A 143,030-nucleotide genomic window follows, 5' to 3' on the forward strand; every position below is an offset into this window, starting at 1 on the left:
CCAATGAAGTGAGAACATTTAAAGATTTACCTATGGGGTGAGACTTTCACTTCAAGCAAACAGTAAAACAGTAAAACATGCTTACTACTTGAGAGAGAAAAAAAAAGATCTTAAGTCTTATTACAAGACTAAAAACGCTTAAGACAGCCATTTTGCAGTGCACAAAGCCACGCTCCCTGGGGGAATGAACACAACCCAAATCCTCAGCACTAAGCAATGTCACGCACCACACAATTCCTCACAGCTACACAATCTCACAGAACACATACCTCTTCAGTGTTATGTACAACAGACAACACAACCATGCAACCACAACACCAAACCACTACAAATGTTCATTACTATCATCTCTATGTGTGTGTATGTCTGCGTGTGTTTATTTTAACCTGGCCAAGCCCCCACTTCAGCAGAAAGAAGAGAGGAGAGTGGGTCACAGCTGCCGGGTTACACTGCGAAAATCTCTGTCTTAATATGTTAGTCTTATAAAGGGATTTAAGATCTATTTTTTTCCTCTCAAGCAGAAAATATTAGTTCAAGTTACTGTTCGCTTGACAAGTTCAATTTTACCCCATTGGCACATCTTGTAATGCATCACAAATTCTATATTTTTTTGGGAAAAAGTTAAAGAAATAAGATTCTAAGTCTAAATATAAGACTATAATACTTGAATCTCTTATAGTTTTTTTGCAGTGTTCTAGAGGTTGACTGGGCCCATTCGGTTCACATGCTCGGTTTGGTGGTGGTCACCCTCCCTTCTGACTCCTCTCTGCGCAGGCCTGTTATTGGCTGGCTGGTAAATGGATTACAGAAGCTGTGTAATCCTCCCTCAGCGATCATGAGGGTGAGGGATTAAGGGGGTGACGAAGCCCTGACTGAACAAGGCGAAGCTGACAGGTCTACATTCACATTCGCTTCAGCAAGCTTGACAAAAACCAAGTAATCTCTATTTCTCAGCACGCTAAAGGGCACTGCACCTTGGGAAAACGCAGTGTGCAACCGTCTTCAGCAAATCGGTTAGTTTTCTGAAACCAATCCTTTAATCTTACCATATGTGAGACAGCTCCGGTATTGGGAGTTTGGATTTTGTGAAGAAGTTCTTTGCGATGGAACCTTTAAGTGTGAACAGAGATAAAAGACGGGTCAACGTTAACGCTAGCTCAACGGTCACGCCAAATGCTAACAGCGCCTAGCCAGCACTCTGCACTTTTAAAACAATGGCTTTCTGCGTGCCACAGCAGACACACCAGTCCCTTCCTCTCCCCACTACTCCCCCCTTCCTGCCGGAGACCCTTCACCCCGGCACCGAGAGCCGCTCTGGCTGCCATTTCCTGCCATTGAGCCTATTTCTGTGGCGGTGATACCCAGAATGAGCGCGCCCAGGTCCGGCTGCAGCGTTCTGAACTGGTTGGTGTAGTACTCGCGCTGTTCCTCCGTTATCCTCCAGGGGTTGTCCGGGTAGTCCTCCGCACTGTGGTCCACCAGCCTCTCCACAGAGGGAGCCTGCAGGGGCAACAGCCAGGCTGGTAACGCCGTCTGATACACCCCGATATACACTCCACTGCTGTCTCTCTCATCACTACACTGTGCCTGCTCTCTCACAGCTCACTACACTGAAACTGTTCAACACTGCACTCCAAAAAAAGGCTGTTCTAAACCTGTTTTAGTCGTGTAAATGAGCCTTACAATTTTATTTTATTTCTCTCAAGTAGAAAATATTGGCCTATTTCCAGGATACCGTTTACTTGCCAAGTGAAATTTCCTTACCCACTGGCAAATTTGTAAATGAGTAGAACTCATTGACGTTTGTCAATACTTTTTTTTTTTTTGCAAAAGAAAGTAATAGAAATAAGATTTTAAGTCTGAATATAAGATACAATACTTGCTGAGACTGATGTAACTGCCCTCTCACACTGCTCTCTCACTCTTGCTGCTCCCACACTGATCGCTGAACTCTCACTGCTCTCACTGATTCAGCTTTTGCTGATCGCTTACAGACTGCAACACTCCAACATGCACACCGCACACACATGGACAGTAAACGCCCTTACCCGGGGTAGGGTGGGCTGTTCCTGGGAGGGCTTGCCCCCGTAGTGACCGGGAGAGGAGCCCTCCGGCTGGGCAAAGGGCCATCCCGGTCCCCGTGGCAACTGCCCTGCAGGAGAAAGAGGGGACGAATGCAACTTAGGAGACTAATAATACTAATAATTCATCCAGGGCAGGAGGGCTGCTCTGAACCTGAGGAGTCAACAGAACAGGGTCATTGGAGGCTGTTGAGATTCCTGTCACCTCCTGCCTGGCAGGGGGGAAATGACTCTAATGGGCACCTTGGATGAGTTTCTCCTCAGGGGAGAGGGCCCTGTGAAACAGCAAGGCCGGAGACGTGGACAAGAACAACTGCACGGACCAGCCTACAAGCCGAACAAATCCTGTTCCTGTTTCTGTCAGGGGAAGGAAAAACAGCGAACGAACAGGCACAGCTTACTGCAGGAGAACTCACTGCAGAACTCACTGGCACAAGCACATGCATCTTCATAAGAGCCCCACACTAAAATGGCCATATTATAAATACATTTAAATATATTCATCTTCATAAGACCCTCACACTAAAATGGCCGTATTATAAATACATTTAAATATATTCATCTTCATAAGAGCCCTACACTAAAATGGCCGTATTATAAATATTCTCTATTTATTTCAAGTCATGGAAAAAGGAAATATTCAGACAGAAAGCAAACTTAGCCAACGATAGCACAAGGATATCAAAAGAGTAGGCCCTCTGTGGATTTGACAGAAAATGCTGTTGCTGAGCACACACACAAACACACACACTGCATAGGCAGCTGTAGGCCTGAAACAGTTTGTGTGCCATTAGTCTAACTTTAAAAGAAGATTTTCAGCAGTACCTAATTAATTGCCATCATAAACACAAAGAGCCTTCCTTCCTTCCAGTGGTAAACTGCCAGATAAAATAAACGGGGGGAGGGGGTTTGCGGGAGGAGAGTACAGGAAAGCATGGGGGTGGAATTTGGAGGAGGGGGGGTTGTCAGTAAAATCTGGTTATTTATTTTTACTTTTCCCTTTATCACTTGAGTGCACTACACTCCATTTTAAACGCCCGGAAAAGAGTGGATGAAGACTGCAGCGGACATGATGGGAAGCAGGTGTCACTACACGAGAGAGCCGGGCAGTCCTCCGCCGCAGTGACTGCGCGGCTCAGCTGGAGGGCTGCAGAGCGATCCTGCAGCTCGGGTTCGAGAGGACACGAGGGCACTGCCCCGCCGCAGAGCCGAACCAGCAGCCTCTGGGTTACACAGCCAGAACCGCCAAACCCCGCCACCGCTCCACCACCTCCGCAAGACTGCCCCCGTAGAGGCAGAGGAGCTCCTGGGAACACAGTCCACGGAGGTGAGGTTCTGGGGCCAAGCGCTGTGGGAAGAATGAGATGATGTGTTCAAGGCGGTTATCGAAAGGAGACGCCCTCTCGTTTGACCTAAGATCTCATCCATAAACATGAGCCTGTGGCGAGCTCTTCAGCTCTGCAAAAGAATAACTTTATTACCAGATAAACCGACTGCCACATACTTGGGTTCTATTTGCGGAATGCAACATAAAATGGCTATAAAGCAGTCAGGAACAGCTGAGTATACACGGTGTGGCCTCAACCTAATTATCCGTGTGTGGGTCGTCAGGATGCGATTTAATGGCATGGTCTCTCGCCCAAGCCTCACAGTGGCACTTACTGTACATAAAGTGGACAGGGCTGGTATGAGGGCCAAGATTCACATCAGGAGGCTGAAGAAAACTCAATTCCAGAGCCTCCTCTGATGTTAGAGCGTTGCCTGGTAACCAGGCGGCAGAGAACATTTCAGTTACAATACGATGGGGGGGGGGTTACCAAAAGGCTGCATTCCAGCAGACACAGAGAGCGTAACTTTGATCTGTGAGGTCCAGAAAGATAATTCAAAAGGTTATCTGTGCTGTAAGATCATAATCAAAAGGCAATTTTTGTCTGTGCTGGGAGAGACACAAACATAGCTGCAGAAATAATTAGCCCTGCGGAGATTCGCCCGCATTCCCTTTCTGTCCTCTTTGAGGACGTCGATATTACAGCTCCGTTGCAGTGTGTCAGGAACAGAAGGTTTGAAAAGAGTGACGATTGACATGCATCATCAAAATACATCCTTCTTTCCCCTGGGGAGGAGACGAGTGGAGGAAAGGAGAAGGTTGTGCAGTCACTAACTTCAAACACAATGTGGTTACCTTCCTCACGAATGCAATGTCAATCACCTGTACCGCAAACAAAATGGCCGCCTTCACAGTGGAGAATAACGGTAGGTATGCAGATGGAACTCTGACATCCTGTCCGTGAAATTAATTAAGCGGAGGTGCCGTGACGATCCCTGCGGGCGAAACAGCTCTCTCACCGATGGCTGCGATTCGCGTTATCCTTGCAGGGTTACGGTCGGGTTTCAGGCCCGGAGAGAATGAGCTTCCGCGAGCGCAGATTCCGATGCAAATCCTCCGGGTGGCAGTGAGCCAGGAGCCTGGCTGTAAGACGAGCTCAGGTATATCATTAATATGGTTCTTATTACAGCGCAAGAATGTTACTATCTGAAATAACCGGTTAGGAGTGTTTGGCAGCAGACCAGTCCCTCGAGCAAATACACAGGCAGTGACTCTGGCAGCTGGAATTGTGGTCTCACTGCCTGTCACCGGTGCATTACATTTGTAGCTGCCAGTCACAGGGAAAGCTCCCGCTGGGACAAGAGGAAATTTGTACAGAGATTATTGACAAAAGGGGTGGACGGTTCATTTTGAGGAGGGTGAATCGAGACACAGACACGTGTGATTCACTTAACAACTCAGTGTTGTGGATCTCGTCTTCAAAAACATATCCCTGGACGGTTCCCTAATTTATAACCAGACCCTGATCCTCACATTCATGCATTAATTCATTGAGCCTTCAAAATACATTTTTAATATTTCATACATAACATGCGGGTATTAAGAAGACACACATCTTCCATAGAGATGACTGGTAAAAAGAGGATTCAGTCGGCCTCTTTGATTATATAACCAAGCAATTATACAAATGCAGAGAAAGTTGCACCACTGAGCAGTATGTGCTAGGATTACAAACTGAATGAGGATTCTCTAAAACTAGATAATCCCCCGGTATCACACCGTCATTTGCATCCATTTTAAACGAAACCAACATAAATGATATGGGTACCCATGATTTTTATATTTTTTTTAAAGATATTTTTTAGGCCTTTTTTCAGCTTTATTGGACAGTATACAGTATAGAGAGACAGGAAGAATGGGAGCGAGAGAGAGGGGAAGGCATGCGACAGAGGTCAGACGGTCGGATTCGAACCGCTGACGTCGCGGCTCGCAATGAGCATGCGGTCAGTGCTCTACAGGCTGCGCCACCGAGGCACCCATGATTAACCCTTTTAAAGGTTATGGCACACCTAGGGGCCAGACGAGGGCCTCGTAGGTGCTAGCCAAGATTACAGCAGGGGTGCGGACCACAGCGAGAATGTTAACTGAATTCTGCATCACTCTTGGTCATGTGGGGAGGGGCAACATGTCTGTGACTGACAGCTGTCTTACCCGCTAGCGTCTCTGTGCCGTTCCTCTGCGCTCCGTGGGCGTAGCCGTGATAGGCGGAGGGCGAGCCAGGCGGAGAACTGATTGGAGAGAGCGAGGGGGACCTCGGCTCCTGATTATTAAAAAAAAGGAAAAAATATTCTGCTTTTAAGATGCTGTAAATGATTAGAAGGTACAAATATAGAGAATCATTATAATAATATCAAGACGTTCATGCATATGCATTACCCATGGGGCAGGCGGATATTTATGCCACTGTTTCTGGTTGACAGTTATGCTCAAAAACAGCAGTAAAATACACAATGACCATGGTAATGTGCAACCGACTAATATTCAGATTCATCACACGGTGCTGCAGCGCCTAGATTAACAGGGTACATTTAACAGCATTGTGGCTACAGTGTGCTACTGCTCCCTACAGAACTGCCATAGGAGGGCACTGTCCCAGTCACAGGGATTCTCAGTTGTATCTTTGGGAACCATACAATCCGGTATGCTATTACTTTCCACTGCATGCCACAACACCTCATGCAACTAGGCTGATGAGCAAACGGTCGTGCTGTATAATAGTAGCAGTGACATCATTGCCACTGATGTTGGTGATGGGACGGGTTGTCCGAAGCTCACCGGTTTCTCTGTGCTGCCCTCGGGGTGTCTAAAGCTGCCCCTCTCCGCAGCCGACCGTGCCGCCGGTCCTGGGGCAACACCGAACTGGGCACCCGAAGCATCGCTGTTCTGGGAGTGGTTCAGGAACAGCACCTCTGCATCGTTTTTCATCCCTGAAAATCTCGGGAGGGGCAGTTCTGGGGGCAGAGGCAAACAGCGACCATGCTGTGAAAATACTGCACACTTATCAAGAACTCACCTCAAAGGCAGACACTGTGCCGCTAACTAACACCTAATGTTCTACTGTAAGTTCTGTAATGTAAAACAACTAAATGAGGCAATATAATATACCAGAGTAATAGCTAATACACCAGAGACGGATACGTTTTAGTGAAGATTTTTTCCCAAATTTTTTTTTACATTTTGCACTACAAGAAAGCAGAGGGGAAGAACACAAAAATAAGGAAGAAGCGCGGACTGCACAATTAAATATTAATTTGAAATTTAATTTGAAATAGTCAGATATGCACACTCCACTTTCAAGCCGGTCATGGTAATATGTGTATCCAATTGTTTTCACAAAACAGACTAGGGGGCTCTTGACCACCACATGACCTTCACACCTCTGGAACAAAGGTCACTGGGACTGGGACAGGCTTTGTCTCAATTCACTTCAGACACACTGCATCAGTCAGTCCAGAGATCACAGTGCTTCACACAGTACCACTGAGGCTCCCTGCGTTAGTCAGATGGGGCGGGGGGTCTATTTTGTGGGCGAGACCACAGACGGTTCACTGGAGATGAAACGTAAAGTGGTGTGGTAAGTTTCTGTTTTTTAAGGAGGAGGTGGGGTGGGATTTTCTGGGTCTGCTGGGTGATCCGGCCCGAGCTCTTTAGCCTTTCGCACGGGACTCCATCTCATCCCGCTTAGGCGCTAAGCCCCTGATCCCGTTCTGCGCTCACGAGACCCGCGCGCGGCCGGGGACTTACCGCTCTGTATGCTCTCCAGGCGGACGGGGAGGCCAGCCTGTGCCGCGGCCAGCAGCTTCAGCGCCACGTAGAACTGCCCCGTGCCGAAGTAGCCTAGCCGCTTAGCGCCGCACAGCTCGGTAATCTGCAAGAAACACACATACCTGTGTACAGCACACAGCCGCTAGCACACCCACCTGCTCACACAAGCACCTGGACTCCTGCTAACACCTGATACCAACAAGCTGTTTAAAACACTGATTAATTTGAACTAACTAATTATTGCAATAACGCATCACTCATAACTCCAGTTACAAGTCACGTGTTCAGAGTGATCAATTCTTCATTGTGGTTTCACTTTATTTTGACAGAACTGGAACGAATATATTCACTTGCTTACTTCCCACACAAAGCGGTACCATTAAAATAAAAGGATAACATTCAGAATTACCATTGACAAAAGGCACATCCTGAAAAGTAATGTTGCTTTTATCAGGATGTTTTATAAGCCTCATTCGCTTTCAGCCTATTTAAGACAAAAGACCGTTTACTGTTCTGTGCCAAGGCAAAGACGAGTTTTCAAATGCCTAGGACATTCTCAAGGAGAAATTCTTCTGCCAGAAACATTTAGATATGTTAATAATGCGAAGACTGCCATTTTAGAGGGTTTGTTTCACTGGCTGCTAATAACAGAATTTGTTATATTTCGTGCACGAGCTCCCTGCTTGGGACAAAAACCCCAAGAAGCCCCTACGGAAGGTAAGTACAGAAGAACACCGCTTTCTCAAGACTTTACAGAAATGTGCACATCACTTGTGCAGTACAATCAAAGAACATGGTGCAAGATCAGCACACACAGCTGATGCACAACGACAAACTGAAATACAATCTGCAATTGACACTTATCTAGGATACGCAAGGCACACAATGTTTTGTTGTGCAGAGGCATTAACATGTTGATATGAACATCCATTTAGAGAGCAGATTGCAACATAACCAAGAAATCTAGAACAGCTACAGTGAAACAAACAGAAATCCAGCTCCCCTTGCTTGTTTTCAGAAGATTTAGCCCAGGGCGTGTTTACTGTGGGCCACGTTAAAATCCCTAAATCCCTGATTACATGGCCCATGAACCGGAAAAAGTGGAAATTCTCTGGTTTGTTCAGGGTTCAATGACTTAACCTGCAGAAACGCTTAAGCGTGGAGAGACTTTTCCGAGAGGTTGACTTTTCCTGTCCCACTGCTATGGGGCAGGGAAACACGGGGCTGGAGGGGTCAGTTTTACCCTGACCTCAGTGTCTAGAGCTTGCACAATGCAGCAGACGACCTGTCTTACAGAAAGTAAACAAAAGAATCGAGCCGCTGATAGGCTGTTGGACTGTCACTTGTGAGCTTGCAGGAGGAAAATGACATCACAACGACGTCAATGCACTCATACATAATTCATGACAGGTAGAAAATGTTCCCTCAGGTGTTATGCCGGAATATTCCATAGATTCTTGATTCTACTGAGACCTGGTAACTGTATAGGCTGTGATGTGGATGGCAGTAGCTACATGCACCTCATGCCACTGAGTGACTCTCTGGAGGGGTTATAATTTAAACACATGCCGAAGATGGCCACTCTACTAAGCAATGACGATTACCCTCAAGCAATGATAGCCACTGACCTTGGCAGCATTACATATTGTCTAAAACTGGATTCGCTATCACAGCTGAGCTCTTACATTTACCAACAAGATGCCTCCCCTACCAGATAAGCAGGCACCATGCTAACCCGGCACCAAACCCGATACAGGTCTGTACTCTCAGAGCAGAAGATATTTCAGAGACGCAGTCAGAGAGAGGTCACGTTAGAATATTCCAGAACACTGTATCTCGGCACAAACCCCAGAGCCCACTGCGGTGCGTGTGTAGGACGTAACTCTACTCTGCCTACCCAGGTAGCGACTCAGCCGATTACCCCATAAACAAGCTCGCTGACTACATTAACATGCAGAAAAATGCAGCAGAAGATTTGTGGCTTTCTTGTGCTGGGACATCCTGTGTCAACAGCTTTTTTTTCCTTTTTCTGCTGACTCAGCAGCATTAGATTGAATACACAGGGACATTATTCTCTAGGCCGAGGCATCTGCTCTGCAGGTCACAAGTGAGGTACGCAATGCACAGCCAATCAGCTTTTGAGTTCTACCTTCCCAGCCTCCCGCTCCTGGGTTCAGACACCCAATCAGAGTGGTGCAAAATCTCTCGCCTCTACGCCTAGGAAACAGACCAGACTGAAGTGAAATATCAGAACACTTCCCTTCATTAACTTTGTGGGTGCAAAGCTGCTGCCAGTGACATTTCTTGCAACTTTGTTTTCACAGGAGCAAGCAAATCAATACTGTGGGTGTTATTGTTGGCCCGCTGAAAGGAGTTGGAAGAGCAATGCAACGTTCAGGGACTCATTTTGGATCTGTGATAATAATACCCTCCCCCAGTCAAACCCAGAGCTGATGAAACTATACAGCATCACTTGAAATATACAGTTAATAAATAACAATAGACAATAAGTCCAACGTAAAACTAACCTTTGCACTCTTGTGGCAACAATCAGAGCAAACACACCCGGGTATGTGATAGAGCAGGAGTGATAAATTATGCCTCGAAGGAACAGCCTGTGGTTCAATACAATGTGAACACCACAGCATGATTTTACATATGACCATGTGATGATTTTTAAATAAAATAAAAAATGTTTTTATAAAGGTTAAAAATAATCTTTCAAGTGTCTCTTCTCTATGTCTCAAACACAGCACTAGGCTACTTGCTCAGGTGGTTTTTCCTGAAGCCAGAAACAGGGCCCTTATTCATACTGGGAGCTGCTAATCTAGGACAAGGCTTCCCAGGTCTGTATTGTAACCTCATCCATTACGAGCTAAAAGGCTCAACTGATCCTAGATCAGCACTCATACTCTGAGGTCTCTTTCAAATATGAGTTCAGGACATCAGAAGGATTCACCTTTCACTCACACAGCATTGTCCTCTACGGTCATTCAGAAGACAGACCTTCAGGACGCCCGCATTTACGGGCTGTTAAACAAAAACGTCCCTAGTGTAAATCCAGCTAGCAGCTTTTCAAAACATAGCTTGAGCCCATCAAACCATGTTGAGCATGGGGCTGGTTTAAACTGGTCAACCAGCTACCAGCTGTTTCAATACCTAGCTTGAGCTGTTTTTTCAGCAGGGGTGAGTCTGCACCGCACAAAAACACACAGATCGATTTTAGTCTCCCCGCTTGTCTGTTAACACCTCAGTTGCTCAGAAAAATGCTCACGCTTCACAAGAACAAAAGAGCTGGCATCAGTGCTCGGTCTTATTCTGACGCTGCGAGACGCATGCGGTCCTGACTCCCAGCAGGTGCCCGCCCGGTTATTTCAGTTCATCGACATACTGCGAGAAGAACCAGGCCCAGCATGGTAGTTACAGGTCCAATCAATACATAGCTGCTTAAGCATTATTAACGAGAGCAGTGCTTCCCCCCCATCGACGAGGGAGAACAGTATGACATGTAGAAACCATCTCCTTTAGGGAAGCAGCGAGATTTCATTTAGAGGAGCGAAACTGGTTGAAATCAATCATTCGTCATGTTGTGTAACAGGTACTTTAGAGGACCAGGCCTGATGCCTCCTAATGGTCAGAGCCAGGCCCAACTCTGACGACATCACTGGTACCAAGGCAGCTCTTCACAAAAGAACCACTCGTGCGTACACTCATATGACATGCAGTCAATCAATAATCTGCATGAGCGCCTTGTGATTGGACACTCAGGTGCAGATGCAAATACAAGTTTTCCATGTTTAACAGAAAGGCCTAGAATTGTAGTGTAGGCTAAGCAATGAGCTATCATATCCCCACTGCAGTACATGGGAAAAGACCTATCCTATTTCAAGAACTATTTAGCACTAGCCTATTTCAATTACTATTTGGCACGAACATATTTCAATCATTAATTTAAAGGGATTATGTGCTGCCCTTCAACGCCCCGATAATTTACCTGGTGATTCAACCTCGCGACCAATCGATGGCTCTAATTGATTGATTCTAATCTAATGGTCTGGCTAATCCAGACACAGATGGAAAGGTAACCTGCAGACTCTCGAGGGGACCCCATTGCTTGAAGGATATTGTGCAGCTGATGCATTTATTTGTTCGGTTTGTCCTAGCCTCTTTTATTTGAAAGCATGTGTGGTTTCAGCACACCAAATTATATCAAATTTCAATCATGAATTTGAGTTTCTACTTCGTAAACAGTCTGCGCTGCTGTTGGTGGTTTCTGGACAAGCAGGACCTTCAGAAATAGAAACAACTAAAATGGGAAGAAATCCCTCAAAATAAAAGACCTGAATACTATTTGAACACAGTAGTAAAGAAACAGCCGTCAGCAGCACTAGGTTTCTCCTGCAGTAGGTGCAGGCGAGCTATTGATCATGCGCTGGCTCCGGACTCCCATGGGCCTGTGGGCTCATTAATAACAGCGAGTCGGTGGAAGACAGGCTGTAGGGTTCCTCCTCCCTCCCCACCCTCCTTTCCATCTCCCCATACATTCACCAGATTATTGGAGGGTCAGTGATTCATCACGCAGGAATAATTTTTTTAAATGGCCACATATCATCAGACTGTCTCTAAAATTGAGCTCCTCGTCCATGTTGAACACTGAGCATGCTCAGTTGCTCTGTATGCTGTGAGTGACAGTTAGGCTGCTACCGTGTCAGAGAGAATCTTACCTAGGGCACCCTACAATTTCTCAATTCTGACCAGGTTTAAGGAGCTTTTGGCTGTGGGGCCCTGCAATTACAGAATGACTTGCCTCACACTGAACGGGAATTGTTAAATTGATTGAAAAACAAAATTAATATGGTTTTTTTTACTAGGCTCTGACAACATTAACTTTAATATCAGTGGTTGAATTATGGAGGAGGATAATAATTACAGGTCACATACAGGTGCAGAAGTTCAAGTAAGCTCACTTTCTGAAAATGTATTTTTCCGATTACATGCATAGACCAAAGTGGGCAGCCTTAACATGGAATATTTGTAAATGCTCAGCCTGTCCAACCATGCACTTTTCCAGGGTTTAATTATCACAGGGAAACACACAGGGTCTTTCTGAGGAAAAAGCCAAACATGGGGATGTAGTTAGAGCACATTATCTAATAATGTGTGATGGGTGTATTGAATATCCTCCAGCAAAGTCCTCAATGCCATTGGTTAGCATTCAAACTCTAATTGGCTACCCAACACAATATTGTCCCATGATGGGTACACTTTATATCTGTGCGATCAGCACCACTTCTGTGAACTCTGACGTGCCATCCTATTATCACACTTAGACCAAAATCTCACCTCATTAACCCTTTCCAAGGGTTTTTCTTAAAAAATGTCTACTGCTAATGTTAAAAAACATTTTACAGTTGGGTAAAGGAGGCTTTTTTCAGGTGGCACCATGATTTTACAAATGATGCAAGAGACCCTACAGATATCCATTTTGAAGCGCTGTCGAGCAGATTAGAAAGTAAAAACACAGGATTGGTGTTTGGTTGGAGGCATCAGGCATGCTCCATGCCGCAGAGGCTCTTCACAGGGCTTGGTTCATCCAGTCAAATGGGCCTCTGAATCCCCCTTAACCCCCAACCCACCTCCCCCTCCAAACAAATCAGGCTAAACCCACTCCTTCATATGGCAGCAAAGGATTAGAGAGATTTACTGCTGACGAGAGACAATGAACAAACACGCACATGCAAAGAACACTCAACCAATTTCGATACATACTGGGTTAAACCGCAAGGAGTCTGCATCAACAACTGACAAACAGGGGTAAACACACATACATACACAGACATCTAAATGCCAAAGTGCACACACACACACACACACCAAAATACACTCCATGCATGCACTCACACACATATCCAAGCACACACACCTAGGACATACCACCCTGGATCTGATTGAGAGTGTATTCATGCACGCACACACACACACACACACACACACACGGGTCAGAGCACTGTGAGAAGTATTTGGAGCAGTCTCAGAACAAAGGCCAGGTCTGTTCTTTCCTAGACAGACATCTAGTAACAGGGATTACAAACAGGGGCAGATTAGTGATGAAGGCAGCATCACTCAGGACAAAGGGGAGAGATATGGACTTATTAACGGACATCATAGCGGACACTGAAAGCAGCTCTGAATGCCCATCCTGGAGGAAGCAGATTGGGTGGGGGGGTTCTGCCTCTAATGTAAAATTACACATGATTATTTCTGCCTGACCCTGACCCCACGGCCAGACTGCTGCACACAGGACAGGAGGAAGGTCTCTTTTTTCTACTCATTATTTCTGAACGACCTTTCCCCCTTTTTCCTCCTGAATTTGGAATGGCCAATCATGTTTTTTTTTTTTTTTTATGTATATCTTAACCCCAATTTTATCCCATTTTTCCCCAACCCCAAACTCACACAAACTTGATGATACGTACATATACTGCTCGTGTTGGAGGATAAGAAGGTCAGCGTGTTCTCAGTTGGGCAGCCTGTAGCCTAGCGGTTAAGGTACATGACTGGGACCCCTGGAAGGTTGGTGGTTCAAGCCCCGCTGTAGCCATGATGAGATCTGGCACAGCTGTTGGGCCCTTGAGCAAGGCCCTTAACCCCACATTGCTCCAGGGGGGATTGCTTAGTTTCATCAACTGTAAGTTACTTTGGATAAGCATCAGCTAAGTAACAAATTATTATCAAAAGGTGCCTGGTCTAGCTAGGAGTGGCCACTCGAGAACGATGAGACCGATGGAAGTGCCGGCTTACCCCTTACAGTATCGTTCCACAGCAGGGCGGCCTGTAGCGTAGCGGTTAAGGTCCATGACTGGGACCCGCAAGTCCTGCGGTTCCGGTGTAGCCACAATAAGATCTGCACAGCCATTGGGCCCTTGAGCAAGGCCCTTAACCCTGCATTGCTCCAGGGGAGGATTGTCTCCTGCTTAGTCTAATCAACTGTATGTCACTCTGGATAAGAGCGTCTGCCAAACGCCATTAATATGTAATAATATATAGCAAGGCTGAGCCTATTGTTGCCTCGCCATAGCTGGCAAAGGTGTGACCAGGGCCACCCAGTCCCAGGGCTCAAGCTGCCAGGAATGAGCGACTTCACAGTGTGAGGCACCAGCAGCCTGCCTTGACCAAACATGTTGCACTGCTCAGTGTAACCATGTAGTTCACAAGGTGGGTTTGCACAGACCTGAGTTGGTGGAAGGCATTTTGCACACAGATCGACAGACGAACGTGGGGAACCCGATCGAGCAGCGGAGGCAACCGTCATTCCAGCCGAATGAAAGCCTCCCATCCCCAAGCAACGGCACAGCCAGTGGAGCGTTACCGTGCAGGCCTGCTGACCAGTCCAATCCGGACTCCACACCAGACCGCCGGTACTAGTCCAGTCCACTAGAACAGTGCTCTAGCACAGTGAGCCACTGAGATGCCCAAACTCAAGACAGATAAACGCTGTCAGCTGTGTCTCATCACCTGCAGACATTCAATCAGATGTTTAAGCAGACAGATTCTGAACAGACATGACTGAAAAGTGATATAAAAATTCTTATTCTTCTTACTATTATTATGTCACAGCTGGAGGATTGGCCTGACGTGGTCCAATCAGAATCCTCAGGGTATTTTGATGAGTTATTGTCAGATGACACAAGGCACTGTACCATTTAAAGTATGTTTCCCTGGCCGCAATCATTAAAGTTTATTAGCCAGTCATTAAATCTGCCTACTGAACACAGTTCAGCTTTCTCAGAGGGCTGGCGTAAATTAAACATTTAAACTCCCGGAAGACCTCTGAGCACGCCCAGAGAAGAGCGCTGTTGATTTGTTCACATGCTCTCGCTCCAATGCGGCAAATGTTGACCCACCTGAATAATTCATCCTTAAAAAAGGGGGAAGACAATTGTTTGGAGGCACTGCATTACCGTTTGGCTACCCTCCCAAATCAAACTGGCTCAGGTTCACCGTGGAAATGAATGTGAGATTAGCCAACACTAAAACCCCCCCAGGTGTTGCTCGATGAAAAAAATAACCCATGCTAAGTGTTTTGTTGTGCGCTGTGGGCGTTCTCATTAATGAGCCAAGACAGGGTAGGGCAATGGGTGTGCATGCAGCAGGTTTTTGTTGTGACCAATTACACTGGGCAAATGAGCGTATTATCTAAATACAGTACACTTATGTGCTTAACTGAAGATCAGCCCATGTCTCATGCTGGCACACAGGTTTTCAGTCTTCAGCTGTCATTCAGGAACTTAATAATTATTAATAATTAAATGAGAACTCCCAGGAGGTAACTTACTGTATGTGTACTTGGTTCTGTCCCCACCCTTTCGGTGGTGGGGTTCACTTTCAAACATCTGTGTATTGTGGGTTCATTTTCACGCTTTAGATGTTGACTGATGGCGGTAAGGTAAATCCCTGCTCCTTACGCAGAGAAGAGCAGCTGTAGGCTCAGTGAAAACTGCACTGCGTATCTGCAGGCTTCACTGAACGCTCATCCTGCGAAGCCAGTGGAGAGGGGGCGGGGGGGGGGGGTCGCTGCTGTTGCTAAGTGACCTGCGCTGTGTTTTTAGAGAGCCGTGAAAAACATGGCCTGTTTTGGTCAGGACACGGTCAGCCACACAGCCTGTCCAGGAAACACCTGGCAACGCAGTGTGACCGGCGGGGAGTGTCAGTACACGAGTGCGCACTCAAAAGGATTCCCCCTGGATTCCAGTTCAAAGCCCGACCGTTTTACCACCACTTAAGGGAATGGTGGAATTACATGTGAAAATAAATGGTATTGGGAATACCATCGTCTCCTCCTGTGGGAGTACAATAAAAACAATAAACCCATGGCCATTGAACTCATTATCTGCACATATATATGGGTGGCCTGTAGCGTAGTAGTTAAGGTACATGACTGGAACCCGCAAGGTCGGTGGTACGATCCCCAGTCTAGCCACAATAAGATCCGCACAGCCGTTGGATTGTCCCCTGCTTAGTCTAATCAACTGTACGTCGCTCTGCATAAGAGCATCTGCCATTAATGTAATGTACTGTAATTTTCACCTCTGCATTTCACAGAACTAACTCTAAAGTGTTATTTTAGCATAAGGCAACAGTGCAATCATTATCTGGATTGCTCTTCGGTTCCAGAGTGGGACTGGCATGAGCACAAAGGTAACCTACACATCTCAGGGTGATAACAGGAGTGACAGTGACCAGGAATCTTGACCCCTGTGGACAGTTTCTCAGGTCCTCACTGAACTAGCTCCAACTAATGATTCATCAGAAGCATATAGGTGACCAGTTGTCATCAGCAATACACCTCCCTTCAAATCAGCACCAGTGTTCCTGTAATACTGTGTGACCTGTAGTGCAGTTGTGGGTAACTGTGATAGATGAGGAGGTACGCCTCAGCAGTGAATCAATAGGCACTATTTGGCACTATAAATGTAAAAAGAAAAGTCAAAAAAAAGTCAGCCTAAAAGGCGGCTAAGTAATTCAGGCAAAACCGTATTTAAAATAAACATCTTCCAGGAAGACAGTTCTCCAAAAGCAGAAACTCAACCCAGGTCTGCCTAGAAGACAGAATGCATATTTCACGACCTCTGGCACTATGAACAACAATACGTATTTTACTCTCATCTGGAGATGTTTGTACAAGACGGCAGACCTCAGGGTTTCAGACCTTGGAGGTAGAAGACCAAATGACTTCAAGACTGCGTAAAAACTGCATCTTCTAGGGTGCTGAGGGGACTGCCCCACTTCACATATAATCTTTAATCGCTCCCTACTCCCCAGCAAGACCGCTCTGGTCTGCCAGCTCTGGTCACCTTGTGGTTCCCTCACTACGAGCACCTTGCGGTCGAGCTGCACGTTCACGCCCGTTTTCCGTTCTGGTTCCTCAGTGGTGGAATGACTTGCCTACCACTGTCAGGACAGAATAAACCCTCCCCATATTTTGACATAGACTAAAAACACACCTTTTCAAACTATACCTTAGTCTACCCTCCAAATCCCCCCCCCCCTCCGCACTTGTAAATTGCTTTGGAATAAAAGTGTCCGCCAATGTAAATGTAAATGTAAATAACTAGTGTGACAGCCTCCACTTGCATTGCAACTGCTTCATCAAGAGGGTGAAATGGCTTGCCGCATACTCCTGCCTATCAACGTGCACAGCAAGAGCACATACACATGCATACACACATACAAATACAAAATTTTTAAAAGGCAGGCTGAATATTGGAAAGTTGGAAAACAGAAGGTAATCGAACCTCATAATCGAACACTTTGTTTTCCTATAATGGGAATGCAAAGTTGATCAAAATATTTTTCAATGATATTGATTTGAATACTTTCTGTTGCGGTGCACATTAGTACGGTATATTGCATATGACATGAGCCCCCCACTCCACATTTCTACAGACAATGGGATATGGTATCATAACTGTTATTTCAGCATCTTCTTAATACACATTGTGTCGCTAGCGGCGTCAGTACAGTGGGAATTAAACACGGACTCAGCACAGTGTGGCTGCAGCCCTGTCAGCAGAAACCCGGAGGGGAGATAGTTCTGCATTGGGCAGCAGAATCGACACCATTTCCCACATCTATGGTACACTCCAGCAGTCAGTTTATCAGCTTACCAGCCGGACCACAAACACCCGCCTCGCGACTCATCTCGGCTGAAGCTTTTGAAGACCTGCTATGCTAAACTCTTAATGAGGCTACTTTCCACTGAACATATTCTGCTCTACATATCAACATGTTCAGCATAACTACACAAAAAAAATTGTCTGTACCTAAATGCGCTACAGACCTTGGCTCTGAGCCAAGCCCGCTCAGACACTTGTGGTGGACTACAACTGTTCAATACATTTCCCATGAGCACCTGCTGCTTGTATATTAATAAAGGTCCCAAAGTTGAATAACAAAGTTCATTCAATTGGGCTTAAATTAAATGTTAGCAGAGACAGTTATGTCAAGATTAAGAATGTGTAAGACTTGCTATTTGGGGATGCGTCTGGAGTGGGAGTGGGACTGCAACTGCACGTCAAAAGCACAGGCACAGGACCACACACTACCTCCATATTCAGCTGCTGAAATTCTCTCTCAAGAGGCAACACGCACGCCATACTTACAGCATGCCTGCTTAATACCATAAACTATCATTTCACTCGAAGGATAAACACAAGTCAGAACAGGGATGAAATCACTCGCAATGCAATATGTGTGATTATCAGGTCTGAATTATACAGCATTATACCGGAAAGTGCAAGACTCGCACTCAAAGTGCAAAGCATGTGGTGTCTGCGTCTGTTTTAGCAGCAGACTATTTTCTCTCAGTTAGCATTAACAAGCATCTGGAATGTGTAATCGTCTCAGCTACCCGATACTCACCGCGCAAAAAAAACACCTGAGCTACAGCTGCTACAACAGTAACCAACGACTAAGGTGCGATCTGTCACTGCCTGCCAGCAGGCTAAGAAAAGAATGGCGCTGAATCATTTTGTCTGAAACAGTATATCACTGAAGCCATTTTGATGAACAAAGAAGAAGGACCCGAGGTGTTCAGTGCAGGTACGGTCTGAGGGGACAAGAACTTACATTTTTCCCCATCATGCATTATTAAAACTAACTGCTTTTCTCACGAAGCAGGGTGAATCAATATGCCAGTGGAACACACTGAGCATTACATCTGCCAGCGCATAATTATGGCTGCCTTCAAACACTCACAATAGCCTGCCCTCTGATCGCAGAAAATGGCAGATTTCTGGAAAAATCTCTGGAGAAACCCTCTTCAGCATACAGATAACCGTAAACAGCTCCAGCAAACCAGGATGACAATCAATGCACACTGCAGGAACACGGCAAGTTAAGAACATGAATACACATGTACGGGTCAGATAGGACAGGGTTCAGGGTTACTGAATACACACCAGAAGAACTCAAGTGGGGCTCCGTAGACAAAAGTAGACCAGGTCATCTGCCAAGTGGGAGTCTACAGCAACTAGACATAGTTAGTTTTGTCAGATGAAGGGTATAGGCTTAAAAAAAGACAGCCATTGGTCATTTTTATATGAATTCCTTCCAACAACATATCAAGAGAGCAATAGTAATGTCTCTGTAGTTGAGGCAGAGACATTCAAGTAAAGGCATGACACAGTGTGGATGCTCTCTCTCTCCAGAAAATCTCAGCCTAGATCGGCAGACTGGCCTGTTCACGCCGTGTGGTGTTCTGATGTTCTCAAGTTCACAAGTGATAAATGAGAAATCTCCTGTGGTCCAATGGGCCAAAAAACAATTTCTGACAATTTACTTAGCAATACTGTAGTGCAAAGCAAAGACTCCCATGACACGGCCACAAAAAGACCCAGTTACCTCGCCCGGAAAAGGGAAACCGGGGCCCCCTGCTGGAGCCAGACCCGGGAGGGGAGCTCGTCGGCGAGCGTCTGGTGGCCGGGCCGGGCACAGCCCGAACTGGTCACGTGGGGTCGCCGCCCTGTGGGCTCACCACCTGCAGGGGTCGGCATCGGAGTCGGGTGCTTTGCCCAACGGGCAGTAGGCAAAGGCGGGGATCCGGGCGTGCTGATCCTCGGCGTCGCAGACTGGTTCTGGGGACGTGGAACGTCACCTCTCTGGTGGGGAAGGAACCGGAGCTAGTGCGGGAGGCGGAGCGGTACCAACTAGATATAGTTGGGCTCACCTCCACGCACAGTACTGGTTCCGGAACCAAACTCCTGGAGAGGGGCTGGACTCTGTTCTTTTCTGGAGTTGCTCAAGGTGAGAGGCGCCGGGCGGGTGTGGGGATACTCACAAGCCACCGGCTGAGCGCCACTGTGTTGGAGTTCCACCCGGGGAACGAGAGGGTCGCCTCTCTGCGACTACGTGTCCCTGGGGGGAAGGCTCTGACTGTCATTTGTGCGTATGCACCAAATGGCAGTTCAGAGTATCCGGCCTTCTTGGAGTCACTGGGTGGGTACTCCATAGTTCTGCTGGGCGACTTCAATGCTCACGTGGGCAATGACGGAGAAACCTGGAGGGGGGTGATTGGGAGGAACGGCCTGCCTGATCTGAACCCAAGCGGTGTTTTGTTATTGGACTTCTGTGCTGGTCATGGATTGTCGATAACAAACACCATGTTCGAGCATAGGGTAGCTCATAAGTGTACTTGGTACCAGAGCACCTTAGGCCAAAGATCGATGATCGACTTTGTGGTCGTATCATCAGACCTGCGGCCGTATGTCTTGGACACTCGGGTGAAGAGAGGAGCAGAGCTGTCAACTGATCACCACCTGGTGGTGAGTTGGATCAAGTGGCCGGGGAGGCTGCCTGACAGACCCGGTAAACCCAAACGTGTAGTGAGGGTGAACTGGGAACGTCTGGCGGAGGCCCCTGTTCGCGAGGTCTTCAACTCCCACCTCCGGAAGAACTTCTCACGCATGCCGGGGGAAGCTGGGGACATGGAGTCCGAGTGGGCCATGTTCAAAGCCTCCATTGCAGAGGCGGCAAGCAGGAGCTGTGGCCAGAAGGTCATCGGTGCCTGTCGGGGCGGCAACCCAAGAACCCGCTGGTGGACACCAGCGGTGAGGGAGGCCGTCAAGCTGAAGAAGGAGGCCTTTCGGGCTTGGCTGGCCCGGGGGTCCCCTGAAGCAGCAGACAGGTACCGGGTGGCCAGAAGGGCTGCAGCTTCGGCAGTCGCTGAAGCAAAAACCCGGGTATGGGAGGAGTTCGGGGAGGCTATGGAGAAGGACTTTCGGTTGGCCTCGAGGAAGTTCTGGCAAACCATCCGACGACTCAGAAAGGGAAAGCAGGGCTTGTCTCAGGCTGTTTTCAGCAGGGGAGGAGAACTGCTGACCCGGACTGGGGATATTGTCGGGCGGTGGAAAGAGCACTTCGAGGAGCTCCTGAACCCGAACAACACGTCCTCTGTGGAAGAGGCAGAGCCTGAAGACTCGGGGGAATCTGCACCTATATCCCTGGCGGAAGTTGCTGAGGTAGTCAAAAAGCTCCTCAGTGGCAAGTCGCCGGGTGTAGATGAGATTCGCCCTGAGATGCTGAAGGCTCTGGACATTGTTCGGCTGTCTTGGCTGACATGCCTCTTCAGTGTCGCGTGGAGATCGGGGACAGTGCCTGTAGAGTGGCAGACCGGGGTGGTGGTCCCCATTTTCAAGAAGGGGGACCGGAGGGTGTGCTCCAATTACCGGGGTATCACACTCCTCAGCCTCCCTGGGAAAGCTTACTCTAGGGTACTGGAAAGGAGGCTCCGACCGACGGTCGAACCTCGTATTCAGGAGGAGCAATGTGGCTTCCGTCCTGGCCGTGGAACAGTGGACCAGCTCTTTACCTTGGCAGGGTTGCTGGCGGGGTCATGGGAGTTTGCCCATCCAGTCCACATGTGCTTTGTGGACTTGGAGAAGGCTTTCGACCGTGTCCCCCGGGGAACCCTGTGGGGTGTACTGCGGGAGTATGGGGTACCGGGGCCGTTGTTACGAGCCATCAGGTCCCTGTATAACCAAAGTGAGAGCTGTGTCCGCATTCTCGGCACAAAGTCAAGCACGTTTCCGGTGGGTGTTGGACTCCGCCAAGGTTGCCCCTTGTCACCGGTCCTGTTTGTGGTATTCATGGACAGGATCTCAAGGCGCAGCCGAGGTGAGGAGAGTGTCCGGTTTGGTGACCTCAGAATCGCATCTCTGCTTTTTGCGGATGATGTGGTTCTGCTGGCTTCATCGGACCGTGACCTTCAGCACGCACTGGAGCGGTTTGCAGCCGAGTGTGAAGCGGCCAGGATGAGAGTCAGCACCTCCAAGTCCGAGGCCATGGTTCTCTGCCGGAAAACGGTGGATTGCTCCCTCCGGGTTGGGAACGAGTCTTTGCCCCAAGTGAAGGAGTTCAAGTATCTCGGGGTCTTGTTCACGAGTGAGGGTAGAAGGGAGCGTGAGATCGACAGGCGGATCGGTGCAGCGTCAGCAGTAATGCGGGCGTTGCACCGGACCGTTGTGGTGAAGAAGGAGCTGAGCCGGAAGGCGAAGCTCTCGATTTACTGGTCGATCTACGTCCCAACCCTCACCTATGGTCACGAGCTTTGGGTAGTGACCGAAAGAACGAGATCGCGTATACAAGCGGCCGAAATGAGCTTCCTCCGTAGGGTGGCCGGGCTCAGCCTTAGAGATAGGGTGAGGAGCTCGGACATCCGGAGGGAGCTCGGAGTAGAGCTGCTGCTCCTTCGTGTCGAAAGGAGCCAATTGAGGTGGTTCGGGCATCTGATCAGGATGCCTCCCGGGCGCCTCCCTTTGGAGGTTTTCCGGGCTCGTCCAACTGGGCGGAGACCCCGAGGGAGACCCAGAGCCCGCTGGAGAGATTATATATCTCTCCTGGCCAGGGAACGCCTCGGGATCCCCCAGGAGGAGCTAGAATGCGTTGCTGGGGAGAGGGACGCCTGGAATACCCGGCTTTGCCTACTGCCCCCGCGACCCGACTCCGGATAAGCAGGTGATGATGGATGGATGGATGGAATACTGTAGTGATCAGGTACAGAGGCTGGCTAACTGCTCCGCTAAATGGGAACACATCTTTAGTGCAGCGGGTAGCTGGGCACCTTTCCTGCTAGAAACCTGATTTGGGTTTCTCCTGATCCCTGCAGCCGTTACAATACTCACTGTGTTTGATTGGCAGCTATGTTAACCACTAGAAGGGCTCTGTTAAAACAGATGCAAACCAATTACATATAGTATTTCCTGTTTGGGAAGGATTTCACAAAGCAGGATTTCACAAATGTTTGAAAACAATGTTGCCAGATCCCGTTTTCTGACTGAAGGACATTCATTCATATCGTCGGTGTCAGTGATGGGGAAAGCTGTGAAGCTGGCAGAGACCCCGTCTCGTTGGTGCATTGTGCGCTCGCAGCTGAAATGACAACAACACAGCCTCTATCAGGCTCCCCGCAAATACATGGCTCAACTCCCAACCGACTGGCAGCGAAATGCCCGAACAGATACATGCTACGAAATGACACTCGATCTTCCGCCCTGACTGCAGTGTGGGCAGAGAAAGGCAAGTGGACATACAAAAATAGACAACCATACACACACTGACGACTTTATTAGGTATTCATCAGACTTTTTTTTTTTTTTTTACTTATTGGTCTTATGCTGCTGTTGCCTAACCACTTAAGAGGTTTGACGCATTGCGTGTTCAGAAATGCTCTTCTGCATATCCCAGTGGCAATGAGTGTTTATTTGCTTTACTGTCACCTTCCTGTCAGCTTCGTCCAGTCTGGCCCTCCACCTCCGACCTCTCTCATTAACAAGGCGTTTCTGTCTGCAGAACTCCTGCTCATTGATTGCTTTTGTTTTTCGCACCATTCTCTGCAAACTCCCTGAACATTGAAAACTCTAGTGTTTGCATGAAAAAAACAAATCCCAGGAGATAAGCAGTTTCTGAGATACTCAAACCACCCTGTCTGGCACCAATAATCATTCCAAGGTCAAAGTCACTTAGATCACATTTCTTACCATTCTGACAAACATCTGAACCTCATGACTATGTCTGCATGCTTTTATGCATTTAGTTGCTGCCACATGATTGGCTGATTAAATATCTGCATTAACAAGCTGGTGTACAGGTGTACTAAATAAAGTGCTCACTGAGTGTATATCAAGCACCAACAAAATGAATCCGTTGATAAAGATGCATCATGCTGAATTCACATGTACAGTGATGCTTGAAATCCTGATGATGTTTTATTGGTGTTTTCCGTGCTCTTTGCCCAGCCTGAAAACATGTTTCGAGACACTGTGTGATCAGTATAGTTAATGCCAAAATTCAGGGCCATCCTCTGGGGGTAGGGAGAGGGGGTTGGGTATGTTGCCCCAGGCCCTGAAGTTGAGGGTCTCTGAATAAACGGTAAATATTATTGCCCCGCACCTAGGAATAATATAATTTAGTCCAATGCCGGGGAAATCCACCCGACAGCCCTGTCCACATGAAGGCTCTCATGGCGTCGATCCAGTCCGACCATTTTATACTCTTTCTTCCCATAGATTTGAATCTGAAAAGTCGTATCTCCGTCTATGTGCAATGGAAACTGTCCATTCAGCGGTTTAGAAAAATACCTAATGCGTATAGCCGCGGTCAATCTTTCATGGACTTTCATGATCTTTTAAAAATAATCTCTTCAGATGTCAAGAAAATGGGCCAAGTCTTTTCCTGTGGACCAGATGCCGTGCTCAGGCATTCACAGGACAGACAGCTGAATAGCGCCACTATCTTTTCCGCTCACTCCCTGGACAAGACAGGGCGACATTCAGTCCTAATTAAACTCAATGAGACTAGTTCACAGTGAAGTTGTATTCAGAGACCAGCAGACTAGTCTATGTTAATGTCTTGAGGGGAGGATAATAAAAAAAAGTTAATTCAGACGCACAAACTGTACATTTACAATATTCCTGCTGCGTTATAGTGTTAAACATGTTAAATACAAGGATGACAAACGAAAAATGAATATAAAGCATACTTAACCACATTCTAAAACAGTGAATCCATTATGAAACAAATGCAATGATTATTAATTCACCAATGGGGACATGAAGATATTGACAGACAGAAGGCATCAGATTATAAAGTAATTGATATTTAACCAGGCTATATTGGCTCCACACTATGATTATATAAAACATGGCTGCATATTTTAATCAGAAAGTAAACCCTGCAGGGGTTTCAGACTGTTCCCTGATCAAAACCTGTCCTTTCCCAAAATAAGCTTCTTTTTTTTTTAGCAAGGGAGAGTGAGCTGTTACAATGCTTTACAACCTCCAGAACACTGCGTTCAGTTTGAAACCCCACGCTTTTCAGCAAAACAAGATTCTGTTATTTTGCCACACTGGCACGTGCTCTCCGGTTAGATTTGAATAGCAAATGATTTAGCCCGAACCCCCGACATCCGCCTCTGAGCGCGGTGAATAGGGAGTGAAACAGCCAGCCCGCTGTCACTCAGGACCTGTCACCAGAGTCCATACCGGATCCTCACAGCAGTACCGGATGGGAAGGAAGAGAGACACTGGGCCAAACATCCTGCAGTTGGAAAAAGACACAATGGGCCGCTATCGCAGGAGGCCTTTCCATGTGAGAGAGGAGCCCTGCCGCGTGTTAAAATGACACACTTCTCCTTGGACAACTCCCCAACAGACCAACTCTTATTGAACTGCAGTAGCCTACAATTAAAACGTATTCATTCTGATGATTTTTTATAATTTGTATTAATAGAAAAAGGACCCCTGAGAATCCCTAGTCCGATGCTGTTTGTGGAGCCATAACGTGTGACAACTGTTATCACAGTGGGCAATAGGCTACACGTGCAGTGATCTAATACAATTGCAACTCGCTACTTCGCGGAACTCCGTGTCTTATCCAACCATTGCCTGTATTGCACTGTAAAATCAGCATGCTATTAAAAATACTATTTTTTTTAAAAGAAGAAAAAAAAAAAGCCTAGCTCTCCAGCTGTTGGCTAGGCGCAAACATGAATCCTGTCACTTTGTCCAATTCCAGACGCAACATGCCAGCGGGTAAATATGCTACATATGTAAGAATATAAATATATTGGGCGCACCCATCACCCCCACAGCTGTTTAAAAACTCTTATCTCGGAGAGCGAGGCCTTGGAGAACTTCCTGCCATCTGCATGGTTCACGCGGATATAGGCTAAATAATAGGCACGAGGTCAGAATTGTACATTAACGTTTTTCTTTTCTTTTTTGTGGTAGCCACACAAAAACAAATTTCAGAATTCAGCCTTCGAACTCTGACACGATAAACCTCATCACCGCTGACAAAGCTCTACCATATTTGTGCAATTGTTTGGCTTGATTGTTTAAACCCAACTTTAAGAGCTACATATACAGTCAATACCATAATGCTGAAGTAGGCTGAAGGCTACAGCTGTATAGTAGGCCCATAGATCACGACCAAGGAAAATCCCAACTCAGGTGAATTCACTTGCTTTAGGGGGGCATTATTTCTCGTTTGGCAGGTTTTCGTGACATCATGCATATTTGACGACACAGTTGTTGTCCAATGATACACTCCCCTGAAGTAGACAGACAACTCGTGAAAAACATTCGATCTCCATAAATCATAAAACGTGCGATTGCCAAACCTAGCTGTAACCTACTCAGAATAGTTTAGATCAAAAGGTACAAAATTGTAGTCGCGTTCTATTATCTTTTGAAATACTAGTTCGATTTTATATAACATACGACCTATATCCACAAAATGACAGGTAGCATCCGATAGACTACTGTTTCAAACAGCATAGCTAATTTGAAAGGAAGTCTACCTGTTGTTTTAAGCTCCCTTGAGCATAAACATGAAGCTGGATATTCGAACAGAGCCTAAGAAATAAATTAAATCTTATGTCACGTACTCATTTAGCTGTTTGTGAATTAATGTTGCTTCTCATACAACCAATGCAAAAGCCCAGGAAATCCCCACCTTGTTTTACGCAGCGCTAGCTAGGCTATATGACACCACCGTACAGCACGACTCACTGTTAAAATTGTTAGCAAGTCGCGTTTGTGGTCACATCCTCATAAACCAGGTGCGCCTGAAATCCCTATGCAGTGCTGATTCGACTCGTCGGGGACATTGAGCGAGAAACGCAAAGCCGGTACATGCACTACTCTAATACGTGTATGGCTAATACGTGTCAGCGAACGACAGCAGACAGACACTTGTGTTTGATCAAATTAAAGGACTGCGCGCCTTGCAGGTACTTACTTGATGCAGGGTCTCGGCAGGTAACTGGGATGCTCGGAACAGCTCTCCGACTTTGCTCGCCGCTAGTTTACCCGGGCTGTCAGCTTGGCATAAAGTGCATAGACCAGAGTAACATCTTTGTTCGTTCTCACTAAGGGATATGAAACTCCCTGCTGTCGCCGTGCCAGGTCCCAGATCCATTCCGGTCCGCCCGCATTCAATGTATAACGTGTTCTGGTTCTAGGACGACCAGCGTGAACCAGATTCGATAAACCAAATGGTGACGTTGCGGATCCCTTCAGAGAAACGGGCGAACGGGGATTTTGCCAGTGGATCACGTCTGCTGCAGTAAAGCTGCCTGCTCCCTGAGTCGCCTGGAACGGAGTAAGGACGATTACCATTGTCAAACGCAAGGAGGCGTTTTCTCCCGTTTTCAGTTGATGGGCTAACAGCTGCAGCGCACTATGCAAATATCCAGTGGTCTCGTGTAGGCTACAAGTGGATTGTTGTTCATCATTCTTGTTTTACCTTACGCAGGGTGAATTAGGCATATTTTCATGGTACCGTATTGTATAAACTCAGTTATTCACCCATTACATACACTTTAATGGCATTTGGCAGACGCTCTTATCCAGAGCGACGTACAGTTCAGTGTTTTAGACTAAGCAGGAGGCAATCCTCCCCTGGAGTCAATGCAGGGATAAGGGCCTTGCACAAGGGCCCAACGGCTGTGTGGCTACACCGAGGTTAGAACCACAGACCGTGCGTGTCCCAGTCATTTACCTTAACCACTACGCTACAGGCCGCCCATAAAGTAGGCTATTTTGTGGAACGCACTAAGTAGGCAAGCCACCTAATCAAATATGTTTTTTCTTTCCTAATTCCCTAATTTGTCCTTCTGCTGACTTGCCAAAGACAAACAAGTAAACAAACAAGAACTGCGTAATACCTGAAATAATAATATTACATGAAAACTGCCTGATTTAAAAATTGTAACATTACATTACATTAATGGCATTTGGCAGACGCTCTTATCCAGAGCGACGTACAACAAAGTGCATACCCATAACCAGGGATAAGTGCACTGAAAGAGCCTAGAGGGAAGTACAATTTCAACTGCTACCTGCACAACAAAGACCAGGGCCTATTTGATTTGAATTTTTTCTTTTTTTTAAAGAAACAAACTAACTAACAAACAAACAAACGCAAAAGTATGACCAAATCCCTTAACTAGTAACAAATATCTTAATTGATTTTAGGGGAAAAACATCATCACATCAACTGAGAGCTGTTAGCTGTTTAAGAAATACTTATGTACGCTTATGTAAAAGATCAATCATGATCATAATTGAAGAGGCAGAACTGCGACTACTGTTATTAACATATATTAATTTGCTGCCACCTTGTGTTAAGATATACAAACTACAACTAAATGTCCCACTAGTCTATGACAAATTACCCCAAACCGTTCCGGTGCTGTCAAAGTGTCAGCCGAGTTAATGACAAGAGAATCAACGGCGAAGGCTCAGACTGTGCTGGGTGTGACAGTGAAAACACTTGTCAATCTGTTTTATAGTAGAAACACTTGTCAATTAAGTAGGATTTGGCAAGTGTCCTTAGTTATAAGACTACTGGGTACTGAAAAACACAGCTAATAAAACTTTGATTTACTGTACCGATTTCTATTGCCCATAATAAATTGAGAATAAAAACATAACATATTTTAAAATATATTATGTATTGTATTCATTTCAAATCCAAATTTCAAATGACCAAATACATATGGACTGAACTGTATAATATACAGTATATTATATAAAAGGATCTGAATTGCCCAATACTTCTGCACAGTCCGAACAATAAATAATAATAATAATAATAATAATAATAATAATAATAATAATAATAATAATAATAATCAAATAGGCCCTGGTCCTTATCTTTGTTGTGTGGATAGCAATTGAAATTGTATTTGCCTCTATGGTCTTTCAGCGCACTTATCCCTGGTTATGGGTATGCACTTTGCACTTTGTTGTATGTCGCACTGGATAAGAGCTGGATCTGCCAAATGCCATTAATGTAATGTAATGGAATGTACTATACATTAAATAACAGTCTCATTATTAACCATATTAACTCTATTTTCTACCAGTTCATCTATCCCTTAAGGTTCACCAACCTGTCACTGTATCTGGCAGTGTGGCTCTGATCTTGGCTTCTTGCATTATACAGGAAAATTTTAAATGATTTCAGCTTCACCCTCTCTTCCCTGGTTGATTCTTTGTACAGTTAATGCATGGTCATGCTTGGGCAAACCTGAACACAGGTAGGGTAGGGTTTTAGCTGGTCCCAGCAAACCATTATAGTGTTTGTGTTGTGAAAAAAGCACATACATAATAAAGTCTTTCACACTGATCAAAGTTTCTGGTTTTCATTTTTCTTCATACCTCATGCTTTGGATGAAATGTAATGTATTTTATGTACCTTGCCATTATGACTGGGTCAAGATACAAAATAAGATTGTAGTGATCATATATTTTTACTGAGAACTATACAGTATATACTATACACCCTTGATAAAAATGAAGAAGAAAGGCTACATATAATAAACAACACAGATAATGATCTACATGTTATGTTCAAACGTATAGAAAAACGATATACTTTTATTTCAATACATTTACATTCATGTTTCAATGTTTTCATTCAGTAATAGCATTATTTCCAAAAACCACAGGTGTCAAAATTATTGGCATCCCTAACTATTGTAAATAAAATAAAATCAAACAAGGTTAAATTGGCAATTACATTTTACTTAATTTAGTTAATATCAGTCTAAATGAACTATATTGTGTCATTACACCACTTCCTGTTTCACTAGAGTAGAAAAATTAGGTGACAAGCATGCAAAATCCCTTAGTCATCCATCATCATGGGAAAAGTGAAGCAACTGTCAATTCAATAGAGTCATTGATCATCACAAGTCTGGCAATGGGTACCAAGAAATACCTAAACAGTTAAACATACCACCTAGCACTGTAAATTATACTGTATGGTTTCCTATCATCCAATGATGAAACACCTTACCCCAACACCTTTGAGGAATTCCTACAATAAATGTCTAAATATTTGGTTTGATTTTGATTTTAGGCTGTGGCATCCCACATCCAACCTCCCAGAGAAAAATAATATAATCTCCAGAAATCTCCCGTTAGTTTACAGTAGATTAACTAAAGTTATTTATGCGGTTTATGATCCTATAAAGATATTGGGATATAAAGATGTTGGAGCGCTGTTTAATAAGTAAAATGTTGTCTGCACATAAACTACTTTTATGGTGGGATGTCTGTGTTTTAGTACCAGATAATGTGCTTATTTTGATGAATAATATGTGCGACAGGGACCATGGTGCCTTCTACCTGTGAAAAGTGAAATGCTGATATTTCTGGCGCTAATCCAGGAATAATATAAATTGTCCTTTTCAGCACTGTTTTAAAAAAGAACACTGTTACAGAAATGTCCATATCCTGAGTTTAACAGCAGTGAAAATCCCTGTAATCACATTTTTTCAGCATGAAATATTACATTTCCTGGAGTGACCCTACCTTTAGAAAAAGTTAAACATTGTCCTTTTTTATATATTTTTCTAAAAGCAGAACACCATCAGGGTACAAAGATTGTTTTATGAGTCTTTTTTTTTACCTTGCAGTTATGAAATCAGGAGTCATAATCAAAGTTAAACACTGCAGACTTACAGTATCGCACAATATTTTTTTTATTTGTGCTAAAAACAAGTAGAGTCAAGAAATTGTTTATCTGGACTGTAAAGTCAGAAAACAGTTATTCAATGATCTATGACATGAGAGACAGGTTGTTTATACAAATATTGATTTAAGGTCTAAAATTAAATTCAATAGAATTGAATTAAAAATATCACAAGGGGTCTGCCAAGGGTGGGTAATTTTTGCCACTGTGGACACAGGGTTCATGCAAAATGTAAAAATAACACAGGGGTTAATGACTTTAAGTTTTGGAGATGCTTTGTCTTGTGTACAGACTATGAATTAAAGATGACAGATTCTGGGTGAATCACCCACCTGCAGTTACCTGCTCTCTGCGTGAAGCAGTTTTTAATGCCCCTGCTGTCACCATTGTATGTTTACCTTGTGAAATAGCTTCATGTACAGACAGCAATTCGACAATTGAGATTTTATAACTTATAATCATATTGCATCAGTGCTCAAAGAAGCCACAGCATCTGAGTGTTATTGTCATTCCCCTTGGTGCTGGTATTAACTGCATCCAGATTGCATGGTTTATGTTAAGGCTCACACATGCCTCAAGAGTAAATTAATCCATGTTACCTGCGAGAGATTAGTAATTCAAATGAAAATGGAGTTAATCTACAACTTCCGCCAGTAAAGGATTAACAGCATGAAAAGTAAACCTTTCTTCCAAGCTTTGTTGCTTAGTCATCTGATAGCATTCTGGCCACACACCACAGCTAAGAAAGGCTAGAATGTGATCTTAGACCTGGCGACATTTCAGAGCAGGAATATGTCATATTTTAAGGCATAGTCTGGGTTGGACATACATAGTAATGTATTCAGGGTTGGTCAGTACAGAGATTCCTTTTTGAAACAGAGGGACTGTGTGAGTCTGTGTGTGTATATGTGTGTATGTGTGTGTGTGTGTGTGTGTGTGTGTGTGTGCATGTGCATGTAGGTGTGTGTGGGTGTGTGTTGGGGGGGGCATTAAGATGCTCCGGTGGGCGCTGCTGCGGCGCGCGTGGGGGGGCCGGCACGGGTGGTGGCGTTCCCGTCTGCCTGCCCCCGCCGCCGGCCCCGCGTGGTCGTGCTTGTGGCCGCCTGGGGGCAGGGGCCCCGGGACCCGGCCGGGGTGTGCGCGGGGGGCCCGATGCTTGGGGGCCACTGGTTGGCGGGGCCAGCCGCGCCCCTCACGTCCACCAACGTTCCACAGGAAGTGACAAACCTGCTCACGCCCACGTACATGCGCGTATACACACATACCACTTTAGTGAATATTTGGTTCATCTTGATGCTAACCTCTTCTCTTGTTACAGCCAAGTCTTTAGTGTTGTAATTGTCTTTGTACTGTCTTGAACGTATGTCTTGTTATGTTTGGTGTCTCTCCCCATCACTTGTGTCCCCCTCCCTTCCCCTCTCCTATGCCACTCACTAAATAAAGTATGAAATAAGCAACAGGGGGAACATCTGACACCTCTGGAAGAATACAAGGGTACCAATACTCCCCTGTTATAGATCAAACTGGCCCCAAAACACACGGCACCCAGATCAATCATACTGCTTGCCCAAGATACCGGGGACACAAAAAAAAAAATAATAATAATAATAATTCCCCTGTACTGCATATATGGGAAAAACTGAGAATATAAGAGACAAATTTATCAACAGTATTTAAGCAGTGCACACAGCCCACTGCATAGAAGACGAGTGCAATCCTTCCACACTCTAAGAAATAAATGTATGAAAAGTGTCTAAAAAGGTACAAAAACTTGACACTAGGGTAATATATTATCCAGCAATATATAATTCATTTGTACCTCTTTTGCGTGGAAAACATACTCATTTGCACCCAAAAGAGGACATGACTGTATTTTCAGGGTACAGTTGGGAAATGCTTATCCTTGAAGAATAAAAATGCCGCTTCGCTGTCACTGTATTTGTATGAGTGCAGGGAGTGTTTTGGTCGGACAGGTCACCTGGCGCTGAATGCAACCTGAGCAGCAGCCTGGGCCAAGAGGAGAGAGGGATGGTAGAAAGAAAAGGTAAAAGGTAAGAAGAAAAGGTAAAAGGTAAGGCCTCCTGGAAAGGTAAATAAAGGGTGGAACACAGAAGAAAGCAAACAGAGCTACCATGAGTCCTCAAACGCTCTGCTGTACTGCTGTACGCACATATGCACACGCCATGCACACACACACGCACACACACACACACACACACGCACACACACACACCAGGCCTCTCTGTGCGCACCTCTGTTTGGGCATACAGTGAACAGCATGTCATTCAGATGAATTATAAATTACCCTTATTGCTGTAGGCAGGAATTGGCAGTATTTAAAATACATGGATTTGTATTTAATAAGAAATGCAAGTTGCTTGCCTCTTTTTCTATGGTTTGTGCCCCCTACAAAATATCTATACCACCCGCATTTTGAGAGTAGTTCAATGTTTTTGGAGGTGTTTTGTAGCGTGCTTTTGCCAACCAGTGGAAGAGGGATGTTTTCACTTCTTTCCAGGCACTGTTGTTTGGTGAGAAAATGTGTGAGAGGGGGGCAAGGTTTAATAATTAATTCCCGTAAGCCCTCCCCTTGGTGGTGCCAGTGCTCAGCCGGCTCCAGCAGGAGTTTAACTCTGCATCCGCGGGGCTGCTGACTCCACTCGAGCTGTGGATGAAGCAGGATGTTGGCCTGGCTCCTGCTCGCTCTGTGCCTGGTTCTGACGCACATGGGGGCCCTGGCGCAGGGACTCTGCTCCAAGGGTGAGTACACCTCTCTCTCCCGACCAGGGCCTTCCTGAGGGCAGCCAGGGCTCGGTCACACGCTGCTCGCTCTTGGGTTCTTCCTAGTTATTCCCTTTTTGAGGACTATTTTACAGTTTCCCTATATTTTGTGGGGGAAAGCTTGAGAAAAAGTGTAGAGAAAGACCATTGCTGAGCTACAGTACAGTACTACTGTGGCCAACATATGGATGTTTCCAACAAGGAATTTGGGAATTTGAGGTCAGCACGAGAAAGAAAAACTTAATGGAAAAACTTTCAGTAAAATCCTTCACCACTTCTTTTTAGAAGTAGTAGTGGCAGTAATAGTTGTAGTAGTAGAATAGTACTGATATGTATGCGTATTGCATGATGATGTCAAACAGTGTGTAACGTTATAAGAGAAAGGTTCATTTTGAATCTGTGTCCATTGTGATGCAGCTGCAGCAGGGGCAGATAAGAGGGAGGACAGGGTGTGAGGGAGAAAGGACACAGTGTAGGAACAGCTGGGATGGCCGGGCGGGCAGCTCGTCCACACCGTGAGGTCACACAGTGGCAATGCCTCGCTTCTTCACCCAGAAATGAGCTTTCTGTCTCCGCAGGGGCCCCTGATGGCTACAAAGTGCGCCTCAGCATTGTCACAGCCCTCGGGCCTGAAGCGGTGAGTGCCATGTCTTTCCAGCGAAATATTAAACATTGGATAAAAAAAGGCCTACGGCGCTGTTCTCATTAGCACCATCAATGCTAATTCTGAGCAGTCTCTAGGGTTTTATACGACTGTTTTTTGAACGTTATAAGACTTGAAGGAGGCTAAAATGCAATAACTGTACTGAACCCTCTCAGAAATAACATTACGGTAGAGGTGCATTTTTCTGTAAGGAACAAATTTTAATGTTATAATATTCTACAAAAATATTCTAATTATTTACAGCTGGCTCAGGGTACAATTTTATGTACCTATTGGGTACCACCCCAATGACAAGAATTTGTACCTATTTAGGCACTTTTCCTACCTTTGTTTTTGAGAGTGTATGGACTTTTAATAATCACAATTTGAGTCATGTGTATTCAGTGATAACAAAGATTAAATCCACAAACTGGTAAAGAAGAAAAACTTTACACTTGCATTAAAGGTTATGGACAGATCCATAAGAATCCTGGTGTAGCCTATGTCTTAGCGTCTTTAAAAGAGAAGTCATCTGCGCTGTTGTTACATATAGAGCACATATTAAACGGTGCGTTAACGCGTCCCGTTGATGTGACCCGTGCGCTTTGTGGACTGACTCTGCAGTACGTGTGGAACGAGAGCGAGATGTTCCTGTTCAGAGCCACTCTGGCCTTCGCCATGAGGAGACACTTCAACACAGAGACGTACAAGTGAGTGAAAGCAGGTCCGAGAACGCAGAGCACAACACAACCATTACTGGTCTGTTCGCGTGTAGTGATGGGACAGCAGCAGGTAAACAGAAACTTGATTGTTGTTGTACTCGGGGTATTCTAGCTGCCAACTGTCTGTATGCCACTTGGTAAGTTGATGTACTCTTCAGGGGTTCAAGTTGTATCTATGTTATCATGCCAGGACTCGGAACTGAAATGTACATTGCTCTGGATAAGACCTTCTGCTAAATGCCTTTAATGTAATGTAATGTCATGTAAATGGATTCTATAAACCAATAACACACATATTTTCTAGCCATTTTGCAAAGACATTGCACAAAAGACCATATAAATTGATGTGGGAGGTGACACCTGTGTGAGAGTCAGTCTCTGGGTAGTGAACAGGCAGGGTGAGATGGCCTGGTAACCAGCCTCAGATTCATCCATTTTCAATTAAACAGCCTGGCTGGCAGAGACCACATTAAAACAGATAATCAATGCCACTGACAGTTAAAATGAAGGAAATCCACACCAACACTGCCAATAGCTGTGCCTTGTATGGGGGGGTGTATGGGGCAAAATAAAGGTAATGAGCTCATCAAGTTCATATAATGTATGACTCATGACAAGCACAGCTTGTGTTTTTCTGTTTCAACCTTCCTTTATTATTTAATACATAGCGGCACTATTTGTTCAGGTGGCTATCAGTGCTTGGTCAAACACTGTTATTTTTCTCTCTGCTCAATGGCGGAGAAACACTCCGCTTAACGAGGGGAAAACAAGTGACATAAAAGCTTGGCTGCATCCCTTCCCCTTTCCGTTGTTCACTACAAAGAAGCAGCTACCTTGAATTACCATGACGTATTTGTCGCACTCCGTTTAAAAATACATTTGGCTGTTTTATTTGTTTAATGGAAAACTAATATTTCAGATTTGAAAATAAATTCTGTTGATTGCTTGCTGAGAGGTAGAGAAGGGCCAACGGATGACTTTGTTATATTAGACTGAAAGTGGTGAACGTGGGCAACTTGTTTATGTAACATTCCCACATTTTGAGTAAATGAAAACTTAGCTCCTTGTACTCCACTCTTAGATTTTATGGGACTTTGTGTCTTTTAGTGTCTCCAACATAATGGTCTGTGAGAAGACGCCACGCGTGTCCTTTTGGTTTGTTGTGACCAACCCATCGGACCCGTCACAGCTTATACCTGGGGAACAGGTGGAATTGGCAGTCAGGTAATGGCCATTAAAGCAACTTCCTATTTCTGCTGCAGTGCATATGATTTTCTGACCTTACTGTATAATGACAATATGAAGATAAAAACAAAGACAAAATAAATGCATGGTTGTCAACAGATGAAGCTATTCAGGAGGCATATTCTGTTCTAACTGTAAAAGTATGTACTCTGTATTTTCTCTCCCTGTATGAAACCTGCTAATACCCTCTGAACATTCTTTCATTAAAAGATTGACCTTTGAAACAAAACAATCCTGCTCAAACCCTTTTCTTAGGGCCAGATTTCTTCCACATACCTTTGGAAAATAATGATTTATTGTGCATGTGTGTATTGAAAATAGATGCTCCTAACACTGCAAAAACAAGGCAAGTAACATGGGATGGGGTTCCCAAAATGGACACTAAAAAGGGCATTGTTTGAGTATCACAGAAGCCAACCATGTACTGTCTTCTGACACATTGGTGTGCGGTTTTGAACCATTTCCTCTCAAAGGTGGTAAAAAACTATGCGAGTTGATCAAATCTACATCAAACGGTCTACCATAGCTGTACATTTTTTCCAGGCAGGCATCATACAGTTCATATAATTTCCAGTTACTAATACTACATACTGTAATATTTTCCATTCGCTGTTATGCATTATTTCTCATTTAGACTGCTCGTTTCTTTAAAACCAGTAAAAAAGAAATGTACTTGACAGACCTTTGTACCCATTTAGTAAAAGTACTCTACTCTTCTGTTTTTCCAAGGGTGTATGCTCAGCATTGCAAGTCACTACAAGCAGTGCAGTCAAGAACCGTTGCCTTTATTTTGAACTACTGTTATTTACTGTGAAACATACAAGTGAGCAATGAGAACATAATGGCCCAGAACTTAAACTTAAAATTAAACTGCACAGTTAATTGAGTTAACTATTAGCAAATTATTCTCTGTCACTGAAACTGAGAACACACCTGTAAATCAATACAGCACAGAGAGGGTGAACTAAACAAGCAAACATTTTATGCTTTTCAAAAAAAAGCTTAGTGAGATTTAAAAGAAAGCAGTCAAATATTGAACCTGCCGTAATTTAGAGGGTCCCTAAAACAAGAGGGTGAGGAGGACATATTATTTCAATGACATTAGGCCAAATAAGTTGAGACGGGTGCGTGGGGGTTGGACCCAAAATGCACGACTCAGAAACAATAGTAAAATAAAGTCCCGTCAGGGCTTTATTCGGGACGAATCCCAGGAGCGTAGTCAAAACAAGCAAAGTCCATACACGCAGATCCAGCCAATAAAACAATAAATAATCAGAAAGCACGGTTCCGAGGGAAGAGGCAAACTCGTAGTCGGTAGACGTGCAGGGAGGTCCGGTAGCAGGGGAGCTGTCAGCGGGGCAGAAGTACAGGCGGACGGCAGGCAGGGTCGTAGTCGAGGGCGATGCGGAAGTCGAAACCATAAAACAAACAGCGAGGCAAAAGTACAAAAACAGTAGGCGAGGAAGTGGTCAAAAACAAGCGACGGTCAACGAAACAGAAATCAATAAACAGTGGTCGATAAACAGGCTTAGCTCTTAACGTGTAATCAATGGTTATAATGCTCAAGCGTTGCTCTGACGGACAAGAGGCAGACAATTTCGCAACGAACAGAAGTGCGACTGGGCTATAAATGCAGGTGTAGACAGGTGTAGACAATTAGTTAGAGAGCAGCAAGGGAATGGAAAACAGGTGCGATGGATGACAAGTTTAACAAGGTAATTAGTAATCGTTAGTAATAAACCTATCCTGCCCTCGCATTAGTAGATTAGTAAATGACATGCACGAGAAACGTAAGGTAACATGAACACATGATTAGTCTGTTAGTTTTACCCAAACCTGATCTAGCATTAGTAGTTTTAGTAATTAGACAAAATAGAAACAATTAGGGTGTGAGTGACAGAAAGAGAGAAAGCCGGAACGCAAGGTTTGCGGAAAGACAAAGGTGTATGTTTAAACAACGACCAGTCTGCGTAACAATAAACATAAATCAAAACATAACACTAAACGAACGAAGACGATAACCACTCAACATAACAAGGTAAAATAATCGTAACGAAACATACCTAGACATGACAAGAAAATTAATCGTAACAAGAAACAAACTAAACAACATGACGAACCTAGACTAACATAATACATGATAAGACAATACGTGACTAAGACAAATGATAAAACATAAAACAGGGCAAGACAGACCTGAAACGTGACATAAGTACAGTGCGTGCAATATCTGCAAGAATGTACCTGCCAAAACATGTTGCCATAGTGTCTGGAACAGAACAGCACAATGTGATAAAAGAATTCAAGATACTGAAAAAATCAGAAAAGTATTTCAAAGCGAACTTGGCTAGTCCCTAGGCGTGCACTATGCAACTAACAGCACTGTTACAATGGCAGTTAAAAGCAAGCATTCAAAGCTTGTGATGCCAATGTTTTCACCTTCAAAATTTTCACCGGCAATCAGAACGGACTGTTTAAATGCTGTACCCATCATCTTATGCCCCAAGATGTCCCCTTGCAGACACTGAGGAATACACCTGAGAAATCAAACGGTCTTGATGGCAAGGGGTAGCTCACATAAATAATGGCAGGTGCAATGATGTCCGTTCTCCAACACAATAAACGGTCTCTGGCTTTGAGAGTGCGTGACTATAGTAGCAGGTAATGTCTTGCTCTCTGGCTGGGTTGGATATAATACAGCCTCCATCTCCATTTTTGGTCCAAAGCAACTACGATGGGTAGCAACTACCAACAGAGAGTAGCCTAGATAGCTGTGAAAGATGTGCACCGCTCCAAGCATAGCCCTTCTGGGCATGGATAGGGCTGACAGTAAAAGTTGGACAAAGCTACAATAAGAATATGCCCTACTGATGCTGCTCAGCTGACAGATGCTCATGGATATGAACACTACTCTGAGCCATGCTGAAGGTATTTGCACTGCAAATATGCACTGTGGCTGGTCTGCACTGCCTTTAGTCTAGACCACCTCTTCCACTACCATTGCTTTGGGTGTTTCACTGATACAATGCAGGAAATCACAATTCAAGACAAGCTTTCACACAGAAGAAGCTGAAACCAAAGGAATCAGCGCTAGTGTCACAATGATTCAGCTGTAAATGTACAAGCTAATATGCGTCAAGATGTGGGCCCAGGCCAAGAGTGGAACCCGGCCAATTGTGGGGAGTGCCCTTTAAAAGGAAACCACAAGACCACAGTAGATGGCTTGGGATAAGGAAACCCAGATGGAGAAAAGGCACAAGGCAAAAAAGTGACAACAAAATGAGGCTTTACTTTGCAAAAGTGGCAAGAAGACCAACAACAAAAAAACAAACAAAAAAACAGACTGGGTTCCAAAACAGAATCAAAAACCAAGCAGATCCAAAAGTACAGGAACTCGAGGACCGCTCAGCGCACACCACCAAGGCTACACAACTAAACCAAGATGTAAGGAAACAAAAGGGCTATATATACAAGAGATAATCAGGAGAAAACAAACAGAACTAACGAGTCACAGGTGAACAAAATAAAGAACTAACAAGTCACAGGTGACAAAAATAACAGAAGGAACAGGCCACAGATGACAAGACTAATACAATGATTGAAACCACTAAGACATAATAAGCAGGGAGCACTAAAAATGCGCCATCTGATGCCCAGCAGGGGGAAATCCCAAAAACCTCACAGTACCAGTGACAGGAGCATGGACACCACCACTTCTAGAGGGGGATCTGAACTATTGTTCTATGTTGGCAGCAAGATGTTAAGATTAGGAAGGTACAGACAGCTCAGTCAGTTTGTCATCAACCTTTCTCCAAAATGTCTGTTTCTTTTCTGTTAAAAGCCAATTCCTCACAAGTCATGAGATGCCCTCACTGAAAAGGTCCAGAACAATGCCAAATCATTCATCATAAGGCTAAATACAAACTTATTAAAAGTCAGCATAATAACTACTTAATATAATCACATATATTTTACTGATTTATTTTTTTCAGAATATGACTTAAATATGATTATTGTACTACACAGGGTCTTTAAATATGATATTATTTTCATAAGTATCTGTCTCCATAAGACCAAGAGGAATAATAACAATAATAGCACCATGTACTGTCCGTGAAATTGGCTTTAAGTATACAACTCTTAAATGCTGAACCACATTCAATAAGAGGAAAACCTGCCTAACCTACTCTACAGGTATTTTAAACGTGGGTTTTGTAGCCACCTGCTGGCCAGTTCTAGTACAACAGTTACACATCCGTAAATTTAATGAATTAATATGCCTTGCAAGAACAAAATATAAAATCCTGTGTACTATACTAATATTATAATAAATTGTTGAATGTTTAATCAACAAAGAGTAGGTATACTCCCCACTATACTTATACAATGTTGCTGTGCAATGCCTGAAGGGCTTTATTAGTAATGGCAACATTGCATTGACCTTTGTAAGCCTATTTTATGCGACAGCATGACTTGAATCAAATGTAGTGCTGACTCAGAAGTGACTCAAATGTCAGAGAAGGTACTATCTTTATTACATCTGCAACTGCATCCTCTTTTTTAATGAATGAGTTAGCTGTATAGGTGATTATTCTAGCACTTTCTGTTTTGTTTGCACTAAAAATAATGGTGTTAGCACTTCAGTGTTCTTTTGCAGGCACTGCTGCCTCAGGCCGATGGCTGAATTATAGTCATGTTGATATACACTGTGACAGCACTCCCTCTCCTGTGATATTTATTTTGTACAACAGTTTTACTTGCGTATATCTATTAAGTAATGAGAGACAACATATTATGATGATTAGTTGTTTATTTGGCTCCACCAAAAAATAGTTAGTTAAGGATTCAATTCTATTTTTACAAAAATGTCTCAATTAAAATGAGAAAAAAAAAGAGAGACCTAGCAGGAAAAAAGTTCTGTTGGACTGTTGGACAGTGCTGTTGGACTGTGTATCAGACTGAATATTGTGTAATTTGTCGAATCTAATTACTGAACTGCTGTATAATGGATGGTTATAGTGGCTAATCGTGTGTATCCAGTATCTGCCAATGTGTGTGATCATACATCTCCAGAAACACAGTTTATGATGTGCTCACAGGCAGTCGAGGAATCGGATTAACAGTGCCTTCCTGTTGACGGATAAAACGCTGCAGTTTGTGGGTATCGCCCCTACGCTGGCCATCCCGGTTGAACCCGCCACCCCGCCCTGGCTCATCGTCTTCGGAGTGGTCATCAGCATCGTCACCGCTGGCATCCTCGCCATCCTGCTGTCCACACTCATGAGGAGGATACGGTGGGTTCACCCTCATTACATTACAGTTACATTACATTATATACCCTGAGTTTACCCTCATTACATTACAGTTACATTACATTATATACCCTGAGTTTATCCTCATTACATTACAATTACATTACATTATATACCCTGAGTTTATCCTCATTACATTACAATTACATTACATTATATACCCTGAGTTTACCCTCATTACATTACAATTACATTACATTACATACCCTAAATTTACCCTCATTACATTACAATTACATTATATACCCTGAGTTTATCCTCAGCACATTATGATTACAGTACATTATAGTCATATGTAAATATGTCATTTCCTTGTCTATAAACATTACACACCAAATTTAATAGCAGTAAGAGTTTAAAATAAAGTTGAAACAGCTGATAGAGCTGTGGTCCTCCATTCAAACACTGCGCCTATAACTTAATGACAGAACCGCACTCCTCTCCACACTTAAGTGTTCAGTTCTTACGCACAGAGCCGAGCGCGTGGTGATTCGACTCGGGACCAGGGGTGTGAGACTTCCCCCTCATAAGGCTACGGTATCTTTTCGGCGTTTCAGCACTTGTTTCAGAACAGTGGTTGACATGAGTCACTGAGTGCATAAAGCGTGAGCACAGCTTGTGACATCAAAGTCTTCAGACACGTTGGTCCTCCAGGACACAAGCTTGGCACCACTGTTACAGACAGAAAGTCCCCCCCCCCCCCCCGAAGCAACATACACGGCTGATTCAGCTGCAGGAGGGCCCTAGCTATTGCAGGGGGCCCTCTAACTATTTTAAAGTGTAGTATTTATCATTTGGGGAGACCCCCAAATTAAATCCTGCTTGGGGCTCCTCAAAGGCTAGGGCTGGTACTGGTAGAGCTGTATTGCTCTAGTAAGAACTATAGATTCCTACCTGTGTCTGCATTCTGTATGGCTGAAATCACTGGCTGTGTGATAATCACCCAGTGATCCTGCGTGTAGCTGAGTGTCGAATGATCAGGCTTCTGAACCTTCTGCTGACCTTCATGCAGGAAAGAGAAACCGGCGCACGAGGAAGAGAAGCTGGAGAATATGTATGAGAACGAGTTCACAGAGGTCAAATCCGGAACCCCCAACGGCGCATTCGCAGACGACGAGCCACACACGCAGCTGTAGGACAGGAGAACGTCCCCTCAGCAACAAACTGAGGAGAAAAAACCCCAAAAACATGTTAATTCTGCACCTCGTGGCGTAAACAACAAGGAACGTGCAAAAACACCAGCTGGACTTTCTTCTGCAAATCTCCCATCCGACTACAAATCACAAAATGTGCTTGTGCATTTGATGGGTAAGATCATATTCACTAAAGCCCAGTGCTTCTGAAATACAAATTCACCAATTTGATTTGCAAATGTGCGAGGGATTGATTTTGAGAATGGACTGTAAGTGAGGTTAAATGCCTGAGGAAATTGATTGAGCATTTGATGATTAGCAATTGCAATTTTTTCAGTGTGAAATGCAGTTAATGATATGAAGAGAATACTGTCAGATAGTGCAAAGCATGTATGCTAGTATACAGGTGCAGGTTTCTATGTATATGTTTGTTGTTTTTAAAATACAATCAGTGGAAAATGTATTTTTACCAGGACCTGAGGATGGTACTTTTATTTAATATTTTTTCATCTATGTCTGTCCATGAACACCATTGATTATTTGCAAGAAACTAATTGTATTACTATTAGTAATACTAATCATAAGCAATAATACATACTACTATTGCTATGTTATAATAAAACATAACAATATGTGCAATAACCATATTGTGAGGTTTTTTTTCATTTTGTAAAGGCACTGGAATTGATTTTTTTTTTTGACATTTCAAAGTAATTCCTTATTCAAAAGGTGGCAGCACTGAGCTTTGTTCGAGATCAGCGTGTCCCTCCCATACAGATAAATGTAGGAGCCATCATCAGTCCCTTCAATTTATGCAAGTAACCAATCCTGGTCCTGGTGATCTACCATCCTGTAGGGTTTCACTCCAACCCTAACAAAGCACACCTCATTCAAGAGCTAGAGATCAGCACTGAGTTGCTAGTAGTGTCAGGTGAGCCATGTTAGGGTTGAAATTAAAACCTACAGGATGGTAGATCTCCAGGACCAGGGTTGGTGACCAATAAACACTTACTTATTGGTCACCAACTTGATAGCTAGGCTATCAATGGTCCAAACAGAGAGTAAATAAACCACAGTACTGTGGCTTCCCCTTGTGCTACTGACTGGTTCAGTGACCGTCTGCTTAGGGTTGAAAAGCAAATGGAGTTCATGAAAAGTGAGCTGAGGAAAAGTCTTAAGGTTTTGTGGTAATCGTGATAGTACAGTATGCGCCTCTTCCCTAAAATTTAACACCCCAGAGTAAAGTACGACCAATCAGAGCATGACAGACATGCCAAAGTGATCTCTGAGACTTATAAGCAAGTGGGTGAAACAGATGTAGTGAAATAGTAAAATCCCCAGTGTTCATTGAACTCTAATAGAGTACATATGAGTGCTTTTGGGACCATATCTACTCTGTAAGTGATTTAACACTGAACATTTTACCGTGAAGGAATCTACTCAATACCTTGCCTTGCAATGTCAGTGTACTGTATACAAATCATCCAAATATGTCATATTTCAAAGCACGATAAACTTTCCATAAGTTTTATGTCTCACAGAAAAATCCTATGTACAAGAAAACTTCTATCTTAATGATAGATTGTCCATTTCTGAAGAAAAAAGGTTTGAGTGAAGGGATCCATTTCAGATAAAACTATATTCTGTGTAGTATCTTTTTTTATATATATAATGTGGAACTTTCAGCAGTTCCCAATTCAACATAACTTACAACTGCTGATTTTTACTAAGTCATATTCCTTATCGATGAAGACATTTAGTATTAATATTCACGGAATGTACCATGTGATCCTTATCTGCCTGTAATTGGCCTTTGTTGCGTATCTTGCAGTTTTCCCTTATGGACTGTACTGTTCAGTATCTGCCTGGCATGAAATGACTCTGATAAGGAGCCTTTGGCACCTGCAGTCAGACACATCTGCTTCAAACACAGCCGCTGAAGCTGTTATTCCACGACCCTGGCTTCCTTGTCCGGCTGCTTAACGCATAGCGGCTAAAACCAAGAATTGATCTTCTTTTTTATTGATTAACCAAACAGTGGCCACCTTTGATGCCTGTAAGTAGCCATGAAACACACAGCCTATAAGAAAGGTGAAGTTTAAAGCTGAATGCCTTGACTGATCTAGGAGAGTGCATAAACGCTTTGTGTGGAGGAGCTGCTTCTTCTACCCAGACAGATTGAGCTTTCTAAATCACATAAAGCACTGTTCTTTTACACTTGCTCATACCTAACCTGATGCTTCTATACATATTTGTTGTATAGTATAGTATACTATAGTATAGTATAGTATAGTATAGTATAGTATGGTATGGTATATAAATATGTGATGTAATTTACCCTGGAAAGGGGGTCTGATTGAACATAATTATGGCCAGGGGTGAGAGGGGGAGTGGAACTACATCTCAGCAGTAGTTCAGGATAATGAACTGAGTGAGGGTAAGCATGTAACAAAAAAAAACAAAAAAACTAAAGTGCTGGACAGTAAGAAATGATTTATTTCAAGGCTATAGCTTCTGGTTAAGGATTAACCTCCAATTAAACAGTTTTACTGCTATGTTTTGCCATCTAAGTGGAAATCCTGTGTGCATGAAATGGCATCTAAACATCTAAAGCACAGTTGGACAGATTGGTGAGGCACATTGGGCGAACGGATTGGAAGGAAGAGGTTATTTTGGAGTGATTTAACGTAACTCTCCCAACTGAGCAACATAACCTGGCTTGCCTCTGTTCATTCTCCACAGAGCCTGCTTATTCAACAGGACAGAGGCCGAAGGTCTAGGGCTGCCTTATCAGCCGAAAGCCGAAACACTGGAGCTATAAAGCCAAGGATGCCGTGAAATCCTTATCTCATAATCAGCTGACATTCAGTGAAATACAGACAAGGACAATGGCTTCAGAGCTCTTAAAGTTTACATTTCAGCTAGGTATCTTATCTCACACTTATTCAAATTATAGCTTGTTTAGCTACAGTGTCTTGCATTACTATCTACCAATTTCATCTAGCTAGACATGCTAGTGAGGTAGCTATCAGCACTTATTGGAAAGCCACAAACATGATGATAATGTTATCTAGTCAATACCATTGAAGCTAGCTACCTAGTACTCAATGTTAGATGCAGTGCAATAAAAATTTGTGCAATAAAAAAGTGACGTAATATTGTGGCAATAATAATAATGTTTATTGTCCATCGACAAACTTAGCATGTGTGTATACACTCAGCGACCACTTTATTGAGTAGACATGTACACCAGCTTGTTAATTAATGATGAATTTAATCAGCCAATCATGTGGCAGCAAGTAAATTAATAAAAGCATGCAGACATGGTCAAGAGGTTCAGCTACCTTTCAGACCAAATGTGGGGAATAAATGTGATCTTAGTGACTTTGATCGTGAAATGATTGTTGGTGCCAGACAGGGTGGTTTGAGTATCTCAGAAACTGCTGATCTCCTGAGATCTTCCACGCACAACAGTCTTTAGATTTTGCAGAGAATGGTGTGAAAAACTAAAAACATCCAGTCAGCAGCAGTTCTGCGGAAAAAATGCATGGTTTTGAGAGAGATCAGAGGAGAAGGGCCAGACTGGTCAAAGCTGACAGGAAGGTGACAGTAACACAAATAACCACACATTACAACAGTGGTATGCAGAAGAGCATCTCTGAACACACAATGCGTCAAACCTCTAAGTGGACAGGCTACAGCAGCAGCCAATAAGACCAATAAGTCTAAAAATTTAGTCAAATAAATACCTAATAAAATGCTCATTGAGTGTATATTAATACATGCACATTTAGATACACACGCACACACAAACACACACACATACAGTACTGTGCAAAAGTCTTAGGCACCTGTATAACATTCTATACAGATAACATTCTTTCGAAAATAATTCAATGAAAGGTCCTAAATAAACATACTATACATTTTACATTACATTTGACTAATTTGGCAGAATAGTTAAAAACTGAATCAAATCAATATTTTTTGTGACTACCCTTCGGCGTTAAAACTGCATCACTTCTCTGAGATAGCCAATGCTGTCCTGCAGTTCTATAAGACAATAAGCAGGGACGTTGTTCCAAGCATGTTGAAGAACTTGCCACAGTTCTTCTGCAGACTTTGGTTGGCTCCTTGCTTCTGATCTCAGACAGCCTTGATCAAGTTTTTATGTAAAAAATAGTCAATTACTTAATATGTTACTTTTTTAAATTAAATACAAAAATGTCTCTGTAAAATTAAATTGTTTGGAAAATGAATATTTGGAAATCTCAAATGCGTTCTTTTATATGAACACACAAAAACATATGTATAATAAGGTCTAGGGTGCCCAAGACTTCTGCACAGTACAGTACACACTAGACAAGACAGGTGATTGGCATGTCTATTCAGCCACATATTGTTATGTTTATTTTTAACTTTCACAAAAAATGTTTTCGATCAACAAAATGGTGTGACGGTTCATAAAGATGAAACAAGCTGTAATCTAGGAATGAGGACTATCGCTTTAAGAATAGACAAAACCTCACATTCACAGAAATAAATTTATGAAAAGCACCTAAAAAGGTACAAATGCTTGTTGCTGGGTTGGTACCCTGTAGGTACATAACATTGTACCCCCAGCCAGCAATCTATAATGAATTTGTACCTTTCTTGCTTGGAAAACATACTAACCTAAAAAAAAGAAAAAGAACATTACTGTACTCAAAGGGTACATTTGGGAAATGCAATCCTTGAAGAACAAAAATGTACCTCAACTGTCACTTTATTCCAGAGAGTGCATAATGCTTCCCCTTGTTAGAACGAAACGAAACGAACACCGAGTTTCTAGTTTTAGTTCCAGGTTAAGCTATGAAGTTACATCAGTGCTCTGTCTGGGCTCTTATCAATGTACTTATGTTAGCTTGGTCATCTGTTTTGGATGAATGATGCTCAGGCTAGGGAAAGTGCCTGAGAGGTGAATAGGAACAAGAAAAGTAATCTGACCACTAAAAATTGTTTACCGTACATTGTGGTAAAATGCTCCTGATTGTCATATCTTATTTAATAAATGGCAGCAGAAACGTTTTGTGGCAGTCATCAACTGACTACAGTAGTAAATAATTGCTGAATGTAAAGCCATTTCTCTGCTTTTCCTTTTGCTGAGATAGCCAAGAAGCCATATCGATGTTTCCCTACAGTCCAGGAAGAGGAGAGGCGGTGGAGGGGCCACAGAGGAAAAACATTAATATTAATTGTGTTATAAAAGTGCTTTAGGCTCACAATGATCCTGTAAGATATTAATAATTTTGATATAATAATAAAAAAATAAAAAAAGTGCAGCATCATTTTACAGCCATGGAGATTAAAAATGTCAAAGTGCGATAAGCCTGCAGCTGAGCCTGATAAGGAGATGAAGGTGACGAGAGCTAGGGGCGCGGCACTCACAGTTTTACCCCTACAGCCTCACACAGCCTCCCTACCCAAGGGAAGTCCATTCAGGCCCACAGTATGGACACAAATCAGCAGTTCAGCCTCTGTAATTACTGGGGGTCAGGCTAACTGTGCAATACGGCTGAAAATTTTAAACAGAGATATTACATTACATTACAAGGCATTTAGCAGACGCTCTTATCCAGAGCGACGTACAATGAAGTGCAGATCAAACACAGGAACAAGTGTGAAGAGGACCTGAGAGGACAGTACGGTTCCGAGTCCTAGTGTGACCATACAGATACAATTGGAACCGTTGAAGAATACATCAACTTACGAACTAGCATACCATGGTTGGCAACTAGAATACCCCAAGTACAGCTATACAATAGCTAATACAAAACACAACAATATCTATATATATAACTATATAAGTGCATATACAAGGCTAATCATGGTGGTGAGGTGGGGAGGGAAAGGTACAGCCTAAAGAGATGAGTCTTCAGTCTGCATTTGAAAGAGATCAGAGACTCTGCCATTCTGACAGCCATAGGGAAGTCATTCCACCACCGTGGGGCCAGGACAGACAGCAGTTGTGAGCGAGAAGTGCAGGTGTGGTGAGGGGGAGGGGCCAGACACCAAGTGGCGGAGCAGAGGGGTCTTGCTGGTTTATATGTCTTGATAATGATGCTGGAAGGCCAGCCAGCAGAGAATAGCAATAGTCCAGGCGGGACAGGACCATTGCTTGGACAAGGAGCTGAGAGGAGTAGGTGGTGAGGAAGGGTCGGATTCTCCGGATTTTGTACAGGAAGAACCTGCATGCTCGGGTCACCGTAGCGATGTTCTCGGAGAAGGACAGCCTGTTGTCCATCACTGCTCCAATGTTTATTGCACTGTGGTATCCCCTAGTGAGTTTTCCTCCATCTTAACTGGGTTGAGCTTTAGATGGTGGTTGCCCATCCAGCTCTGATGTCTCTCAGGCAGGCCTAGATATGGGTAGAGACCTGTGTGTCCGATGGGGGGATAACAGGGCCAAGGGATCTTGTGTAAATGGAGAAGAGGAGGGGGCCGAGGACTGAGCCCTGGGGGTCTCCTGTAACAAGGGGGCGAGGGGTTGACACTTTTCCAGCCCAGGTCACCTGGGAGGACCGGCCAGAGAGATAAGATTTAATCCAGTGTAAGGCTGTGCCACAGATCCCTGTAGATGCCAGGTAGGATAGAAGGATGGAGTGGTTGACCGTGTCGAAGGCTGGAGAGAGGTCAAGGAGGATCAGGACAGAAGAGAGGGAGACTGCTCATGCAGCCTAAAGGGACTCATTGACGGAGAGGAATGTGGTGCGTTCGAGAGGCCAGGTCTGAAGCCGGACTGGTGGGGGTCCGGCAGGTTATTCTGTGAGAAGGAAGAGAGTTGGTTGGAGGCAGCTCATTCAATGGATTTGGATAGAAAAGGAAGGAGAGATACCGTTCTGAATGCAGGAGGGGTCCAGAGTGGGTTTCTTTAGGAGTGGGGTGATGTAGGCCCTCTTGAATGATGAGGGGAAGTAGCCAGAGGACAGAGAGGAGTTAACAAGGGAGGTGACAAACGGGAGGAGCTGATAAAATAAATTAAAAAAACGAAAAAAGACCAACGGAGAAGGGAGATCAGTGCCGCATTTTGAAAGCCAGTCAGAAGGCTGGGGGAAGGCTACGCCTTTTTGAGTTATGGTTCTGTTCAAAGGTCAAGCAGAGCCATTGATATAGCAATAAATAGATAATGCTGGTCTCTCAGTGTCTCTGTGGTCGGGTACAGTGATGCATGTGAGGTTTATCTTAGTTTTGGCCGTGGCCTATGTGTCCGGCCAGGGCGACTTGGAGCAGCAGGCAAAGAAGTTTCTGGAGCAGCTGGATGTGAATGCCACGGATTTAATGTATCAGTATTTGTTGGCATCCTGGGAGTACAACACCAACATCACTGCGGCGAACTCCGAGAAGCTGGTAAGTCTATATCAGGCAGGTATATCATCTGCGCTGATTTTCCCTGACTGGAAAAACTGATTTTCAGACGCTAAATGTCTGTCTTTGGCTTAATTGCCAATATTCTCTTGATGTTGGCCTATGTGCAGCCATTCCCTGCCTCTGGTTAAAATATTTCAGGTCTGAAAATCTGAAGTGATTTCTGACGAATGAGGAAAAATCTGAAAAGACCACAGCCCTTACAGGGCATAGATGAGAAGTCCTACGGCTCCAACTGTTGTCTGTGAGAAATGCACTTTTGCTCCTTCAGAATTTGAGACATCATGGAAAAGAAAAAATCTGAAAACTATAAAATGAATTTCAGTCTAGCAATATATTATAGTTAGGGTTAGGGTTGATGTTCAACATGTAGTAGCCTACATTCATATATTTCAAAAAGAAAAAAAATATTAAAAACAATTTTCTAAACTTTTCTCTCAAAATTTTCAGCTGAATCACAGTTTGGGAATCTTAGATACAGGCTCTATGGCAGTATGTAACTATAGCTTGATCTGGACTGTCTTCAGGGAATATCAGGAATAAATTGGCAAAGTGTAGTCCAAAGGCTACATGTGGTGGCAATAAAACAATGGCCTAATAGTCTTCAGATTTTAATCTTTCAATCCTCAAGCAGCTAAATGAAGATAATGCTTAAAACTAGGGGGGTAGTATATTGCCTTTCTACTGGTATGGATCTGATTTGCAATGGTAGGCTATGCTGTTTTGCATAACTGTCATCAAGAGGTTTGTGGAAACACATGATGGAGTCATAACTAAGTGACAGAAATGGTCAGACCTCACCCCAATATATGCATAGTGTGTTTTATGTTAGATGGTGTGTATTCTGTGCCTCAACAATATTCAGACATTCAGTCAATATTCCTACAATTACATGCCATGTTTCCTCAAAGTATATTCAATATAATCAACATATTGACATTGAAAAGAATCACAATATTGCTGGACCATAATACATACAAATATATAGTTATTTAAGGTGACATTCAGAAGATATTTTGCATATGTTCAATTTACTGCAGGGATTCTTATTAATGAAGTGCCTCACATAAGCATTCAGCTCGCAGACCCTATTCACCCTATTCAGAACTGCCTGCCCCAGTCCCTCTCACCATGCTGACCCTTGCTGTCAGTGTTTAGGAAAAAGGCGACCAGGTTGAAAATGGTCTCTTCTTCTTTTTCTCCCTAAGGCTGAACAGGGTGCGATATGGGGAAACTACTACAGCCAAGTGTCAGATGAATCCCTTGCTTATCCTGCTGATAACATAACGGATCCACTCATCAAACTGCAGTTGGTCATGCTTCAGGACAAAGGGTCGGGCGCTTTAACCAAGGACAAAGCGGATCACGTAAGTCCTGCTGCATTAGCCCAGACAGAGTTAACATTAATAACTGTCTTTATTATCAACAATCAGCAAGCAATCTTAAAAATAAACTCTATTAAGCGATAAACTCTCTATTAACACACTCAACAAAGTGATGCCAAACATCTTGATAGCGGCTGCAAGTAAAACCATAACGCCGGAATATCACTTGGGTTCGTCAAAGAGTCTGACGCAGAGTACACTAACTCAGCGAGGGAGCAGTTATGACTGAGTGCTTCTCGTTCTCTCCCAACAGCTCAGCAATGTGATGAGTGAAATGAGCACTATCTACAGCACAGCCACCGTGTGTAAAGCTGACGACCCCTTCGACTGCCAGACCCTGGAGCCAGGTGCGATCATCCTAATCTTTAGCGCTTCCCTCAGTCGCCTCAGTTGGCTCAGGGTGTCCCGTGCGTCTATCGTGTTGGCTCTGCGTCCACCAGAGACAGCGCGCAGTGATCGGCGTCTCCAAAAGTTGAGATTCAGAAGTCGCTTGTAGCAACCATAGAATTTGCTTTAATTTAGATTGAAGGTACCTGCATAAATGATTTGAAAAAATACTTAGATAATTTAGGAATATAAATATTTTTATCTCTTCAATAATAGTATGTCATCATATGATTTGTATTTACTTTCTTTAAAATAAATAGCTTGGCTTGACAATGTCCTCTTCTGCTGATGTAGTGTTGCATGTACCACAGCTCACCTGGCTCTTGGTTGCCCTCTGCAGGTCTGGAGAGCGTCATGGCAAACAGCAGAGATTATGACGAGCTTTTGCATGTGTGGGAGGGCTGGAGAGTGGAGGTGGGAAAGAAGATGCGTCCGCTCTACGAGGACTATGTGGACCTGAAGAATGAAGCTGCTGTGCTGAACGGTAATGGGCCGAACGTCTGAACCAGTGAATTAGTGGAGGACATATTCAGAAGCATGCATTGTCTGAGCGAGCATTTCTTCTCTCATTGGGTGCTGTTAAGAGCAGTACAGTAGTGTACTGTAGCACTGATTGGCCAAGCATGGTATACAGCGGTGCACAAGAGATCATGGGAATTATGTGTGGTACAGATGAAAATTATGGCCTTCATCTGCTGTGGTGTAGTGTGTCCATACACTTTCCATTTTAAGACCTGGAACCCAGTGTCAGGGATGTAACAAACAGCATGCTCCTTAACTCTTGATTCATTAACTAAATTGACCACTCATAGAACAGTGTTCATAACTTGCAATAATGGTAATGTGCATGCCCAGTAGTCACGATCATACAGATGGTTTGCACATACAAAGATAGAAAAGAGTGCTTTACATCTGGCATTTACCAACATTTAGCCCCTTGCGAAAGCACATTGGGCTTTCAGACTATGCATTGCCATGGGCCATAAGCAGCCCTTAGTTCCAAGCTAAGCTTCACCTACATTTTAACAAACATGACAGTCAGTGGTATCTCAGTGGGGCCCAAAGCCTTCTCTTAAACTAATCATGAATTAGTTTATTGGCAAGTAACACACAGCTTTTTCAATTTATCCTTTAAAAATCTGTTTTAATCGCCAAGAAGCCCAGCCTACACTTATCAAAAAGACACACCACTCTCTATTATCCACTGTGTTAGTCTTCAGAATAACCAGCAATAACAAAACCTGCAAGTCAAGATCATATTGTTGATAATGATAATGTTGATAAAATGGGTATAAATATGTAAGGCAAATAGAAATAAATGCATATGCTACTAAACTGCCAAATTGAAGAGAGCTGGCTATATCTGATGGTACTGACTATTTAATAAATTAATCGTTGTATTCATACTCAAGGGAAATTAATCTCCAACACTGCTTAGTGATTTTTCAAAATTGTTTTTAACATTTAACATGATGTGAAGAAGCTGCGTGTTAATTTCCGATGACTTGTTAATCAATGAAAATGAAAGAAAGGTTGACATCAAGATTAGTTTAAAGGAAAGTCCATTTTGAGCTCACGAGACACCACTGATCTGACCTTTGGGGGTTGACTTATATGTTTCATGAGAACTAGAGTAAAAGAAAGTACTACTGTGGTGGTAAATGTAGTGGGTGGTAGCCCATGACAACACCTGGATGTGGGATAAGCATATCCCAGAGCTAAGGTAATCATGGTCTCTGTTGTACTGAAAGGCTATGCGGATTACGGAGACTACTGGAGGGGAAACTATGAAACAATGGCTGAAGGAAAATACAGTTACACCCGCAATGAACTCATGGAAGATGTTAAACAGATATACAATGAGGTATGGTTCTCTCTACACAGAAGTTTCTTACATTACATGCCTCACATTGCATAACAATCACTTGGCCAGCAAACATGGTATACAGCGGAACTTGTTAGCCTGCTAGCACTGGAAGCTTGTCTGAGCTGGTAGCAGGTAGGTCAACCAGCTACCTGCTCTTTCAAAACATAGCTTAAGCTGGTCAAACCATGTCAAGCCGGGAGCTGGTCTGAACTGGTCAACCAGCTACAAGCGGCTTCAAAAACCTAGCTTGAGCTGTTTTTATCAGCAGGGATCAGTGTTACTTTCAGGAATACAAAAAAGTGCTATCAGCAAAAAGACAATACTTGCTATGTTAAAGCTTGTACCAGTGTGTCACCTGACATCCCTGTCATCAAATTTTTTCAGATCATGCCACTATACAAGCAGCTGCACTCTTACGTGAGGGGAAGACTGCAGAAGATTTACCCTGGGACCATGTGCTGTAATGGGGGTCTTCCTGCCCACTTGTTGGGTAAGTCCATGAAGCAGCGGACAGGCTGGGGATTGTGGCTGAGGCCTACCTGCTGCTGGGTTTACGGTGACGAATGCCACCTCTAGCTCATGGAAAGCTTGAATGTGCTTGATACTGAATGCTGGAAACCCAAGCATTTGTATATTGCTCGAATATAGATTTTCTATTGACTTAACTCATTTATGAAAGAGTTTATGAAGGCTCCTACCCCTGTAATGACACATATACAGTACTGTATGTACCATGAAAAATACAATGCTCCTTTATCTAAGCCCAGCTGGTTACAGTATGGGAAGTGGGGTTTCTGTTTTATCATGACTTAATGACCAAATAAGTAAATAGTTCTTGGATTTTACATCATTACCATGTATGAGGTTTGATAAAATAGAAACATTTGGCTTTGCTGAAAGTTGTCTAAAATTCACTTGCATAATATAACTAATATGTGGCCCTTGGTTTTTGTTGTTTTAGTCAAATATTGCTTTTCTGTTGTATATCAGGTGACATGTGGGGGAGGTTCTGGACAAACCTTTATCCGCTTACAGTCCCCTTTCCAGATAAGACAGACATTGATGTAACCTCTACTATGGTTTCTCAGGTAAGTCTAGTCATCTAAAAATGTGATCTTACCAAAATTACACGTAGGGTGAATTCAGGTCATGCAGTCATTTAGGGACACCACCATCCCTGGGCCACACAATCCATGTTTCAATTTCTTTTTTTTTTTGTTCTAAGACATTTTGTAGAGTATTGTTATTTATGTGCCAGAAGCGATTGGTTTGTCCCCAAAGATTCCTGCTTTGGACCCCAAAATCCTAGAGCTGGCTCTGGTGCTGTGACCGGTGGTGTCCGGACTTGTTTATTTCATAGCTGTTTCTTGTTACTCCAGGAAACCTCTTAACATACCTACATTCACTCACTGAGCACTTTATTGGGAACACCTGTATACCTACTTATTCATGCGATGATCTAATCAGCCACCTATGTGGCAGCAGTGCAATGCATAAGTTAGAGTTAATGTTAACATCAACCATCAGAATGCACAAAAATCTCAGTGATCGCAGTGATTTTGATCGCGGAATGATTGTTAGTGCCAGACGGGCAGGTTTGAGTATTTCTGTGATTACTGATCTCCTGGGATTTTCACACACAGCAGTTTCTAGAGTTTGCAGAGAATGGTGTGGAAAAACAAAAAACATCCAGTGAGCAGCAGTTCTGTGGGCAGAAACACTTTGTTAATGAGGTCAGAGGAGCCAAGGGCCAGATTGGTCAAAGCTGACAGGAAGGTGACAGTAATGCAAATAACCACACATTATTACAACAGTGGCATGCAGAAGAGCATCTCTGAACACACAATGCATCCAACTTTCAAGTGGATAGGCTACAGCAGCAGAAGGCTTAATAAGTGTAACAAATAAGTCTAATAAATACCTCAGAAAGTGCTCACTGAGTGTGTGTGTCCTTGACATAATGCTGTCTTTCTCAGGGCTGGGAGCCATTAAGAATGTTTCAAGAAGCTGAGAAATTCTTTCAGAAAGTGGGTTTGTACACGATGTTGCCAAACTTCTGGATCGACTCCATGTTTGAGAAGCCCACTGATGGCAGGAATGTTGTGTGCCACCCAACAGCCTGGGACATGGGGAACAGAGAGGACTTCAGGTGATTTTCAGGAGAAATCCATCCGAAAAACGTTTTAACATTTGCCCATAAATTAATCAATGCTAATTTTATTTTAATTTTCCCTAAATTAAGTATTTAAGGCCTCGATTCCTTTCTGGGGACCCTTTGAACCTTAACCCCCCATCTCCCCCTCCCACCCCACCCCTCCCAAACAGGATAAAAATGTGCAGCATTGTGAACATGGATAACTTCCTGACTGTTCACCACGAGATGGGCCATAACCAGTACCAGATGGCCTACCGCAATCTGCCCTACCTGCTGCGAGATGGTGCCAATGAGGGCTTCCATGAGGCAGTGGGAGAAATCATGTCCCTGTCCGCAGCCACGCCCAACCACCTGATGTCCTTGGGTCTTCTGCCCCCTAACTTCAAGGATGACAATGGTATGTCCGCGGCAAGACAGGGCAGCTTCAAGGCCATTGAAGTCTGGCTCCATTTCAAACACTGGGATTGAATTTTAGCTAAATGCCTGCATTTATATAGCGCCTTTATCCAAAGCTCTTGGAATGGGTGAATGATAAGCTCTTGATGCTTCTCATTCACCCATTCATACACACACTCACACACCAACAGCGATTGGCTGCCATGCAAGGCACCAACCAGCTTGTCTGGAGCAATTGGGGGTTAGGTGTCTTGCTCAGGTAGACTTCAGGTAGCTCCATTCTGACCTCCCCTTGTGTCTCCTCTTCCTCTCTAGAGACAGAGATCAACTTCCTGTTGAAGCAGGCACTGACCATAGTGGCCACTCTCCCCTTCACGTACATGCTGGAGGACTGGAGATGGCAGGTGTTCCAGGGTAAAATCCCCAAGGACCAATGGATGCTGAAGTTTTGGGAGATGAAGTAAGACCTGTCCCCAATGCCTCTGGCCTTAAGTGTGAGCATGGAATTGCCATGACTATGATATATATACTGTATATGTGTTTGTCATATAGCACGTCATGATTTTCATGGCCATTTGGGATATGAAGTGCCAGATCAATAAAATATTTGAAACTTGTTAAACTCTTACCTTTCGCAGGAGGGAGCTGGTGGGAGTGGCTGAGCCGTTGCCCAGAGACGAGACGTACTGCGACCCTGCTGCCCTCTACCACGTGTCCAGTGATTACTCCTTCATCAGGTGCCAGCTCCCACCACTGTCCCATAAAGCCAGTGCAAATGATACCACAGAAGAAGCCTCGGAGAACCGTATAGTGGCATAAACAGGGTTGTTAAATGTAACACATTTCTGACCTCAAACCATTTCCCCTGTGTTTGGTAGGTACTTCACCAGAACTATCTACCAGTTCCAGTTCCAGGAAGCACTGTGTAAAGCTGCTGGCCACCAGGGACCATTGTTTAAGTGTGACATCAGCAGCACAACCAACCCTGCCACTGGCCAAAAGCTCAGGTAAACCGTTCATATACAGGACATATTACATGCTATTTAGCTGACAGTTTTATCAAATGCGACTTACAGTTGATTAGACTAAGCAGGGGACAATCCCCCCTGGAGAAATGCAGGGTTAAGGGCCTTGTTCAAGGGCCCACCAGCTGTGTGGCTACACCGGGGATTGAACCACCAACCTTGCGGGTCCCAGTCATGTAGCTTAACCACTAGGCAACAGGCTGCCTCTGGACGTGGATTGAATATGGTTAATAATTTGTATACTGTCTCATTGGAATATGCAGCTCTTACTATGATGTTGGGTTTGAGGGGAGGGGGGGTCCTAATGGGGTGTGGTCTTAATGAAATTATTTGTTCAATACATGTCTGAAAGCTAAGTTACTGATACCAGGTGAACTGGTTGGTGTGATATCCAAATTACAGCATTACCTCCACAGCAATTCTTCTTCATCCACTTTGATTGCACTTTACAATTGGAATGCACTTTAAGGGACAACTCAGAGAGTTAATATTTATTTCAACAACATTACAGTAAAAGTGATGACCAAGAGATGAATCACAGAAGTGTTTGTTTAGTGTATTTGATGTTTGTCTTATGCAGCACTCAAAATGCCTTAATAAGTATGAAATAATACATACTGTTGTCATACGCATACTGTACATAAATATCACACGCATATTGTGACCAACTGCTTTTTTAGGTCGTAAGACATTCCAATGTGTCATGTTTGTGTGTATGGGCTAAGACCATCATTTCAGAACCGATGATATTGTGACAGCAGTCTGCTTTGAGAGAAGAGTTAAGGGAATTGCATACCACTTGCAGTGGTGGAGATTAGATCCAACACTGGAGATTGGAGCTTTTTTCTTTCTTTCTTCACAATAGGGCAATGTTAGAGCTGGGAAGATCAAAACCATGGACCGAAGCTCTTGAACAAATTTCAGGCGCAACAAGGATGGATTCCAGGCCCCTGCTGGAGTACTTCAGAACCCTGTTTGACTGGTTACAGGAGGAGAATAAGAGAAACAACAACAAGATTGGGTGGGACACAGCTAAGGATCCCTGTAAGTACTGTAAACACACAAGCACTGTAGTACCAATAACTGCGATGGGTTTTGTTAGAGGTTATAACTCATACAGGAAAGAGGTCTCTCTCTTCATATCCCTTTACTTGGCTTAGTTTCCTTATTGCTCATTTTAATTGCCTGTTCCCAAAACTGCATTCTCCCATCTTGTTGTCTACAGATTCAGCGGATGCCTTCAAAGTGAGGCTGAGCCTGAAGTCAGCGCTTGGTGATGAAGCGGTAGGTGGGGTTGCAGAATGCATGGGGGGTCAGGACATTTGGAGTTAAGACAGGTGTTTGTATGTGACTATGGCCATCTGCTATGTCTCAAAGTGTGTGTGTGTGTGGGGGGGAAGCAGTTGCTTCTTTTTCAGCAGCACTTGAGATTTCTTGGTGATCCTATCATGTTTGGCTTGGCTTTCAGTATCCCTGGAATGACAACGAGCATTACCTGTTCAAAAGTACTATGGCATATGCCATGAGTCAATACTACCTCCAGGAAAAGCAGATGCAAGTCAACTTCATGTAAGGATCAATGCCCGATATTACCTTCCATTGCGACATATAGCTTGATTTTCTACCTCTGTGTTTCCAGTACCTATATTTTCTGAATATGGTGCTCCACCTTTCTTGCACACCATGACATGTTGTTCTTTTCTCACTCGCACTCTCTTTTTGGCTTTATAACGGAAGCATAATTCATGAGTTGTCCTGTTTTTCTTTCTGCTTCTAGCGCAGAAAACATCTACACTTACAAACTGACTGAGAGGGTCTCCTTCTACTTTATTGTGACCAATCCCAAAAATTCAACAGCGATCATCCCAAAGAAGGAGGTAGAGGCAGCCATTCGGTGAGTGAAAGGACTGGCTTGTGTGTGGATGACATGCATCACATACTTTTATGTCATGTGTTTACTACACTTTCCTTTGTTTTTTTTTTTTCCAACATACTGCTGTGTAAGGCTGTGTACACTTCAGGGATAATTTCTATGTAATCACACGTTTGCTTGTGTCTGTTTGTTCGTCAACAGTTAGATAAAGTTGTTTTGCCCTGCTCAATTGATAAAGATGTTTTTTTAAGAGTTGATTCAGCAGGAACAAAAATGATATGTACATGGCTGGAACAATGTAGAATGTACCAGTGTTGTTTGGTTTGATGTAAAATGTAGAGCATATCAGAAAGCTTGCTGCTTTGTTTCAGAGAAGGCACCATAGTGATGCAATCTCTCCTTGCTGCATGTCCTAAAGGGGGCCTTATCTTAGTGGTCCTTCTAAACTCAGAACGGATTATATTCTTGACAATTTGGATCAGATTTCTTTCTGTATATGCATATTTCCATAAATGAACATTTGTTCAGGTACATTAAGGAGTGATCCCCAGACAGTGCATGACCTCACTTACTTGGTGAGGGGTTCGGAAAGTTCTGGCACAACAAGAGCACGAGAGCATTTCACGAGAGCATTTACGTCGTACTTCTGAGTACACCCCAAATCTGAGGTGTGCAGCCCAAACTCACCTGAGCACAATGTGAGTCCGCTGACAGGAACATTAGAGAACTGTGGCCTTCAGTGAGCGTTGTCCGCTGCGTTTGTTTGCAGACTGTCGAGAGGGCGGATCAACAGCGCCTTCCTGCTGGACGAAAACACGCTGGAGTTTGAAGGTCTGGTGGTGGAGCTGACCCCGCCCCCCGAGCCCCCGGTGACGGTGTGGCTGGTGGTGTTCGGGGTGGTCATGGGACTGGTGGTGTGTGCTGGCGCGTACCTCATCATCTCTGGGATCAGGGCCAGGAAGAGGTGAGTGAGGTCTGGGGGTTCACCGGGTGCTGTGTGGCTGAAAATGGAGTGATCTGCGCAACTATGTTTTAGTAACATACGTAATTTCAGATATACTTAGACACAATCACATATGTTTTGTTTGAGTTTTATATTATTTTGTATTCTTATTTGTATTTTTTTTAAACATTAGAGGATCTGTTTTTAATATGATATGATCTGCTTCAGCATGTCTAGAAGTCGGTTTGCTTTGTCCCATATGCATATGTGATATGCACCACCAGAGAAAATCATCACGTGTTTCCTTATTTACAGTAAACCAAAGGCAGACGAACCGGAAAACCCGTATGAAACTCAGATGGAAGGGGTGACAAACAAAGCCTTCGATTCAGACAATGAAGAACCAACGGAGTTGTAGATGTTGATTTTTGGACAGCAATCACACTAATTTTGTACACCCCTTCCGTGAATTGTATCTTTTGGAAAAGATAGAAGACAGACTTGTGCCTGTCTTGACTGGGCCCTTTGCGTTAACAAAGCTTGTTATGTAGATTAATTCAAATCTTATTCTTCGTTGTAAGAATTTATTGTTTAAATGCACAAAGTGTATATTTGAGGGCAGTATTTTAAAATATTACTGGTAGATTTCAATCTTACAGTTTTTAGTGGTACACAAGTGTAGTAAGATGTTGAAATATGTATTATATATATTTTTGTAATGACAAAGACAGAAGGCCGTATACAAATGCATATTCTTAAGTATGTACGTCTTTTACTTCTGCTATTGATATTTTTTAATTCAATTTTGATAGTAATTTTTTCAAGCTTACTTATGTGAGGTTCATATTCTGACAAGATTAAAAGTACTAAGTTTATATAATATGGACAATATACATTTTTAACAGAGTTAAACATATTACATGAAAGTACTTTGTTTCCAATGTCTAAAATGCACTTAATAAATGCAAAATAAAATTGATGTACAGTTAATGCTGTGTGTGTGTGTGTGTGTGTGTGTGTGTGTGTGTGTGTGTGTGTGTGTGCGTGTGTGCATATACAGTATATATATGTATTTGTTGTGTAGTGTATGTAATACAGTGTTTCACCCTAATAAATATTTAGGTTGATTTTTTCAGATTCCTCGCAGTTATATAAAAATGTTAACACTTGCTGGAGGAAAATCTAATTTTCCATTCTATTGTGTACAGTCTAAGCCAAAACTAGAGAGCTATTTTTCCCTTACACTTTAAAGTAAGTCATTCCTTCTGAATGCATTTAATAAACGTAACGATGCAAGGGCGGCCTGTAGCGTAGTGGTTAAGGTAAATGACTGGGACAGGCAAGGCTGGTGGTTCTAATCCCAGTGTAGCCACCATAAGAACCACAAGGCCCTTAACCCTGCATTGCTCCAGGGGAGGATTGTCTCCTGCTTAATCTAATCAACTATACATTGCTCTGGATAAGAATGTCTGCCAAATGCCAATAATGTAACAATGTACAGTAATGCTACCTTAAATACATTGCTCCATGTTGTGTACTGTACTGGAGACAGACTGAAGCCAGTACTAGCTTTACAGTCACCTCAACACTAACATCATAGCAACAAACAAATGCTGAGTCAAGTGAAGTTCATGCATGAAAGTGTTTGATAACTTGAAATGGAAAAGGAAGTCCTCTTGGTTGATACAATTGCACCAGACAAGATCAATTGTGCTCAGAAATGTATTTGAATCCAAAACAATTATGTATTTGACCCAAGTCTGCAATCAAGTATACTTTTGCTTTGTATGCTTATATATATATATATATATATATATATATATATATATATATATATATATATATATATATATATATATATATACATATATATACACATACATAATTGCATAATCAAACAATTGTGCATGTACTGACTTAAAATATACTTCTTAATAATACACTAAAGTTGACATGACAGTCAAGTATACAAGAAGGCTATGCTTAAGTATGTTGAGAAGTACATCCATCCATCCATCCATTATCTGAACCCGCTTATCCTGATCAGGGTCGCAGGGGGGCTGGAGCCTATCCCAGCATACATTGGGCAAAAGGCAGGAATACACCCTGGACAGGTCGCCAGTCTATCGCAGGGCACACACACCATTCACTCACACACTCATACCTATGGGCAATTTAGACTCTCCAATCAGCCTAACGTGCATGTCTTTGGACTGTGGGAGGAAACCGGAGTACCCGGAGGAAACCCACGCAGACACGGGGAGAACATGCAAACTCCGCACAGAGAGGCCCCGGCCGACGGGGATTCGAACCCAGGACCTCCTTGCTGTGAGGCGGCAGTGCTACCCACTGCACCATCCGTGCCGCCCCGAGAAGTACATTAATTGAATTTTATTTCCTTATAGTTGACTAAAGCGTAACTTGAATGACAGAAAAAGCACTTTTTTTAAATGTAAATAGAACTAGGGGAGACCGGGGCACAAATTAACATAAAACATAAAATAGCACCTCCATACCAAAAAAGCCTTTGGAAGGGTGGCATGAAGACAGCCCTTGCTGAGTGCAATACACAAATCCTTTTTGGCAAAAAATTGAATCATTTGAATAATGACTGGAAGAGAGTGCTATGAGACCAAAATTGAACATCTTGGCCATACACACCATCAACATGTTTGGTGGCAAAATTGAATGCATACAAGGAGAAGCACCTCATATCTACTGTCAAATATGATGGTGGGACATTGATATTTTGGAGATGTTTTGCTGCCAGTGGTCCGGGGCACTATTTAAGAGCAATGGCAATGAATGGCAAGATCAATGAATTCAACAAAATATTCAGAAATCTTGGCAGAAAATGTGATTGCTGTACCTCTGCTAGGAAGTTTTGGTCATCTAACCTTACATCTAACCTTATCGCAAATAAAGAGAAAATACTCATGGCTGTCATCTTTGCCAGGTGTTTGCACAAAGTATCAAAGGGGAGCCAATAATTGTGGAACCTGTTTTTGGTGGAACTAAATTTTTTATTTGAAAATTTTAAGACTGGTTGATTCCATTGAATCATTAATAAAGCGTACTACTTCACGCATGTTGGAAAATAAAGCTTATGTCAATAACTATTATTTTTAGTTTACAGCACATGACTGTCAACTAAATATGTACAAAAAGGACATATTTATTAATGGTGCCACTAATTTTGAAAAGATTACTTAAATATTATTTCTGATATTCTACAGAAAAAGATATGAAAATGTATTTAGTTGTGTGAACTAGACTTATATCTTGTGAGCCCATCTATAGTATGGTCTCACTTTTCCCCATCAAGTTTTTCAACCCGAAAAATAAAAGGAAATAGAGAAACTTGGAAGAACTACACTGTTCTAACAGCATTGTTATTTGTAGACGCCACTTGACTTCACGTGTTGAAAACTGCTTTTATCATCCCCGAGGACCACGCCACAACGGTGGAAATGGAGGGTGCAGTTTAGCACACAGGACAGAGTTCACAGATAAACAGCCTGTCCTTATCAGGCCTGCCTCCTCCTCCCAGCCTCCACTCGGCTATCACTGCTAGCACCGCGCCTGTTCTTCCCTCCGGGAACCCGCTGTTTACAGCACGCAGTCAGGCCGTGATAACGTTTCACAATAACTGCGATAAAGCTAATTCCCCTATTTCCCCTGGCTTTACATCCACAGGGAGGGTGCGGATTGAAGCAGCTCCTCGGGTCTGAAAGCGACGCCGTTAAAATGCCGGACTACGTCTTCCTGCAGTAGGAGGACGGGCCTTCATTGCGCAGACTGCGGAGGGCAGTCGGGTTTAGGAGAAGGAATAAGGAGGTGGAGCTGTGATTATTTTTATTATTTTATTATTGAAGTCCATTTTAAAGATCTCACCTCGGACTCACAATCCGGCTCTGAAAAGTGTAAATATAAAGAATACAGCCAATGCCCCATATATTAGTCTGCAGCTGACATGCATTGATTCGGTGGAGTTCTCCTCTACAAGGTGCAAATAGTATACGTAAATGTATTTATTTTGATGAAACAAGTTAAAATAAGTGAGCTCTTAGACTGGGAGTTAAGCCGACTTGGGCAAGAATCCTATCCTTAAATGGCACAATACAGAACAGTCGTCTGAAGGTCCAAGTTGGTGAAAGTATGACCTTTGTAAACTTAGTTGTGAGTCATCCACATGGAAGAATTTACTGTCATCATGAGACATTTTTTATTTCTTCATTTTGGCAGCCTCATACTCTTCATTTAGCTAATTTTTGACTGTGCTAGGAGCAAGACATTGTTTGACTGCTTAATGAAAGTTTTCATTTGCCCATATTCTCATTTGATTACAGATACGCTCCTGGGCCAAATTTCACCCAAGTACTCTAACCCACAAAAGCTGTCAAGGAGCCATTTAGATTTTTGTCTACCTTTTAGCTGACAATGGGTGGCAGATTTTCGTCAAAGACTGTTGGCTCGGGCGGAGGTGTTTCCACTTTATAAACTCCCCCCCCCCGCTCCCCTACCTCACTGAACCTTCTGTCAACGGTCTATAAAAAGAACTAAGGAAAGTCCACGGCGTATCTAAGCGAAGAGCGCAACAGAAAGCCAAAAAGAGAAACCAAGAGGGTGCTAAAGAAAATGACACGCTGTAAAGCAGGTCTGGTGAAAAAAACAAAAGAGACGAGGGCCAGGTGCCGTCCACAGAGCTAAGAACAGGTCCGCTAAGACTCACTAAACCATGCCCAAATTTCACAGACCAACACGGCAACTTCTGTGGATTTGGGCACCCATATGCGCTAGCAAGCCAACACAGGCTCATGCAGCAAAGGACAATGAGCCAGAGACGGGCCTAGGAAACAGAGACCCTTATAGGGCTACAACAGCTGAAACCCATCAGGGGTAATTACACTGAGAGAAACGAACGCGTGGGTGCCCCCCAGTGGCCCAGAGCAGAACTACGCTGGGCCGCCACCTCTCAGCCTTCAGTCTAACAAAGGATCTCAACGGTACGACTGAAGCCACTCACATTACCCAGTACAGGAATGTGTGGAATTATCCTGTCCCTTTGTCAAGCTTGTCATAGGCTGTGAGTGGGTCAGCGCAATATTTACTCTTTGTCATTTGTTGGTGATCTTCTTCTTCAATGGAGAGTCATGACTTCCAGTCAATCGCTGTAGAGTAGGCAATTCATGTAGTGGCAATAAATCAATCGACCATTTGCAGTCAGGTTTTCATAACGGACATTTCTGGAGGAAATAACAAAGGAAAAAATCTGGGGAATTATTACTTCCTCTTTTACCTTGAGAGTTTATCTACTTGAAAATAGTAGTTTATAAAGATTGCAAAGATGAAAAGCCTGCAAGGACATTGAACATAAACAGATAAAGATAAAAAGAAAGCCAGTAATTTTTAGAATACAAAGATAGAGCAAGTTATCTTCAAATGATTAAAAAGACTTTTAATTGCTGTTTTCAAGAAGTGACGCACGTCCTACACTGTTAAAGGTATACACTGTAAAAACATGATTTAGAAATATAAACACCAGGTAATCAAATTCTGGAGAAAGTAACTCAGCAATTTTGGCTGCAGTGATTTTGTATTCTGGCAAAAAATAAGATACATTTCATTCTTATCAGATCAATAGGAGGTCTCACTTTGGCTAATTGAGATATTAGTCCTGCCCCCAGTAACCTTTTATAAAGTGTTCGAAAATTCAATATAATATCAACTACATAGCATGGAACACGTTTCCTCAATTATTGTTTACACTTTTTGAGAGCATTTCATAGGTTCCAATACTCCATAATTACGTATTTGACCCATGTATTTGAGAGAAAGAGCCTTTGTGTCTTACTGCCGAGGACAGAGTAGATTTTTCTGAGCATTCGCCCATCTCTGTTGATTGCTTCCTGTAAGCAGCTCATTCTCAGAACAGTGGATCCTGGGCTGTTGTGTGTGTATCTCAGTCAGTCAGAGGATTATTTAAAATCAGATAGCAAAATTAAAAACAGGCTTGGTGGGTAGCAAGCTTTTTAGAAAGTAAAACAAAGTTTGACTCAGCTTTAACTTCACGTTTGTGATTGTTTGTATTGTGAACAAGGGGCTAAATTTGGGCCTGGCCCGCTGTGTGATGGGTCTATTTACAGCCAGCTGTCTCTCCTGGTAGCCAATAAGAGCGGGCTGTATCTATAGACACGAGCAGGACAGATCGAGTTTCGGGCAGGCTGCACCAGCGTCTTCAGTTGGTCCCCGCTTTGTGCGCAGTTTGGCCTTCTGCAAGCTCCTGCCTGAGTATAACTGTGCTCTTTATTTCACCCCTGACTGACTCCTCTCTTGTTCTCTCAGCCCTGTCTCCCATTGCGTTTCACCTGTAATCCAGGTACAGTGCTTTGCTGTGTGTCTTGGGTTAGGGAATCCTTGTACTTGTTCCTGCTCCTTGAAACCTGTTGTAGCAGTGTGTGCAGATTGTGTGCTTTACCAGAGATAGTTGTGCCATTTTGAGTCTAAGAGAGGAGGAATGAAAGTATCAGTATTAGAATTAGAAAAGAAAGCTACAACCAAATACTACTGTACGTTAAAAAGTGCTGAAGTAAGTTACAAATCTGAGCATAATTGGAGATTTAGTAACTGTAAGCCATCGTAACATAGCAGAATGAAGATTTAACAATCTGCTTTAAAACCCAAGGGTTTCAGTCACTGCAGCAGAGGAACTGAAGAGTGGAAGAGTTGTTTATGTTATTATTTTTATTTTTTCCTAGCTTGGCTTTGTTTTTTTCCCCAGCTTGGCTTTGTTTGTTTCCCCAGCTTGGCTTTGTTTTTTTCCCCTTTGCTCCCTCAGGTGGGTCTGCTGTGCATGGATTTGTATTGTGCTCTCTGCTGACCTCTGCTGGTTGAATGTGTACTTTTCTTTTCCGATGGTATTCTCTGCTGCCCTCTGCTGGTCGTGCTGCATATAGGAGCGGGTCCTGGCGGCAATGTTGGATGTTCTGATTGTTGGTGGGGGCCCTCACGCCCTGACTCTGGCCACCCTGCTGGCCCACCCTGATGTGCGCTGCCCACAGCCCAGCGCAGACATCCTGGATGGCATCCAGCTGAGTCAGCCCAAGGCCAAGAGCAGCCGGGCCAAGGGCAAGAGGAGAGCTGCCCCGGGTGGGTCACTGCAGCGCATCGCGCCGGTTCACTGCATTCACACTTTCACATTATTGCCATTGAATTTGAAAAAGACCTTCTTCTATTCCAGTATGTTCATCACTAGAGAGACTGATTGATAATAGTGATGTGAATGCAGACTGCACCCAAGCATAGGATACTCTGAAATATATATATCTGGGCGGCCTGTAGCGTAGTGGTTAAGGTACATGACTGGGATGCACAAGGTTGGTGGTTCAATCCCCGCTGTAGCCACAATAAGATCCGCACAGCCGTCGGGCCCTTGAGCAAGGCCCTTAACCCTGCATTGTCTCCTTCTTCAACTGTATGTCACTCTGCCAAATACCATTAGTGTAATGTAATATATATATATAGAAATAATTATATTTATGCAATATAGATATATCATTAAATATATATATATATGTTTCATATTTGTGTCATAAACAACCAGTAAACAACCAGTATCTAGACACAAACTGAATATTTATGCGTAGTCAGTTTGCCATATAACAATATTAGCATTGAGCCATTTTTGAGGGGGTGTGCATGGCTCACATATTGGGCACTTTCTTGTACAAACTTCTGTGTGTCAGAAGCATAAATTGGATCTGTCCCATGACTCCACAGCGGTCGTGTCGAAGGAGGAAGCAGATCCTGGCCCCGCCCCTACCCTCCCGCTGAACTTCCGGGTGGTAGACTCCTATGGAGAGTGGGCTACACTGTGGGGGAGCCAGTTCTCTGCTCTCAACATCCCACATCTCCGCTCGCACACCCTGGTGCACACTGACCCCCTAAACAAGGTAATGCAGACACCGGAAGTGCTATAACCAGCTTGAAATGACCAGCTGGTAGCCTCCATACTCAAACCATGTTGAGTATGGAGCAGGTCTGAATTGGTCAACCAGCTACCAACTGTTTCAAAACCTAGCGTGAGGTGTTTTTTTCAGCAGGGCAGGCTAATACCCAAACGTCCAATATTTCACTGCAAAAGGGTGCGATACTTTTAGGTAGTATACTCATGACCATCCACTCAACAAGCCGATATACTCACAGAGATATACTCACAGAGAAACTAAGTCCATACACACACAATGAGAATTCAAATAAAGAGTGTACTACTGCAACAGTCCAGTACTGTCCAGTCCTTATAAACATGGCATTTCATAAATTTCATACACTGTTCATAAATTTCAGACACATTTCCTGTTTTGCTGCATTTCATATTAAAATAGATGGACTGATGAGGCCGCGGTGGCGCAACAGGCTAAGACGCAGTGGACTCGCGGTTGCAGTTCACTGCAGTTGCACACCGGGGACCGGGGTTAGATTCCCCGTCCTTCCAAAAAGCCAAGTTTGGCCGGCTCACATGGAGCAGCATAATTGGCTTGCTCCTCCAGAGGGAGCGACTTGGCAGGGTTAGTAGATCGCCGCACAACAAAAAGCACCTCGGGCACCTCGGGCGCTTTGGAATCACGGAAGACGAGCATGAGACGAGACCGCTAGGAGAAGGCGCGTCGCTCTCCTTCGGGCCGCCGAGGGACGGGGTGTGGGCAGTGTATCTAATACTAGCTCTAATTGAATCAGACGGGGTACAAAATTGGGGTACCAAATTGGGAGAAAAAGGGAAATCTGTCTATATGGTGCACTTAAAGTACTGTACATCATAAAGCTTCAGAACCCTGAACAACATCATGTACTGTGAGCTGTCCAAAGAAAATGACCAAAATGTAAATCAGTCGGTCTTCTGGGAGACTTTTCCCAGAAATGCTTCTTTCAAGTACCTATACTTATCCCTTAGCACATGTGATTTCTGAGAACCCTTCGCCTTTTAACAATGACGACCTAGGCAATGAATGTGGGTGGGGTATGTGATGGGTAATACTAGCACTACTGCCTATTTAACACAAGAGTACATATGGAGTATTCACTGTTGAAACTGTATACTTGCTATGAAATATTTCTAACACTGACAGAGCGTAAAAATGAAATGTAAGTTTTTCAAATCAGTGTATTTTAACCCTATATAATTTACACTTGGATGTAATGTGACTTGCCTCAGGTGACATTGGCTCAGGTGATAAGAGCAGTTGTCTGACAGTCGGAGTCGAGTGTCCCTGAGCAAGACGCCTAACCTCCCATTGCTCCTGACGAGCTGGTTGGTGCCTTCCATGGCAGCCAATCACTGTTGGAGAGTGAGTGTGTGTGTGAATGGGTGAATGAGAAGCATCAATTGTTCAGCGCTTTGGATACAGGTGCTATATAAATTCCAACCATTTACTATCACTTGAAATTATGCTCTGTTGAAAATGGGTGATTTTTTTTAGTATTTTCTTGTTGTGTCCCCAGAAAGCCTTGCAGGACTTTGTGGTGAAACATGGCCGCACAGGCGAGCTGCACAGTCTCCCGGAGCACGTGTTCATCCTGGACGAGAACGCCTACTTCAACGACAACCGTCTGGGGAAGAGGGACAAGCGACGTCTGAGCACCAGCGCGGGGCTGAGGAAGAGCCTGTACTTCAGCCTGCCCGCCACCGGGCTCAGCGTGGACTTCTTCCAGGACCAGGTCCACCCCATTGACCCGGGGCAAATACCTGCCTGAAACATTTCAACTCTTTAGGTGAATGTCACATTTCAAAAGGCCCTTGCAGATCCCAGAACAAGCTATTTGTGAAAGAAGCATTTTGTTTTGAATACTGGCAAACAATCAAAAAAAAAATTCTTTTCAAATGTGGCATCTAAAAAGTTTAATTGTTTCAGCTAAAGTATTTAACCAGCCTGCAGCCAAATGGCATGGAGTGTCCTGACCAGGGAGTGGCCTGATCTCGGACTAACCCTTGGACTACCACAGCCTGCACTAACCTCCATGGCCTGATAGGCCTCTTTGTTGGCAGAGCAAAGCTCTAAAATATTATATTATATTACTAATTTATGTTTCGATTCATGTTTATGTTAAAGTCATTTTATCAAAATAATTACTTCAATGCTTTTTAATGCACACTATCAGTCAAAAAGAACCTGGAATTACTTAATGACAGTCATTAATTAAGATACCATACAATCTTTGGCCAGATTTACTTTACTTTAGCATACTGTATGCAAAACCTTTTAGTACACACAAAAACAATAACATGACATTTACATTTACATTTACATTTACATTATTGGCATTTGGCAGACGCTCTTATCCAGAGCGACGTACAACAAAGTGCATACCCATAACCAGGGATAAGTTCGCTGAAAGACCCTAGAGGGAAGTACAATTTCAACTGCTACCTGTACAACAATAAATAAGGATAAGGACGAGGGCCTTTTTTTTTTTTTTTTTTTTTTTAGGAACAAAGAAACAAACAACCAGAGAAAAAGTGACCAAAGTTAACTATCCAAACACTGCTTACCTAGCCAACTAAAAATACCGATACACAAAGCAAGTCACAGAGACAACAATTAAGGTTCACAGGGAGGTAGGGAGGGATGGGGAGAGGTGCTGCTTGAAGAGGTGTGTCTTCAGCTTGCGCTTGAAGGTGGGGAGAGATTCTACAGATCTGACCTCAACGGGGAGTTCGTTCCACCACCGTGGAGCCAGAACAGACAGTAATCGTGAGCATGAGGTGGAGGTTCGGAGAGGGGGAGGTGCCAAGCGGCCTGTGGAGGCTGAATGAAGAGGTCTGGCAGGGGTGTAGGGTCTGATGATTTTTTGTAGATAAGCTGGGGAAGACCCTTTAACTGCTTGGAAGCTAGCACCAATGTTTTGAATTTGATGCGAGTCATGACAGGCAGCCAGTGGAGGGAAGTAAGCAGGGGGGTGACGTGTGAGTATTTGGGAAGGTTGAAGACCAGACGAGCTGCTGCATTCTGGATGAGTTGGAGGGGTCTGATGGCGGACGCTGGGAGGCCAGCCAAGAGGGAATTGCAGTAGTCCAGGCGGGACAGAACCATCGCTTGGACCAGGAGCTGGGTCGAGTAGGGGGTGAGAAAGGGGCGGATTCTCCGCATGTTGTATAGGAAGTTGCAATGCAATGCACCGCTGCAATGTTCTCGGAGAGGGACAGTCTGCTGTCCATCACCACGCCGAGGTTCCTTGCACTTGGTGACGGCGTGAGTGTGGTATCCCCGAGGGAAATGGAGAGATCCAGATGGGGAGAGGTTTTAGCAGGGATGAATATCATTTCAGTCTTGCCTGGGTTGAGCTTTAGATGGTGGTTGTCCATCCAGCTCTGGATGTCCCTCAGGCAAGCAGAGATACGGGCTGAAACCTGCCTATCAGACGAGACGAGATGAAGAGTTGGGTATCGTCCACGTAGCAGTGGTAGGATAGCCCATGTGCAGTGATCACAGGGCCAAGGGAGCGAGTGTAAAGATAAAAAAGAAGCGGGCCTAGGACTGAGCCCTGGGGAACTCCTGTGGCGAGGGGCCGAGGTGTCGATACCGAACCAGCCCAGGCAACCTGGAAGGAGCGACCAGAGAGGTAGGACTCAATCCAGTCCAGGGCTGTGCCACAGATGCCCATTGCTGACAGGACAGACAGGAGGATGGAGTGATCCACAGTGTCGAAGGCAGCAGAGAGATCTAGAAGAATGAGGACAGAGGAGAGGGAGGCTGCTCGTGCGGCATGGAGTGACTCACTGACGGAGAGGAGCGCAGTCTCTGTCGAGTGGCCTTCTCATCGAAGAAATCAGCAAAGTCATCAGCAGCAAAGGAGGACTGAGGAGGAGGAGGCGGTGCATTCAGGAGAGAGGAGAAAATAGAGAAAAGTTTCCGGGGGTTAGAACCGGAGTTCTGAATTTGTGTTTGAAAGTATTTTGCTTTGGCGGCAGTGACAGCGGAAGAGAATGCCGCCAGGAGAGACTGGTAAGTCGTGAGGTCTGAAGCGTCTCTGGATTTCCCCCACTTCCTCTCTGCTGCGCGGAGGCTGGCCCTGGAGGTACGGAGGGTGTCAGATATCCAAGGACTGGGAGGGGATGTGCAAGGTGGCTTTGAGACAGGCGGACAGAGAGAGTCAAAGGCAGAGGAGAGAGATGAAAGGAGGGTGGCAGATGCAGAGTTAGTGGGGAGTTTGAAGAAGGATTCAAGAGGGGGGAGTGAGGCGATGACGGTGCTGGCAAAGGAAGAGGGTGAGAGGGAGTGGAGGTTACGGCGGGCTGAGGAAGTGTGGGTGGGAGGAGGGGGAGGAGGATGGGGAGGAAGAGGGAGGGAGAATGAGATGAGTATATGTATTTGGATATGTATGAGTATTTGTTTCATACCAATCATTGGTTGGGTTATTGTACATACAAGGTCTTAGCAATTCAGACCCCTTAAGTATAATTAATAATATGTATGAAATGTAAGTATAATTATATTTAGAATAGTAAAACCTTATTCACATTAATGCGATGATGATGGCTTCTCACCTTTTTGACGTATGGTCAAGCATTGGTCAATAGCTGGTCCTCTTTATTCCAGGAGGATTTCTTTACAGCACTCCCAACAAACTCCCACAGTTCAGGGCAGTCATGAATCTGCTATTCGGACTTGATGGTCAGTGGATTTAAGTTAGGCTTGCAGGTCAACAGCCGAGCTTTTCTGCTCAAACCAAACCTTCACACTGCCCACACAGTGATAAGTGGCACTGTCCTGTTACCCTACAACTTCAACACATTGGGCTATGCATACTATCATTTCAGTTAAGGTTTCAAATCAGAAAGCGCTGATTGTTTCCGAATGCGATCAGCAGACCCTTGCTCATTTATAGTGGTGTTCAAGACAATTGCTGTGGGTTATGATTTTTTGTTGGTCTACTGTATGTTCTGCTATGTTCTTAACAACACTAATCACTTAACTTATTACTCATATACCTTTTTGAAATGCAGTAGTCTGATTTAGTCTGTATTTTTTTTTATGATATCCTTAACTGGACTACTCAAGTCATTACCTTGCATTGTCTTGGAAAGTTATTTGCATGAAAGAGGATACACAGTGACTCTTACTGTAGTTGCCATGGTTACACCAGGGGAACGCTTGCCTATTGGAGGTCGTCATTCATGTCTCAGAACAAATTAATTAACAATCAAAATGACTTTGATAAACATTGTGTTTAAATGAGAAAAACATCTTATTGTTCATTGGCAGCGTCTTGCTTTGTTTCAGAAATGCTTGGTTAATACATGTAAGTTGACATTGAGCGGGTCTGGTTCTGTTGTGACCAGGTCCGCAGGTATGGGCTGGACAGTGTCCTAATAAGAGGCACAGTGGATAGGATTATTCCTGTCGTGTCAGGCCAGTCGACCGTGCTGGAGGACCCTGGTGAACACAAGGAGGCGCTGTACTTCAGAGTGCTGCTGCAAAACGGGGAGGTTATCGAGGCCAGGAGGGTAGTCATGGCGACGGGCCCCACCCGGGCTCAGATGGTCAACATCCCCGCCTGGGTGTCCGCCATCACTGAGAGCTACCCGGAGGACCGTCTACAGCACACTGTGCAGCTTATGCACCAGCAGGCCCACTCCTGGCAGCAGGAAGCAGGAACTCAGCCGCAGGAAGCGGAAACCCTTCAACAGGAAGATGGAAGTCAACAGAAACACAAAGCATCTCACAAAGAGGAAGTGGGGACTCGACAACAGGAAAGCAGGCCAAACTCTCCAGGTGGGTTCAACACACCAGTATACATTAAAAAAAAAGAACAACATCATACAATTACATTACATTACATTAATGGCATTTGGCAGACGCTCTTATCCATTATCCTCTTATTATTTGATTATTATTATTATTATTTTTTTAAACAAACAAATAAACAAACAAACAACAAAGCAAAAGTGACCAAACTTAACTAGCCAAACACTGCTCACCTAGCCAAACTAAAAATACCGATACACAAAAAAGTAAATCACAGAAAGACAACAATTAAGGTTCAGAGGGAGGTAGGGAGGGACGGGGAGAGGTGCTGCTTGAAGATATATGAACATATTAAAGGCCATGACTGCTGTGTACACAATAACAGATGCCAATGGGGCAGTCCCTGCACTCCCTAGGTGTAAGAAACCATTTATTTTTAAAATCACAATTTCATTGCTTCCTTGCCTCCTCCTTGACTGACTCTGGTTCCCAAAGAATTGTTGAGCAAGGGAACATGAACGCATCCTTTGTAGAAGTTTTTTTTTTGATTGAGTGGCATATGACAGTGGTTCCACCACTCCCCATCTGCCACGTATATAACAGACATTTGAAGGAGCAAGGACATTCCATTTACCTAATTCACGGTTTCTTGAGTTCTCCATCCTCGCTTCCTTTCCTTGCGCCCTTCTCTTGTGTTCTCCAATGGGTGGAGTTAAGGAGGTAAAAATAAATGGCTGGAAAGAGCCCCTTCTGTTTGTGTCTGCAGCCCCACCTCCCGTTTGCCATGCCGGGGAGCGGATGCTGGTGATTGGAGGAGGCCTGACCAGTGCTCACATCATCACTATCGCCCTGCAGCAGGGCGCCAGTCATGTGACCTGGGTCATACGCAAACATTTACAGGTGTGCACTGCTGTCCTGTTGAGAAATCCTTCTGCTGAAGTCAGGAAGTGACTACATTCTGCTCTAATTGATTCTCCATTTGTACATTTGCTGCATTTAATTTAAGTGTTTACTTCAAAGCAATTTTAATGGAAAATACTGTCTGCCCAACATCTGGTAGACTGAATACAGTTCCCAATGGAATGAAATGTAAACTTTTTTAAAACATGGTCTATTGCGGGAAATTGTATTAGTGGTCATCTTCTGAGGAAAGCTGTAAGGCACTGTTGGCGGGAAAAGAATGATTCATGAGCGGAGAGAGGATAGATACGCTTACAGACGGCTAGCAGCATCGCCCTACAGGACAAACTGTTTTAGGCCGAGGCACAGCACACTCTAGATAATACAGGAATGTTGGCTGTACCACTGCATAAGCACATATGAATGAAAACATGCACTCCATTCATGGGACACGAGCAGGTCAGGAACCTTCACTCAACCCCAGGAAACTGAGGAGAATAGGAATAAGTTAGTAACACAGTCACAGTCACCTTGCTGGTAGTAAACAGATCAGTGCAACCAATCACAAAATTTGAGAAATCCAGCCACGACCAGCTTGAAATTTCCAACTACCAGCTGTTTCGAAACATAGCTTGAGCTGGTCAAACCATGTTAAAGTATGGAGCTGGTCTGAACTGGTCAACCAGCAACCAGCAGTTTAAAAACCTAGTTTTAGCTGATTTTTTCAGCAGGGAATGGAGCAATGTCAGTGGCATTCAAGTTGATACTTTTTGGGTTTGATTCCCGGCTCCTTGTGAACAGTGTTTTATTAACTGCTCCAAACATACTCTCTGATTGGTCTCCAACTCTGCTGCTGGAGCCAGTAAGGCGCTGTCACAATCATCCCACCCGTGTTTTATCAGCTGAAGCAGTTTGACGTGGGCGACGTGGAGAGCTTGATCGGGCGCTACTCGCACGTGGAGCACGGCATCCAGATGGACGGGCTGGCGTACCTGCGGCAGTTCTACGGCGAGAGGAGCCTGACGCGGCGCCTGGCCATGATCCGCCAGGCCAGGAAGGGCGGAGCGGTGACGCCCGAGGCCTACGCGCAGCTCCTGCCCCACATCCAGAGCGGCCGGCTGGCCGTCAAACCGTACTGCCAGGTGCTCTGGAGACGTCCGGACGTCCAGCTCAATGCGGGTTTTTTTGCCCTCAACAGCAAACGCCTTTGTTTTGCTTGATGTTGTGACTGAAGCCAACCCTGTTCTACCCTCTAAACTGAAAGCTCCTCCAATGGACCCATTTCAGCCAAGATTGCCTTTCCCCAAACTCCCTGAGACTGAGTTGAAAAATATAATTTCTCATTGTATATATTTTTTAAAAGTGAGAGAAACAAAGAGGGGAAAAAAAGGAACAAGTGAGCCTTGAAACCTGAGTCAAACTAACCTCTATTTGAGGTCTTCTGAGTCAAACTAACCTCTATTTGCTGGGAGCCAAACTGCTTTTTCAGAATACAAGGCCACTCTCTTTTAAAATAAATATTCCCATGATTAATTAGCAAACATGCAGGAGTGAGATTACAACATGAGATTACCATTTTGACATGACCTTCTGCCCCCAGGGTGCTGTTGAGGGCAAAATATAACTAACTGCACACACACACACACACACACACACACAAACACACACACCTTTGTGCTCACACCATGCCTTGACTGCAAATGATGTCACATGACATGTGTAGCAGGACAAACAGAGAGTGCTGAATGCTTACAGAAAGCCAAAAACATGGTGGCCAGATGTTGAGGTTGGGAGTGGGTTTCCAGCTGTGGATGTTCAAGCATTGCCAAACCCTCATTCAAGCCAAATGGCAAAATTCAAACCTTATAAAACAGCAGCCGATTTCCTTTGACTCTGTGAAATCGTATCAATGTTGAGGTTTACATTCACAGAGTTTACATAAATCTGACCATTGATGGGATATGTGCAGTAGGAACCTACTGATGTTTTGGATTGCTCGTCACCCAAACCAGAAACTTTCCTGTTTCAGTAAATGCTGATTGCCATATACAGTACTGTGCAGAAGTCTTAGGCACCCTAGACTTTATTATATATATGCATTTTTGTATTTAATTTGATTAGTGTAAGCAATTGATTACTTTTTACATAAAAACTTGATCATGGCTGTCTGAGATGAGAAGCAAGGAGCAAACCAAAGTCTGCAGAAGGCAAGTTCTGCAACATGCTTGGAACAGCCTCCCTGCTGACTGTCTTATAGAACTGCAGGACAGCGTTGGCCATCTCAGAGAAGTTGGTAATCTCAGTTTTAACGCCGAAGGGTGGTCACAAAAAATATTGATTTGATTCAGTTTTTGACTATTCTGCAAAATTACTAAAATGTATAGTATGTTTATTTAGGACCTTTCATTGAATTATTTTTGACAGAATCTTATCTATACAGAATGTTATACAGGTGCCTAATACTTTTGCACAGTACTGTACATGTAATGTTAATCGACTATTTAAGACTGAGTCCATTTCCAAGAGAGGGTTCATAAACAGCCCTGTGTTCTCTGTCACACTCTCACAGTAATCACTGTGGACACTTCTGACACTAAATTCAGTTTCCTACCCTAAGGTCTCAGAAGCCAAGTGGTGCTATAGGAAGCAGGCCTGGAACATATCTCTGAGCTGTGGGCAGAGTTGGACCGGGGACAAGATCTGGTTAGCCACTGGCTGCAAACTCGATGTCAACCAAGATCCCCTGCTAGCTGATGTCATCAGAGAATTCCCTATTCAGGTGAGCTCATCTCGCTCTCCTTCATCGCCAGAAAACCAATCTGTGAAGCTATGTCCGGTCATCGTGTGCTCTGCTCTGCTAGAGAACATCCTTCCATTTTCCCAAACAACCTCAAATGTCCAAACCTATTCCTGGGCCCAAATATACTTTTCTCATCCTCTCAAGAAAGGGAGTGGACTTATTGTCCTTTTTTGATTGAAGATCATTTTGAAAGGATATTTAAAAAATACTTTTATGAGAGCTTTTCTTCGGTTTTGTGTGCTAGCTTGTTGGTGTACTCTTAGCATGGGAAAAGTTCTTTACTCACAAAATATATGATATTATCCATAATATAAAATGGGTTTTTGTTGTTTCCTTTGGGTTTGTTTATAATCACTGCTGTTCCCCTGGTTCCAGGTCCTGGATGGATGGCCATGTTTGCCAGAGAACCTGCAGTGGGCTCCAGGCTGCCCCCTGTACCTCATGGGACAATATACGGCTCTTCAGGTGAAGTCCTGTATTATGTGTGAGAGGCCTGTGGTAGACTGGATTTCTGTTGAGGGCGGTCACTTTTAAAACAAACTGCTTCGGAACTGGGAATAAGCCATGAGTGAGGCTCTAAACCTGGGTTGTGTGCGCGTAGTTCACTTACATAAGCGTGCTCTTAGTGTTGTTTTGATTTGTGTGTCTGTGTGCGTGTTACTTCCCAAAATGGGGAAGAAAGTATGAACGCAAGAACAAAGTCCCTCGTGCCCAAAAACAAAGCAAAGTTCAAAAGAAATGTCCCCCAAAATTAACACCAAACACATGTATTATAAGAACATCCAAAAACCAAAACTATAAATAAAAGACAAATAGTTTCCGGGGTTGGATGGGACAAAGTTTAACACCTGCAGTAGGGCTCACAGAAGGCTACAACCCCAGATGTAATCCAAGTAGTTGTTCTGACCAAAAACCTAACCAAAAAGATCACAAAATAAAAGTTGTCCAAACACCTTTCAAAAGGGCAAAGAAAACAAAAATGAACATGCCACAAGTATCAATGGTGGCGTCACGCCACAAAAGCCTGTTCCAAATTGCCCCTCTCCTTCAGCTTATATAGGGCTATGGGCAGGTGGGTGGAGCTCCAAATCACCGGGAGAGAGAGAGAATCAGCAACAGGGGCTGAAGTGTGTGTGTGTGTGTGTGTGTGTGTGTGTGTTTGGTGCTCTTCAATTCAGAAGAAAATAGCTGAAAATTAGAGGAGATATTTTTACATGTTTACAAATTAGAAAGGATTTTAGAAGAAAACCCTGTCACCATATCTTGTGTACATGCCTGGAAGACACCCTTGAATGAATCATTGTAAAATTATACCAAAGGCTGTGCTTCCTTTTGCCTTGGAAACAGATTGGGCCACATGCGCTGAACCTGGCTGGGGGCCAGGCATCAAGCATACGCATTGCCAAGGACATCCTGAGCTGGCACAGGGGGGTCAGAGAGGGACAGAGAGCAGAGCGGGCTCGGACTGAGGACTACATACAGCAGATGCATGGACTGATGTGGCTATGATCACATGACATAGTCATGGAAAGCAATGAATCATGGGATCCACATAGACTTCACATGGACTGCTTCCTGATTCATCTTGTCTTAAACATCACATATCCAGGGAAATGGAAACTTATGTATTTATTTGATTATTTTATGACATATTTTGCTATGACTTAATTTCTGAAATTAAAGAAAAGCTTGCTTTAATGCACCACTAGTTCATGTGGTCTGTTGCCAATTCCAGATGAATGGTCAGCAAAGAAAAGAGGTTTATGACAAAGAGGGTTACATTTGTGGGAAAAGAGAGACTCTGCTACATGAATAGAACAATAAATTGGAACAATAATAATTGTTCTCAAGTTAATTATTTGAATATGGGCCACCCATTGGCTTCATCTCTCCATTGTATGATTTAGTAAGCTGACACACCTTTTTTCTGAATCGGAGCTAAATTTATTTTGAAAGAAAAGAAGGCTAACAGATGTTCTGTTCAAAGTAGTTTGGCAAGCAAGCATAACCAAACACAACTTGGACCGAACTCCTAAAAGAAAAATATTTTCCTCTGTTCCTAATATGAGAATGTCAGGTGATTGGAACCACCACATAATACAATGAAAGGAAGCTGATATTATGACCACTTATCTGAGAAATATTATAAGTGAAATATTGTCTTTATGGTCTCCCATATTATCCAATTATTATTCCTTTGTTGTTATCCTACATCGGCATTAGCATTACATATATGGTCTAGAATCCATCTAAAATCTAGAATCTAGATTTAAAGTGTATCAGCTTTTGACTGAGTAGCTTAAGGGTGTATTTTACAGACAGCTGCCAGTAAACTGAAACATAAGAGAATGTCATTTTTCTGAATAAGGAACATGTGAGGAATGGTGATGATTACACGTAGGAAGGAAAACAGTATAAAATGATGCAATGAATACGACAGAATTAAATCAGATCTGTTCACTTGCATTATCTTGTTCATAAAACCTATCAAAGTTTCTCCTGTAAATATAGTTACCATTGGTACCATTGCATTCGTACAGATCAGGACTTCTGAACACAAGTTTATTGGTTCAAATCACAAAGCTACCATCTACAAGACATGCCAGTGGAAGCAGGAATATTTATGATCTTTAAGATGGAAGTTAAATTGTCACACTACGATCCCGTTGCAAAGTTGCTGGGAAAAAAGATGTCCTTGATTTATAAACATCTTCAAAGGTCATGGCCGAACACAAAATTAGCCATAACTTACCAACTGACTGTCCTATCCTCATGAAACCTTTATTTGTCTTTCTGTGTATCTTGTCTGTTCCATAATGTTTTCTGTCTGTTTTTTGCAATGTCTACTAGCAGCTATATTTTAAAAACTGATAATGACAGTGATTTCTCTGCATCTCTTAGTTCATATCCCCCCCCCCCCCCCCCAAACATGCACACACACACTAACAAAGAAAGAAAATAAATGTGTGAAGAGAACCTTCCAGGGAATTTACTGTGATAAATGTTTTAACCTTGGATGAGAAAAGTGAGGAAAAGTTTATTTTGGGAAACAGTGAGTTTCGGTAAACCACTGTACTTCCATAAAATAATTAAAACCATGTTAAACGGCGCAGCAAGGCATTAAATCCAGCACTGTGAGTAAGCCTAAGTGTTTTCCACAATTGGTGCAACTTAACATAACATGAAATCTTTTTCGTTTGTTTCCCTTGAGGAAAGCAAGGTAGTGTTGAGTGGCCACTTACAGTATGGTATGGAAAACAAGCTTAAAAGTGTATCATTCCGAAACTATTCCAGGGAATTATGGCTGAAGATCTGTTGCACAATGCAGCAGATGTTTCACTGGATAACTGGAAATTGTGCTTTTATTTATTTTCATAAGACACTGGTGCAATGTTCCTCATCTAAATCTTCACTCCAGTAGGCTATATGAACAAAATATATAGGACTATATATGAGGACCTATGGGGGGAAAAACATCTGTCACGTGCGGAAACTTTTAGCCACAGTCTAAACATAGCCAAAGAGAATGGCTCATAGGCATTTCTCCTGTTTAACAGTCAATGAAAAAGCTAAACAGGAGAAATTGCAATGTCTGTGCAAATTAAAGGCTGAAACAGAAACAGAATGGTTTTCAGTAAATTGCTGAATATTAAATGCAGTATATTGCTGCATACAACAAGTCTGCATATTGCTGCAAACTTTGATTGGCTAAAGAGTCCACCCACCTTCTTTTCAAGGACTAAATTGGGTGCTGAGTGAAAGGAAAGCACAATGATTCGCAGGGTTATTTAAAGTACGAGTGCCTGAATCCATAAATCCACAAGTCCATCAGCTACAAGTCCTGTTGTTTCAAATATTCAGTTATTTTTCACCTTTTTTGGGGAATTGGAAAGAGAAGGTAAGCATCTCAATAAAAGTGAATTTTGTTTGTAGGTATTCTGAAATATTCATAATTTTGGTGTTTGAAAGAACATAAAGATTATCAAAATAAAGAGGACTTTATTTGCATATATTTCTATATTTAATTATCTTTCTGCTTACATTTTAAAGCCCTTCTCAAGTTTGGGTAGATAGCAGTATTTTTAGATGTTGCTGGGTAGGTTTTCTTACTCGCTCTTGATGTCATGGAAATGGTGGTATTCATTAAGCAAGTTGTACAATCTGTGAATGGGGAATCAATGAATGAAACAAATCAGCAATGAAAATATTGATTTCATGGGACTAATGTAAAACTAAACCACCATGAAGAGAAAAACAATATTACGGCACTGCAAGTATTCATTAACAACGCATAACACATTTATAAATCATTCATAAGCATGTGTGCTAGTCAGAGGGTTGAACATAGGTCAAGTAACTGAGGAAAACAAATATGGAACCGATCACGCACACAACTTGAAAAATAACAGCAGGTGAGATGAAAGCCTTACTAGCGAGTGGGGAAAAGGCAATGGGTGAGACCGCCATTTTGAATTGTGTTTTCAGTTGGTTAGAAACAACATCCTGAATTATACTCTTTTGAATATGTCTTTTTCATGAGGAAAGCTGTAATTGGCATGTTTCAACCAGAAGAGTATTGGTTAAGGTATATGACTGGGACCCGCAAGGTCGGCGGTTTGATCCTCAGTGTAGCCACAATAAGCTCCGCACAGCTGTTGGGCCCTTGAGCAAGGCCCTTAACCCTGCATTGCTCCAGGGGAGAACTGTCTCCTCCTTAGTCTAATCAACTGTAAGTCGCTTTGGATAAAACCGTCCACCAAATGACATGTAGTAGTAGTGTAGAAGAGATTGGCTATGAACTTTCACCTATTGCAAGTGCTTTGTAAATCCTATGATACCATTTCATGTTGTTCTTGCGTTTTTGCAATGGAAATATTTTGTGATTCAGCAATAGCACAGATGGAATTTTTAATGTTAAGAATACAGAGTGGTTTCTGTGAAAGTGCTTTCAGCCAACACAAGCAATGTTGCATGTAACTAATGTCAAAATAATTGGCACTCTGATCTGACTTCTTCAGACCGCTGCAAAATGTCTGCTACATATAGCACATTTACTGGAATGTGCTCAAGTCTGAGTGTGAAGACAGCGCTACCATTTCTATTGAATTTTTTATTGAAACTTCTGCTTCAAGGCTGGGTTACATGAGGGTAGAGGGAGTGTGATGCTTTTTAGAGTTTAATATAGGTCATCCAGCACTGTTCACAGCGGCGAATGCAGCAGAATAGACCCGCTAGTTTTCTTGTAAATCAGCCATAATTTAGCAACAGCTGCACATAAATGTTGACAGGATGGATCATCTTTTCCTTCTTCATCGCAAAATAATCTATGTTAACTATTTAAATTAATCTAAATATTTAATATAAATTAATTCTACCAACAAAATTCTTGGGTAGTTATCAACTGACAAAAGGTGTCTTGCACAAGTTACTATTGCTGCTTGTGATGAACAGAGTTTTATTTTGTAAAGATTTACAAGTTTACAAACATGAATATTTTTAAGCACAATTCACATGGCATTGACGACAGGATGAGCCGAAATTAAAATTTAATTAAATAAATTGTTAACTCTTGCTTGATTAATCAGTGGAGTGCAAGCCTCAAATCATTGGAGTGCTTTTCGATTAATATGTACACCTTACAGCCCACAGACTGTGCCTGCTGCAGGTCATATCGAAGATTCACAAACATGAATATGATCAGTATCAGTAACCACTCACAACTTGTATGCTCTGTATTTGCTATGTATGCTATGTATGGTCCCAGTTATGTACTCCGTTACAGATGAACTAACACTGGACATTTTACTGTGTAGCACACCATTTTGCTTTTCTAGATTATGGCCTGATGCCTATCTCTGCAATCTTTATTAAACTCTTATGTTACATTGCACGTTACATCTCCCTTAACAGACGGATGTGACCTGCGTGTTACATCTCCCTTAACAGACGGATGTGACCTGCGTGTTACATCTCCCTTAACAGACGGATGTGACCTGCATGTTACATCTCCCTTAACAGACAGATGTGACCTGTGCGTTACATCTCCCTTAACAGACGGATGTGACCTGCGTGTTACATCTCCTTTAACAGACAGATGCGACCTGTGTTACATCTCCCTTAACAGACGGATGTGACCTGTGTGTTACATCTCCCTTAACAGACGAATGTGATCTGCATGTTACATCTCCCTTAACAGACGGATGTGACCTGCGTGTTACATCTCCCTTAACAGACGGATGTGACCTGCGTGTTACATCTCCATTAACAGACGGATATGACCTGCACGTTACATCTCCCTTAACAGACGGATGTGACCTGCGTGTTACATCTCCCTTAACAGACGGATGTGACCTGCGTGTTACATCTCCCTTAAAAGACGGATGCGGCCTGCGCATAAAATCTCCCTTTCTATGGGTTTTCTAAAGGGCACCTTAGTCCATAATGGGCTAATGAATACTTTCACAGTTTCAACAAACTGGGGAGCTGCTGCAAATAAAAAGATGTCTTTAACCTGTGGTTACCTTTCCCACCAGATACTGGTAAATGTGCACTGAAAGCAACAGTCAGTCGTGTCCTAGGAGAGAAATCAAAGTGTGAAACAGTCTGGCTGCTGCTGGCACTGTTGAGTAAACCAGTGAAGGTCAGATAAAGGAAAGCAGCTTTTCTGTTTGAAAGAGCTGTGAGACAGCATTGATGCATCCCATTATGATGCAACCTACTCTCACACTTGTGGATTTGTTGAAACGGGATTGTGATTTGCAGTCAGTACATTACATTACATTATTGGCATTTGGCAGAAGCTCTTATCCAGAGTGACGTACAGTTGATTAGACTAAGCAGGAGAAAATCCTCCCCTGGAGCAATGCAGGGTTAAGGGCCTTGCTCATGGGCCCAACGGCTGTGCAGATCTTATTGTGGCTACACTGCCACCAACCTTGCGTGTCCCAGTCATTTACCTTAACCACTACGCTACAGGCCGCCCAGTAGGATAATGAAGAGCAGGAAGCACCACATATACACATACACACCAGAGTTTTGATTCAGAGAATATGCAGCGAGGTGGTTTGTAAGTATTTGGATTTTGGCCCTTTACTCCAGCACATTGGATTTGAAATAATGAATGTGAGGTTAAAGTACAGACTGCCACCTTTAATTTGAGGGTACTTAGAGCCATACCTGAGATCTGTGTAGGAATTACATGCCTTTTTATACATAGACGCAAACCACTAGTTACCTGCAAATCTGCATGTAAGCTATGGTATTCTTCCATGAAATATTTAAAAGTTGGCTACATTGAAACAGTCAACAGGATGCGTTACTCTCTATTTCCCCTCCAGCTGTCCATGCAAACGGTCAAAAACCAAAGGGAGACCCAGTGAACATTTACAGAAAACCACAAACACATACCCTTGAGTATGTTAATCACCCATTACAAGTCACATAATTTGTCATTGTTCTCCCTTCTATTCCCACTTTCACCACACTCATGTGCATAAAGTGACTCAATATTATTAACCTATGTTAAATGCATTAGCCTGCATCGCCTATAGGCCTATTATGCTGAACATGTGGAAACTTAGTGGAACACTTTGAATAATAACTGATCACACCAAAATGACGACACGTCTTTGTTGCTATTCGAGTTTTCTTTTTAATTAAGTAGTATTAGGCTATTGTACAACTGGGCTTCCTTTTAATCAGTGGGTTGCACTAGCACTGCTGAGATGTACGTGTTTAGTAGGCTTAACTGTAGTATCAATGTCACCAAAGCGGAAAAGGATAAATAGTTGCAGCTGCGGGGAGAGGCAGAGCTCGTATTTCAAATTAATTTCAAACTTCAGCAGAAGACTATCCTGTCTCAACCCGAGAATCAGGAGTGTTCCACTATGTATTTGTCTCCACATAATTATCAGCGTTTGAGTGAGTCTGAGGCCCTTTTTTTCCTGCTCAGTGACAAGGTCTGGATCGTATCTAAAACAAATGCGCAAGCGAACTTCCAAATGAGCTCCGAAACTAGGTTAAAAATGCGACCACCGAAGCTAGAAATTTGACATCCCATTGGAACGGATTTTTGAATACTGGACCAATTCGCTCTCACCCAGGACGCCGTGCTGCTTCTTTAGTAGGGCTAAAGGGTGAGATGATTGCTGCCGATTGCTCTCCGGGGAGTGAACCTTGGTAACGACCAAGGCGGTTAAAAAACACGCTGCTGAATGAAAAGTTGCATCACTATTTTTTTTTTTTTTCGGGTCTTTGATAACGCTTTCCGTAATTTCCATTTTTAGAAATTTTCCGTCTGGCAGGTCCTCCCACGTTCACGCGCAGGTGTGTAGGCTATGAGTAGGCTGCGGTCTGAGCGGAGAGTTTATAAACTTTGTCAAGTTCATTGGGCGTCTTTAGACTTGCCTAATCTTCTGTCTGACCCTGGCACAGGACCCTGTCTGGACGCTGAAGGAAATATGAAGACACAGTTTGCGATTGTGCTGCATCTGCTCGTGATTTACTACGCGAAAATGATGCTGACGCACGAGGACCGCGGCACACAGAAAGTGAGTGTGATCTAACTTAATCCAAACGTTTAAAAAAAAATTTTTTTTTATTTATCTTTACAATGGTGATGATGTTAATATAACGATGGCGATAGTGCCGATATCATTTTTTTCCCTACACATAACTGGATGTGCTACATTTGAAATATATTTTAAGAGTTGACATTTTTGTGACATGACTAAAGGAATTATTCCTGAGCAAGACTGGCAGTCTGCACGTTGTATAAAAAACGGATTTTCATTGGAACTCGCCGTCTACAGTAACTGTTCAATTCATAACTAAATATAAGTATAAAATCACACAGTAAACAAGATACAAATTATTGTATCATTAAAATACACAATGAGTATAAGTGCTTTGAGCTTTAACCAGTTTAACCATTGTGCAATAAGTGTGCTGGATACTTGGATGTTGAGAACTACTTATGTAAATGTATAAATATAAATATATTTTTGGGTACATGTACTGACATAGCGTGGGTAATCTCATGATGCGTTTGTCCTTGGCAAGACTGCCGACTATGAACGTTGCAGATTAGCTGCATGAATGACCATAGGTGCTAATGTAAACAATGGATGCTTCGGTAGTCCTCCAGACTGCATTGGATTCATGTTGGCAGTCCCGGTCCCAATATTCTTACAGAGCAGAGAAGAGCATTCAGGAGAAAACCTGTCATATTCCCAAATCACAAGAGTGCCATTCTCGGATAAGAAGCACGAGGATATAAATTTGTGATGATAGCTTAGGCCTGGATTATTACCCTTGGATGCCTCCATTAGCTAGTGTGGTGCTTAAAGCCTGTGCTCTGTGACATTTTTATTAGTTGATAAATGTGGGTTGGGTCAACAGCTATTGGGATGTGTTTCAATCTCACAAAATATTGTGGACCTCCTCGCCCGATATGTGGGTCATATGAGAAACGCAAAATGTGCCACTGCCTTATGACCATGGCAAAACTACAAAGGGTTTCGGATAGAGATGGGGTGACGGCACATGAAGTGCCACCACGGGGGAATCGAGCCCCCAGCCACAATGGCTGCACCACATGGTCTCCCGCTAAAACACTGCAGCCTTAGGTCTGCTGTCCAGAAAGGGGCAGAAGTAACAGAAAGATCACCACCGATTTGTTCAGGAACATCAGTGTGAAACACATAGCCTATTTATCCCTTGTGTGAGTGATGCCCATTGATCTGGAGCGGAAATGTGTGACGGATTCAGCGAGGCGTGTCCTCCGTGCTGAATTCCCAGCAGTGAAAGCCTGTCTGTTCACTACGAATGTCCCCGAGGGAGCACACTGTGAGTTCCTCTCGCTCACCTCCCAATTCCTTCTTAGCCAATTTGGTTTTTTTTACCCCTTCCAGTGTAAACCAAGGAAGGACACTCATTCCTCCTTCCCACCCCTTTGAGTTTATATGGTGTTATAGTTATATGAACGGAAGCTGGCTGGCTGTTCATCCCCGGCATACTGAAAGGGTCAGTGAGCCTGTGTCACTACACAGCCTATGGAGAAATTAACAGAGCTTTGTGTCTACAGACAGGTCTAACTTCTAATGGCAACTGTACTGCTGTTTGCTGCTACACTTTAACCTAGAGCAGTAACCCCCTTCACGTGTATCTCTTTGGTTCTGTCCATACCATTCAAAGGCTGAGAGTTTAAATGAATGTTTAAGGGTTCGGATAACCTTTTGACGGGTGATTTTTTAAAAGGGCAGTGATAATTTATCTGATGCTCCACACACATTTAAAGGGCTGCACATGTATGCTGAACAGGGGAACCACATTGTATCATTTCTCTCGCATTAGAGTGAGTCAGTGTTTGTTGGAAAGCGAGTCAGGTTTGGAAACCTGCCCGTCTGATCTGGGAAGTGGAGGGGAATCTCTACAGTGATCAATCCTGCTTGGGAACTACTCCCACGGTTGCTTGTGGCACATTCGTGCAGTGTGTCTGTGTCAGAGAGCTATCTGCATTGTAAGGTTACACTGTAAATGGCTCACCGGGCAGGTAGCAGCAGGCCTCAGGCAGTTTAGCCAGATGCTTACGATATCCCCCTGGCACTATTCCCCGAAAAAACAGACAAATTCAACCGATTCTCATATTCCACATTCTTCATACTTCCTTTTAAATTCTTCCATTCACCATTGACACATACCTCCCCCCCCCCCCCCTTCCCTTCTGGCCTTTTCTGAAAACATCACTGGGCTTCCTGAGGCCCATGCAGGATCTTTCTGGAGAAGATGGACAGTAGGGGCCCAAGTGAGCCTCGCTCTCCTCCCTGTGCTGGATGGTAGGAGATGTGTAGCAATGCTGGGCCACGTGCTCTCTGAGAGACATCACTGGCCCAGAGGTCACCGACGCTGTCATTGGACACTGAGTGAAGTTTCACTCCGAGGCCAGGGCAGAGTTGTGAGAACCAGGCGTGTGGCTGGACCTGCTTACATTCACGGGTGTGACCTTTGCTCAGTAGTTCCTGGGATGTGGCCATTTTTGACATGTCAGAGTGACATCTTCTGCGGACAGCTGCAAGTTATCAGTGGCATGCTGAACACCCCCCCACCCCCCCCCCAACTCCATGCCTTCATAATACTGCTGTCCCAGGCAGTCAAGCATGGTGTTATTCCCCAACATTTCCAAGGCTGGCTCAAAAAACCTTGTATTAGCCCTGTACAGGATTGTAGATGGTTTGGAGTAAAATGGGTAAATGGTTGGCATTTATATAGCGCCTTTATCCAAAGCGCTGTACAATTGATGCTTCTCATTCACCCATTCATACACACACTCACACACCGATGGCGATTGGCTGCCATGCAAGGCACCGACCAGCTCGTCAGGAGCATTCGGGGGTTGGGTGTCTTGCTCAGGGACACTTCGACACAGCCCGGGCGGGGGATCGAACCGGCAACCCTCCGACTGCCAGACGACTGCTCTTACTGCCTGAACCATGTCGCCCCCATAGTTATTTGGATGAAGAGGGTGTTTTTATTATTTCTGAGATTGAGATTGGTGTTGTTGTGTGGCGTGAAGGCAGATGGGGCATAAGTAGCAGTGATTTCATAAGAGAGGGCCAGGGGTAAGTACCAGTGATTTCATAAGAGAGGGTCAGGGGTAAGTACCAATGATTTCATAAGAGAGGGCCAGGGGTAAGTACCAGTGATTTCATAAGAGAGGGCCAGGGGTAAGTACCAGTGATTTCATAAGAGAGGGCCAGGGGCCAGAACACGCCGTAATTCATGGGCTCTTGCTGTGGTGTCAGGCTTCAAAAGCTGGACAGGGAGAGGCCATCCTCTACAGAGGGGCACTGACCAGAGAAGCAGGGTTCAGACTTCAGACTTTATTGTCCCTGAGCGGGAATTCTTTTCCACAGTACCACAGTACACCAGTATGCGTCAGACAACAGAGCATACAGCAGCCCACAATAACAACATACACGGACAGGCAGCAGTACACACTCAGGCCTGTTCAGCGAGGCCTGTTGTTTAAGGTGGCCGTGGCTGTGGGGAGCAGGCTTTTCCCAAAGCGAGCCCTTCTGCTCCTCAGTGTTCTGCACCTGTGTAGGGTAAGGTGGTGATTGAGTGGGTGAGTGATGTCCTGTTCTATTGAGGTTACCATGCGTGTGATGGCCTCATTGTTTAGCTCTGCGAGGTTGGCAGTGGGGGATTATCCTGGCAGCGGTGTTGGTGATGTGTGTGAGTTTGACCTGATAAATAACAGCTAAAATGTTAAAGAAAGGATTGTATGTAATCACCTTGTTTTTGACATCATCCTTGCCAGGAAAATTCTTCTCCAAGTTCAAAGGTGAGAACTAAAGGGATACGCCCGCAGAGTTTTGTTTCGAGATATTAATCTTTAGAATTTGTGAAGTCAGATATTATATCATCTATTATATCATCTTTTATTGCGGCACCCGTCAAGTTTTAACTTGTGGAAAACAACACTTTTTTTCAGGTTTTTAACCTGCTGTACAGGAAAACAACATTATGTATGTAAAAAAAGAAAAAACAAGAACGTGGCAAACAGCAATAATTGCCATCTTAATTTCTGGCAAGAATTCCAGGTAGCGCCCTATAATGAGAAGATCTCAAATTTCTAATATAAATGTCTCTACGGATTTTAACTGCTGAAAAAATATCATTATGCAGGGATTTGTTTCCTGGGATTTATCAGTGTTGAAGAAAGGGAAATGATGAAATGGCTTTGAAGTGTTAAGCCAGATGAGGCCCGGGCCCTCTGTGGCAGGAAGCCGCACCCAATAGCTCGCAGATCAGCCGGCGGTTATCCGTTTCATCAGAGAAAGGGGCACGTCCTTAAACAGGGCGTCAGTCCCAGTGCAGACTGACTACGGTCAAACAGTATGAACATGATCACTGAAACCACAGAAATAAAGGCCTACAGGGAGAATGACCTACATGAATCACAACAAGCCTTTGTGGGAGAGAGGGATGTGCACATTTGTCAAAGAGCTTATAAGAGCGTGCCACACACTAAAACAGCACAGCTAGTATCGCAGAGGAGCACACCACACATTGTGATGTGAGGTCATTTTTGGATTCTAAGCAGACCTCCCAGGCAGCAAAAAAAGTTACCAAACTATTATGGATGATTCCAGTCAGATTCCCAACGTGTGAGATAGGATTCCCAGAACAATCTTAAAACTTAACATTTTTCCAAGCTCATTCATTCAGGAAAGTCAGGAAAACATTGCAAAGCAAATAACCTTGAAGGGGCAGCCAGGAAACTGAACAGATGTATGTGTTGGGAACTTAGCCTAACGTACCATGAATCCTCAGGGACCCAGGAATTGTTAGATGTGTCCATACATCCTGCTACAATCATACCCAGGCAAGCATATGGGGGAAAAACGACATGTTTGGAATATGTTTTCAGCTGTATGGAACGTGTATCCTTTTTACAAGGTCTGAGGGAGGTTCATCGTGTTACAGGTCAACTTATCTTTTAATTAATTTGTAATCCATTTAACATTCATTACGTCATTCAGTGGAGTAAACCGCATTTCCTCCATGATGCAAACCACAAGCACATATCGTGCCAGGTCAAATGCAGGCTTTTCATCAAAGCGTGGTGCCAGATGCCTGAAATTCTGTATCCCAAAATATTCCGCAAAACCTGTATTCAATCCGATCCTTTTAAAAGAAGTTAATACTTAACCTTCCATCTAACATTGGCAACTATACATACTGTATTTACACAGCATTGTGATTCATTTTTCACCAAAGTCTTCACTCAAAATCTGTCAGAGCTGGCAAACCAATAAGGCTGTGTCATCAAAAATGCATGTCTAAAATGTATTCCTTCTGGAAAACCACATATTTCTGTCTTTAGTCTTTTCACAAGTCGTCATGTTCAAACCTGCAAGACGTGATAGAGTGAAATTATTTTATTTCACTGAATAGTTCCAGCCCTCACATTTTCCCAGCTCTTACAGCAAGCATTCCTGAGGATTTAGACAAATCCTTGAAGAGCAAGCTTTGTCTTGTGAAATGTTTTGTGTGTTAGACTTCATCACTACCATTACGAGACATACACAAATGAAGAGAGGTTCTGTGGGAAGCTACTATATCTACCATTGAATTATCTGGGATAGTATCACCCTCTTGTGTTAGGGAAACAGTAATTGCATGTATGTGCAAAGGGATGGTTTGCTTTCTGGGGTTTTTGTCTATTTCAGTTCCACTGCATGCTTCGGATTAGCCCAGACTTTATGCTGTATGTGACAGAGAATATTCTGGAGAATTTTCTGAAGAGCTGTGTGTGAGCATTTGTGGGCTTGCCATTCTAAAGCGAGACAATACAGTGAAAGTAGCTCTGAGATACCCATGCGGTCCTCACCACCACTAACCCGCTGTCCTCACCCCCAGGCCAGGAGGCGTGAGCGGTGGGAGAGGGCCCTCCGGTCAGCCTCCAGTCTGGAGGAGCTGCTGAAGCTCTCGGACTTCCCCGACTGGAAGCTGTGGAAGCCGCGGCAGAAGCCGAGGCACCTGGAGCCGGCCCTCAGACGCGATTCGCCCCGCGGGGCCCTCCTCGGCACCCACCGCTCCACCCGCTTCGCTGCTGCCTCCTCCAACCGTGACGCCTCCCAGGAGATCACCCACGAGATCTTCCAAGGTGATAATACCCCACATGTTAATGTTGACGTTGTATCGTTTCTTTTTAGTACCCCTTGTGTTTTTGTTTTTCCTTGCTATTGCAGTCAGTCTTATACTGGCCTGGCACTTTCTCATCTTAACCGACTGTCTACTCAACACCGTTTTGTCATTATTGCCTAGGTTTTGTTATTGAAATATAAATTAAATACAATTACAGTGACTGAACTTGTGTTTCATTTAACTGCAGTCACTTCTCTGTGGTACGTTCTGCAATGCGCTGTTAGGATGCCAGTGCAAAGGGCACGATAAAAATAATTTCTACGCTGATTGATTGACGCGTGTCACTATAGCCGTGGATATTTATTCCAAATAAGCCAGATCAACTGGGAGATGAGTTAGCTGGCCATGTTAAGAGATGGCTACCAAACCTCACTCATCCTAGCACCTTCTATCATTTAAAACAACGCTGCCGCAACGCTGTACTTGTGATGCCATCGCAGCTATTGACGAGGAGTGGCAGAAGACCCAGTGCATGCCCAGGGAGACGTGTGTGGACGTGGCCAAGGAGCTGGGCACCAACCCGGACGTTTTCTTCAAGCCGCCCTGCGTCTCCGTCTTCCGGTGCAGCGGCTGCTGCAACAGCGAGGCCGTCACCTGCCGGAACACGAGCACGACCTACGTCAACAAAACAGTGAGCGCCCTCTCTGCTTCCTTCACTGCTTTACACCAGAACCACAGCAGTTAGCTACAACTGCTAGCATACTGCGATTCAGTTATTTAATGAGCAGTTATTTCATAAATCTGTGTATGTCACCTCCAGAGAGGCTGAATGTGCAGTGGTGCTCACCACAAGCAGGTTGTGCTCTTGAGTAAACACATTCATAAATCTGAATTAAATACGTTTTTTTGTATTATATACTAATATTGTGATTCTCCGTTTTGGATTTGGTTGAGCACAACATACTTTTTATATTGATCTAAGCACTGATTGCTTTATTATATTGATTTAAGCATTGATTTCACATCACCACCCCCCCCCCCCCCCCAAAGCATTTCATGCATCTTCCCCATGAAAGTGCTGTTTTTTCACTGGAGCATTTTCTCAGGAATATCAGTTAAACACAGAACGGTCATTTGTTAGAATCAGACACAGGTGGAGAATCCAGGTTCCGAAAGTAAAAGTCCTCCCCAGTATTTTGTTCAAATCACCAGGTGGTAAAACTAATTGGTGAAATCAGCTGGCGGAGTTCATGAGTATAAGAAACACTTTTACTTTCTGACCCCTGGACTAGTAAGAGAATCAGGTAACACCTTAAGTCTATTGGAGACTTTAACATGTCTCTTGGAGACTTAAGAGAACTTGTATAGAACTTAAGTGACATTAGTACAGGTGTAAATAAATATAAGTAATTTTTTTACTTTTACTTAACTTTTTTGAAATATTTGATTTAAGGTTCTCTTCCTCTTTCCTAAGCTCTTCTCAGTGATTCCGTATAAATACAAGACCGAGCCGGTGCTGATGCGGGTGGCCAATCACACGAAGTGCGACTGCCTGGAGCCTGCTCTGATTCGCCGCCATGCCCCCCAGCACAGAAGCGGGTAGGTCCGACAGCCGAGGACCACAGAGAAGGTCCAGGTGGATGCTCTTAGTTTGGCTATTGGAGAGGGGAAAGCATATAAAGAAGTGCAGCAAATTATAGGATGCTCAGCTAAAATGATCACAAATGCTTTAAAATGGCAACGAAAACCCGAAACACGCGGAAAAGGAAACTACGCTTAAAACAGATCAAAGAGTAGTCAGAATGGCTAATAGATTCAGCCATTCATCAGCTCCAGAAAGATCAAAGATGATCTACGAGTGTAAGTGTAATTACAGTCAGAAGACGTTTGATCGAAGCTATCAGCAAGAAGCCCCTGTAAAGCACCATTGTTGAAAAAAGGGCATGTGCACAATCGGTTAAAATTTCCCAAGGTTCTTTTCGGGTCTAGTGGTCGTCAACAGTACGTCAGACGAACCCCGGGTATTGAATTCAAGCCACAGTACACTGTGAAGACAGTGAAGCAGTGGTGGCGCAATGGTATGGGGATGTTTTTCAAACTACGGTGTTGGGTCCATATACCAGGGATCGTGGATCAATTTGAATACATCAAAATACTTGAAGAGATTATGTTGCCGTATGGCGAAGAGGAAATGCCCCTGAAATGGGTGCTTCAACATGACAACAATCCCAAACACACGAGTAAGCGAGCAACATCTTGGTTCCAGACAAAAAGGATTGAGGTAATGGAGTGGCCAGCTCAATCCCCCGAGCCCCATTGAAAACTTGTGGGGTGACATTAAAAATGCAGTTTCTGAAGCAAAACCCAAAAATTCACAGGAACTGTGGAATGTAGTTTGTTCATCCTGGGCTGAAATACCTGTTTCTAGGTGCCAAAAGTTGGTTGACTCGATGCAACACAGATGCGCAGCAGTTATCAAAAACAATGGTTATGCAAGTAAATATTAGTTCACTAATTTAAAGTGAAGCTAAATCGTTAAAAATGTCTTCAGTTTATATTGTTATGTTATGTTAAATTTTGACACTGCCATTTTTTGAACAGATTAATATTCCTTTTCTTTGCTTCCTGTGAAAGAATAACGCAGACTTGATAAAATTTGTTAATGCTTTGATTTGGAATTGAATGTGTAATGTTTCCACTACATTTGAAATATGGAACTAAAAGATGTTGAAAAATATTTGCTCTTTATTCACTTTTTTCAACGCACTGCTATTTATTCAAACACAACTGTTGGTGAAAACAGACATTAATATTCTCAGTAATGTAATGTCATTTTACTGGTGTCTAAAGGTGTAGTATTTGAAATGGTGAAATATGTCGTGCTGCAGGTGTTTCCCAGCACAGTGGCCCTGGGACTCGGAGGACTCCCACACCCTGTGCCTGAGGGGGCAGATCTGGGACTGTGCCATGGACCAGTGCGTTCCCTACCCGTCCCGGCATCAGGGTGAGTTACTCAGGTAAAGGAACACCACGCTGGCTCCAACATGGTGCCCGGCCAGGGCGCATCTTCCTGCCAATAGAGAGATGGCTACTTAAGGGCAAGTGTATGATTTTCACCCCGTGCTAAAGTGCTTCTGAGAGGTGAGACGCATGGGCTTCAGGGCTGCTCACGAGGCTAGGGCACTGCGCTGTGGGGGATGAGCCCCATAATCTCGAATGGAATCCAGACCTGAGGCGTGTTCAAGAGGCGTGTTAGCTAACGTTTGCGAACATATTAAAACTTTTTTTAATGAGGGCAAATTCAAGATACCATTTTTGTTCATTCACAGAATGTGTTGCATACTAGTGTGTGATATTGTCAGGGATAGTCTAGACTATATTAAAAAGAAAGCAAAGGCACACTTCTGTATGTTTATACAACATGCACAATATAAACAGATTTTATATTTGTATTAAACTGGCATGTTTATTTGGAAAATTAATGAACCAGATCCCCCCCATGTCTTACCTTTCCCATGTGTGATTGATCTTTGACGCTGGGAGAGAGAATTGTCTGCCGGGTAGTGGGTACACATTTTCACATTCAAAGGGTAACACTGATTATACACATTTTAAATTTTCTGTTTAATTAGTTGAAACTGATTGCTTCTTCCCTTACATTCCTTTCATTTTCTTTTTTTGGGGGGATTGAATCTGATCTGTGTGGCTGCGTCACCAGACCCCTCCATCGGTGTGACTTAAACTCCAGCGTTTGTGCCATGAAAAGCAGACGTGTGGACCAAATCTCCTGCAGGTACGCTTCCTCAGGCCGTACCTTCGTGAAATCAGAGTGCTCCTCATAAGGCCAGAGGACTCTTTCATTCATGTCACTATTCTATTCCAAATCAAGCACAAAATTCTAAGTGGTAAATGATGGATATAATATGCAGTCATAAAAAAGTCATTGCAATTGCTGCCAATGTTATTAGATGGCGATTGAAACTTGCCTTGTGTTTTGAATAATCACAGTTCTGTACCAGTACCATGTACTTTAGCTCTGCCTATACAAATGTTGTTAATATTTTGATTATTAGTGTAATATTAGTACATTTCCAAATTCCTAATGCCCTCTTTTGCTCTCATCTCTTACAGCTGCAAGTGAAAGCACCTTAATCTACACACAGCCATTTTTCAAGACACGATGGAGGACTCGGGAGGCATAAAAATGCTCTTAATTTATTAATACTTATTTATGTTACTTCACATATTGCTATAACTCATCTCCTACAACCATGTTAAATGTTCTAACATGTGCATTTGTTACTTGTGCTGTTACGCAAAGGCCTTAACCACTGTCTTGTATGCACTGAACAAGCATGTATTGTACTTTTTAAAAGAATATTTTTTTATCATTTGTAACACTGATCGATAATTATTTAAATGTAAATACAAATTATTCAAATCATTATTTTTTTCCTATTTTTTTTGTTCATTGATACAACATACTGTGAATGAAATGGGCTGTGAATAAAATGTCAATATGTCCAGCATTGGACATACCTGGATTAAGGTTAAAAAAATAACAAGTTGCCCCACAATACAGTTTGTACAGACAAGCTTGTACAGAGATGTTATGCCATTTCATTTTATAACTGCAACATCTGTCATAACATTTACCAATAAAAGTGAGTTTTATGTCATTTGACATTAACTGACATCATCTGTTATGCCATCTTGTGACAGCTGTTATGTCATGTGAATGACAGTGTTATGTCAAGAATTACCATAACACTGTTACCCGAATTTACTTCTGGAAGCATAACGTGACTGTATAAACTGCTCTGGTACTCGCTGAAATGTATTTTCCTGCTCTAGCCTCGGCCATTAAACCCAGAACCCTCTATACCAGCCATTTTAAAGCCAGCAGGTCATCATTAATGTTAATATCCATATCCATCACATGCAAATCTGTATGAGTGAATCAAAAAATATATTCAGTCTGAAACAATATCAAAAAACCCCAGACTATCCTGTTAAGTAAGATGTGAAATGCATAAGGATAACTAGAATTCTTACCAGTGAGACAGAAAGACAGTTCAGAGCAACTCGCAATGATAGACTTTTCAGAAAATAATTTAACCATTTTAATTTACATGATCATAATTACAAGGCATTTAATGTCACATTAATAAACATAATACGGTTGTTATGAAATTAAATGGAAAATGGCTATAGCACAAATACATGGCTAACCATTTCAGTAACATTAATCAAAAGTCATCAAGGCACAGTACTGTGCAAAAGTTTTAGGCAGGTGTGACAAAATGCTGTAAAGTAAGAATGCCTTCAAAAATAGAAATGTTAATAGTTTATTTTTATCAATCAACAAAATGCAAATTGAGTGAACAGAAGATCTAAATCAAATCAATATTTGGTGTGACCACCCTTTGCCTTCAAACCAGCATCAATTCTTCTAGGTACACTTGCTTGGCCTTGTTTCCACAGTCCCACACTGAATGGCATTGTCTACAATTATACATTCTTGTTAAAAATAGTTTCAATTATTTTCTGTAAATGTTGACTGAATGATGATGAATAGTATAAACTGCTGAATGATTTAGGAGTATCAGATATGTGAGGGATCACAGTTAATTTTTCAAATCCCAAATCAACCTTGAGATCAGTAATCCCATAAGATCAACACAAGCCCCTTTGTGGCATCAGTGCGGCCCATCTGGATGCATCTGAGCTATGGGACAATCCATGGACTACATCTCATCGGGGTGCTCTGACAGAGACACCGTTCCCTTCCGCCTCCCAGTGACGCGGTTCAGCAGGTCCATCGCGGTCACCACCCCAAAAACCATCTGCCGTAAGCAGGGAGAGCCATCGGTCAGGTCTGCAAAACACGGACAGCAGGAGACAGAAAGACCCTGAGCATTTATTCCTTTGGCAGATGCTTTTGTTCCAAGTGACTTATTAGTCCATTATCGCAAATTAAAGAAATTGTGAATAGCAAGAGAAGCTACAAGTCGGCAGGAACACTGTAGATAATGGGTACTGTTTTATATGCAGTTCCGTATGCTCATTCCGTCTTCTGTACTGTAGAGGTTCTGGTTGAGGAGCGGATGTTTGGCTTCTGTCTGTTCCCATGCTAGCTATGGTGCTTATTCCCCAACTACAACCTTCATCCAAGATGAGCCAGCAAACACACTTTCAGCTTCAGTAACAGCAGAGACAATCTGAAGAATATGGAGCTCAATATCTGGTCAGCAGAATCAAGCATCTCTGGTACAGACTGATTCCAGTCCTAACTGCATTGTTATGTTAGCTGTGGAAGTTCTGTCGAATGTGAATCATCACCACAAATCAGATAAAACTTAGCAATTGAGAATAAAGATATGCTGAAAATATGCGGCCACATCTCATGACTGCAGTGATTTTGGCTCATAGTGATGTCTTCTCACAAGAGACCAATCTGCATATCTGCACTCCACCGTGACTTTCAATACTCATCCCTTTGATGTACTGTACTGTTCCTGGGCTGCAGTGAAGGGACTGGTCTGCCTTGATGTTCCACAGAGTTATGTGCGCAGGTGGTTTGATGCTGTGGTTGAATTTGGCACTCTACAAACTGCCGTTCTCTCTGACATCGAACAAAGCCAAAGCTGCACCTGGACTTTGCTACCACCAAAAACCAGATCAAAGTCTTGCTTATCCACAGTTACACTGTAACCAACCCACAACACACCCAGGGGCCTAAAGTACTTTAAAGGCTACATGAAAGCCAGTTTTTCCTTATTTTGTCAGAATGATTTACTTTCATTTGAGATTAAGTTGTTGCACAATGCACGAAAGCAATTGTTAGTCACAGCAAGTTTATCTGAAATTGACACATTCCACGATCACAGTTACAGAACAGCCTGACACTAAGGGGTGAATCAGACAGATGTGACACAAGTCACACTATCAGCCAAGGGTGTCTAAAAGGAAAACACTGGAAAAAAAGGTCGTGTTCAAAAAAAAGACGCACAATAAATATAACAGATTCCATTTCAATGAGCTTGGGATGTTACCTTAAAACTTGTAGAGGTTGAAAGAAACATTAACACAGAAGATGGAGATAGAAGAGGCAGAAGAGGAAGACTCACATTGAATCTGTTCATGCACCACCAGGGCGAAGTGGTCGGTCTCCAAGATACGAGACAGTTTCCCCAGGTTGTCAGTAAGACGGACCTTTGGGAGGAAGAGGAGGAGAATTAGTTGAGAGAGGTTAGAATCTCACCTTCCAAACCAGTGACTGATAAATCCTACTGAACAACAGTTGCAGATACAACCAAAATTAAAAATGTAATGGGGGGTACTTGGAATTTGTACCCAGACCCGATCCTGTTGGCTCTAATCCTGGGTAGAGCACAGCTGTCTTAACCAAGGGTGTGGCACTTTATCTCATGTGCTTTTGAAAACATCCAGCTGTTCAAACGGGTAATATTAGAAATATGAGCTCTGCAAATTAAGATATGCCAGACAAGGACATTTGCTTGTTAACGGAAAGTACACACCATTTTCAAAACTTTCAGCTTATCTTTGATAAGCGTCTGACTTGACTTTCAGAGAAAAATGGGGAGCCTGCCTTCCAGAAACTCCTGGGATGACCTCATGGATAAATGATCCCGGAGTGGTCGTCTGAGACTAGAAGAGACTCAGGGAATGTTTTCCCATGCCAAAATGGCTGCCACTCCTAGGTTATCTAATCTTGCTGTGTGACAGGTGGCTCTGAGGTCACCTCAGACCAGAGAGGCCTCCGGAGTGGGGGTGTGTAAACGAGACAGGCTTGTGTGTTTCCACTGCAGGCATGATCTCCCTCCCTCTTCCACTCCCTCCCTCAAAGAACACATACTGAACATAAAGTAAACACCAAAATCAATATTACTGAATCTTTATATTGAAAAACTTATCACTCGCCACATAATTTTGATTTACAACTATAATTTATTAATCATATGAATATTTCATTCATTAGATCGAGCTGGCAGATGGGACACTGTTCCTCTGGTTAGGACAGGCTCAGAGATACAGTTACAGAGGGGTGCTCCAGACCTGTGTACTGCTCTGTTATCAGCTGCCTGGAGAAGCCAGGAGGAGGCAGAGCCCAGGAGACTGACCTGCTTAAACTGCTTGTACAGGACCTTGCTGACAGGGTCCGACGGCTTCACCTTACCAGCCAGCACAGAGGAGAGCATATTACCCAGAGTCACCATGCCCAAAATCTGCCTGCAGAGAGGAACAGGAGCTATGATCAGCATGCGAATAGAGGAACAGGGGCTAAGATCAGCTAGTGAATGGAGGTACAGGGGCTAAGATCAGCTAGTGAATGGAGGTACAGGGGCTATGACCAGCCAGCTAATGGAGGAACAGGAGTTAAGATCAGTCAGTGAATAGAGGAACAGAGCTAAGATCAGCCAGTGAAGAGGGACAGGAGCTAAGATCAGCCAGCAAATGGAGGAACAGGAGCAATGATCAGCCTGAGAATGGAGGAACAGGAGCTATGATCAGCCAACAAATGGAGGACCAGGAGCTATGACCAGCCAGCGAATGGAAAAACAGGAGTTAGGATCAGCCAGCGAATGTAGGAACAGGAGCTATGATCAGAAAAATGGAGGAACGAGCAAACTGCGAGCCCTCCAGGATCAGCGCCAGGGAACAGTCTGGCATAAGTTACCCGACGCAAACACTGGTCTCCAGGGTGACCGGTGGGAGACCTACCCTGACTCGTCGACAACGGGAGCCTGGTCGAAGGCCTTGTCCTTCAGGATCCGGATGGTGTTCTGGCAGGACACCGTGGGCAGCACGGTGAGAGGGGCCGACAGGTTCAGACTCTGCAGCTTCTGGTTCCACCACCTGGGGAGCCACAGGAGTGCATTCACGTCACATTACTGCAGCCCCCAGTACTGACTTAGTGTCATTTCTCTTAACAAATGAGTTAACATCCTTTTTCCTATACTGCACATAAAACAATTTAAATTCATTTTTAGCACATTAAAACAAATGCAGATGCAACACAAACTATGCACTATTGCATGATATTGGTGACATTTTATATATAATCTAATATAATCTATTATCTAATATATTATCTAAAATAATACCAATTGAGAGAGTGTCTCACCAGGGTTTGGAAACCATGATGTCCTCCTCCCTCAGGAACCCCTTTTCGAACATCCACTTGTCACTAAGGAACTTGGACCTTAGAGACGGGACACGGAAAACAGGGTCTGAGATGGAGTCCCACATACAGCTTTATGAATGGAGAGACACTGTTCCCAGTGAGCTAGCTGCTGCTCTCATCAATAAACACAGCTCAGAACATTGGGATTCTGTTTTACAGAAAAAGCTAAGAATTCATTGCCATTCCATGTTGCTGCCACACCACATGCCCACCCATAGCACATCTCGACCATTCCCCAGCCACACCCCAACCCCAACCCCCATCAATGCCACTGCCACACCACTGATCCACTCACCTCCACCACACCACTATCAAATCCTTGATACAAGCCCTTACCCTAACTAATCCCCTACCATGTCCCAGCCACAACCAAACCGTACCACACCCCTAAAAAGCAACTGTCCCCATATAAACCCCTGTCATACCCCAAAACCCCAGCCGTACAGAGCCTCAGCCACAGCCACCCCTGACAGCCCCTGGCGCCCCCGGTCCTCACATGTAGTTGCGGATGGAGTCGGGCAGGATGACCACACAGCGCTGCCCCTCCCTCAGGTCCTTTGCAGCCTTCACAGCACCAGCCATGGCAGTGCCCGAGCTGCCACCTGGCACGGGGAGAGGGGCACTTAGCCGCAGCTCCTAAAACATCTCACCCTGCCCCCAACCACAATTAGGAGTAGCTCCTAAATGGGACACTCTCAGAAATAAAGTGGCAGTGGAGGTAAATTTTTGTTCTTCAAGGATCAAATTTCCCAGATGTACCCTGAAAGTACAGTAACACAAACATCAAGCTAAAGAGGTACAGATTAATTATATATTTCTGGGGAGGGGTACAATTTTATGCACCTGTAGGCTACTGCCCCAGTGAGAAGCATTTGTACCTTTTTAGGCATGTTTTGGATTTCTGGATGGTGAAGCAATCGTCCATAGCCCAGTAGGTCTACTGTGTGTGTACTGTGGCTTGTGTCTGTGTGCGTGTTTGGAAGTTGCCCCAGGCGAGTGGTGGGTGGGGGTCCGGGCACCGTACCACACAGAAGCCCCTCGTCCCGGATTAGCATGCGTGCCATGGCGAAGGTCTCCTCGTCACTAGACTTGTACCACCGGTCCACCATCTGTCCGAAACGCGCACACATGTAAACGCACAACTCAGCCTGAACCATTACATCACAAACCAGAAGGATCCTGCCCACAAGAAACCAAGAGGAAGGACTACCGTTAAAATGCTAACTGTCCTGAACCTGGGATTGATCTTTTTCCAATTCAGGATTAATTAAACAGAAATAAATTCAGGTAAGACTCACCAATCAATGGCTGATTCATTTCAAGTCAAACCTTGAATGCAAAGAATGTTATGCATTTCAAATGAAAAGCATTTAAAGTATTTTTTCATTGAACAAAAAAAAGAAACGGATGGTTCTCTCTCTGGTAACTCAAGGTTATGGGAATGTTTACAGGTTGGGCCAAGGGCAAGGGCAATGTTTGTGCATGAAGGTATGTACACAATGTATGTGTGCAAACATCTGACTTCAGTGTGTAGGTGTGTGTGTGTGTGTGTGTGTTTGTGTTTGTGTGTCCATGAAGATTACACGGCGACTCACAGATCTGTCCAGCACGGTTGGGATGAAGTCGTACCCGATGCCTTCAACTTCATACGCGGTCTTATCGGTCCGGTTCAGTTCATCTGGTTCTGCCAGAATCGAGCCCTCGGGGTCCACCCCCACAATCTACCCAAGAGAAAACACAATAAGCCCATCTACAAACCCAGAATGATAAACCCGACTAATTCTGCCATCATAAAACATACTTTACATTAGAAAATAAATAAAGCGTGTTATTCTATTCTATTATTACTAACTATTCTTTTTTTAGTTTACAGTATTTTTGAGCAAATTATCATGGGTGCTAACAATTCTGGAGCTCATAGAACAGTGTAACCTTCTGCAAGCTTTATCCGGGAATGATGCCGCTTTCATTTTACACTGGAGCCATGGCAGAAGATTTCCGTACACCTCACTAGGTCCTGAAATTGGAGGAATGCCTTGCATGGAAATCTTCTGTCAATGCCTGTTCACACATCTTTTGGTGATCAAATGTTTTTTATTCAACAAGAGAATATTTAACATTTTTCCCCCCCCTTACAACATTCCCCCCACCCCCATGTCTGGAGCCGTTCACACGATGCTGACATGGATCACTGCTGGAACAACGAAGCGTTAAGACGCATGGGTGAAAGGCTCATTGAGTTAATCATTTGTTTCGAATTGTCCGTTTGCGAGTCATGTGCGGCCAACCTTGACATTTGGGCACCTCTCCTTGAGCTTGCGGGCGATGCCGCTAATGGTGCCACCTGTGCCAGCTCCGGCCACAAGCATGTCCACTTTACCTGCAGGAGAGGGAGGGAGGACGGGAGTAAAGGCAGAGTGGTTCTCATACTCAAGACAGACACAAACATACACACATGCGCACACACTAAAACTTAATGTAACATAAAACATAAGATAATGAGAACAGGCTGTTCAGACCAACAATGCTCAACATTCACCTACCAAGAATATCTACAGAATACCTTGTGCTCATTCTTTACCTACAAATTAAATTTAGATAGTACCTGGCACCGTATCAAGCCTAGTCATGAAAACCCACAGAGTTTCTGCCTCTACCACATAACCTTGCAAAGAAATACTTCTGAATGTCTTTCAGAACAAACGCACACACTCAGTCACACTCAAGCACCCACACAAACACACAATGAGCCCACACCATCACACTGCTCCAGGATCTCCTCGGCCGTGGTGTCGTAGTGGGCCAGGGGGTTGCTGGGATTGCGGTACTGGTCCAGGATGTGAGAGTTGGGGATCTCGTTCTTCAGCCTCCAGGCCACGCCCACGTGTGACTCGGGGGAGTCGAAGCGGGCGCTGGTGGGTGTGCGGACGATCTCGGCCCCCAGAGCACGCAGCACGTCCACCTGCAACCCGCCACAAACCCCTTCAGGCTGGCTCCACAACGGCAGGTTCAGATAGCTTTTACAGCACATTACAGCACAGCACAGCAACACAATATAGCACAGCACAATATAGCACAGCACAGCAACACAATATAGTACAGCACAATATAGCACAGCACAACACAATATAGCACAGCACAATATAGCACAGCAACACAATATAGGACAGCACAGCACAACACAATATAGCACAACACAGCAACACAATATAGCACAGCACAATATAGCACAGCACAGCAACACGATATAGCACAGCACAACAACACAATATAGCACAGCACAGCAAACACAATATAGCACAGCAAAATATAGCACAGCACGACAACACAATAATACACAGCACAGCAACACAATATAGCACAGCACAATATAGCACAGCACAACAACACAATATAACACAGCACAGCAACACAATATAGCACAGCACAATATAGCACAGCACAGCACAACAGCACAATACAGCACAGGACCAGGGAGGGAGGCCAGCCCAACCTTTTCCATGCTCATCTTCTCTGGCATGACAATGATGCAGTGATAGCCCTTCACAGCTGCTGCCAGGGCCAGGCCAATCCCTGGGAGAGGGGCGAGAGAGCAGGCCACCCCTTAAAAAACACTTACTGCTCATGTGTGTATGTTTGTGTGTGTGTGCATGCTGTGACTGTGTGTGAGAGAATGCACATATCACAGTGGACTGTGTACAACATGGCCAGATGGAAATCTAATATACGTATGTGTCACATACGTCAATCTTGTTTTCATATAGGGACATATAAGTATATACAGTGCATCCGGAAAGTATTCACAGCGCTTCACTTTTTCCACATTTTGTTATGTTACAGCCTTATTCCAAAATTGATTAAATTCATTTTTTTCCTCAAAATTCTACACACAACACCCCATAATGAAAACATGATTTTTTTTTTTTTTTTTTCTAATTTATTAAAAATAAAAAACTAAGAAATCACATGTACATAAGTATTCACAGCCTTTCCCATGAAGCTCAAAATTGAGCTCAGGTGCATCCCGTTTCCACTGATCAACCTTGAGATGTTTCTACAGCTTAATTGGAGTCCACCTGTGGTAAATTCAGTTGATTGGACATGATTTGGAAAGGCACACACCTGTCTATATATGGTCCCACGGTTGACAGTGCATGTTGGAGCACAAACCAAGGATGAAGTCAAAGGAATTGTCTGTAGACCTCTGAGACAGGATTGTCTCGAGGCACAAATCTGGGGAAGGGTACAGAAAAATTTCTGCTGCTTTGAATGTCCCAATGAGCACAGTGGCCTCTATCATCCGTAAATGGAAGAAGTTCGGGACCAGCAGGACTCTTCCTAGAGCTGACTGCCCGTCTAAACTAAGCAATCGGGGGAGGGAGGTGGAGGGAGGGAGGTGACCAAGAACCCGATGGTCACTCTGTCAGAGCTCCAGCGTTCCTCTGTGGAGAGAGGAGAACCTTCCAGAAGAACAACCATCTCTGCAGCAATCCACCAATCAGGCCTGTATGGTAGAGTGGCCAGACGGAAGCCACTCCTGAGTAAAAGGCACATGGCAGCCCGCCTGGAGTTTGCCAAAAGGCACCTGAAGGACTCTCAGACCATGAGAAACAAAATTCTCTGGTCTGATGAGACAAAGATTGAACTCTTTGGCGTGAATGCCAGGCGTCATGTTTGGAGGAAACCAGGCACCGCTCATCACCTGGCCAATACCATCCCTACAGTGAAGCATGGTGGTGGCAGCATCATGCTGTGGGGATGTTTTTCAGCGGCAGGAACTGGGAGACTAGTCAGGATTGAGGGAAAGATGAATGCAGCAATGTACAGAGACATCCTGGATGAAAATCTGCTCCAGAGCGCTCTTGACCTCAGACTGGGGCGACGGTTCATCTTTCAGCAGGACAACGACCCTAAGCACACAGCCAAGATATCAAAGGAGTGGCTTCAGGACAACTGTAAATGTCCTTCAGTGGCCCAGCCAGAGCCCAGACTTGAATCCTATTGAACATCTCTGGAGAGATCTGAAAATGGCTGTGCACCGACGCTCCTCATCCAACCTGATGGAGCTTGAGAGGTACTGCAAAGAGGAATGGGCGAAACTGCCCAAAGATAGGTGTGCCAAGCTTGTGGCATCATATTCAAAAAGACTTGAGGCTGTAATTGCTGCCAAAGGTGCATCAACAAAGTATTGAGCAAAGGCTGTGAATACTTATGTACATGTGATTTCTTAGTTTTTTATTTTTAATAAATTTGCAAAAAATTCAAAAACTTTTCATGTTGTCATTATGGGGTGTTGTGTGTAGAATTTTGAGGAAAAAAATGAATTGATTCCATTTTGGAATAAGGCTGTAACATAACAAAATGTGGGAAAAGTGAAGCACTGTGAATATTTTCCGGATGCACTGTACATGCATATGCCATATGCATTCATGGCCATATGCATGCAATTACAAATCCGTATGGGTGAAGTGAGAACTCCACAGTCAAATATAATTTCCCAGGTGAGGGGTGGACACACAAACACATGCTCCCACACACGATGTCACACACACACACACACACCGGTGTTCCCGGATGTGGGCTCAATGATGGTGTCTCCGGGTTTCAGCATCCCGGCTCTCTCAGCATCCTCCACCATGCGCAGACTGATCCTGTCCTTCACACTGCCCCCGGCATTAAAGAACTCACACTTCCCCACTGCAGAGAGAGGGGGAGGGAAGGAGAGAGAGAGAGCCAGCGAGGCAGACCGGGGGAGAGAGTGAGAGAGGCAGAGAGAGAACGAGGCAGAGGGAGAAAAAGAAATAAAGACGAAGAGAGGGGGAAAGGTGATTTAAGGAGATTTGGAAGGTAATAAATACTTGCCAATTCACTCAACATGTCAACATTTGTACAGAGTAACAGTTTGTGAATTATAACTGCCTGTAGCAATTCATTCAACAACAATGCTTGCAATAACATTGACAATACAATAACTATAAATTTTTTTCTTTATTGTATTTTGGTTTTAATCACTTCCAGTGTTTTAGTTAATATACACCAACATTCAGGCTCTAACTTCTGACAGAACGATTGTGCAAGGAGGTTTAACACAAACTCTTAAAATATGTCAGTTGTCGCTTCTGGTTAAGGCAGCGGTTCCACCACAGCACCCCGGCATGGCCACCAAACATCTCAAAACAACATTACCTGCCATTTAAAGTGAAATGTAGCTTTCAAGGAACCCTAGCAAAATGCTCTGAATCTTGAACACACCCCATACCTATGGACTGAGAGCATCAGAAAGAGCGGAAAGAGCTTCGGACACTCACAGAGCTCGCACTTGAGTCCGTACGTCTTGGAGATCTTGTTCATGCGGACCATGGGAGTGTCTCCGATGCTCCTCAGGATGTCAGGAAGGATTTTGGGGGATTTTTCCCTGAAAATAGGGGGGTCAGAACATCAAAATCTTCCATGGTGACAGGGACAAGAGGGAGCAGTAACACAGCAAATAAACACAAACTGTAAAAAAATGTACTGAACAATGGAGATGGAGACTTGAGCCAAGCCATGGGGTGCTAAACACTTCCCCCTACCCTTTTATTATTTTCTCTTTATTGAGCCAAGTTTCTCCAGAACTTGGCTCAACCCTATCAATTCCCAATATAACATTCACTCAAAGCACGTACTAGTGGCACCTCCAAACTAAACATTACATACGTCCCGATAATAAAAATGTCCCTTACACTATAAAGGGGTTTTAGGTGAGCTGCTCACCTTTCAGGGCAGCTGTGCGGAGACTCCGAAGGTGACAGACCCGGCCGCCAGGTGCATCTGCTGGGCAGATCCGGGCGAATCCAATTCCTATCCATGCCGCCCTCCGCTCCGTCCATTTGGACTGACCCCTCATCCCCGCTCTGGAAGACCTGACCAGGCTGGGCCTGGGTGGTGTAGGGGCAGGCACGGGGCAGGCGGCTGGTCTCTGTTGGCATAGCTCACCTGAGGAGGACAGGGGGAGGGTCGTCAGCCTTGGCTTTTTCGGCCGATTTTGCACAAGCTAACAACCATTCTAAAATCTAAAAGCATAACATGGACTGAAATGGGTGAAGCTAGGCATATTCTCATACAAGTTGTACTTTTTTTCTTTTTGTAAACCAAATGCGGTTGAAGAAGGCATTGCCTTTTGTTTTGACCTACCAATAGGAGTTTGTTTTTACGGTGACAGATTGGCAGCATAATATTTTACAGTTAAATATTTAACAAAAACGCAAGGTATCAAGCTATACTACTGCTCGCGTAGAACTAGAAGAGTAATTCTCTATGGTAATTATGGCACTCACATTTGCTTGATGGTGTCTAATTGCAAACCTCAGAATTCCATAACCATCTAGTAACAGCGAAAATAACCGACCCAATGCTGGGAGTTTGAGAATGGAGAACGTGTACATCCATAATCGTAAATATAATACAATAGCCCACATTTAAAGAATCGCGACGATTGTTAGCAAACATGTGCCGCCGCATATTTACTATTTTGTATTATTAACACGGGTATAGGTCTAGAAATCTCTTGTTCGTACTGGCCAAAGATGTTTACGATGTTTTCCCGTTTTGCTTCTTTCCATTAGTTTTTGTCATACACAGGCAACACAGCATACAGGTTACCACAGTTCATTTGATTTCAGATTAGTACAAATTAACACGGTACGACACTGTTTGTCTTTTGTTTTTGCACAGTAACTTTTAAGTAGCCTAATAGCAATTAATTATTGTTACTTAAGTGTTGCCTTTGTAGGTTATAACGGTTTGTAGCTTTATAGTAGTCGGCTATAACGTTAGTTCCAGCTGCTTAAAATTCTATTTCTTAAAACCACCGATGCCCCAGACGTCCAACTATTCATGTTCCCAAAAATACATTCCACATTTTACCGCTTATACCCCGAATCGCCGTGCGTTTGCGACTACATTAAATATCTTCACTGTTCCAACGTTTTAAATTTAATACAAGGGATTTACGGGCATCACCAAACTCCATTCCGTAACTTCTCAATTCGGTTTCACTTACCCGTGTATCAAGACGTTATGCTGTCCAAATCGCTGAGCTCTGCTTCACCTTGCGTGAACCCAACACACACACAGTTGAATATCGTTGGTTGTTGCATTGATTGATTGGACGAGGCAAGGGCGTTCGCCTGAGCCCGAGTCACCAATGAGAACTTTGGAAACTGCATTATGAGCTAGGAACCCTTGGCGGTTTATAATGCGGGATAAAGTGTTTATGCAGGATTCCAAATTGAATACATTTCAACCTATTTATAAACTCGATCAAAGACTACCCTGACTTCAACCTAATAAGTCTATAGGGGATTATGAACAGGTCCTACACTTCATTACATCTTCCGTGCTTCAAGGAATACCCTCCAACATGCCAAGATTGATACAAATATGTACATCATTGTTTAACCCATTATTATCTTTAATTCACGCACATATACAAATGGGTTTTTTCCGAGACAAAGACCTTGGTTTTATAGGCGACATTTATACATTTTCACTTAATGAGTTTAAAACAAGAAATGCAGACAAAACAGAACCACCACAAAGGCTTTTATTAAGAAACACTTTCTTTAAACAGCGAAGAAAGGACAAAAAAAGGAAGAAAAGCTGATTGGGAAATCTCCAAACGGTGTGAGGAGATTATATTTTGAGAGAGGGGAGGTGCGCAGTTTCCCGTCACTGCTCTCAGAACCGGCCGTACCGCTCGCGGTCCCTCGATCTCCGCCTCTCGCGGTCTTTCCTGCCACCTCGGTCTCGTGAGCGCGAACGCCGTTCTCGCGAGCGCGAACGAGATCGGTGCCTGTGAGGAGAGATGGGACAGAAATACCAACATAACCGGAAGCGTCAACAGAGAATCCCTTGTTGTTCTGTGACCTTTTGGCTTTCTCTTACTTTCGGTCTGACGCCACGTACACAAAGTATTTCTTTTTACACCTACACAGTACATTTTTTATGAAAACAAGCATAGATACGCTGTTCGGTAGCAACGGTGGACACACAGTTAATATTAAAACACCCCTTTCTGAAGTGCACCAATTGGGCTGTAGACATGAACAAACCCATTCCTTGGAACAGTCACGGCCGGGGCTACAGTACTTCCCTGTGGTAAACACTGAAAACACACACCCGTATGCAGGCAAGCAAAGCAAATGACTGACACGGGAAGCGATGTTGTAACTGGGCAGTTATGTGCACCCTTTGTGCACCTAGGACTCTCTTCTGGGTGCAAAATGGTTGTACTTCCAGATTAAGGGCTATGGCTCACTGGGCCTTGTCACAGTGCTTTTGGCAGAGTCTTACCTTTTCCTCCTGCGTCCATACAGCTCCCTGCGAAGCTCACGAGAGATGGGCTTCAGGTGCATGAAATTACAGAAACCGCCTCGAGTGCACTCCCTGTGGTGGGAAAGGGTACTGCAGTCAGACACCACAGACTACACCAACACCCCAACTGTGCAAACACCACAAACCTCTCCCACTACTAACAATCGAGGAAACATGCATTCAACATCCAGTCTTAACATAGCCATGCCACTGCACAACAGCTGCAGAGTACATCATGTGTGATCCACATCATGACATTTAGGTCATAAAACAGTTATCCAGCTGGAAAGGCATTATAGTCAATTAATCACCACCGCACTCCCTGCATCACTAATTTACAGGGGTACTAGCAGGCCCTCTTTAGTCAGGGCCCTTGGAATCATCCCAACCCCCGCCCCCATCCCCACATATGGCATTCCTGCTCACACAGTTAGTCCAAATGCCTGGATTGCACTTAAGTATTAGTGTACATGAATTCAAACAGACTGAACAATTTGTGGATACTGACCCCATCTCGTACTGGCGACAGCAGGCCTCCCTGAAGTCGGTGACGGGCGACAGCTCAGCATGGATGGGTTGACCGTTGAACCAGCGGTTGTTCAGGTCCATGACCGCCTTCTCTGCATCCTCCTCGCGCCGGAACTACAGGAGAGGCAGGGCAGTCATTAGGAAGGCTCTACATTTAGGGATAGCCCATTTTTTTAATTTTTAAAAGTTAGCTTCAAGAAATTTCTACCTCCATCCAGATGCTATTAGCCAACATTCCTGATCAGACGGTCCCCCCTGGGCTCAATCCAGCGCAACCCAGTCTACCACACAAACCATATGCCAGGACTATGAATCTCTACCAAGGATGCATGTGCAGCCTACAACTGTTGCTCATGGTTAAAATAAATATGGGATAGTGAAATAAGTGAGTAATTAAAAGGCTACATTTGGCTTGAAATTGGGAAGCGGTTCAACCCTCGTTGATCCAGCCCTGTTCTACACCGTTCCCTCACCTTCACATACACGTTCCCAACCAAGTGGTCCCCCAGGTTGTCGCACACGTTCATCTCCTCCACCTCTCCGTATTTCTCCTCCATCTCCGTGAAGACCTCCTACAGGGAGAGGACGACAGGGGGGACCTCTTCCTTCATTCACAAATCAGGAGTGGAGGAGCATGCCCAAACTGGGATGTACCTCAAAATCCAAAGTAGTAGTAGATTTCAGTCCTTATCAACAATTCTTACAGAATGAATACTTTGTTGTACGTCGCTCTGGATAAGAGCGTCTGCCAAATGCCATTAATGTAATGTAACAAATACACATAGAAATGACTAACAATGTCGACTGAAAAGGTGTAGGCTGAAGCTTTAGCTTATTACACCTACCCTCTTTACATAATATATTCACATATTCAACCCTTTCACAAATTGGTTTAGTCTATACAAAAACAAAACATAATAGAAACAATTGGCAAAAGTGTCAATCAACACACAAGCCAAATGCCATTACATTACCGGACAGCCGGAATGAATGAACACTCGATGCCTGTGCGCACACGCATAAGCCGGCATACACCACACATGCACACACATTTGTGAATACTCACACAAAGCGCATAAGGGCAGTACCAGAGGTGCGTTCAAGACAGCGAACGTTCACGTTGAACCGTGTTTGCAGACAACAGTTACTGTTGAACAATTGTAAATTAACATTCCATTTAGTTTGCCGGCATCGCGTTTCAAATACAAATGGACGCGACTTCGATTTAACAACGCCAGCAAGCCGATTCGTTGCTTGCTAACATTTGTGGCCAACAGAAAATGTTTGAATAGGTCTGCGAACATCAGCAAAAGTTTGCGATCTTGAACGCAACACTCACCTCAAAGAACTCGTCGTAGTGCTCCTGCATCTCCACGTCACTGACAGCACCTCGCGAAAGCAAAGATAGGCAACAGCAATAAGCGGCTGAAATCTGACCCAACATTATTCCACATATAAGAATCCACATTACTTCAGGACGTTACAGGGGCGCAAAGCACAACCTGCGTATGTGGACCTTCCTGATCAGGTCTTTGCCAATTTGCCCGAGCTACTCGTAAACCAATAACAGCACTTTCAGAATCAAGTACACAACAATATTCTGATCCACAGCTTTTCCAAAGTCAGGTTCATTGAGAGGTTTCAATAAGTGAAGACGATATGCGTTCCCATTTTGTTACATTGATCAATTTCTCTTTCATAGCCGCTGCCTCCAACCTAACTGATACAGGGCAATACATATTAGCAGAGGAGCTGCACAAAATCGGATGTTGGGAATGCCGATGTTACCGTGTTTGCAGAATGAGGTGGATAAATCTTGATTTCAGAACATGCCGGAATAACACTGTCAGTAGTGGTCAATACTTACTGCGGAGGCCATCAGCCGACTGTGCAGTGTTCTGCGGGTTGCGGTATATGTTCAAAAGGGCAATTGTCTGAAAGACCAAAAAAAAAAAAAAAGATTTCAATCTATATTCTCATGACATTCAAAAAAAATTAAATTAAACCAGGCCAAATTACTGGCAAGGTATTTGAAAAATTGTCTTTAACCTTAATGTTTTTCATTAAGATTAACCAGATAAGAATTTAATAGAGATTTGCCTGCAAAACAGAGCACAAAACTGTAGTAGTTGCACTTCAGGGTAGGGTTAGGAACATTGTGAGCTAACACGGTCTTCTGAACACAGGGATTTTGTAAAGCTATTTGTAGTTCTCTAATTACCAACAATTCACAACAATCAAACTGTTTTTGTGTCTGGGGCAACCAATAAGCAACCATAATCATAAACCACATTCCTCAGGAGAAAAGCGAACATTGAACCGACATTAACTACTGATGGAAGCAGCCGCTTCCCCGCGTTCTGTTTGGAACACTGAGTCTATGTTACCTGCCTGGCCATATTTTGTCTAAATGTTGCATCATGGATTAGCTTACCTGGCTGAAAGTCGGCTTGTTATGCAATCTGGAACACCGGTCTCCATGGCGACATGCACCAATTTTAAAGTAGAAAGAGCAATTGACTCTGTGGGGAGAGGAAGAAAATCATGACTTGCAACAATAATATCAGTCAAAATGGACACATTATGATTACCATGTTAATGCAAATAGTAACGAATGCAAGTAATATGATGTCAATAAAACATGGTCATTCTGGACCTTAACTGAGCCTTAATATTTCAAAAACCATTAAGAATTCAAAGACCAAAACTTCATTTTTCATATGGCTGGTTAAGGAATGTGTAAACCAGAAATATTCTGATTCTGCATAGGCCCGCCAGCCTGGTTGCAATTGTGATTTGACTCCAATACATTTCAAAAAAGGTGCTAAATCAGTGTCTCTCAACTCCAGTCCTCGGGAACGACATGCCAGAAGGTTTTTGTTGTAATCAGGAACTCGCACACCTGATTTAATGACTGAACCAATCAAACTACCAAAAATGGCCTTGATTAGTTAAATCAGGTGTGTGAGTTCCTGGTTATAACAAAAACCTTCTGGCAAGTGGGTCCCTGAGGACTGAAGTTGAGACAAACTGTGCTAAATCATTAAGACTCACCATCTTATATGAATGGTCCTAACCATGGACCCCCACATAGACTCAAAGGCATCCTGTGTAATGCCACAAGGTAAAAAGGGACATTGAAGGAGAATAAAAAATGTGTATCTGCCAGCTGGCCCCCTATAACAGGCCTACACAACCCTGCTGCAAGAGATATACCGTTAATGTTATGGTGCTGCATGTTTTCACTCCAACCATAACAAAGCAAAAACTAGAGATATTGGGCTGGTAATTAGAAGGCATGGGTGGGTAGCCATGCGCTAACTTCCCCAAATCTAGTACAACTATGCACTTAAAGTAATTTAACTTAAAATAACTTATAATACAATAATATAATGATAAGACCTCAGCAGTCTGCTTAACTGGGATTCCTACAAGTAACGCGGGAGCTGCTTAAAAGTCCCCACTGTTCACGCAACTAGCATGGTACTGTTACTTTGTTCTAACGGCGCTTTATGTCAGCCCCCTTTGTACATGCTAAAATAAATGAACTACAACCACCATCCAAACGTCAGATTTGAAACAGCATACCCCAAGACGGTAACGAGCTACAGCAACAGCGAGCTAGCTAGCTAAGCTCACAAATGTCGTTTACAGCAACACATGGCAAGCAAATGTTTGCCAGACAAAAAGCAATATGTACATATTGTTTTTAGCAATGGCACATTACCCAATGTAAATAAATAAAATAAAAGCCAAGCACTAAAACAGGTCTGGTTGGCTAGCTAGCTTGGTGTCCAACGAGCAAACGTTAGATAGCATTTGGGATTCCTCGACGCGCGTAACAAATACACGGCTCCGACGCAACGCCGAGTCAGCTAGCAACACAAACCAAACACCAGCTATACTAGCTAGCTAGCTAGCTAGATCGCCGGAAATGTTTATTCTTGCGTAAGTGTTTGTATATCGTGACTCATAACAATTACAAAATATTGAGGTTATCTAAAGCACATTCGGGAACATAGTACCAGCATACGTCCTCAAAACAATACAAGCCCCGCCAACCAACCCGGGTCAATTTCAAATAGGGCAACGTTAGCTAGCAGACCTAAAATAATATGAATGCATTAAAATTATTTTGGGTTAGTTTTATGGCGGCATTTGATACCACTTCATATGAGACAGTTCCTTCTCACCAAACAAAGCATTATTTAACAGTTAATCTACGTGTTCATTCATTTAATCTAGCCAACAGAGTAGCTAGTAGCAACGTTACAGAGTTAGCTCTATAGGCTAACGTTGGGGACGAATCGCGTCTCTTAAAATAGGCCTTACATTACATTGCGCACTGATGATTAATTTGGGCAATAATATATTTCCACTTCGTGCATGAACCCAATGAAAAGCAATGCATTAATATACTCACTTGTCTTTCTCTGTGCCGAAAATGGACGCCAAGTACTCGGCCATTTTTTCTCGGCTTCGCTAATTTACGGTAAGCCAGAGACGGCAATTCCAGCCTCTGGCCAACTGCAGACACACCAGCAAACATGAGATTTGCGTCACTTCCCGCCTAGTGTGTGGGTGGCACTTCTGTGATGGGTGGGCTTGTGATGCTTTAATTCTACCAGCAGGTGTCCCTATAACCACTGGAGTTTAGGTCAGGAAAAAATATCAATATCTTCATCTTAATCTGTGTCTGTGAAACCTGCCCCTTAAATTCCAAGATGGTTCAGATGGTCCAATCTGTGTATTCATTGCCGCCTGGTTTTATGCTGGTGAAGCTAGCAAACCAGGTTATTTTAGCAGATAATGAAGATCAGATAAGAAGATAAGATAATGAAGACCGGTTTAGTCAAGATGGTAATGTGATGGCAACAGTTACATTTCAACTCTTAAAAATGAAAATATAACCTGCAAAAAGCAACATTTATATATAATATTCCTGGGAATAGGATTTGGTTCTTGTTTAGTCTCCAAAGAAACAGTGCACTACCAGCTGATTTAACTATTATTTTTGAGAATGCATAATTATATAAGTAATATACAGTACTGTGCAAAGGTCTTAGGGACCTGTATAACATTCTGTACAGATAAGATTCTTTCAAAAATTATTCAATAAAAGGTCCTAAATAAACATACTATACATTTTACATTACATTTTAGTCATTTGACAAAATAGTTAAAAACTGAATCAAATCAATATTTTTTGTGACCACCCTTCGGCGTTAAAACTGCATCACTTCTCTGAGATAGCCAACGCTGTCCTGCAGTTCTATAAGACAATCAGCAGGGAGGTTGTTCCAAGCAAGTTGGAGAACTTGCCATAGACTTTGGTTGGCTCCTTGCTTCTGATCTCAGACAGCCTTGATCAAGTTTTTATGTAAAAAGTAGTCAATTGCTTACAGTAATATGTTACTTTTTCAAATTAAATACAACGATGTCATTGTAAAATGAAATCTTTTGGAAAATTAATATTTGGAAATCTCAAATGTGTTATTTTATAGTAACACACACAAAAAAATAAACATATATATAATAAAGTCTAGGATGCCAAAGACTTCTGCACAGTACTCTACATACAGTTTTTTTTTTATAATGAAAGATTAGTCATATGGAGATTGAAGACAAACACATCAAAACACGTTAGAAAGTTATATAAAACAGCACCTATGGCATGAAAGGGGGATTCAGTGCAGAGGATGTGAAACAACACTTGTTACTAAACAAGGAAGGAAAAATAGCAGAGAGAGAGAGAGAGAGAGAGAGAGAGAGAGAGAGAGAGAGGTGGGTGTAAACATCAACCAGAGCAGTGCAGCACCTACATGAAGTAGTTTCTCTTTGGCTGATGCTGACTGACATGCCTAACCTGGCCGGTGCTCGCCGTAATGCCCCCATAAAAGCATCTCACATCCAGCCGAATTCACCTGCTGATGGTGGAGAGTAAACCCCAAGGCAGCAACAACAGGATTTGACCCAAACATGACCAGCATGGCTCTACTCCTACTGCTGCTGCTTCCCTGCCTCTACGGAGAGGCTCTAGGTAAGTCCGTCCCCTGTCCCTGTTGTTACGCCGGCATCCATCCACACTGACAGAAGATAAATATTTTCTCTCTTTTTTTCCAGTTCATTATTGTGCCTATCCGAGGTGACAGTAAAATACATTTGTTCTGTGAATAATGTGAGTAATATGTGAGTAATGTATGAAATGCCATGTTATTTCCCTTCTCATAGCAGAATACTTCAGACTCTCCTTAAAGTCTACACAATGTATTATTTCTGGCCATTGTACACTGGTATCTCTTATTCAGTAACAGTAAGGTTTTTTTTCATAAATGGGGAAAAACAGGAACTGTAATTGGAATTGGATGTATGCTGGTTTCCATAGCCCACATCCATTACAAACATTATATCTCATAGGCTTCACTGAGTAATGTCCTCCTGGAATAGCGTACGTGCAAATGTGAACTGAAACATTAAAGATCTGGTGGAGGAAGTCTCTCTGTCTTCCTGTGTAGCGGAAATGTGGGCCCATGTTACTGTCAGAGTGTACAAATGCTATGTAAGTACATCTCCAGTCTCCCTTGTAGGGAGCTTTTGGCTGCAGTCTGGCACACGTTGGACACCGCTGCCTGTATCTCTGTGTGTGACAGCAGTGTCAGATAACAGGTGTTATAGGTAAATTGCAACCGCAGTTGTTCCACTTCTGCATACTGAAATGGCTGTACCATGGATTGCAGAATTCAGTCCCGGAGAGCCACAGCATCTGCTAGTTTTTGTTGTACTCCACTTTCTGAAAAAAAAGAAAAGGTTATTGTACTTTGTTTCAAAGGCATATATTGGCAGATTATTACAAATGAAACTATATGAAGCATAAAAGTCTGAAAACATTATGGCTCAGCCAAACTGGAATCCAATGATGAAAGATACTGTGTGCGTGTAAGCTACACTCCTGTGTGTGTTTGGGTGTGATTTCAGCAGACAGTGATCACCGCTTGCTTTGGTGACTATCTAAATAATAATGAAATGTTAACTTACAATTTACAGCATTTAATTTGAAGCCAAGGGACAATCACAGCAGTTATTCAGTTGAATTATCTTTGTTGTCTAGTAATTTAGTGTTATATTTTGAATGTGAAACCATTTTGACTTTTGACATTCAGCTACATTGCAAGTTAAAACAAGCCAGTACAAATTATTTTTGTCATTGTTAAACAGCCTCTAAGCTCTGTTGGGCTAATTCACTATGTAGATGTGGCTGCAGTGGAAGATTTTGTTCAATGTAAAAAATTGCTTAATGCAAGAACATTTTCGTATTCTTATCATAAATTTCTCTTACTTCTTTTCGCATGATTGGCTTATAGAGTGTGCCTCGTCGGATTCAACAAAACCTTCTAACTTAAAGAAAATTATCCTGAATGAATATGCTCTCCTTCTGGTGTTGCTGAAAGAATATTAATAGGGTTAAAAATGAGTGGGCCCTATGCGGAGAGTCTAGATCAGCCAATAAATAAACCATGATACCAAGACAGTAGTACCACTCTGCCTTCCGCTCTTTACTGGTCCGGGCTGACCAAGAATTTCCACAATAGGGCCAATACATTCACCTTCGTTTATCTGACTCCATTTGAATAATAATTTAGATTATCCACGTTTGGTGGATGTCTTATTTATAATTTTGCCTTGATTGCTATAGGAATCCTGTACTGAGATTTACTCATCTGAACAGTCCTCTGCTGGTTCAGCTGCATGTCACATCGCGCGTTATGTGCACGTCTCAGGAACTGACTAGATATCTGCAGTCATTACAGAGGTCACAGGAATAGCTACTCTTGGGTATATCTGTTAACAGCCTAGGGACCCAAGCAGACCAACATAGCTACGGCTGTGCTCGACATCAATGAACTACCACGCGGAGGTGAGGGATTTACCATCATAGGTCTACGGGTGCTATACGCCATGATACATTATGCATAAATATTCATCCTCACTAGACCAGTTCGAGGGGGTAACCAAGCATTCCCTGTGTAACATTGAGTGTCAGTAAGCGAAACCACACCGATCAAGTTTTAACAATTTATTTTACCAGACAGGTCACATACGTAATTACACACTAATTCCAAATCAAAATATACATAAAAGCATTACAAAGGAAACTTACGGAGTCTTAAAAGTCATAACTAGTAATAAAAGCTACATACAGGCTTCTGGCTACAGACACCCTGTACATAGAAATTACGTGCACAGTGTGCACGGGAGATTGCATCCTCCCAGATTGGTTGGTTTGGTCTCCTTAAATCCAAAATTAGGCCTTTGATGTTGACTCTAAAAATGGGTCCGCAATGAACCAATGAACCATCTGGTGTTTTATAACCATTTGGAATTTGGAGCCAGGCCTCCATAGGAAACTAAATCTGATCAGGGGGGTTGAGGCACATGGCTTTCACCGGGGCCAAGCTCCACACAGTTTCTCCTTGGTTCCTGGTTGGTTATGATGTCCAAGGTTTGCTGTTGCAGAAATGAAACCATTGCACCAGTCGCACTGAAACAATCAGAATAATACCAAACATGAATATTATCTAAACTGAATTTGTCATGAAACATCCGATGCTTTATGCATACTTTCAGGGAAACTGAGGAATGAGGGAGATGTGAGAGGGAGGGAGTAAGGAAGGGGGGTCCAAGAGAATAATGGGCCCAACCGGCCGTGCTTTCTGAAACCTTCCCGCGCCGTAAAGGATGCCGCACCCTGATAGGAGGGTGATTTACGGGGGTTCAGGAAGACAGCTGTTTTCGGCATGAGTTTCCCCACACAGGCTCCTGCCCATATGGGTGCGGAGATGATGGGGGCTAATGGTGTATGCTCCTGGGGTTAAATTACTTTACAGCCACATATTGCCACCGTACCAGAGAAAGCCAGCAAGCTGACCAGCATGACAATGCCAGATTTTAATAATTTCCGCCTTACATATATATATATATATATATATATATATATATATATATATATAAATACGTACAGTAGGTGGGTTCCGTTCAATAGATGGCTAATGTGATTAACAAGAACAGGGAACATTTCACTTAGTCAGTACCTGGTTGGGTAAACTGCAGTTCATTGGTTTTTTGGCAAAACATAACAATATGGCGGGCCGTTTATATTTTTTATTTAGAGTTTTGTCAATATTACAAAATATCACAACATTACAGCAACATTGTTAGAATGTTTTGTGTTGGCTGATTAGCAACAGGTATTTTATTCACATTATTTAAAAACAGTTATATAAATCCAGAAATACAAAATTACACTGTAATTCAAAATGTTCTGTCAGGGTTAAATGTGTTCCAGTTGATGGAACACTGAACATTTTCCTGTCAGGATATACGCATCGTAGGGCTGCCTCATGAGAACTTAGGTTTCCTTTGACATACAGTACTGTGCAGAAGTCTTAGGCACCCTAGACTTTATTAGATATATATATATATATATATATATATATATATATATATATATATATATATGTTTATTTTTATGCATGTGTTAGTATAAAAGAACACATTTGAGATTTCCAAATATTTATTTTCCAAACGATTTAATTTTACAGAGACATTGTTATATTTAATAAAAATTAAAAAAACATATTACTGTAAGCAATTGACTACTTTTTACATAAAAACATGGTCATGGCTGTCTGAGATCAGAAGCAAGGAGCCAACCAAAGTCTGCAGAAAAACTGTGGCAATTGTGAATCGTTATACTTCCCCCCAACTCGTGACAGGAACTAAGTAGGCTTACAGAATTCTACAGTAAATGTGATCACACATTTACATCTGTGGCTTGATTTTTCCATGTGATGACACATAAGATGAGCATTGTCAGACATGCAAAGTAGTACTTTCCTGGGGGGGTTTCAGTCAGAAGAGATTCATAGATCACCAACATTCCAAGTAATAATTATTGAGAGTGAAATATCGGGCTGTAACACACTGGCAGTAACTGATCGTTTGACACTAGAATTAACACGTGGAAGGGAGGGAAGGTAGAGAGGTTTTTTTGGGGGTGGGTAGGGACATATGCCTGTAGCATAGTGGTTAAGGTACATGACTGGGACAGGCAAGGTCGATGGTTCTAATCCCGGTGTAGCCACAATAAGATCCGCACAGCCGTTGGGCCCTTGAGCAAGGCCCTTAACCCTGCAATGCTCCAGGAGAGGATTGTCTCCTGCTTAGTTTAATCAACTGTACGTCGCTCTGGATAAGAGCGTCTGCCAAATGCCAATAACGTAATGTAATGTAATATAACATATAGGATAGACAGGAGATGCTGTGGAACCAGGGAATTGTGGGGATCAGGGTGGAGAAGAGGGGTATTTTCTGAACAGACGGGTCTTCAGGTTATGCCGGATGGTAGGAACAGCAGGCCTGACTGCGGTGGGCAGGTTGTTGGGCCAGTAGGCAAAAGAGTCAAGGATTCCTGATTCTCAGGCGGCATCCACACACTCAACATACTGCCGCGATGTCCAGACATATCCAGTTTACCCTCAAGACAAGGACGTATTTCTTTCTCTGAAGCCAGCCTGTGAATTCTCAGTTTGTGTATATACTATTGTTCATTAGATCAGCTCCTATCCAGGTTTTCAGGTCTGATGCATAATACACCAAATGTGTTGTGCTGTGTGTCAATGTGTTGATACAAATAAGTGGATTTAGTGGTCTCCCTGTACATCTAAACTACGGGTGTGAAAGTTGAGGGTGTCCAATTCAAACATTTCAGTTCTGTTCTTCACATTGGGAATTAATTGTTTCGGTTTTGTATGTTGCACCCTCCCAAGAAACAATTTACTAAAATAACTGAATTTCCACCTCAACTGATGGTCAACTGTGGTGATGACAAGAGCAAAGAGAGGAGGCCGGAAAGTGAGTCATTTAAATCAATAAAACAGATCCTCTTTCTAAAGAAATAGTTTGTCAGATTGCATAAAACAGAAAACTGAAGCACCAGTTGATATGAATCACTGAAAATCTTGGGATGTGAATTTGGAGCATTTATTCTTCCTGGGATGCAGTAATTTCTGATATGGCCTTATGGGGGGAAAATCCTTCATTTGGCATTAAAAGCATCTTGTAAAAAGAGTTTGTCATTACACACCCTGGGACCCACAGGGGCTTGAGAATGTCTGTCCATGCCTGTAGCATAACATTATGCACTTCTTCATTGTACAAGCCAGAATCTACTAGTTTCTACAGAAGTTGTTATTTTCAAAGCTTTTTCAGTTGTACATAAATGCACAGAAACAAATAAGGGATAAGCGAAGCTTTAGTTTCAGTTGTGGTGTTACTAATATCTAAACCTCAGCTGATCAGGAAGCCAGAGAACCAGTTCCCAACCACAGAAAATACTGGGAAACAGGAAGGGCTTAAAGTACTGTATAATTAACAAATGCCTCTTTAGTAAAATACTGACCAAATGCCCCCAATAATAATGAACCAATACCTTTTCAATAATGAAACACTGGTACTTGATTCTGGTACTTAAACCCATAATTACCTCAAACAAAACCTGTAGGGCAAGGCCATCATTAGGACTAGCTAATAGGCTTAGCAATGATAGGCTCTCAAGCCTTGATGCAGGCAAAACAGTGGCTCAAAATATGCCCCAAACCAGACAGACACTAGAACAAAGAATGCCAAAAGGATCGGTGCTTCTAGCTCTTATGGTTTTTCTGCCATGAAGTCTAACTGTAAGAATGTATGATCAGAAAGTCAATCAGGAGAGCAGGTTACCGCCTCTTCTAAGCCCAAAAGAAAGGGTGTTGTCACACCCTGATTGGCCAAGAGGGGAATGCACCAGGCTGCTCTGAATGATCATGTCATTACATTACATTATTGGCATACGCTCTTATCCAGAGCGACGTACAGTTGATTAGAATAAGCAGGAGACAATCCTCCCCTGGAGCAATGCAGGGTTAAGGACCTTGCTCAAGGGCCCAACGGCTGTGCGGATCTTATTGTGGCTACACCGGGATTAGAACCACCGACCTTGCGTGTCCCAGTCATTTACCTTAACCACTACGCTACAGGCCGCCCCTGTCATACAGTCCCCACACGCTGAGCTGCAGGAGGATCAACATAGAAGGCGCCATCCCGTACTCTTAAATTCACAAACATTACAGCTGTCCCCTGCACCTAAAATGCTTTACATGCTATTGTAAAATGTATGACTGCATGCAAACAGCCAATTAACACATCGGGCAGTTCACAGCACTTTTATAAAAAGCCCAGCTCACTGGACATCCCGGGACTACTTCAGAATTCCTTTCCTTGTTAACCCCCTATTCTTTTCCAATTTTGCTATGAAGTTTTGGACTAATATTTCAGCAGAGGTATCATTCTAAGTGTACACATATCTTGTCTTCTTTGTTTTGTTTTTTTTAGGGAATGAGTGTGTTCCGGAGTTCAGAGTGAGGAGGCATACAGTGAATGTATTTTCAATGGATTCACTGACAATCAACTGTACGTTCATCGATTGTGAGAGGAAACCGCACTTTGAATGGTGCAAACTTAATGGAAGCTACTGTATGCCAATAAATGAGACAGAACATATCCAGAAGAAGATTGATCGTGACATTTATTTTTTGAAATTTGTAAATATATCCATGAACGACTCTGGTGAATATCGGTGTGAAATGCTTGGAAATACGTCCTCCAAGAGTCACACTATCACTGTCATTGTCAAGGGTAAGCATGCACAATATTGCTTCTAGTGAATAGTTAAATTATGTTAAGTTATCCCAGAATCTCCTAATGTAAACTTGTAAATCATAAAGAAAGCATATTTGCAGTGCGAATATTAGTATTTTTGGCTGAAAATCACATACTTTATTAACTGCCTTACAAAATCTTTCAGCTGCAAAGGACACAGGACACTCTCAGACTAATGAAACCAGAACAAGTAAGGAGCTAAAACATAAAGTTGGATCTGCTATACTGAATGATCATTATGTTGAAAAGTATTTTTCATACAGGGATAAAGAAAGATGTAACATGAATATGAAAATACAAATGTACTTTATTGTTACAGGCATGACAGGCCTGATCTGGTCTTCAGAGACATACAGCACACATATCTGTAAAAAAAATTAACTGCTGCTGAAAATATTTAATAAAATGTGTCTCTGAGCAAAACATTGCTTCAAAATATTATTTAAGAAAAAATGTCATCCCCTAAAAACAACTGTCATAAACTGCTGAATAAATAAAGGATAGACTGATGGGAAAAGTATAGAACCAGAAAACAGTTTATAGCAAGAGGGTTAACCGTTCAAAAAACAAACATAACATATAGTAGCCCTTTAGTGTAAAACCATGATGCGAAAGTCCTGATGCAAAAGGCAAGCACATTAAGTTGCATAATCAGCCAACCTACCTTTGGGTATGTAGCCAGAGTTCTAGACACCCAAAAGGACTGAAGAACCCACTCAGAATTGCCCATTAGTATTTGCCTGGGAAGTGAGGTTTGAAGTAGTGTTTCAAAACCTACTGCCTCATGGAAAAAGAGTGACTCCTTCAGTTGATTGAGTGCCTACAGCCTGCTCACATCAGCTGCAAAATGTGTAGTCCTTCAGGGCTAGAATAGTTTAAAATCAAGTCACATAGTTTCTTTAATGGAATGATAGCATAGCCTATGGACAAAGCCTCAAAATGCTATGGAGGTTAGAATGAACTTCACTCAATGTCAAGGCCATAGCACATTCAGGTAGAATGAACTGGTCAAAGATTTGCACTGGCTAAAGTAAATCATTCTGCCGACAGCGACTCCAAATGGTCCTGGGAAAGACAAGGAAAACTCACTGGATTGGCTCCTTTATATTTACATCTCAGCTGGGGCTCTGGTGCTCATGGTCATTGTGGTTGTGACCACTTGCATACTGAAGTCTAGAGGTGAGTACCTTGGATAATGATGACTGATATAATCTGTGCTATACTGAATAACTGTTATGTAATAAAACCACTGCACTGTGCTTTTCATTCACTCCATATCTCCGCCTGATCAGAATCAACTTTATTATGAAGTATTGGACAATGAAATGGCAATCACATCTTACCCAGGAGTGCAAATAGTAGTTAAAGTGCAGTAATAACAGTGCAATATTATTGTACTGTTTTATGACAGTAATATTATGATATTAAGAATAGTCATAGTAAAATAGCAAGTGTGATACATTGCATGAATGATATGCAATGCATAGAATGAAATTAGCAAAGCTGAGATAAATGTGTACAGAGAATATGTACAATAGTGGTAGGCAGAGGTAGGCAGTCAGTGTGAGGTATTGGGGGGGAAATTATTTTATGTCTGATATCTTATATCTAGGGTCAGAACGGCCAAGAGCAGCAAGGCGGAAACAGGATCAGGTACAGAGGGATTTGCAGTCTGCAGTGCCACTGAATGAGGTAAAATCCTTCTCTGCGCTGCAGTGCATTTTGTCTCTGAAGCCCGGTCACGGAACCAGTCACACCAGCTTCCTCTGTGGTTACAGAACGGACGGCCGCATCCGTCTCTCCCGGCCTGCCCCCCGCCCAGCTTACCCGACCGGCCCAGGAGCATCCGCTCCCCGCACAGCCAGCGTCCCCCCAGCCTCGGGGCCACTCCGGCCCCCGCCCCGGTCCCCGTCCCGGGCAGGAGAAAGTCCCGCACCAAACGCACTCCCGCCACAGCGGCCCCGCCCTCCGGCGGCGCAGGCATGCCGACGGCAGCGGGCGGCGGCGGTGTCTATGACAACGACAGGGAAGAGGCCGAGAGTCCGATTGTGTACGCGGCCCTCAACCACCAGGTGGCACGCAAGGGCCCAAGCCAGGACCACACCTACGTCCCCATGCAGGATCTGACTGAGTACGCAGCCATCCGCCTCTCCTAGCAGCCGGCCCACACCCTCAGGGGGAACACTGGGGGCCCTTTATTTCCATATTATTTGCATATGCAAACGCACCCAGGAATATGACACATCATCATATTCATGTAAAACATGTCACTGTTTTCTTGGGTACGTGCATCCATTGGAGCTGAAAGAAGGAAGAGGCGTGTGAGTGGCATTACAGGCGTGACTTCGACGTTACAGGCTCCAGTGTGATTTGTTCCTTTGGGAAATGTGTGCTTAGCTTGGGGGGCTAATCGTGTCCATTGTTGGCCAGTGCAGGCAGTAGAGGGTGTGGTTCATATATGGTGTCAAGTGCGCACGTCTTGTGGCCAGCGCATATTTGATTTTGTTTGTTTTGATCATATGGCAGTTGTGATGTCATCCTCAGAAACCTGCTAAGTGATTCAGAGAAGGTTTCAGAACTGTTCCAGATCATATGACAAGTTTCAATGAAATTCCAAAGAAAAGACACTTTGGAGACAGGAATATGATCAAAATGATGCCCAGTTTCTGGCTTCTTCCTCTCTTCACTCTTTCATTCACTGTATCAGAAGCTGGCTCTATCCAGAACATTCCGCTGTAGACTGGTAGTTTGATGACACCTCATTTGGACCAAATTATAGGCAATTAACCTCAATTAATTTCACATTGATCACTTTATCACTTTTCCTCATGGCTGTCTGTTTTTTTTGTGAAACTTCAATTATGGCAGAGTGAATGGCATAGGCTAGAACTGGCACAGCTGAGCAACAAGAGCAAGCCAACTATTTACAGAACAGTTATAAATAGCTAAATTGTGCATTAAAACACTGTTGTAGTATTAAATTAATATAAATTCATTTTTAAAACAATATCCTCCAGAAACATAATAGTTCACTTCAATCATGAGGTACAGTAGGCTTATAACCCGAACAAGTTAAAACAGGGTGTGAAAAAAACCACACAACTAGACCCAGCTTTGCTGTTTCTTGTAAATCATGTATTTTCAGCACAGGGAAGGTATTCACGTGACAGACGCATGCAAATGCGTATGACTTGTGAAACAGAAAAAAGGATTAGTCCATTGTGCACGAACCACAGAGAACTGTTTTTCTTTTTGCAGGGGCTGAGAGTTAGGGGAACAAGTGTGACGGAAGTGAGAGGGGGTGGGGAGGGGGATTGAGGCAGTTGAGCTGTTGTTTTGAGACCACTTTAGAATTACAGTGAGCTCCATATGTATTGGGACAAAGACATACACTCAGTGAGCAATTTATTACATTATTAGGTAGACCTGTACACCTAGCTTGTAGCTTGTCAATGCAAATATTTCATCAGCCAATCATGTGGCAGCAACTAAATGCATAAAAGTATACAGATGTGGTCAAGAGCTTCAGCTGTTTTTCAGACCAAATGTCAGAATGGGGAAGAAATGTGATCTAAGTGACTTTGCCCGTGGAGTGATTGTTGGTGCCAGAAAGGGTGGTTTAAGTATCTCAGAAACAGAAACCACCTGGTGCGAACAACAAAAAACATCCCGTGAGCAGCAGTTCATAAGTAGGCAAAAACTGTAAATGAGAGAGGTCAGAGGAGAAAGGCCAGACTGGTCAAAGCTGACAGGAAGGTGATAATGCAGAAATGTACCTCTGACCACACAATGTGTCAAACTCAGGGGTGGCCAACCCTGGTCCTGGAGAGCCGCAGGGTGTACTGGCTTTTGTTTTCACCCTAAAAAAGCCAGCACACCCTGTGACAGGGTATTTCATATAAAAGAACAGCAATAAATTGGGCCTACAAATTTTTGTAGAGAATACACCGATACAATACTTTCAGAAGTTGTTTTTTAGCAGTTAACACATTACAATATAACTTTACTGTCTAATTTAATAATTAAATTAAATTGACAAAGGCCAGTGTAGGTGTGTGTTCTAGCCTAGCACTGCAACATCTGATCCTAGTTAATTAAGAATTTAATTAATCATGCCCTTCAATCAAGATTGACTAGTTCAATCAGGTGTTGTCTTGCTGAACTAAAACCTTAATTGTACAGTTTCATTCATGAGACAGCCCATTGCTGATTACTGAAATAAGAGTGCTAACCGTGAGGTATGGAAAATAAGGACTGAAATGCAGGTTAAATGTTGGTAGGAGGAAATACCTGCAGGCACTAAGGGACTGAGGAGTTCAGTAGTGCTACCATAGACAATGAATCTTGGAAAATAATGCTAAATTAACAGATGGATTAGGAATGTCATACCTTAGCTGGATCCTCATAATTTTCTTATTCAGTTATCTTCCATACTCTTGATCAGCAGTGATTAATTCTGCCAAGCAGTAAACGCAATAAAAAATATTCCTATTCCTATTAGGTGTGGAGTGCCTGAGAAACATTGTTGTCAAAGAGTAGATATGTATTCATTGTACGTTTGTCATTCAAATATTTTTGTTCATGCTTCTACACTTTTGGCGGAACTGAGATACGACAGGGATGTGCAAGTAGCACACTTCCTCTGGTCGAAAATGTGTTCACCGCCTGACATTGTAAAATGTGTTCTGCTTGTCCATAAACTGCGTGCTTCCTTTAATTTACCTGAGACCATGGCAATGTAACACTGATGGCTGCTAATGATTGAACAAGAGATTTACACTGAATTCCAATCAAAGCATGCTCTTTACATAATTTTCACGTATGATTTATTTAATAATCTCACAATAAAATAAACATATAAGTATATTGGTGGTCAAATGTGAGTGGCTCTTTGACTTCTCTGACCAGAACTGTGCAGATTCACAAAGCATCTGGTTTGCACCACACTTGCTCTTTACATACATGGGCTAAGAAACAGGAAACGAGAAGCTTTTGCTGCCAGCTATGATGGTGTTTGTATCTTCATAGTGTTAATCTCAAATGGAAGACCCTCAGTAAGAATATTGAAAAAACATGGTTTGCAGGGCTGCTAACTTCATAATCCAGGATTGCCTCAACTTGATTTTCATTGATTGGCATTAACTAATGTAAAGAAATACTATAATAAAGCCATCAACTGGATGGTTTGGTGTAGAAACCAGAGGTTTTGCAGACACCACATGCATTTTGAGCAGACATTTTCATTGTGAATGGCATGATTGGTGTCAACAGTCCACAGTAATATTACTCAGAAAAGCCCAGATTGATTCACACCCCATTACACAGCCCCAGTTATAAAACGGAAGCAGCACAATACACAATGTTCTTCTTCACTTGGTTTGAAAATGTTTACAGCAATCCAGTGTTACAAGAAACCACCATCGCAACTTCCAGATGCTTCAAGTATTGATTCAATCAATATTGTGTCAACTTACTTAAAGGTACAATAGGTCATTTCGGATTTCTAACAGTCAAGAGAGGAATAGAAGCAACAAACACCTTCAAACCACAACACTGTTCATCCCTCCCGCCTCTCTGTAAATGTTGAAACGCCATTGGCTGTGGCAATTAGAACCAATTTTCAACCAATGAGCTTGAATTATTGGGCAGTTCTACAATGTTTTCAATGATAGGAAGGGATTTACAATGGTCTTGTAACAATGTTTTAACACAAAAATCGTACCTATCGTACCTTTAAGCGCTTTTGCAAGACATTTAAACATAAAGCATTTCAATCCCAGTGCTGCTGCAGCGTCAGTCTCAGCGTTCAAACGACACAACTCTGTAAAACAGAACAAACGCAGGGCATTTTTTTACCATATCACTGCGGATTTGGTATGACCCAGTTATCACCACATGCATCCTTCCTCACCTGGTCTGTGAGAAAGGCCAAGCCTGGTATGACTCAATTGGAGCTGGTAAAATAGACTGTTACTGTAAGAGTTACACCTTCCCTGAGCAGTCAAAAGAAAACATACACACGTGCGCACAAGGGCACATACATATGCATGTGTGTGAGCACGTTTTTTCAAAATGCAGAATATATATCATACATGGGGATCGACATTGCCTCAGGAGGTAAGAGCAGTCATCTGGCAGTTGGAGGGTTGCTGGTTCGATCCTGCCCTGGGTATGTCGAAGTGTCCCTGAGAAAGACACCTAACCCCCAATTTCTCCTGACAAGCTAGTTGGTGCCTTGCATGGCAGCCAATTGCCGATGGTGTGTGAGTGTGTGTATGAATGGGTGAATGAGAAGCATCAACTGTACAGCTCTTCGGATAAAGGCGCTATATAAATGCCAACCACTCACCATTTATATGTACATACAAATGTAAAGTAAATCTCTATATGTTTTCGGATAGAAACCTGGGAGTAGGTATGGCTTGAACCGGAACTTCACTGCATTACGATTTAGCAGCAACAAATTAATTATGAAGAATAATAACAGAATATTTCCTTTCAAAACTGTACATTACAAATAACACGGACCCAAAATATTCTAAATGATTAAGGAAGCTATGCAACTATATTTTACATTAGTCAGTGTGTGTGTGACCCCAGCGCTAGCACTAGCTGCACCAGATACTGCGGGCAGCTTTGTCAAAACTCTACCAACCTCAACTGTTTTATCTTCTGAGTCCATTGCTGTCAGTCAGAAAAACCACCAAAGCACTATTGGTAGCTAGCTAGCAAGCTAACAGCTCATGGCTAGCTAGGCACACAAGCAAGCAAGCTAGCAAGCTAGTATCCCTCATGTGTTGGATGCAGATGGTTCAACAAAGGAGTAGTCACTAAAAGTGGTAGGCAGAAAATTAGAAACTTGTTGCTAACTATTATCTGTATCAAATTGTGCCAAAGACATCAGAGTAACTAAGCTGACAGATTTGCACAGTATCACTCTCTAGCAGTGTGTGTGTGTATGTCTCGACAGCAGACCTGCACCTAAGCCCCCCAAGTACAGTAGAACCTTGAAGATAGAAACCCATGAGGAATGGGAGTTATTCAGAAAGTGATAAACTGAACTGTTCATATCTTTGAAAGTAAAATCAAATTACACAAACATTAAACTCAATATTTTATTAGATTTAACTTATTCCATAAAAATGGCTCTACACAGTGGCTGGGCTTCAGAGCAAAGTGATGCACGCAGGCCACAGAACTCCAAAATTAGAGTTGACCTCAGTGGAAAATGAGGGGTTCATCTCAGTAGTACTAGGCCTTGCATGTTTATTTTCACCCTACAACAGAAATCAGAAAACACTGTCCTGTCTGAGAGAAGTGTATTGAAAAGGATGTTCACTCTGAAAAACAGGCATCCCATCCCGGGTCCTGGAGAGCGATGGGGTGTGCTGGTCTTAATTCAGAGCTGAAGAAGCTTATTACACAGTTTGCCCGGTTTCTTGGATCTGAAATCTGACTTGTTTGCTGAATTCAGGATGAAGACAAATCCCTGCTGTAAGACATTCGATATCATATGTGGTCAAAGAATATGTTATAGTAAACCATTTTCATAATGTTTGGCTCAACAATAGTACTGTTCGACCACATAACATCCACCACATTTGTGGTGCATCATGAGTGGTGCATCATGAGGCTTAATCCCATGGTGAAATCACAAGGAGACAGTCCCACGTGGCCATGACAGCAGCTTCACCAGCAGGACATGAGGACGTTACTGCATCCTACGAGATTGAATTTCTCAGAAAAATAAAAGCTATAAACAATGATAAAACAATAAATTAAGCTTTTTTTTGGTCTTGTCCTAGTCATGCTAATAATAACCAACTTATGGTAAAATGTAGTGTAAATCATCATATTAATGATTTTCAGAACTAGTTATAACCTCACATAATAGTGATATATGACTATAATAGTCAGTAGAACATTGATTCATATTGATGGAGAAAAGGCTTTTTTTACCACTGATAATCTTTCAACTGCCGTAATCAAAGTGCATCTGTTTGTTTAATTTATGATCTCCACATAGTTGTTGTCCATCTGGGAGTCTTAGGTCATCGCAGTCAACAAGACTGGAAAAACTCCAGGTTTTTCCACTGAACTGCCAGATGTTTCCCCTGGTCAATCTGCAGTAAGAACAATCAGAGAAAGAGAGAAAGAAAAATAGAAAAATCTGCTGAGTAAATGAAGGCATCCTCGCCCACTAGGTCTTGTGATAAGAAACCCTGAAGCTTAACCACAGCACTGAACCAAATTTGAGGAAGACTTCATAAACACACACCATATTAAACGCGAGGAGACCGATGCAACTGTAAACATTGAAAGGTGACAGACACCGGCAATGATGTAGATACTCACTACTCAGCGCCCTTGCGGAAACACTTGAAGAGGCAGATACACATACACACAACGACCAAAATGGCCGCACCGGTCACTGAGATAAGGACAGCCAGGGCCGTTCCCACTGAAACACAAACGCACACAGCAGCTGGTCAACTGAACAACAATGCATTCTCAACACAAGTAGACTAAAAAGACACAGACACTTTGCTTATCTCACTTACAATGCTGTTTAAACAATGTTTTTTACATTTTGAATCAACATATACAATTGCAGTTAAAATAGCAGTCAGTCATGCCTGCTGACAATTTAATACGGTATATTGGCACAGAGCTTAGAATGAGCTCTTTATGGAGTACATTCAAGAGAATACCAACAACTGAATTAAATATTTGGTAACACTTCACAATAAGGTTCCATGAATTGGCATGAACGGATGTAGTTGTTAAACAACTACCACTGAGAAGGTAATCTGTACAGCTCTGGGTAATATATTAATCACATCACTAATTCTTGTTAACAACTACATTAGTTATTGCCAATTAACATTGGAATGAAACAGTCAGTTAGTGTATTTGTTAATGGTTCACTAATTACAAGTTCATCCTATGGTTTGCTAATGTATAAATATTCATGTAACAAACATTAGTTAGTTGTTAACAAATTCATTAACTAATGGAAAGCTAATTTCATGCTTAATTAATGCATTTGTCCGTCATTAATTCACGTTAACAACCACAATAGTTAATGCCAATTCATGAATCTCATTGTAAAGTGTGGCCAAATACTTGACTGCGGGTTGGTTGCTACATCTCGGCGGACTGATGGCGTGGGGCCGAAGCGCGTTGCTCACGCTTGGTGTTCAGGGAGACGGACAGGGGCGCCTCCAGCCCGCGGTGGTGGACCAGGCACTTGACGGACTTGTCGTTGAGGATACTGGTCTGCAGGACCAGGGTGCTGACGACCAGCGTGGTCCCGTCCGGCTGCTCGTAGGAGGTGGGCACGGGCGGGCCCAGGGTCCTGTTGTCCCCCTCCACGTTCCAGACGATCTCCACAGGGGGTCGGGCCTGCGCCGTGCAGTTTGCCTCGATCGCCCCCTGCGGTGTAGTTCTGTAGCTGATCTGGGGTCGGGGCAGAACTGGGGACAGAGGCAGCATAAGAAGGGCTGGAGTTTAGTGTTCCCTGAAAAAAAAAACAGCTCAAGCTAGGTTTTGGAAAAGGTGGTAGCTGGTTGACCAGCCATGACCAGCTCCATACTCAACATGGTTTGACCAGTTCAAGCTATGTTTTGAAACAGCTGGAAGCTGGTATTTTCATGCTGGTCATAGCTGGTCATAGCTTTACACCAGGATTGGCAGCAGTCCCATATCAGCTGGCAAGGAATGGCCTCTGTCGCATATTTCCATATGTCAACAAAATTGACCTGCCATCACAAATCCAAAATGCTACTCTGTACACTTGTGAACAAACTACTTATTGCAATATGTGTTAATATATGCCTATATGCCGTCCTCACTGGACACATTCAAGTGTATTTGGCTCAGAACGTGGAACAGAACGTCATTTATACTCAAAGGAAACAAAATAATTAGGCAAGTTTGCAAAAGCTGTGGCAGTTCCATAATCATGGTGCTTTGCACTGGCTCATTGTGCGAATTACGCGAAATCACACAGACTGGAATTTGAGTGCGGCTCCACAACAATAACTACGACTTTAAGCTTACAGTAATGTTGAGCAACTACACAGCAAAATTCGGTTAAGTCAAGAATGACCAGTTAAGAACCGTTTCAAAAATGTGGCCACAAACAATAGGGATGGGGAAGGCGAGGGGTGTAGTTGCTCGGCAGCCGTGGTCGGCGAGTCGCCTCCCTACATCACGCGAGCGCGACTGCAGTCCGAGTGACGCAAAAAACAGAAACAAACAGTATCTGGCACATCCTCTCTGGTCTCGGCAGGAACCGGGGGCATTTCGCACAGACAAAAGTTCAGCTGTTCAGCCGGGATCACAGTGGGGAGGCAGGCACAGAGAGAGCCACTGTTCCCGGGGCAGGGACATGTCAGGCTGTGGGCAGCAGCCTGAATTAATCGCTTCTCCCCCAGCAGTTCCCTGTCTCAAAGCCCGGCTCTGTTAGCCCTGCGTGCTGGCTTAGGCACCGCCATAATATTTGCCGTTTCAGCCAAGTACAGTGCAAAGGAGAGAATTAGCATTAGCCTGAGGAGCTAAAGAAGCAGTTTGCCATGTGCAGTACGCTACTGAGGAAAGCTAAACATAAATAGAGTTTTAAAAATAATGTTGTTGGCTAGTTATCATTGTTAAAAAAATGGACAATTACTGTATATTAAAGGAATATGACACTCTCATCCAGAGTACCTTTCACAGCTTACATTTTGTATGCATGTACATAGCTGCTTTACTGAAGCAATCCAAGTGAACAACTTTGCTGTGACTACACACCCTGCAGCATGAGAGTGGTCTACCGTAGACCGTGACTACACGCACTGCAGCATGAGAGTGGTCTACCGTAGACCGTGACTACACATGCTGCAGCATGAGAGCATGGTCTACCGTAGACCGTGACTACACGTGCTGCGCGTTGAGGGCCTGGCCTACCATAGACCGTGACTACACGCGCTGAGCGTTGAGGGCCTGGCCTACTGTAGACCGTGACTACATGCGCTGAGCGTTGAGGGCCTGGCCTACCATAGACCGTGACTACACGCGCTGAGCGTTGAGGGCCTGGCCTACTGTAGACCGTGACTACATGCGTTGAGCGTTGAGGGCCTGGTCTACTGTAGACCGTGACTACACGCGCTGAGCGTTGAGGGCCTGGCCTACCGTAGACCGTGACTACACGCACAGCATGATGAGAGCGTGGTCTACCATAGACTGTGACTACACACGCTGCAGCATGAGAGCATGGTCTACCGTAGACCGTGACTACACGCGCTGAGCGTTGAGGGCCTGGCCTACCGTAGACCGTGACTACACGCACAGCATGATGAGAGCGTGGTCTACCATAGACTGTGACTACACACGCTGCAGCATGAGAGCATGGTCTACCGTAGACCTTGACTACACGCGCTGAGCGTTGAGGGCCTGGCCTACTGTAGACCGTGACTACACGCGCTGAGCGTTGAGGGCCTGGCCTACCGTAGACCGTGACGCAGGCCACGGCGCTCTGGCTTCCCTCGGAGACAGACTGGAACTCGCAGGTGTAGCAGCCCTCGTCCTCCGTCCTCACGGGGCTGAGGTGCAGCCGGGTCCGGTCCAGGGTGCGGCTGAGGAAGGCGCGGTCGCGGAGGGGCTCCTCGATCACCGGGTTCCCCTGCTGCGCGTACGAGGCCACGTCGCGGGCCTCGCCCCGCCCCAGAACCTTCCGCCAGAGCACCTGCAGGACGCGCTGGGGCAGACCGTAAGAGCAGGACAGCACGGCAGACTGCCCACTCACCGCGGTCTTGTTCCCCTCCGCAACCGCCTTCGCTGCAACCCCACAGCCAGATTTACAGCGTGTTACAAGCGCAGAGAGATGGGCGAATCCAATCTACTGTTTATCTGATTATTCTACAAGGGTTCAAGTTTTTAATCCATGTGATCGCTCTAGCACTTGGAACCGTACTTCCCTCTAGGGTTTTCAGTGCACTTGTCCCTGGCTATGATATGCACTTCATTGCACTCCGCTCTGGATAAAAGCCAAATGACTATAATGGAATATAATGTGCCAACCATACTTATACCAAAACTCATAATTGTCACTCTCAGTTGATTTAAATCTAAAGGCGTGTGTGCAGTACTAATGCCAAATGCCCACTCATTTCTTAGAAATTAAAGCCAAAAGCTGTGGCTTTTTCATACATTTCTTGTTTTTAAGTTCCATTTCCTAGTAATGCTGTTTTGGCTAGCTTCTGTTGAGTAAAGCGAGAAACGCGTTTACCCTGTGCTGAAAGCCTTCAAACGTTTATGCACATCACTATGGTTTCAACCCAATTAGTTAAATAATAAACTAAAATTTGTGACACTCAATTAAACAATACGCGCAGAACATCATGGACATTTCTAGCCCACGAATTGAATTTATTTACCACACTGACTTTAAACTGAATAAGCCTCCCTCAAGTCCTTGTACACATACAATATCCAGTACGACAACGCATTCGTAACTGGTTTGGAGCCTGCAGGCCACCGTACGCGCCCGGCTCACCCGTGACAGCCAGGCAGATCTGGCCCTCCTGCGAGCCGCGGGGCTCCAGGTGGAAGACGCAGCGGAAGCAGCCCTCGTCTTTGTGGCCCACCCGTTTGATGGTGATGGCGCTGGTGTGGCGGCGCGTGGCAGCCAGCTCCACGCTGTGGTCCGCCACGCTGGCCGGCTGGCCCGGGGTGTGCGTGAGCAGGGTGGCGTTCTGCCCGCTCACCCACTGCACCTGCTTCAGGCTGTCCCCGCCCCGCTTGGTCAGGTTACAGCCCAGCGTGAAGGGGAGGTTCACCATGGCCTGGACGTTCCGGGGGGCTGTGACCTTTCCGGGCACACCTGGAACAACCGCCGTCCACAAACACATCAGGTGCCGAACACGGCACACTTGCTCTTAGTAGCGCAATACAGAAAATATTTTTATGACTTATGACATGACATTTCAGCCATCGTGGCCTTTATCGTGAAGGTCATAGATGCCGAAATGTTTTAAATAAAAAGATTCTCCAAGAGGAAGATTTGCACCATTTTCACTTCTTTTTCTATCCTTTTTCTAAAAATGAGCAAGGAAAAGAAAAAAAGAAGAGTGATTGGAATGAGCCCCTAGAACAGTGGTCCTCACTCCTGGTCCAGGATAGCCGCAGGGTGTGCCGTTTCTTGTTTTGCCTTAATATTAGCACCCAATTCAGACACAAGAAAGCAGGTGAGGTGAGTTAACTGTGTAATTAACTGCTTTAATTGATCAATTAAGTGATGAGTAACAAAATAAAAAGCAAGCACACCAAGACCAGGAGTGAGGCCCACTGCCTTAGAAGCCAGAAGTTAGGAGGATCCCAAACTTTTCTTGAGCAAGCACACATCAGCACAGCCTGAAGTATTATTCAAGAATGTGTGACGTTCAAATGATCGACCTGTAGATCCACCTCTCCCCATCTGCTACACATATGCTACATCTGTAACTGACGTGTGTCGGGAAATTCCATTTGCCTCATTCATGTTCTCAATTTCCCCAATCTTCACTTCCTTTTGTCACCTCTTAAATCAGCTCTCAGTGTCAAACTCCAGTCCTGGAGGGCCACAGTGTCCACAGCTGTTTGTGGTTTCCTTTCAATCAGCAGCCAATTAAGGCCTTGAGAAGGTGTTTGCCAATGGTCTTTAGCCAATGAAAGACTTAGAAATGTGTCTCTCATGCTGAAACACAGCAAAAACCAGCAGACCTCCTGGACTGGAGTTTGACGCCCCTGTCTTATAAGAGGCAGGAGGGGTGGAGCAAGAACGTAGCTTCGGATCAGACCTCAAACTCTCTGCAAGGGCTTCGTTACCACAGAACAGTTCTACTCAACTCCACATCCTGCGGGCCGTGTGTCTGCAGGTATTTGCACCAACAATGCACTACACCACAATTATTTTACTTCCTTGGTTCAGGTTATAAGTTCCTGGGTGAAATCAGGTGCTGTAGAGCACAGCTGAACTGAGAAACATGCAGACACTGAGGGGATGTAGAGTCGAGTAGCACTGCCATAGAAGAGGTTTCCCTCAGCCACCTTTGTGCAATTTAAATTACTATTCAGTAATTCAGTGCAGTGGCTCTCAATCTCAGTCTCAGTCCAGGGGACTCCTGTGTATTCTGGTTTTTGCTACTGCCAATCTCTTGCTTAATTAAGATTGTTGAATACACAAGTATAAGTTCTTTCATAAGTCTTTCCTCAAACTTCTTAACACAATACAGGTCGTCGTAATCATTTGTGTTGTGTTTGAATTCTTTACGTATTGTTACATTTAAATGTAAAGAAGCAGCTGAGGGTTATGTACTTGTAAAACGTGTGTTGGGGAAGTGTTAGGGGAAGATACACAGGATGAGATTGGCATGGATTATTATTATTATTATTATTATTATTATCCTGATGCAGGTGGAGCCAAGACCAAGAATGGCCCTGTCCCTGGTGAGCAGCCACTGGAACATGTTGTACTTTTTATGATGAGGACACTGGTAATATGGTTGTGGAATATGTCAATTAAACATTAATAAAAGCACCTGGTGGTAGCATAGCAACCATCGTCAAGGACACAAAAAGTTGCAGGCACCAGGGCAAGGCTGCATCCACCATCTTAATTTGCAGAGGAAAGCAGGTTCATATCACTCCAATTCGGAACAGCTGTTGAGACAAATATGTAATCCTGGATCACTCATGTTTTCAAATAACCAGGCTGCAGGATATAAGGGCTTTCTCTGTGTTTCTCAGAATGTACAACAATCATTGAAAACCCCCCAAAAAAACATTTAAAAAAATTACAATTCTCACCCTCCTACGATAATAATTTTCAACCACTGGGGAAAATACCGTGCATGATACGTTGGTGCAACACTCAGGAGAGAACAGTTTGGCAACAAAGGAAACAGACATTGTACTTTCATCGTACTGTTTTTGCTCGGTGAATGCATATTTTCTCACATATGATTTGCAGACAAATTGAATAAACCATAAAGAAACCACTTCCTTTGTAAAAATGTTGCATTTGTCTGATGTCTGTCTTCCTGGAACCTACCTTGACAGCCACAAACAATGCTGCACCATGCACTCCTATCAGGGTTCAAATCTAAGAGAGGATTTTTCAATTGATACCTGTAGAAGAATCAATCTTTTTTTCTCATACAAATTAATTGAGAAAATAAACTGAATGAGACAGTTATTTGAACTTCAGGATTTATAAAGTACATCATAAACAAAGAGAGTAGGCCTATATAGGCATGAATACGTACAGAAAGCTGAGGACATGCTTAAAAAAAAATCTAGGCCTATGGAGAAGAGTGATATTTTAACAAGAGTGAGACGATGGAACTGTCCGACTATAGATTACCGTTACAAAATGACGCCACTAATTTGCACCACGGGGGGAAATGCAAACACTCTTTTCAGCATAATACGTTGGCGCACCCAATTACACCGATGAGTAAACAAACAACAGTTATTCAGCCATATTTTTTCAGATCATTTCTGTGATTTATCATGTTTTCTTCAAAATTACGCACATAATTCAAACCTGCCACTAGAATAGACTACAGACGCAAATTGTGAGACGTGTCAAACCTTTGTTCTCTAAACTATTTATGTCGCAATATCAATGCAAGATTAATTATTACTTATATATGTAGCTATGCTGTGGCACTATATCAATACAGAATAAATCTATTCAATGGACCGTGCAATTTATGAATATGGCCTAGAAACATCTTAAAACCCTTCATGTCAGCGCGGCGTGACTCCAAAATAAGCCTAAAGAAGAATCCATTCATAAAGCATCTCAGAAGCCTTTAGAAGTGGCCGATGTGAAGTCATGCAAAAGTCAAATCTGAACTCTGCACTAAAAGTGACTTAAAAGTCGATCAGCGGAAACTGCATCATCAGCAGGCTACTTACCGTCGTGGCTACATCAGCGCAGTGGGCATAAGCCAGCATGACTTGTGTCAGTGGCATGTTTTTGTCCGCGTAATAATAAATAATGAAGACTGGACTCGCCCCGCCCAATTCTGGCCAGAGTAATCACCAAATACTACACGGTTATCGGTCAACAGAATACATCGCACTACTTGATTTATAAGGTCCAGTTTTCATTTAATTTAAACATTTTGACTGAATGTAATAGCCGCCACAGTTTGAGAATACCACATTGAATGTGCAATTAAAGCGGCAGTAATATGCTGTGGATATCACAAACGTATTATTTAGCGAACGAACCTTTTATTCGGCGAAAAAAATTCCGTACACAATCTGGTACCATGATTTGTGGAGTACACCGACCTCTAGTGGTGTATCCGAGAGGGCATTCATTCGGACAGCGCAACTTAACTCCTAACTCCTGCGGGCCGCAGTGTCTGCTGGCATTGCCTCAACCGTGCGGTACGCCACTTGATTTCACTAATTGTTTTTTTATATGAACCAAGCAGGTAAAATAATTAGTGAAATCAGGAGGTGTATTGCAAGGTAGGAGCAAATACCTGCAGGACCTGAAGTTGAGTAGCACTGTTGTACGTTTTTTTTTGAGGCAGGCTCTGTTTGAGAAACAAATTGATGTAAGTCTGATAGATAGGACCTGAACCAGGAGAGGGCATGTCCACTTTAATCAAGACCTTGAGTAGAATCAGCTGTCTTAGTCCTGTGCTAAAACAACAACCTGCAGACACACCGGCCCTGTCTAGATACGATTGGACACCCCTCACTTAGGCCAACAAGGTTTTCGAGTCTGTCTATGAGAATAAGATTATCGATGGTATCAAAGGCTGCACTTAGGTCTAGAAGCACAAGTAAGGAGATATAGCCATCGTCAGAGGAGAGATCATTAAGCATTGAGAAGAGCTTTCAGAGTGCTATTGGATTGTAGAAAGGAGCAGAATTGCTTTGTTACTGCTTTTCCTAAAATCTTTGAAAGGAACAAGAGGTTCGAGAGCCTGAGTTAGATCGTTCATTTGGATCCAGGTTGGGTCCAGGGTTGTCACTCGTCCTGGATTCTCCGGGACAGCCCCGGATTTGTGTTGTCTGTCCTGGAAAAAATAATTAAACTAAATGTACCGGAATTTAAGTATTTTCTAGTGTTGCATACATTAGTATTGCTTAATGTAGACAGCGTATCCAGTGTTCGTTCCTAAATGTAATGTAACAAATGGTGCTGAGACGTTATTAACCTTCACGAATTAAACTCTTTATTTTTGTAATGAAAGAGGAATTGGCACCAAGCACAAGGTAGTTGCGCACCACATTCCTTCAGGCTCACAACCCTCGAGAGCACCCTTGACAGTCCGGTTTACTCAGTTTGCCAGCTACGTATGTGTCCAGGATTTGTACAGGACTGAGGTGGGAACCTAAATTGGGTCAGCAGATGCATGGCTCTGTTCGACTGGCGACAGTGTGGAACAGGTATCTGGGATTGTTTTTACGTTTCTACCTGGGGTAGAAAAATATGAAGATCTGGCAGCTGTGAGGGCATGCTTATAGCTTGTGAGACTTTCTGTCCAGGCCAGAAAGAAAACTTGTGGTTTGGTTTAGCACCATTTTCTTTCAAGTTTCTGCGAAGCTTGTCTGACAGCACGCGTGTGGTCATTATACCGTGGTGTGAGACTGAAAGGAGGCCAACAGCATCCAGGACGTAGCACAGTTTGAACTCAATGCCGTCCACCAGTTGATTCATTCGGGTGTCTCTTGCACGCGCAAACAACATTGTTCCAGAGAAACCACACGCCCCTCAGAGACCACTTCCTGGAGCTAATCGTAAACAATATCGTCCGCCCACCCGTCAAATCTGGAACGACTCATTCGGAATATTTCCGCCTCTGCTGCCGGCTAGGGTGGGCTGCATACTTTCACAAGACACCTAAACATGGAAAGAGTGTGTAATGCGTGAAAAATGTATTTTTTTACGACAATGAGTAACTATTGTTTTTATCATATTCATTTAATTGCACTGATTGTGTAATTGCTATTGGTAATTCAATTCATCAAAATTGTGGCCAAGCGTTTTTGGAAAATGTGGTTAATTCATTGATTCGACAGGAAGAAAAACTAAACTCAACACAAATCAAGACTTTAACAGTGTTTAACTAACTTTGTTGATATGCGTCACAGTAGGAGCAGTTATTTGCTGTATACAAGTCTATTGAAAGGTATTGATATAAAACATTGATTAAGCAACTAGCCTATATTTCCGTAAATTCTAAATTCACCGTAGGACAGTAAAATAATGACTTGCTGTATTGTTTATCCAGGGTTAAATGTGCACATATGATCATCATTTGACATATAGGAAAACAATTCGGCGACATTTACCCATGCTAAACGCAGCGAATGATAGGAAACAAATCTGACGCGTATTAACCCCTAGAGTGATGGATGGCTGTTGGGTTCAAAACGGTGTTTCATCAAAGTACTGCATATTACTGTATTCTCATTGAAGTACCCTCCCCACCCCATGTATAATCCATTTATCCAGAAGACACCAAAAACACAGCAGAATATATCTTTCGAACAGACAAGAGATGAGACCGATTGTTTATTTTCAGGCTAATCTACTATTTATTTAATGCAAATTACAGTGCCAGGTAACTGTTTCTTTGAACCAACTCACACAGAGGAACAAAGAGGGCATATGTACAGGGAGTGGGAACATTTAGCATACTCTCACAGGAAAAAGTTTATATTTAAAATAAAATAAAAAGGTCAGTTACAAACAAAGGCATTCAAGTAGTTGTAATGATGTACAGGCTGTTTTTGTTATATTATTTTTCTTTTGAATCAAGACAGCGTTTCCTCACGTGTATGTGATAGTCTGTATACAAACATTTTTTAAATTACATTTCGATGTTTATATATATTTATATATATTTACTCTTAAAGTTTTTGTCATGAGAAATGATCACATGAATGCATTTATGAATGCAAATATTACAAGCAAATATATATGGAGTGGTGTGGGCTATATGACATTTGTCCCCTTGAGTTAAGTTAAATTAGAGTGTGTCCCTGGTGC

At 43.3% G+C, this 143,030-nt stretch overlaps 10 protein-coding genes across 17 annotated transcripts in view; 5 read left to right on the plus strand and 5 right to left on the minus strand.

Annotated features, from left to right (window-relative positions):
• reps2 (RALBP1 associated Eps domain containing 2) overlaps positions 1-27,378 on the minus strand; it is a 51,881-nt gene extending 24,503 nt beyond the window's left edge. Inside the window, exons 1-7 of the mRNA XM_061225859.1 lie at positions 27,031-27,378; positions 7,213-7,336; positions 6,244-6,419; positions 5,620-5,728; positions 2,049-2,152; positions 1,362-1,500; positions 1,047-1,110 (exon numbers count right to left, since the gene is read on the minus strand). Of these exons, the coding sequence (XP_061081843.1) occupies positions 1,047-1,110; positions 1,362-1,500; positions 2,049-2,152; positions 5,620-5,728; positions 6,244-6,419; positions 7,213-7,336; positions 27,031-27,210 (896 nt within the window). The 5' untranslated portion in view covers positions 27,211-27,378. The remainder of the gene's footprint in view (positions 1-1,046; positions 1,111-1,361; positions 1,501-2,048; positions 2,153-5,619; positions 5,729-6,243; positions 6,420-7,212; positions 7,337-27,030) is intronic.
• Positions 27,379-33,440: 6,062 nt separating this feature from the next.
• Positions 33,441-43,252, plus strand: cltrn (collectrin, amino acid transport regulator). The gene is made up of 6 exons (XM_061225894.1): positions 33,441-33,534; positions 34,134-34,192; positions 34,823-34,908; positions 36,028-36,144; positions 41,265-41,459; positions 42,490-43,252. The coding sequence occupies exons 1-6, from the start codon at positions 33,456-33,458 to the stop codon at positions 42,611-42,613; spliced, it is 660 nt and encodes a 219-aa protein (XP_061081878.1). The 5' UTR covers positions 33,441-33,455; the 3' UTR covers positions 42,614-43,252.
• Positions 43,253-49,813: 6,561 nt separating this feature from the next.
• On the plus strand, positions 49,814-60,070 carry ace2 (angiotensin I converting enzyme 2). The gene is made up of 17 exons (XM_061225861.1): positions 49,814-49,996; positions 51,223-51,381; positions 51,653-51,746; positions 52,127-52,270; positions 53,538-53,650; positions 54,038-54,143; positions 54,644-54,741; positions 55,630-55,802; positions 55,979-56,205; positions 56,520-56,664; positions 56,843-56,941; positions 57,083-57,211; positions 58,095-58,273; positions 58,455-58,513; positions 58,698-58,798; positions 59,007-59,123; positions 59,872-60,070. Exons 1-17 carry the CDS (start codon positions 49,814-49,816, stop codon positions 60,068-60,070), a joined length of 2,325 nt encoding a protein of 774 aa, XP_061081845.1.
• A 6,223-nt stretch (positions 60,071-66,293) lies between these two features.
• zgc:113276 (uncharacterized protein LOC553748 homolog) lies at positions 66,294-79,091 on the plus strand. 3 transcript variants are annotated; one of them, XM_061225864.1, is made up of 10 exons: positions 66,294-66,424; positions 66,804-67,194; positions 67,825-67,997; positions 69,544-69,759; positions 73,382-73,814; positions 74,554-74,687; positions 75,590-75,829; positions 77,305-77,466; positions 77,863-77,952; positions 78,835-79,091. In XM_061225864.1, the coding sequence occupies exons 2-10, from the start codon at positions 67,020-67,022 to the stop codon at positions 78,994-78,996; spliced, it is 1,785 nt and encodes a 594-aa protein (XP_061081848.1). In that variant the 5' UTR covers positions 66,294-66,424; positions 66,804-67,019; the 3' UTR covers positions 78,997-79,091. The 3 variants fall into 3 exon arrangements, with proteins under 3 accessions (XP_061081848.1, XP_061081849.1, XP_061081850.1); XM_061225865.1 differs by having other exon boundaries at positions 66,314-66,424; positions 67,002-67,194; XM_061225866.1 differs by lacking the exons at positions 66,294-66,424; positions 66,804-67,194 and adding an exon at positions 69,257-69,389 and having other exon boundaries at positions 67,885-67,997.
• Positions 79,092-85,846: 6,755 nt separating this feature from the next.
• LOC133116400 (vascular endothelial growth factor D-like) lies at positions 85,847-96,818 on the plus strand. 2 transcript variants are annotated; one of them, XR_009705861.1, is made up of 7 exons: positions 85,847-86,036; positions 91,912-92,158; positions 92,640-92,830; positions 93,614-93,738; positions 95,028-95,143; positions 95,858-95,932; positions 96,271-96,818. XR_009705861.1 is itself a non-coding variant. In XM_061225891.1 (7 exons), exons 1-7 carry the CDS (start codon positions 85,947-85,949, stop codon positions 96,278-96,280), a joined length of 867 nt encoding a protein of 288 aa, XP_061081875.1. In that variant the 5' UTR covers positions 85,847-85,946; the 3' UTR covers positions 96,281-96,818. The 2 variants fall into 2 exon arrangements, 1 of the variants encoding a protein (XP_061081875.1); XM_061225891.1 differs by having other exon boundaries at positions 95,028-95,156.
• Positions 96,819-97,463: 645 nt separating this feature from the next.
• LOC133116386 (cystathionine beta-synthase-like) lies at positions 97,464-109,494 on the minus strand. Its single transcript, XM_061225869.1, has 15 exons — positions 109,389-109,494; positions 108,101-108,322; positions 107,656-107,762; positions 106,910-107,044; positions 104,841-104,920; positions 104,105-104,309; positions 103,636-103,727; positions 102,943-103,068; positions 102,372-102,456; positions 101,844-101,949; positions 101,288-101,365; positions 100,885-101,019; positions 100,284-100,392; positions 99,270-99,354; positions 97,464-98,017 (listed from the first exon to the last, which is right to left on the minus strand). Exons 2-15 carry the CDS (start codon positions 108,313-108,315, stop codon positions 97,887-97,889), a joined length of 1,689 nt encoding a protein of 562 aa, XP_061081853.1. The 5' UTR covers positions 108,316-108,322; positions 109,389-109,494; the 3' UTR covers positions 97,464-97,886.
• A 406-nt stretch (positions 109,495-109,900) lies between these two features.
• Positions 109,901-115,803, minus strand: LOC133116403 (splicing factor U2AF 35 kDa subunit). Its single transcript, XM_061225893.1, has 8 exons — positions 115,653-115,803; positions 113,664-113,751; positions 113,097-113,163; positions 112,569-112,618; positions 111,703-111,801; positions 111,210-111,343; positions 110,681-110,773; positions 109,901-110,180 (listed from the first exon to the last, which is right to left on the minus strand). Exons 1-8 carry the CDS (start codon positions 115,694-115,696, stop codon positions 110,066-110,068), a joined length of 690 nt encoding a protein of 229 aa, XP_061081877.1. The 5' UTR covers positions 115,697-115,803; the 3' UTR covers positions 109,901-110,065.
• An 8,076-nt stretch (positions 115,804-123,879) lies between these two features.
• On the plus strand, positions 123,880-126,141 carry LOC133116905 (uncharacterized). The gene is made up of 5 exons (XM_061226917.1): positions 123,880-123,961; positions 124,131-124,175; positions 125,036-125,164; positions 125,598-125,677; positions 125,764-126,141. Exons 1-5 carry the CDS (start codon positions 123,880-123,882, stop codon positions 126,139-126,141), a joined length of 714 nt encoding a protein of 237 aa, XP_061082901.1.
• Positions 126,142-131,086: 4,945 nt separating this feature from the next.
• On the minus strand, positions 131,087-140,382 carry LOC133116392 (OX-2 membrane glycoprotein-like). Of its 4 annotated transcripts, none has more exons than XM_061225881.1 (7): positions 140,249-140,382; positions 138,547-138,667; positions 136,524-136,850; positions 135,476-135,805; positions 133,177-133,461; positions 132,341-132,446; positions 131,087-132,108 (listed from the first exon to the last, which is right to left on the minus strand). In XM_061225881.1, coding segments are annotated over exons 2-7 (1,122 nt in total). In that variant the 5' UTR covers positions 138,620-138,667; positions 140,249-140,382; the 3' UTR covers positions 131,087-132,107. The 4 variants fall into 4 exon arrangements, with proteins under 4 accessions (XP_061081865.1, XP_061081864.1, XP_061081863.1 ...); XM_061225880.1 differs by lacking the exon at positions 140,249-140,382 and adding an exon at positions 139,931-140,095; XM_061225879.1 differs by lacking the exons at positions 138,547-138,667; positions 140,249-140,382 and adding an exon at positions 137,545-138,510.
• A 2,167-nt stretch (positions 140,383-142,549) lies between these two features.
• The window catches only part of LOC133116391 (glycogen synthase kinase-3 beta), a 28,965-nt gene continuing 28,484 nt past the window's right edge, over positions 142,550-143,030 (minus strand). For both annotated transcript variants that reach the window (XM_061225878.1, XM_061225876.1), the window contains exon 11: positions 142,550-143,030. This exon is cut by the window's right edge and continues 3,287 nt beyond it. The gene's annotated coding sequence lies outside the window, so the exon portion shown is untranslated.

Source organism: Conger conger, chromosome 17, assembly GCF_963514075.1.
Source record: "Conger conger chromosome 17, fConCon1.1, whole genome shotgun sequence".
Classification (NCBI taxonomy): domain Eukaryota; kingdom Metazoa; phylum Chordata; class Actinopteri; order Anguilliformes; family Congridae; genus Conger; species Conger conger.

Bases quoted from the DNA above. Each gene is read 5' to 3' on its own strand.
- zgc:113276 (XM_061225864.1), top strand. From the start codon at position 67,020: ATGTTGGATGTTCTGATTGTTGGTGGGGGCCCTCACGCCCTGACTCTG. The intron at 69,760-73,381 runs GTCCACCCCATT...TGTTGTGACCAG, and splicing joins TGGACTTCTTCCAGGACCAG to GTCCGCAGGTATGGGCTGGA. The intron at 75,830-77,304 runs GTGCTCTGGAGA...TCCTACCCTAAG, and splicing joins CCGTCAAACCGTACTGCCAG to GTCTCAGAAGCCAAGTGGTG.
- LOC133116905 (XM_061226917.1), top strand. From the start codon at position 123,880: ATGAACGACTCTGGTGAATATCGGTGTGAAATGCTTGGAAATACGTCC. The intron at 124,176-125,035 runs GTAAGGAGCTAA...TTCTGCCGACAG, and splicing joins GACTAATGAAACCAGAACAA to CGACTCCAAATGGTCCTGGG. The intron at 125,678-125,763 runs GTAAAATCCTTC...CTGTGGTTACAG, and splicing joins CTGCAGTGCCACTGAATGAG to AACGGACGGCCGCATCCGTC.
- LOC133116392 (XM_061225879.1), bottom strand. From the start codon at position 137,701: ATGAGAGACACATTTCTAAGTCTTTCATTGGCTAAAGACCATTGGCAA. The intron at 133,462-135,475 runs GTAGGCCAGGCC...CTCTGTCCCCAG, and splicing joins GGCCTGCGTCACGGTCTACG to TTCTGCCCCGACCCCAGATC. The intron at 132,447-133,176 runs GTGAGCAACGCG...TTTGTGTTTCAG, and splicing joins CGTCTCCCTGAACACCAAGC to TGGGAACGGCCCTGGCTGTC.
- cltrn (XM_061225894.1), top strand. From the start codon at position 33,456: ATGTTGGCCTGGCTCCTGCTCGCTCTGTGCCTGGTTCTGACGCACATG. The intron at 34,909-36,027 runs GTGAGTGAAAGC...TGTGTCTTTTAG, and splicing joins TTCAACACAGAGACGTACAA to TGTCTCCAACATAATGGTCT. The intron at 41,460-42,489 runs GTGGGTTCACCC...ACCTTCATGCAG, and splicing joins ACACTCATGAGGAGGATACG to GAAAGAGAAACCGGCGCACG.
- LOC133116400 (XM_061225891.1), top strand. From the start codon at position 85,947: ATGAAGACACAGTTTGCGATTGTGCTGCATCTGCTCGTGATTTACTAC. The intron at 92,159-92,639 runs GTGATAATACCC...ATGCCATCGCAG, and splicing joins CACCCACGAGATCTTCCAAG to CTATTGACGAGGAGTGGCAG. The intron at 92,831-93,613 runs GTGAGCGCCCTC...CTCTTTCCTAAG, and splicing joins CGACCTACGTCAACAAAACA to CTCTTCTCAGTGATTCCGTA.
- LOC133116403 (XM_061225893.1), bottom strand. From the start codon at position 115,696: ATGGCCGAGTACTTGGCGTCCATTTTCGGCACAGAGAAAGACAA. The intron at 113,164-113,663 runs GTAAGCTAATCC...TTGGTCTTTCAG, and splicing joins ACAAGCCGACTTTCAGCCAG to ACAATTGCCCTTTTGAACAT. The intron at 110,181-110,680 runs GTAAGACTCTGC...CTCTCCTCACAG, and splicing joins TATGGACGCAGGAGGAAAAG to GCACCGATCTCGTTCGCGCT.
- ace2 (XM_061225861.1), top strand. From the start codon at position 49,814: ATGCATGTGAGGTTTATCTTAGTTTTGGCCGTGGCCTATGTGTCCGGC. The intron at 56,942-57,082 runs GTGCCAGCTCCC...TGTGTTTGGTAG, and splicing joins AGTGATTACTCCTTCATCAG to GTACTTCACCAGAACTATCT. The intron at 58,799-59,006 runs GTAAGGATCAAT...TTCTGCTTCTAG, and splicing joins CAGATGCAAGTCAACTTCAT to CGCAGAAAACATCTACACTT.
- LOC133116386 (XM_061225869.1), bottom strand. From the start codon at position 108,315: ATGCCAACAGAGACCAGCCGCCTGCCCCGTGCCTGCCCCTACACCACC. The intron at 107,045-107,655 runs GTGAGTGTCCGA...CTCTCTCTGCAG, and splicing joins CGGACTCAAGTGCGAGCTCT to TGGGGAAGTGTGAGTTCTTT. The intron at 98,018-99,269 runs GTGAGTCTTCCT...CGTGTTTTGCAG, and splicing joins GGTGCATGAACAGATTCAAT to ACCTGACCGATGGCTCTCCC.